Genomic DNA, 144,179 nt, shown 5'->3' on the forward strand with positions numbered 1-144,179 from the left:
TTGTATCTACTCATTCTCTTCTCATTAGCAAAAAAGAATTGCCTCCACATGCTAGGCCTGTTATTATTGAAAAACCCATAATTCCTCAAGCCTAACACCCTGTTGTTTCCAAGTGTATGTGTCATACAATTCTTGCTTTAGCTTTTGGTGACAGCCTAATAGGACCACTGATTTAAGGTCTTCCTTTACTGTATATCTAAAAGTCACTAATCAGGCACTCAAGTTGTTTGTCAGCTTTTGGTTTCAGTGCCGTGACTGCTTTATCTTTACCATAGACATTCCTTCTCTTAACACAGTCATTCTGCATGATGAAAGTCTCATTGCCCTTAGACATTCGTTTAATAGATGTCCAGTCCAGAACCATTGCATGAACTGAATCCTTACTTGAACTCTTTCTCTTTTGCTTTCAGCTTTTATCTCCGGGTGAATGGAGTTGCAATGGACACTAGAATGGGACCTACTGTAAATATGGCAATATTTTAGTTCCCTGGATATAAGACTATTTTATTCTACTCACATAGTACCTGATTCATATAAAAGATGTATCGACAACTGTATTGGTGCTACCTCATGCTTCATTAAGCCGTCTTCAACAGTTCATCAACAACTTTGCTTGCTTCCACCTAACATATTTTCCAGTTTCACAATCAATCTGTCTACCATCAATCAATCGTTTCTTGATGTTAGTTTATATATCTAACTTCCTAGGACTTACATCCCCCTACTCCTAATTTCACGGAAATTGACTCACACAGGTACTTCCTCTACAATTTTTCCTATGCCCAGCACACTAAAATTTGTCTTCCATTTTCACAGTTCCTGAGACTCTATCCTGTCTGCGGTAATGATGTTGATTTGTATTATGAAACACTTAGAATGAGGGGATTTTCATCAACAGAGGATAGATAGACTTTCAATATTGAGGACAATGCTTTCAACTAACCTACAGGATATAATGGGCTGTTACCCAGTGTGTCCACCAAGTGTGTTATCAGAGTGTTAGCTTATATATAACCTCTAGATAACTAACCGCTGTGAACTGAAGGTCTTAAGTCATGGTGTGTTATTAGCTGACAAGAAAAGCTCTATTTACTTATTTGTCTTATCTACAAATACTGTTTAGAATTGGGACTATATTGTATTGAGCTAAATAATTATGTTATAACATTACTTTTATATTACGTACATTAACTTATTTATGAATATGTGTGGGGGTTTTGGGTTACTGCAGTTCCATAAGTTTTTTAATTCTTGTAACTGAAATACAGTATTTACCTCACAGTTCGATCATTCTATTGTCTTTATTTTTTCCATTTACAGAAAACCTACAGACTGCTGTAAAGGTTTTTACACAAAGTCTTTAAGAAATAAACTTCCAGTTTCACAAAGAGTCCATAACAAGATCTATGAACTGTCAATGAGAAATGAATCTAACCCGCAAAGCTTTGGAAAGGTGGAAAGAAAGCTGGTGTACCCGGAGAAAAGTCTACACAGATGTGGGGGAAACATGCAAACTCCTCATAGACAATGACCTGTCACAGCATTGCTAATCAATGCATCACCATACAATGTCATTCTCACAAATAAATTGCTCTCATATTTTAATAACAAATAAATAAATCAATGTGTATTCATTTTGTGTAGCTTCTTTTATAAAAAAAAAACCACTGTAAATCGATAAAATGTAAGGCTTATACAGGTGAAGAATTTAATTGCCTGATGGCAGTGGGCAGAAAAGATCCCAAGAGGTGCTTCTTAGCATACCATGGAGGAAAAAGTGCTAAAGGTGCTCCATGGGAGTGACTGCTGGGGAGGATGGTGGAGATTTTATGTGATGGAAGCCATTTTTGCCAACATTCCCTTTTCCATAGTAGCTTCCAGTGTTTTCAGGGTTTGCCGGTAACTTTTTTCAGGCATTGTGCATCTTTTGAACTCAAGTTGCCTCCCCACAAAGGCAGCTACTATGGACTAATAGAACATTTCCAGCAGCTTGCTGCATACATCAAAAGACCCAAATCTCCTTAGGAGGTACAGTCTGCTCTGACAACTATGTTGTCAGTCCAGTCCAGCTTGCTGTTAATGTGAACCCCCAGGTACTTGAGGTTCTGCACTTGTTCTACATCCTCCTCCTGAATGGTGAGTGTACTCAGAGGCTTTTTGGCAGGCTGGAAGTCCACCATCAGCTCTTTTGTCTAGCTGATGTTGAGCTGCAGCTGGTTCTCACTGCACCGCAAGATGAAGTCCTCCATAAGCCTTGTATAGTTTGACATGTCTCTATTATTAATGCAGGCTATGATGGAGGAGTCATCTGAGAATTTCCCAGTACAAATCTGAAGGGCAAGCCTGTTGCTTTAAATTTTACTACCCAACCAGGAAAAATGTTGACATCTGCAGTTTGAACACTAACAAAGAAATAACATTTTCTAGGTAATACATTTATATTTTATAGCATTTTTCATTCATAAATCCCACTTTCCAAACCTGAATAGTGTATATCTCACACTTTGTAGGGGTTAATCGTTTAATGCCGGAAAAGAACATTCACTTTGATATTCGCTGTTTTCCTGTAAATTGTATTGTTGATATATCAAATTAAAAATCTAACATTGGCCCGCGATTCATGGAGTTTTAATTTCGTACGCTTGGTATAATAATAAACATGTGGTGCCACCTAGTGTTTACATTTTTCATTGCTAAAAGTTACTTAAATGAAGTGACCGTTTTCTGCTCCAGCAGTTTCTCGTAATGTTGGAATGTTTTGAAACGGTTTAATTGTAAGATCACCAATACCGAGAGAACACGAAGACCCCGGGCAAATGCTAGATAAGACATACACTTACTGTAAGAACCATATGCCATGCAAACATACATAAAAAGTTACCTTTTCTTTTAAAAAGTATTTTTTTGATTAAAAAAAATCATTTGTACAAATTTTACGACAGAAAAAAAAATCTATGGGAACGGAAACATCCATATTAGTACTCTGAACCGTTCCAAGTCGCAACAGTTTATTAGTACGAGCAATAATAACACCAGAGTAAGGCAACACGCAAGGAACTTGAGGATTTACTAACAGAAAAAGATAAAAGTTTTCTCCATTTTGAAAGGGAAATTTTAATATAATATTTTATACATCATTAAAACTACTGTTATTGCTCTTGACGCCATCATAGTCCGCCCCGGCAAAATATGTATTGTGTTGCACAGATTTAGAAACCTAACAGTTTATCTGGGTATTCATCACCTTTAAGCAGTCACTCAGAAAAAACACTGGTCTTACGTCATTTCCAGGGGGAGAAGGATTGTGTTTCCGGGTCACTCTGATGACGTCACGTATTTCCTCTGAATTGAGTTTTGGTCATTGCAATGCGAGGAGAGCGAAGTTGAACTGTGTGGAGTACCTGCAGTGTAGCGTACTCATTAAGTGCGCGATTAAAAAAAGCGAAATAAAAGTGACAATGTGATTATTGTTGGCGTTTTGTATTTAACTTTGCTAGAATGTCTTTTTTCGTGGATTCAGTTATTATGTTCACCTCACAGGTAAACGTGTTTTACATCTTTAAAAGTATTTTTGATGGGAAACTGGTGAAAGAATCGTATAATATTATTATAGTTATTAATTAATCTTCGTTTTGGCCAAGCAAACATCGCTGTGAGGTTTAAAAAAAAGCACGTCGTGTTGCCCCTCAATCTTCTTTAGGGCTTTTGTATTTGAAAGAAGTTGGTATATTTTAGTTTATCATAATGTTAAAAAGGCCAGCGTATTCCATTTCGTACATAGAGCTGTGATTTTAGTATTAAAATATTAGGAGTCATTATTTTATTAGGCTTAGTGAAGAACAGTCGTATCCTCTTTAAAAGTTACATTCCCCTTTTCCAACTGTATTGCATTTGAGGTACAAATATGAGGGAAAAAATATCTCCGTAGAGAAAAAAAAAAGTCATTTGTTTAGAATTATTTGCCATTTGCTAGTGCTAATAATTTGCAAATTTCATTCAGACGGAGTGTTTCGTTGTTCAGTTACTGTGATGTCTTAAACGTGCCGGTACATGGAATGCTCGAATTCAGAACTTAGAACCCCGTCACTGTGGTTTTCCTACAGATATACACCTGTTACTTATGCAGACAAACTAGAAGGCAGAAAGGAAAATAAACTTTTAGGATATTTATAAATAATACTTCTGAAATGCAGAATGCATTACATTTTCTTTTGTTTGCGTTGCAATCGCTTTTACCCAAAGCGACTTACAGAAGATGTCAATGTAATCAAACATCAGTTAAAATTTGACCATCACAAATGAAGAGCTCAGAAGAAAATATAAGCTATAGTTATAATTCCTACGTTACAAAAAACCTAACAACTATCAGACAAAAATTCACCAAACGAGAGCCTTCAAACACTGTTCAACCATGAGGGAGTCAGAATTTCAAATGGATATGGACAGTTTGTGCCAGCAACTAGAAGATATATGTAAAAAGAGCCTGGGCAGAGATTTTACAGAGGGGGCATTAGCACACCTGAGTGATTGAGAAGGAGCATAAGACCTCAGACGTTTCTCCATATTTATGGATGCTGACCCATTGACTACTTTTTTAGTAAAGCATCAAGGACTTGAACTTAATAATTGCAACAGGAAGCCAGTGATCAGTAGAGAGGGAGTGACATGTGCATGCCTTAGTTGGTTGAGCACCAGTTGTGCCGCTGCATTAGTATGTTGTCCATTCTAGTAGTATAAACTGGAGTTCTCAGCTTTGAGCTCTACATTCCTCTATGGGTGCATTTTTTTGCAACACAATTTATCTTAAGAATTATACTGTTCATCATCTTTCTAGTTAAGCAGATTCTATGTATTCAGTCTGCTAACAAAGGTCCAAGTACTGTATTTTTATATTCATAAATGTGTGAATTCTACAAAGGTTTTTAATCTGATTGTTAAAAAATCATTCACTGATATTCAGATTTCATTTTAAAAAAATACTCTGAATGATGAGTACACTTGGCTGCCTTTTGTGTTAGATTCTTATTGTCAATCCACTTGTCTTTAAAGTCTGTTAAGGAGTAATAATGAAACAAATTAATATGAAGAAAAAACTACGTAGTGGATTGTTATTATAACAATAGTATTGGTATGCATCTGTCTACATTTTATTTGTGGAGAAATAAAACATTGTTTTTATTTCCTGGATTGACTGACTTTGGTTGCTTAAACAAGGAAATCAATTAGTAGCAGTATTCAACCCATTTCTTCAAGTATCAGATTTAAATAATGTATTAGTTTTACCAGTTGCATTATATATGTATATATATATATATATATATATATATATATATATATAAAATCACTAAAGTGTTTTCCTATTTTATTAATTTTCATATAGGTGATTGTCAGTTCAGTATTGTTGTTTATTAGTGTTAAATTAGAAAATGTATTTATTTACAATATAGGTATTTTTATTCTTACTTGATACCATTTTATAGTTTATTTAATATTCATGTCCCCCCTTTTGTTGATCATTTGTGTTTGGTAGAATGCCCAGTGGGGGCTGGGCTATCTCGTGACCTCGGAACCCCTGCAGATATTTTTTTTCTCCAGCCCCTGGAGGTTTTTTTTTGTTTTGTTATTTCTGTCCTTCTTACTTTATTCTTTGTTACTTAGTATTGCCTAATCTTATTTTTATGTTTTTCTTTTTTGTTTCTTCATCTTGTAAAGCACTCTGACCTACCTCATTTGTATGAAAACATGCTATATAAATAAATGTTGTTTTTGTTGAGGATGAATTGCTATACTGTATCTGCAATCTATTAAGCACATGTACTGGCCCTCAGAAATACACAAATGTTTTTGTTTTACAGGTGCTGTTCTTTGGGTTTGGATGGCTTTTCTTTATGAGACAATTGTTCAAGGATTATGAGGTAAATGTGTTTAAACTACTACAATGGTCAACATAACTATGTATGCTGATTTTAAAGTTGCAGATTCCTTTGAAAAGTTAAGAGGTCGGAGCATTTGAATGTTAATAAATATTTCGACAATTTCAGTTTGTTTTCTGTTCTGAGCGTAGCACTGAAACCGCATTGGTATGAGTCAGAAAAAGTCTTCAGACTGCTGATTCTTTGGCTTTTACAGAAGCTCATTAAATCAATAAGTACATACATACATAAATATAACAAAAACAAATGTATACAAGAATGACTAAAAAAGAAATCTAAAAAGAAAGAAAACTTCTAACTTGGCTAAAATAAAAAGAGCAGTCGTAGTCACAATGAGGCTCTGACTGATAGACTTTCTGTAATACTTTGAAGTTGTGTTTGTACTTGAACATGAAACCTTTTGGGTTTGTCTAATCAATATGTCATTCTGTCTGCTAATAATTTATGTTAATATCTTATATAGCAAATAACTGAAACCAAGTCATAATTCAGTTGGTAGTTCAGTCATGGAAATTGTATTTATAAAAATGACCGTGTAGTATTTTTACCATACGTATCTGGTAAAAATAAGGATCAATAATCTATATTATTATTTTCTAAAATGTGTAAATAAGTGTGTAAAATACATTTATTGGACTCACAGCCTGTCCAAGTTTTGTTCTTGTTTTTCCACTCGATTCTGTTGAGATTGGCTCAGCATAATGGCTCTAAATCAGATTAAGCAGTCGTGGATATGAGTGGATGGATGGAGGATGCATGTTTTTGAATGGCCAAGTATATTTTTTAAGACAAGTTTCCTAAATCAGCTGTGCTGTCCTAAAATCCTAATAATATAAAACCAACCCATCGCTATTTTTATTAATATATTTAGTCATGTTTTTCTTTTTAATTACAAATAAAATATTTGTTTAAATGGAAAATTTGAAATTGTAATTTGGTTCCTGTTTTCTGACTGGAAAAAAATCTTTTTCACCAAAAACAAAATCATCTGGTTTGCTGCAGTGAATTTGTAAGATATACACAGAAACCCAGAATCCTAAAATTTGTATTCTTCCTTACTATTTAAATAGGATAAAACCTTCTCCATACCCGCTATAAGGCATCCCCCATCTGCCTTAAATTTGCCAAGTTCATGTAACCCCAAGTTGGCTAGGGGGACTACTTACTATGCATTCTGTTTGCTTTCCTGTGTACGCGTACGATAGTTTATTGAATTCTTTTAATGTTTATTTTCAAACAATGTTTTAATGCCCACTTTGAAAGGCAATAAATAAGAGGTGTTTTTCCACAAACATTTAATAAAGCATGTTGAGCTACTTGGTGTTGAAAAAAGATATTTGTCCTTAAAAAAAAATTAGGACATATTCAAAACAAATGATACTCTATCTTGTGGTAAGAGATTGTATAAGAATACTAAGCTAAAAACTGTCTAATATTATTTGTTTCCCTTTTTTAACTTGCACTGTATCTAAGCATCGTATTTAATTTTATTTTCCTTATGACAGGTTCGACAGTATGTAGTACAGGTTGTTTTCTCTGTGACATTTGCCTTCTCCTGTACCATGTTTGAACTCCTAATTTTTGAGATATTGGGAGTATTAAGTAGCACGTAAGTTTTATATTTGATTTTTGTTCATTTGGTTCAGTTCCCTAGTTTTGTTTTTTTGAATTTATTTCAAATTTCTTATTATTTTAAGTTTTATAATATACATAATTAGTTTTTTTGTATATGTATGATTTATATCTTAAATGTCTAGTATAAAGGTAAATTGCTTTAAATCACTGACATCTTAAAATATATGTTTTTCTTATTGTTTTATTTCCAGTATATATATTGATTTTTTTATTATTATATATTAATATATATTATATATATATTATATATTATATATTATATATAGTCAAATCTGTATCTGATTAACAGAATTTAGAAAATATCCCTCACTATCTCTGATTTTCTTCATTCTTACTCAAAATAATGTACTTATACCCAGTATTCAGTATGCAAAATTGTAGACCTGTATGTTCATTAGTTTCTAAGATATGGCGGCTTTTAAAAGGTAATTGGAAAAAAAAGATTACTACTAAAAAAAAATGTCAATGTTCCACCAGTTATAACATTTGAACTGTTAATTCTAGATGCATGACATTTTCAGGGATTATTATTTAGTGTTGAATGTCTTTAATATCTAAAATAGCTGGTCCACAGTTGCATATTTGTCAATTTATGGCTTGCTGAAAATTATATAAAAATGTCTTTCTTGCATTAGAACATCTTTGGCCCTCTATATCTCCAGACTAAACTACATCAGATCCTTCCAATTCTGAGAGATATTACCAATGTTATAGTTCTTCTTTAGCCACTAGGTACCTGTCTGAAAAATAGTTTTTATTAATTTAAAGATTTGCTTTGTTGTATTATTAATTAAATTGATTTGATTTCAGTCATTTATTGAGTAATGAAAGGTGTCAAAATACAGTTGGCACCGTGTGGAGAAAGAACCACAGACAATCACATTTGTGTGAATTCTTCAAACATACCTGTGGAGATTCATTTGGAGAGGAGGGGTCTTCCATTGATTTTTTTCTCCAAGCGTTTTGCATATAAATAAGGGTTTTGCTAGCTGTTTTATAATGCTAATGATTCTTTTTCCTTACATCTCTCAGTTCTAGGTATTTTCACTGGAAGCTAAATCTTTATGTCATTTTGCTGGTGCTTATATTTGTAGTTCCTTTCTACATTGGATACTTTGTGGTCAGCAATATTAGATTGTGTAAGTTGTTTTTCATATCAGTTGTTATCTTAAACTTTCATTTCACAAACACACATACTGTATATCGCAGTTCATCCATTTCTGAAGAAAACAAAGAATCCATAAACAATGACATATTCACCAGTATGGTACATAATTAAAGGTATGAGTTTTTTTTCTGAAAATAGTTTTTTCCAGATGTAAAGGGTATGGTTTGGCCAGAAAATTCCAGTTTTTACTTATCTGACAATAGAGACTGCTTCACAAAGTGTTTAGAATTAACCAGGTGTCTCTGCACAGATCTAAGATGAGCAACAAGGTGGCTCTAAGTGAGCAGTAGTTTTTACTTTGTTACTTTTTTGTTCACATGATACTGAAGTTATGAATGTTAACTTTGTCGAAAGGGAAAGTGCTGTAGATCCCTTGATGATATGAGAATGTTGAGAAAAAACACAATTGTTCAAATTGAACTTCTTTTTGTAAGTACAGTAATCCCTCCTCCATCGCGGGGGTTGTGTTCCAGAGCCATCCGCGAAGTAGAAACCATATGTTTATATGGTTATTTTTATATTGTCATGCTTGGGTCACAGATTTGCTCAGAAACACAGGAGGTTGTAGAGAGACAGGAACGTTATTCAAACACTGCAAACAAACATTTGTCTCTTTTTCAAAAGTTTAAACTGTGCTCCATGACAAGACAGAGATGACAGTTCTGTCTCACAATTAAAAGAATGCAAACATATCTTCCTCTTCAAAGGAGTGCGCGTCAGGAGCAGAGTCTGTTAGAAAGACAGAGGAAAGCAAACAAATCAATAGGGCTGTTTGGCTTTTAAGTATGCGAAGCACCGCCGGTACAAAGCTGTTGAAGGCGGCAGCTCACACCCCCTCCGTCAGGAGCAGGGAGAGAGAGAGAGAGAGAGCCAGAGAAAAACAAACGGTCAAAAATCAATACGTGCCCTTCGAGCTTTTAAGTATGCGAAGCACTGTGCAGCATGTCGTTTCAGGAAGCAGCTACACAGAAGATAGCAACGTGAAGATAATCTTTCAGCATTTTTAGACGAGCGTCCGTATCGTCTAGGTGTGCGAACAGCCCCCCTGCTCACACCCCCTACGTCAGGATCAGAGAAAGTCAGCGCAAGAGAGACAGAGAAAAGTAAGTTGGGTAGCTTCTCAGCCATCTGCCAATAGCGTCCCTTGTATGAAATCAACTGGGCAAACCAACTGAGGAAGCATGTACCAGAAATTAAAAGACCCATTGTCCTCAGAAATCCGCGAACCAGCAAAAAATCCGCGATATATATTTAAATATGCTTACATATAAAATCCGCAATAGAGTGAAGCCGCGAAAGGCGAAGCGCGATATAGCGAGGGATCACTGTATCCCAAATTTGCAGGAAACATTCACATTAGGTCAATATTGATATACTAGTCAGTCTGTATTGTACAGTATACCACACACAGATCTTTTATTTAAGAATTATACTATTCTCTGTACAGTAACAAGTCATAAATGTATTATAACATGTTCAGTTACTCATCTTTTATTTAATAGCAAGCTGAAAAAAAAATTGTACAATATGTGTATACTGCGTTCAGTAGTTAAATGTTAAAATGCTACCAGTTCATCACAAATTTACAAGCGCTAATAATCTTAAGTGTCATTTTTATTTAATAGAACATGTAGAGTCAAACTTGTTTCATTTAGTGATAGTAACATTTGTTCAAACATAATACATTATTTTTTCCCAAAGAATTTACCTGTCATGATTATTCCAGTGTTTGTTAGTGCCAAAGGTTAATATTGTTACTGATATCAGTAATGATTTCAAGATTTTTGTAGTCCAATTAAGCACATTTGCTGCAATAATATTTTATTTTCTCATAAATTGTGTTTGTTTAGCTTTTTACCTGTACATGAATTCCTGAACTCTTAAGTAAAAATATGGCAATTAAAAATAAATTCATGGGTTAGTTTTTAAATATTTTTTCAAGGAAAGGCATTTTTTTCTATACGTAATGTTATAATGATTATTTAGGGTACTGTTCCTTTTTTTCCATTTGTCATTGCTGCATGCACAAGAAACGCCATGATGTGCTGAGAAAAATTTCAGTGGTATTATGCTGAATGTATAGTTCATATTTTTACCTTTGTTTAATCATATATTTTTCTGATTATAGTGCAGCGGCAGAAGCTATTATTTTCCTGTGTTGTTTGGTTTACCTTCATGTACTTTTTTTGGAAACTAGGAGATCCATTTCCTATTTTGAGTCCAAAGCATGGTAAGTTACCTAGAATAATGAAGGTGATGTCATAAAATGTTTAAACTTTAATGAAGCAGTGAAAATCACAAAATGTTCGGTTGTAGTTTAAATTGCAATTATTATCATTTGTATTCTTATTACAGTTCCTCTTGTTTGTTTTGGCATTTTTAATTTTGTTTTTCCTTCTCCTGTTCTCTGTAGGAATTCTTTCAATAGAACAACTAATCAGTCGAGTTGGGGTGATTGGGGTAACCCTAATGGCTTTACTGTCTGGCTTTGGTGCTGTAAATTGTCCATACACATATATGTCGTATTTCCTAAGGTACAAGTAACATTTCTTAATTTTGCCTTAATATAACAAGATTACCGTATCAATTAAGATACATAGTTCTACATCAAACTGCTTGTACTCAAAGTAATCATCCATTTGTTTTTGTGTTTTCCTACCAGTCAGTATTACTTTGTTCTTTTTGATTGTTGTATTTCTTCCACATTGATTATTTAAGCGAAGTAATATTACTTTTTTTTTGGCTATTTTTCTTCACTGGAAATAACAAACCAAATATTTAATGCATTTACATTTACATTTATTTGCTTGACAGGCTTTTATCCAAAGAAACTTGCAAAAGAGGTAAACATAATTGAATAACATTAGGCTAGGGCCTGTTTGTTCAGCAAGTGCAGTAGGGCAGGTAACAAAAGCTGATCTTACAGCAAATTAAGCAACAATATAAACTATCCCAAAGCAAAGTTTTTTCCAATCAGTTATATAAATATTCACAGAACAAATGGGTTTTCAATTGGAATACAATGATGGAGTTAGCAGTATAGATAGAGGTGGTTAGCTTGTTCTACCACCTAAGAGCTACACAGGAGAAGAGTCTGGATTGAGACTTATTACAATGCAGAGGCAGCATCACCAGGCGCTGTTCACTGGCAGACCTAAGTGGGCGAGGAGGAGTATAGGGTTTCACCAGTGTCTCCATATACTTAGCGATTTGACATTAATGCTTGCTGCTACAGGGAGCCAATGCAGTGACCTGAAAACAGGAGTCACATGTGACCGTCTTGGCTTGTTAAATACAGGACGGCCTGCTTCATTCTGGACCATCTGCAGCGGCTTGATGGCATATGTGGGTAATCCTGCCAGAAGGACTAGTTGCAGTAGTCCAGACATGACAAAACCAAAGTCTAGACCAGGAGTTCTGCTCCATACTCTGTCAGATGAGGTATGGTGTTGTACAACATGAACCTGCATGAATGAGAAACAGTAGAAATGTGGCTGCTCATTAATCACCACCCCAGGGTTCCATACTGACTTAGCTGGTGTTAGCGACAGTGAGCCAAGCTGTACAGAAATGGGGAGTTGAGCAGACTGGCTGGTTGGAATCACAAGAAGCTTGTTTTTTTCCCAGGTTGACCTGTAGATGGTGGTCATTCATCCGGCTTAATATCAGTAAGACATGCAGAGACTCCAGCTGATACTGTGTTGTTGTCCGGAGGGAACGAGAGGTACTGCTATGTATCATCCACATAGCACTGATAAGAGAAACCATGGGATTGCATGGTGGGGCCCAGTGAGGTGGTATAAAAGAGAAAAGTAGAGGACCTATCACCGATCTATAGGGTACACCTGTGTATGTCTGGTGCGCCCTTCACAACTCTCCTTGCCAGGGCAGATTGTTGGATCTGCCCAAGATGTAGGACTTAAACCATCTGAGAGCAGTCCTAATGATGCTAAGGTCACACTCAGTTGTAGTGTTCTGTTTAATGAGGAAGAGCAGGACACATTATGTAAATATATAGTGACACTATCTTTAAAGATGCCCTATTAATATTTTTTGCAATTCATTAAAGTTTTGAAAAAAAAAGAGAGGATGACGTGGCACTTAGTTAAACTTAGATGCAGTTGAGGCTGTAGTTATGGTACTGGAAAATGTCAAGAGTTTTTCAAGTAAATGTAAATTCTGCCAAATCAATGGAATTAATTAATTCTGCATTAAGATCAGTTTTCAGTAAATTGCAAATGTCATCAGAGTAGTTTTGATTAAATATAGACTTTTTCTAATATTTACAATATATGCATTGCTACAGTGATCTTGTGCATTTTTTACAGAAATGTAACAGAAAGTGACATACTTGCTTTAGAAAGACGGCTTCTTCAGACAATTGATATGATTATCAGCAAAAAGAAAAGGTGAGATGTCATAATTATAAAATACTATTACAATTTACACTAGTTGTCCATAATTAAAAAAAGGAGTGAGCTAATATACCCATTTTTTTAATTCACTAGTGTGAAACTATAAAGGTTTGGTTGATCCAATACCATTGGCCAAGTCTGAACTTGACTGTGGTACAAATTACTATGAAGGGTAAACAATGCAAAGTTAAGAAATGCAAGCTGAAGAATTATTATGTTTTTTATACTGACATTGCCACAATACTTACCTTCCTAATACTTAACCATTGTACATTTATATAAAATTATTTACTTTGACATGTGTGATTACACTGGTTTCCAAAAATGCTTTTATCTGTATATAATCGACTGTTGCCCATTCCATGGTTAATTTTTGTAATGGAAAAACCATGTGCTGTAATTGAATCCTCAAAGTTTTCAAACCTGCTTAATTCAGTTCAGGGTTGTAGATGCTCAAACTACTCCTTCATAGGACACACATATCCACTCTTACTCTAAACTGGCAACCATTATCGAAAATCTACCAAATACACAAACACCAATATAAAACATATGCTACAGAGTGTCAGTAGAGAAATGTTGAAAGAAAAATAAAACTTTTTGGGCACATATACAGTATCTCACAAAAGTGAATACACCCCTCACATTTTTGTAAATATTATATATTATATTATTATTTCTTTTCATGGGACGACACTGAAGATATGACACTTTTATACAATGTAAAGTAGTCAGTGTACAGCTTGTATGACAGTGTAAATTAGCTGTCCCCTCAAAATAACTCAACACACAGCCATTAATGTCTAAACCGCTGGCAACAAAAGTGAGTACACCTCTAAGTGAAAAATGTCCAAATTGTGCCCAATTAGCCATTTTCCCTCCCCGGTTTAGAGTGGAGGAGAACATTTTGGGGCAACCTTCTAACCTGGGAAAACCCTGAAAGTGGCCGTTAAACTGGTGATGACGACAATGATGATGATGAGCTACACTTCTTTAAACTTGCTTTGGTGTGTCATGTGTTACTGTGTAATTTTTGAAAATCTGAAAATGAAAGTGTTTTCTGATTATTGGAATATCATACACCTGGTGATGTTTCTGCTTAAAAGCTTGTTAAATACAGTAAAGTATTCATAATGTGGGGGTATCCTGAAATTATCAATCAAAGTATTAAATGCACATTATACTGGCAATATTAATTTTAAATTACACCTTACTGTATTCCAATGTGAAATATGATAGCATAATATATCAGAATCACTTTTATTTGGACAGTACTTAATGTACAGGAATTTGAGTTGGTAGATTTGGAGCTGCTTGTAATGGAACATAACATCACATACATATAATATGAATAGCATAAGTTAAAAAGAGACATGTCAAACAAAGTTGCAAAATAGTATGATTATAAAAGAAAATGTGCAAATGATGATGTGCAAGTGCAATTGTGAGTGTATAGTGTGTATGCACGTGTACACACATACATGTACATACACTGTAAACACACACACACCTTCATACAGTTTATGACAGACCACATGAATATACAAAGAAGACAGGCTAAATAACTGGTTTGAGAGGGCTGTGGCTCTGGTAAAGAAACTATTGAGGTGTCTGTTAGTTTTAGTTTTAATTGACCTGAAGTGTTTACCAGAGGGGAGTTTTTGGAGTAAGTGATGATATGGGTGAGATGAGTCTGTGGTGATCCTTTTGACATGGTTAGTGACATGAGATGTATACAGTCTGCCACAGATGGAAGAACACAGCCAATTATTTTCTCAGCAGACTTCACAAGACACTATCGTTTAGATTTGGAATGTGCCATTGCTGAACCAAACCAGACAGCAATGGAAAATGTGATTACCCTTTCAATTATAGCTTTGTAAAATTGAACTAGGATTGACTGGGAAATATTTAATTTCTTTAGTTGGTGTAAGAAGTACAATCCCTGCTGTGCCTTTTTAGTGATGTAGGTGGTGTCAAGTGTTTGTGATAGTTGTGCCCAAAGTTTGTAGTATTCCACTATATTTACTACAGAATCATTAATTTCTGGTGTAAGAGGTTGTAACTGTTGTTTGTGAAAGTTAATGACCATTTCCACTGCCTTGGTGGCATTGAGCGCTAGGGTGTTGGAAGCACATCAAGACGCAAGAAAAAATGCTTCTTTTTTTATGATAAGCTTCATTGCCATTACCAGTAATGATGGTGTCATCAGCAAACTTAATGTATCTTAACTGAAGAATCAGTGGACTTTCAGTCATTGGTGTACAAGGAATAAAGTAGGGGGGAAAGAACACAGCCTTGAGGAGCACCTGAAGTAATATAGAGACAGTCTGAGAGGTGGGAGCCCACACGAATGTATTGTTTCTGGTTTATCAGAAAACTGTAAATCAATGTAAAGATGAAAGGATTCAGATCAGTATGTAGAAGTTTAGTTAACAACAGCTCAGGGGCAATGGTGTTAAAAGCTGAACTAAAGTCAACAAACAGTATTCTAGCATAAGTTCTTTATAGTCCAGATGCTCCAGCACAAAGTGAAGGCCCATTTTAATGGCATCATCCACTGATCCATTTACTCTCTGGGAAGGCTTGAAGCAAACCCAGCTTGCAGTAATTAATTTTAAATATAAAACTTACGAGTACTGCCGCTTTTTTTCTTTCTCCCCTCCCCCGCCTCCCTTCCCGTCCTGTTCATGTTAACACTGAAGAAAATTATTAATGTAGTTTGGGCTGATTATAAAATAAATTTAATCATTATCATCTAAGGCTATGTCCACACTACTACATTTTCATTTAAAACTAAAATAATCTCCATGCACACAATGCCTGTCAAATTAGCCAAAAATAAGTATTGAATATTCAAAATAATAGTCCGTCGCAAAATTCTCAGAGCTCAAGTCTCTTTATCTGGCAGTGAGGTGCGTGGAGTTGTATAGGGTAAATAATATATCATTATTTGGAATACATACATTTCATGTGTGTTCTGTGTACATGTAGGATGGCAGGAAATGCGAGGCAAGAAATTCTGAACACATACCTAAAACAGAAACTTTTTCCATGTTATACTAATAATGACATGAAGTGTATAATGTGTGAAGACTTTAGTCCAAATATCAAATAAACATCTGCACTTTTATTCAAGAATATAACCAAAGGAAAATTAAAACATTTTATTTACATGTTGCTGTCAATGAGTTAAAAACCCAAGCTCAAATGTCATTTGATAGGAAGGTGATATGTATTCTTGAATGGTGCAGAGGTAAGGACTGTTGCCTTATAACCCAAAGGTACCGGGTTCGAGTCTGGGTGCTCTGCGTTTTGAGTAGTGAGCCGCTTATTATTACTATAACCAGCAAGCCCGCGATTCTTTGAAGAATCGCAAATCCAAGAATGGCAATCACTTTCTGTTCCCTCTGATACTTGGAGGGATGAAATATCATGGAGGGTGGGTGCGTCCTGGGAAAGTTCATTTAATTACCTAATCATATTTGTACTAAAGCGGTTTCTTTTTGGTGCTGTGACTCAGTTGTAGGCGCCTTCGTTTATTGTTTTTAGCCATGCAGTCTCGTTTTTGTTTTTCTATGGCCGTGTCGTCAGCGAGAAGTCGTTTGCTGACGGCGGCGGAGTCGAGTGCCGAAGTGGCCATGGTGGCGGATCCGGGCATGGAGGGCTACATTACTAAACGAACGTGGTATATGCGGTGGTGTGGGCGGTCACGTTCGGGCGGCTGCACAACCTGGCGTGCACGCTTTATCTCAGGTTTACTTTACAGGTTGTAGCCATGGTAAAGTTTTCATTTAATTAAATAAACATATTTGTACTAAAGCGGTTTCTTTGTGTGGGCACCTTACGGGCTTGTGTTTGTATGTAGTTGAGCTCTTTCATTGTGGAGCCGTGACGTCTTTGCTTCTGCTGTGTCTGAAGCGTGTCGTAGGAGCCTCCGTGTATTGTGTTTATCTATACGGTGTAGTCTTTGTTGTTCTGTAGCTGTGTCGTTAGGTAGAAGTCGTTTACTGTTAGGAAGCATACTCCAACCTATACACACTGACTGGTGGCACAGTGGATTATTCGTTTTGGATCTGTGCCTCTCTTGCATGTAGTGTTTCAGAAACGTGTTGTAGGCGCCTTTGAGCTCTGTGTTGTTGGAGCCGTGACTCCTTTGCGTCCGCTATTTCAGAGGCTGTTACTAAATTACCGTTATGTGATTCAAATATGCCACACAGACTGCTGGCACATACATACTACTGACTCTGGGAGGCCACTGCGTTTGACTGTGGGTTGTGGTGTTTGGGCGCCACCTACTGACTCTAGGAAGCCGCTGTGTTTGACTCTGGGGTGCCGCAGCGCACTGCACATGTGTATCGGTGCATCCGTGCATAAATTAAAACTGTGGTTTAGTAATATAGATAAAAACATAGATGTTATTTGAGTCTGTAACACCCGCTGTAAATTTGGCTACTTGTTTTTTTATTATTCAGTTTTATTCTGTCAGTGACGTTCACCTGGTACAATGAACTTGCTTCTACCTCTCTGAGTTGATGGCATTTATCTCCATTCTTTTCACAAGAGCAGCGATGACCACAGTTGGTGCTGTGGTTGATGTCTGTTCAGAACTATTTGTTGTACCGGCAATCAAAGATAAGATGTCCTGTGACTGCTATCAGAGTACCAGGTGGAATTTGCGCTTTGACAACAAAGACACCCGTGCAGAACATGTGGAAAAAACAACAGATTTTCTGTGATCTCAGACATCTGGCAATGATTTGTCGAGAACTGTGTTTTGAGTTACAACCCTAGGGCAAAGACATTCCGAGTCTGTGGTCATAAAGCTTATGGAGCCGTTTTTGGACAAAGGCAGAACGGTAACAACAGACAGCTTCTTAATGGTGCTTTTGCTGGCTAATAGACTGCTGCACCGCAACACAACTCTACATTTACATTTACAACATTTAGCAGACTCTACTTGGCACCATAAGTAAAATGGGACTTACACCTGCGGCATAGTCACTTCAGTAACTCAAGCAACTCTCCACGCTAGTGTTTAGATCTGGCAGTGCCATGCTGAGGGTGTATGTGCCCAAAAAGAAGAAGCCTTTGATTTAATTCTGTAACAGTCAGTGTAAAGCTTTGCTACCTGTAAAAGATATTGCTAAAGGGATATAAGCAGACACACAAATGCTGGTGAGTCATATCTTCTTGGTATCTTGTTGTCACTTGAATTTTTTTGTTATTCAGTTTTGTTCTTGAATAATAGCACACTTGTTTCGTTATACCTTTGCGAAAGTGTTTATTTTATATTCAAGTAATCACTTGAATGAGATCGAATCTGTATCTGCCTCTCTCTCTCACGCACGCATGCACGCACATTCATACCTGAAAACATCACTATTTGAAAACGCTATGCCATTTGAACATGAGTTGTCATTTGAACTTTTTTTTTCTATCTTGACTGTACTGTAGGAAGTCTGTGAGTGCTTTAAATGGGACCTATGCAACAGTATTGTTAAAATTACTTCATGTCTTACTGAGGCATTTTACTTAAAAAAAAAAAGAGTAATAATGTAGCAAACCACTGTGCCAGCATGTGTGGCTCATAAGGATTTAAGCTTCTTTTTGTGGCTGCTTTTATGACTCGCTGTCCTGACAAGGATCAAGAGGAATACAGGTTAGTTAGTAAGACCGCGACAATGTAAGAACAGTGAGTAAAGTAAAAGATCATGCAAGAGGCAGGCAGCTCAAAGGCTGACTTATTATTTTGTATATGTCCACTGGGCAGTGGTAGAGTGCCATTTATATCATGCCATTCAGAATAAAAAAACAGTCTGCACTTGTAGGCTCACCTTTAAAAGTGGCTCCTATGTGGCTTACAGGATTGTCACAGTATCAAATCAGGGTCCACACAATTTTCCTGCTTTATTTTTTATTTGGAGATAGAGCAGTGTTTTAATAAATGTGGTCTGAATATTTGTAATTACATTATGCCTAAAACAATGAGCTGTATCAAACCAGCAGTCACATAAGATGGGGATTTATTATGGGACATGATATTTTGGCTGACACTAATGAGGCCCTTTAATAGAGTAGTGGGATAGAACAAAAAAAAAGCACACTGTGAAGAGGATCTGGCTGTAAGTTTTATTAATGAAGATAATAAGCTAACCATTCCAAATTACCAAAAGGCTGATTGTGGAAGTAAAGTGGCAAAAACAGACCAATAAAAAACTGCAGTTTTGCATAGTATGTATGGAGTAACTCAATGCCAAAATGAATGCAGATAAAACAAACAACTGTTCTTTTACAGTAGAATATAAGCCTTTGCCTTTGAGTAAGATTGTTTTTAAGTGAATTGAATTATATTCGAATAGCAATGTTCGATCTGACAGCCTTAATCCACAATAGCATTTTACATTGTTTCTGAAAGTGTCAACGTTCACACTAAAATGACTGCAAATGCATATTAACAAGTTGTCTGCCTACATTGGTCATGCACGCAGCATAGACTTTTTCCCAGAACTGATGATCCATGATGGGATGGGAACACCTTCAGGCCGCGGAATTTATCATAAAACTGCAGTAATCTGTAAATTATTTGCCATTTACATATGTATGAAGCATTCAAACTATATAAAACACAGTTTAGATTTATACAGGTAAGAAACACGGCAATTGCCATGGAATATAGCTATCGTATATCTACTGTGTTGGATTATGCTTCTGTGAAGGTTGACCGAGCAGGGAATCAAACGTAATGTGCAGGGAAGGGTCATGTAATAAGTAAGCATGTACAAGTGAGAGAGCAATTGGAGTCTGCATTTTCAAAAAAATTGATTTTTGCTTGTCTACACCATAGTGCTCAGTCTAAATTTTCAGATGTATACTGCACTGGAGAGTGTTTTCAAGAGTCACCATTTTGGTGGTTGAATATATACCATAGTAGTGTGGGTGAAAAGCATGAATAAAGAGTAATGTCTGTGGTTTTAAATGTAAATGTAGTAGTGTGGACAGGGCCTATGGTAGTAGTCATTAGTTCAACAAAAACATACCTGAACTAGAACACATTGTTTGCTAAATTTATTTGTCCACATCTTTTCTGTTTTCTTTTGTCACCAATATTGTGAAATCTTCATATTATTTTTTTTCATTACTACTATGTATGTACAGTGCATCCGGAAAGTATTCACAGCGCATCACTTTTTCCACATTTTGTTATGTTACAGCCTTATTCCAAAATGGATTAAATTCATTTTTTTCCTCAGAATTCTACACACAACACCCCATAATGACAACGTGAAAAAAGTTTACTTGAGATTTTTGCAAATTTATTAAAAATAAAAAAGAGAAAGCACATGTACATAAGTATTCACAGCCTTTGCCATGAAGATCAAAATTGAGCTCAGGTGCATCCTGTTTCCCCTGATCATCCTTGAGATGTTTCTGCAGCTTAATTGGAGTCCACCTGTGGTAAATTCAGTTGATTGGACGTGATTTGGAAAGGCACCCACCTGTCTATATAAGGTCTCACAGTTGACAGTTCATGTCAGAGCACAAACCAAGCATGAAGTCAAAGGAATTGTCTGTAGACCTCCGAGACAGGATTGTCTCGAGGCACAAATCTGGGGAAGGTTACAGAAAAATTTTTGCTGCTTTGAAGGTCCCAATGAGCACAGTGGCCTCCATCATCCGTAAGTGGAAGAAGTTCGAAACCCCAGGACTCTTCCTAAAGCTGGCCAGCCATCTAAACTGAGCAATCGGGGGAGAAGGGCCTTAGTCAGGGAGGTGACCAAGAACCCGATGGTCACTCTGTCAAAGCTCCAGAGGTCCTCTGTGGAGAGAGGAGAACCTTCCAGAAGGACAACCATCTCTGCAGCAATCCACCAATCAGGCCTGTATGGTAGAGTAGCCAGACGGAAGCCACTCCTTAGTAAAAGACACATGGCAGCCTGCGTGGAGTTTGCCAAAAGGCACCTGAAGGACTCTCAAACCATGAGAAAGAAAATTCTCTGGTCTGATGAGACAAAGATTGAACTCTTTGGTGTGAATGGCAGGCGTCACGTTTGGCGGCAGCATCATGCTGTGGGGATGTTTTTCAGCGGCAGGAACTGGGAGACTAGTCAGGATAAAGGGAAAGATGACTGCAGCAATGTACAGAGACATCCTGGATGAAAATCTGCTCCAGAGCGCTCTTGACCTCAGACTGGGGCGACGGTTCATCTTTCAGCAGGACAACATCCCTAAGCACACAGCCAAGATATCAAAGGAGTGGCTTCAGGACAACTCTGTGAATGTCCTTGAGTGGCCCAGCCAGAGCCCAGACTTGAATCCGATTGAACATCTCTGGACAGATCTTAAAATGGCTGTGCACCGACGCTTCCCATCCAACCTGATGGAGCTTGAGAGGTGCTACAAAGAGGAATGGGCGAAACTGGCCAAGGATAGGTGTGCCAAGCTTGTGGCATCATATTCAAAAAGACTTGAGGCTGTAATTGCTGCCAAAGGTGCATCGGCAAAGTATTGAGCAAAGGCTGTGAATACTTATGTACATGTGATTTCTCAGTTTTTGTATTTTTAATAAATTTGCAAAAACCTCAAGTAAACTTTTTTTATGTTGTCATTATGGGGTGTTGTGTGTAGAATTCTGAGGAAAAAAATGAATTTAATCCATTTTGGAATAAGGCTGTAACATAACAAAATGTGGAAAAAGTGATGCGCTGTGAATACTTTCCGGATGCACTGTATGTGTGTATATATATATATATATATATATATATATATATATATATATGTGTGTGTGTGTGTATTTTTTTTTTTTTTTTTTGCTGTTATTTACCCAATTTGTTGAACTTAAGGATTGGAGCAACACGACGAATGATGTACCTCCGGGGTGAAGATCAGAATAAACAAACAGGTTTCTGGGGTATGATAAAAAGTGTCACATCTTATCCTCCTGGAAGTGAAAGTATCCTTTTTTCAGGCTTTAAAATTAATATTGTCAAAATGAGAATTATGCTGTGCTTCAATGTGTTTAATTGTGTGTCCTAACGATAAGGATACATGACAAGAATATGGTGAAACAGTTGAAAACTAATAAAGGGTAATTTTTGCACAAACATTAGGAAGTTCCCCTTCACACAGGGAACCATGGACACATGGAATGAGTTACCAAGTAGTGTGGTAGACAGTAGGAGTTTAGGGACATAAAAAACGACTTGATGTTATTTTTGAGTAATTAAGTCAATAGGACTGGCAAACTTTATTGGGCTAAATCGCTTGTTCTCATCTAAATGTTTCTAATGTTCATTTACCTATATTGTTTTTGTTATTTAGTGTAATTATAGACAGTTAAACCATGAGCCAAATGTTTCTCCTACTGTTGCGTTTTTGAGAAATTTATGGTCATAGTCATGTTACTTGCAGTTTACAAGATTAATTTTTAAAACCATTATATCAATCAGTATGTCTGAAGAACAGCATAAAAATGATTTCACTGCTCTTTTCTCAAAAACTAAATGTCTTAATTTTGCTTAAAAATTTCTAATGCTTATTTAAATATAATTAATTTATACAGTGCTGTGAAAATGTATTTGCCTTCTTCTGATTTCCTCTATTATAAATTGAACATTTTTAAGTCTTCATCCATAAACTAATAATAAAGGGCAATCAAACAAATAAAATAGTATACAAATAAAATGTGTCATTTTATGTTGTTTACCTAATGTGCAAAGTTATCTAACATTGTCTGTACTTTTGTCAAAAAGTAATTGTTCCCTTACACTTTATGTGGTTGCGCCACCTTTAGTTAGCTTCCATCTGCCATATATTTTTTTTTTTTTAATTGGAGTTGCATATATAATATTTATAAGATGAATTGTTTCAGTTTTGATCATTTGTCGATATGAATAGATTTCAGAATCAGTGAAGCATCTTATGGAAATTTTAAGTAATAAAGCTCAAATACGGCTATCAAATTAATTAACAGCTGTTGCGTTTTTATTTTCTTGCAAAGATACAATTTTTGAGGAGTCAAAATATTGCCTTAACCAAGAAAACAGATCTTTCATTGATTCAACAGGAGGTAGATGCTTTGGAAGAGCTAAGTCGTCAACTTTTCTTGGAAACAGTAGATCTCCATGCAACTAAGGTACTTCGAAAAGCTTTTAACCCATTCTTGTCTTTAGGTTTGGGATGGAATTGTCCATATTTTACTAATGTTACCTGCTCTTTTAAATACTGAATGTAGCCTTGTAAATTACAGGAGACAGAGTTGTAAATCTGATTGTATTGACAGCATCATTTTGAGAGTACAGTTTCTGATGGAGTAAATTTTCATGAATCTAGTCATTCACTTTTTGTAAACATTGTTTTATTACATTACATGTTGCCTTTACAAATACGAGGGGGTACCCAAAACTAACCAGAATCTGTACCTGGTGTGCAATCTAGACATAATTGTGAATTTCACTGCTAGCTGTAGCATACCTCCAGTATTCTGTGGCAGTCTGCCAAGTGGCGCTGCTCTGTTATTGTTCATACCGCATTCCGTGTTGGTTTTTCTTGGTGCTTATTAAACGTGTTCTGCAATTTTTGTGACGAGTGATCATAAAGAACAGCGAGTCTGCGTTAAGTTTTGTTTTCTCTTTGGGAAATCAGCTGCGGAAACTGTAGTGATGCTTTAAACTGCTTTTAAAGAGGAAGTTTTAAGTAAAACACAGGTCATGAGTGGTTTTCATGTTTCAAAAAAGGGGAAGTGTCACTTGATCTTGCTCCGTGTGACTTTTTCTTGTTCCCGCATATGAAAAAAGAACTCAAAGGAAAGTGTTTTTGTACCTTGAAGTAAGTCAAAGAAAAATCGCTGCAGGCATTGGACAATGTTCCTTGTCAGCAATTCAAAAAATCTTTCCACCAGTGGGAAAACCGTTGGGACAAGTGTATTGATTCACATGGAGAGTACTTTGAAGGAGACTAACGTTTCATTAAAAAAAAAAATTATTAAAACAATTTTTCTTTTTTTAAATTCTGGTTATTTTTGGGTACCTTCTCATAAATATTTCTTTCACAGATATTAATTGGTGATAAAACTGTAATGTTTGCTTTTATAATTTTTGTGCATGTATATTTTAATTGGAAATTGTGTTATCTTTTTTCATCATTGTTACAGTAAGCATCATCCCAGAATATGAATTTAAACAATAGCCTTGCAGCTTCTTTGCAGTAGATCTGATAGCTTAATTTAAACAAATTAACATTCTCCTCCCTAACAAACAGATTTGTAAGAATAAATTAAAGAAAAAAATAAGAAAGAATACATATGGGAACAAAAGATATCTAACACAAAATGTATGCATTGATTACACTCCCCAACAATCATCGAGTACATTCTGACCTCATCTATAACTGTCTGGTTTGGTGCTGTTTCTGCTCAAGCTAAGGTCAATCTGCAGTGCATCAGCAGAGCATGTGAAAATGTCATAGTTTGTAACTTACCACCCATTCAGATCCTATATGAGTCCAGGGTAAGGAAGCCTTCTGACTGGACTCTTCTTGGGCACCACCTATTCCAAAGTCTTCCCTCTGGCAAATGCCTTTGTCTAGTGAAAGTTAACACATCAAATAAACAATTTCTTTCCACATGCAGTTATTCTGACTAATCAGGTCTGAGCTTTTTCTCAGTTTTAATGTATAACTAGTCTACATGGACTTTATAGACTAAACCGTCCATGCTGAAGGAAAAAATTAAATTAAACATTGACAGTTTTTATACAAAGGGAAATATTTTGTGCACTGACTAAGAAATAAACTCAAAAGCATTATAATCTATATATATAATTCACTAAGCCGCCAGCGAGTAAGACACCCATGGCGCACGTAGGACGGAGCCACGCCCACCAACTCTAAAACCATTGGATACGACGACAACTCGCAGAGCCACGCCCACCAATTCGGACGCAGCAACTCACAAAACACGGTGTCATTCGCGTTTGTCTCTGCTACAGTCCACAAGCACCTCTGAGCCACGTTGACTTTTCATTATTCTTTTCGGTTACGACGCACGACCGCGTCCACCACCACAAATTGTTTTACACGCCATGGTCTTAGAGTTGGTGGGCGGGTCTCTGTGAGTTGCTCTTGCGAGCGGGTGCATGACCAAGGTGGTGTGTATGCTTCGAGAATGAGGGTGGACACGGCAGGACCATCTAAGAAGAGGCATGTTTATCGCGGATGTGAATCGCTGTATGCAGCGTGTCAAACATGGGATACGCACGATAAATAAACCACTCTTAGCCTGCCAACGCTAAGACAATGGGGTACGCCGACAACTCACAGGGCCATGCCCACCAACTCTTAAGACCATGGGACGAGAATGCCTGCCTGCCTGCCCGCCCGCCTGACTGTTACCAGCGTGTGAAACCATCGCAGCGTTTAACTCACAAACTGCAACAACTCACCAAACAAGGATGCCCTGTCTCTCGAGGCATTCACACTGCCGGAAGACAACCATGGGATACGCAAAAAATAGCCATGTCAGTCAACTCACAAAGCCCAGCCCACCAACTCAAGCACGCGTCTACCCACACTCTCAAGGCATTCACAGTGCCTGCTCATGTGCCCGGACGCAACAACTCGCCAACTCGCTTTCGTCTCTGCTACAGTACACATGTACCACTGAGCCACGTTGACTTTTCATTATTCTTTTCGGTTTCGGCTGCATTTCCATATATAGTCCACCAAGTCGTCCGACCATGGGATACAAACGACAGAGTACCGCCCCAACAACTCGAACCGATAGAGAGACACGCCCACCAACTCTAAGAGCATGGGACGAGAACGCCTGCCCGCCTGACTGTTACCAGCATTCACCGCAATGTACTGGAGTGTAAAACCATCACAACTATCAGACGCTCATTATTCTCCGGCATGCGTCCACCCACGCTCTCAAGGCATTCACAGTGCCTGCTCATGTGCCCGGACGCAACAACTCACCACACACAAATTTTGCTTAATTTGACTCAACACGGGAAACCTCACCCTGCCCGGACACGGAGAGGATTGACAGATTGATAGCTCTTTCTCGATTCTGTGCGTGGTGTTGCATGGCCATACTTAGTTGGTGGAGCGATTAGTCTGGTTAATTCCGAAAACGAATGAGACTCCCTACTGCTAAATAGTTACGTGATTGCCAAGCGGTCGGCAATCTTAGAGGGACAAGTGGCTTTCAGCCATGTGAGATTGAGCATTAACAGGTATGTGATGGCTGTGGATGTCCGGTACTGCACGCGCGCTACACTGAATGGATCAACGTGTGTCTACACAGTGCCGACAGGCCTGGATGAGCCGTTGAGCCCCATTCGTAATGGGGACCTGGGCTTGCAATTTTTCCCCACGAACGAGGAATACCCAGTAAGTGCGAGTCATACGCTCGCTCTGATTACGTCCCTGCCCTGTGTATGCATCCCACACCCCCCCCCCACAAACCCCCCAAAGCTACTACCATGGTCGGGTGACTTGGTGGATTATATATAGAAAAGCAGCCGGAACCTCAAAGAACAATGAAAGGACAACATGGCTCAGAGGTGCACAGACGACAGCGGCTCAGGTGAAGAGTTGGGGGCGGGCACATGAGCAGGCAGTGCGTACTGAACGATGATTGTATGTTGGTTCGTAGTGTGCATTGTTGCAATATTACTTTTCTTGGTGGTTTATTAAATTATGGATTTTGCAAATGTTCAATTTTGTCCCTCTGCTTAAAAAACATTAAAAAAGCGGGGTGATGATGCGGCGTACGCTACGCCGCGGGTTGGTATGCAGCGTGTAAAACAGTTTGTTTGTCGCGGATAATTTGCCTTTTACTTTTACACGAGGACAATTTCCTGTTAGATTGGCCTTTGCGATGACAATTAATAAGGCACAGGGCCAAACTTTCAAAACGATATGCATGTATCTGCCAAAACCAGTTTTCAGTCACGGACAATAATTGTATGTTGCTCTCTCCAGAGTTCCATCTTTTCATTCACTTACAGTCATATCCTCAAACCCACCCCATTTGGACAATTGTGTTGTTCAGGAAGTGTTCACCCATCAATACATAATTATGCGGAGTATGCTACGCCGTGGGTTGGCTAGTATGGTACAATTTTAGTATTCATTCCATAGCTGAAAAACAAATTTATTATATGTAGCACTTCAGAGTAAATATAATTTCCAAGAGTTGTAAAAACTGGAGGTGTTTTTTTTTTCCCCTTACAAATTTCCATAACTTAAGGTTTAAATTCTGACACTTATTTTGATGCTTTGTCATGTAAGTGACAAAAATAAATTAATGATTATCTTTTCCTTACACTTTCAGGAGAGAATAGAATATTCAAAAACCTTTCAAGGAAAATATTTCAACTTCCTTGGCTACTTTTTCTCTATCTATTGTGTGTGGAAGATTTGTATGGTAAGAAGTCTAATGTTAATTTACTTTACAGTTTGATGTTATTATATAAATTGAATTGGTGTAAGTGATGTTACACCAGCCTATTCACAAAAAAATATAACTGTTCATTGGTATTGGAGAAACAGCCCAAGGAATCTGAGCACCTAGTGTCTATTTAATTTTAAACTCTCGTTTAAACGTTGTAGCTAGTCTTACTCATCAATTTCATATATATTTAAATAAGTGATTATCAAAGAATGTGTGTTTTGTTGGATACAGGAAATGAGTTTGCCTGCCTCTATTTTCAGCCTAGATAAAACTACTTGTTTACAATGTGTGCCACAATTACAGTTTTACAAGTTATAGGAGTTAGTTTTCAGTATTGAATTTCTATTTGCAATTTTTTTAAATTAGATTGCATTTTGCTTTTATGTATTTATAACTTTTTATTTTCTTTAGTTGTTTTATTTATTTGTATTGATCATTAAATTATTACATCATTTCAAGACAATAGATTCATGTGCAAGTTCACAATATCATTGAAACTGTGTACTTTGTTTTTTTTAGGCTACAATTAATATAGTTTTTGACAGAGTTGGAAAAACTGACCCTGTAACTAGAGGCATTGAAATTACAGTCAACTACTTGGGCATACAGTTTGATGTAAGTTTTGATTACAGTGTTTTTCTGCTTTTAAGGTATTTTCAAGGTTTAGTTTTTGATTTTATATTTTATTTAGTTTTACATTTTTGCCATTTTCTAGTGTTAGTTCTTAGTGTTTTTTTTTGTATTTTAACTTTTAGTTTTTGTCGCACGAGAAATCCTACACGGACATAGTTTTGCAAGTGTAAAACATTGTTTTCTTTATAGTTTTCAAATTGTACATCATTCATGTTACACCTGTCAACTTAATCCGTATCATTTTACAGAAATCCATTTTCTTCTGACAGTGTTCAAGGCTTCCAGTATAATTAGACAATGTACGAATCAAATATTTGTGCTCTGATATCATTTGTTACTTTAACATGCAACAAATTTAAGCAAATTATTTAATTTCAAACATGCTTTTTTGTAAAGATTCCCTTTATGAGCAGTAAGATCACTGGCCACATATCGTCTTACTTCATATTTATTTTTGATTATCTCCTGATTCTGATTATATGTCATCTACCCAATATGAAACTTTGAAAGAGCATTTGTAAAATACAATTGAAGTATCAATAATAGCAGAAATAGAAATGAAAGTGTTTTATGTTACTGCATTCCTACAAGCATACAATTTACATTAAATACTGAAAAGTCAAGCAAAATGACACCTTTTATTGGCTAACTAAAAAGATTACAATATGCAAGCTTTCGAGGCAACTCAGGCTCCTTCTTCAGGCAAGATGTAAGCATGTATATTGTAATCTTTTTAGTTAGCCAATAAAAGATGTAATTTTGCTTGACTTTTCACTACATTAATGATGGCTAACACGGTAAAATACCCTAGTACTACATTAAATACCGAGTATGTGTTATAGCAACATCTCAGATCATTCAGTTAATGAGTAACATGCAAAACCTGACGAGCTCCTTGTGAGCCTAACTTGGGAAGATGTAATTCATTTTGGCAACTGAGAGTGGTTAATGACACACTTAGAATATTCAGTTCACATGGGGAGATCATGCAGACTTCATACAGGCACTGACCAGGTTTTCAAGCAAACCTGAGCTCATGATGCTGTGTAATATTAATGAAGATAATAATAATAGTCAAATAAATACAATAGACATAAAAGCAAGGATGACATTAATAACATAGGATGCAAACTAATATACTAATATCAAGCATTAATAAATATTTGAAACTCTAACTCCTGAATTAAAATAAGAAAGAAGCTGTAAAAAATGGGAAAGCCATGAACACAACACAATTTTTGTTCAGTTACATGTAGGGATATAATTGTTGATGTTATAATCACCCCCAGTGATGAGGAGCAATTAATAGGATAAGAGCAGATTTTGTTATCAGTGTAACGGCCAAGCACTGGATGGCATTGATAATTCGGTTATTATTATTACAGATACATTACATTACAGACCTAACAAAGCCTGACCTCCATGGCCCTGCAATTTAAATACACTGGATAGATTCATCTCACATAGAGATGCAAACTTCTCAAGGTGTTTATTTACGTGACATATCATGATTGCTGTCTGCAATGAATCAGTTCTAGAACTTTACCGCTAATGAGTTAAGCATGGTATTGTTAGACAAAGAATGTTCTCTGCACATAGATCCAACATCAGAGTTTTTTTTTTCAACAGAATGGATTTGGTACATAACTCTTGTTAAAATAAATTCTGAGTGGGATGGCATTAGTGCTGGGCGGTATACTGGTTCATACCGAAAACCGTTTTTTATTTTTGTTGTGATATGGATTTTTCTTATACCGCAACACCGGTGTAAATTGCCTAAACAATGTTCGGAATGTGGCGCAGCGGGAAACTTTCACAGCTGCACCACTAAACAGGCATGCAACAGAGTACATGCGTTAGTGGAGGTATTGCACGGTGAAAATGGACAGAGAACATTCCGAAACTGAAGCTGTAGTAGACAGTAAAGTTGAACATGATGACACATACGAACTTTTGGCGAAAAAAGGAGTCACGTCTGTTGTCTGGAGATACTTTGGTTTTATAAAAGGTCGGATGTGGACCATTATGTTCAAATGTTTGAATACTGTTTCTATACTACTGGCTAATACTGCAAGCCAAGTTGTAGTTGTTTTATTTTTTTCAATACTGTGTAATGTACCTGGGTACTGTGTAGTTGTGTGATGACATGTTGACTTTATTTTCGACATTTCTACTTTATTCTTGCCATTTGTCGAGATTAAAATCGACATGTTGAATTTATTCTCGTAATTTGTCATTAAAGTAGAACATTGTAAACTAAAATTCATCTTAAAATGAATATTTAATTTACTAGATTTTCTCAAACCCCTTCATAAGTTAGATAGAACATTAAATGCTTTGTGTTAAGTGTTCCCGGAGCCATGTTAAACGCTACGTGCTTTTTAAACTGACTTCCTCTTGCACTAAGAGGAGACGCAGGCAGCACAAAGAATACATTAATTTCATGATATTCCTGCTTCCTGAACATTTAGAATGCTAAGATAAATACTTGATATAATTTTCATGATGAACTGCATTAAAGCAGGTATTAATCATGTGGGGGCACAGTGGCGTGGAGGTTGCACTGCTGGCTCGCAGCAAGGTGGTCCCTGGTGTTCCCTGCTTTGAATTTGCATGTTTTTCTGGTGGGTTTACTCGGCATGCTTCATTTTCCTTTTAAAGTCATGCAGGATGTGGGGTTTTGTTATGCTATATTAACCCTGCTAGTGTATGTATTGCTCGTATTCATCCTGCGATGTGCTGGCGCCCCGTTCAGGATTTGCTCCTGTCTCGCACACAATGCTTGCTGGGATGGGCGCAACCCTGAATGGATAGCATAATTAAACATGTATAACGAAGATTTTTTTTTAAGTTCTGAACACTCCGTGGTCTAAGTTTATAACTAGTTTTAAATTCACAAAGATGTTTATCGTGTGGTGATTGGTTATCTGGAGAAAGAAAAAGGAAGGATAGGAACTGGGAGTTTGATACGTCAGACAGAGACAGCATGCATGCAATAAAGAAAGCCTGCTCAGATGAACAACCATTGAATTCTGTGTTCATGTCTCCGACCACCAGATCATGAACCCAACATTTAAACATATTTAAACACCCAACATAAAGTTCTCTACACTGAATGTACACCTGGGGACCCCTTACTGCGAGGGAGCAGTACTACCGCCACACTACTGTGCATGTTTAATATCTGCTTTAATTCATTTCATCATGAAAATGATACCAAGTATTATCTTAGCATTCTAAATTTTCAGAGAGCAGGAATATCATGAAGTGAATGTATTCTGTGCGCCGATCGCTGCCTGCGCCTCCTCTTAGTGCAAAGGAAGTCAGTTTAAGAACCGCATAGCGATTAACTACTGGGTCGGGGAACACTTAACACAAAGCATTTAATGTGCTAAGTGCTTATGATAGGTTTGAGAAAATCTAGTAAATTAAAAATTGATTTTAGGATGAAGTTTAGTTTATGACATTCTACTTTAATTACAAAATAAACTATGTGAATAAAGTGGAAATGTCGACTTTAATTTCGACATAAGCGTCGAAATTAAAGTGGAAATGTCGGGAATAAAGTCAACATGTCGACTTTATTCTTGACATATAGTTTTTTTTTTCTTCCCTGTGTCCGTATTTTTTTTTCTTCCGTTTCCCTAATACTCTTCCGTAGGGCTATACCACAAATAGCATTATAAATGCAAGTTGCAGTTTTATTATTTATGTATATAGCTTAGCCTGAAGCAAGGTCCATATTAATGCAATTTGCCTTAATGATGGTTCAGTTGGTAAATATGTCATCACCAAGTTGCACTTGTTTTATTTTTAATTGGTGAATACTCTGTAATTCACCTGGGCTTGAAGTCTTGAAGTAAATATTATGCTGTTTAATGATGGTTAAGTTGTTTAAAAAGTCACTTTAACATGTCAGTGGACAGAGATTGTTACCATTAACAGAAAGTATAGTTGGTTTGCAAAAAATATTTACTATTTATTCTTTTTCTAAGACATGTTCAGTGCAATAGAACTTTTGACAAGCACCTCTGGATATTTTACTAAGTCTAAATGCGTCTTTGGATGGTTGAAAATATGTTGTCAAAATTTTAGTTTAAGTTGTTTGCAAAATTTGTTCAATAAAAAGGTTCTATATTTTGACTGCAACTGTCATGCAATGTGATTCCTTCTCTTCATTATTGCCACCCCCTTGAAAACTATCACTTTATGGGGCCATGCAAACCTGTATTAATACTTGTGTGCACATTAAAATGTTTTTTTTTGTACAATGTACAGTGCTTATGACAGTGGAATAGGTTATTTATAGCCAGTCTACTGCAGTAATTGCAGTGGAAAATGTGGTTAACATCCACTTATGCATGGGAAAAAAATACCGTTGAATACCGTGAAACAGGTATAATTTTGAAAAATACTGTGATATAGAATTTTGGTCATACCGCCCAGCACTAGATGGCATACTTCAGAATTAACAGTGCTGATGAGCTGTCAAGAACAGCACAACACACCCCACCCATGCTGAAACAATAATAACCTGATTGAAACTAAACAAATATGTGTAGTATCAGCTTGGTTGATAACACTCACTGCTTGCAACACATCTGCTTAATTTGTCACTGCAAAGGTCAGTCAGTCAGTCAGTCAGGGTGCTGTAATCAAGCAAGTAATATCTGTGCGAACGAAGGTTACATTACTGAAATTTCTACCTTCTTTGCTGTATAAAGATAAAATTTTTCCAGTCTAATTACTGACTGAATTTGAAGTGTGGGGTTAGCTATGCAATCTTGAAAAATACTCCATGGTTCTAATTTTTAAACTTTTTAGCAGTATTTTCCAAGATATATATAACATATTTGAATTTAAGAATCTTAATTGAAGTTTGTCTGCCATTCGCTAACAAAGGGCTATTTGCTATTGGCGGTAAATTCTGGCCAGTGAAATTCACAGAGTAAGTCATCGACAAGTTATGAGGCTTTGGTTCATACTTCTAGAAAAGAAAGCTAACTGAAATGACCAATGAAATGCACAAATTCAGATGTCAGCCCACAAGGGTTACTTGCACATGCACACAAATCGATGCCTGGTTCTAACCAAATTTATTACAGCACGGTTTTAAGTAATTTTTAATAAATATACCAGCAACTGCATCTTCACATGTACATTGTGCACAAAGATTAATGTGGTGAAAATAAAATAAAATTTCAAAAACTATTTCATTTTTGTTTTTATTTTCTCACTTATGTGTGTTTTTGGTTTTGAGATTTTTTTTAAATTTTTGTTTAATTTTAGTTAATGACACAATTATTTTTTTTATTAATGACATATTTCATTTTAGTTTTAGTTAACGGGAATAACACTTTGGTTATGTGACTGACAATCTGTACAGATATTTGTAAAACTGAATAACCAAAATTTCCTTCTTGTTCAAAACTTTTTTTTGTTTTAACAATTAATAACAATAATAATAGTACATTTTCTTTATATAACACCTTTCCCATGCTCAAGGTGCTTCATTTCAAATGACTGACAGTTTCAGAATTAATGAATTCAAAGTTTTACATTTATTTTGAAAATGTATCTATTAGCTTGTGATGCCACAGGACTAATGAATATCTGCATTTTTTTAATTTAGGTCAAATTTTGGTCGCAACATATTTCATTCATTCTTGTAGGAATTATTATTGTAACTTCCATCAGAGGTTTGTTAATTACATTAACTAAGGTAAGTTCTGTTTGTTGTAATTCTTTCTGTATTCTGAAGTTTGTACAATATCATAAAAATTCTGCTTAATGGTGGAAGTTCATTTCTTGCTTGCTAAGTGGTGCCAGATTGCTTCATAATCTCCCAGCCATTGCAGTTCAACAAAAAAAACACCAGATGGCTTATTTTATCTGTGAAATCCCTACAATAACTTAGCTTACTTTCCTATACTCCTACAGTTCTTCTTTTTAAAATGTTGATTTGTTTCTTCTATAGAAAAAAATCTTATTCCTGCCATTCAGTTTTTCAATTACATTTTATTGCAAACACAATTGTAATATTTCAGAATTATACTTCATTGTGCATTGCCTGTATGTGTGCTTTTCACTTACACAAGAATTATTTATTTTAATGAAGACAGGCCATTCATTCCTTATAGTTCTTCGGTCCTTCACCAACTTTTGTGTAGACAAGTAGAAATACATTTAAGGTCAGCTTTTAATTACCAATTCTATATTTTTGTATGAGTTGATTGCTATGAGTAAGTGTATATGTCAGTGATATACTGACGTGCATCTTCCAGTGTTGATCCTCTGCCTTAGGCTTCATGCTGCAAATGAAGGTTTTACATATTCTCTGAAAGATTTTCAAAAAGCATGAATACTACTTGTAGTATCATGCACAGGTGTGTTTCTGTCATGTGAGGGAAGAAAGTGAAATATTTAAGGCATGTGTGTAACTATAATTACCCATTCTATATTTTTGTATGAGTTGATTGCTATGAGTAAGTGTGCATGTCTTTGCCCAGTGATGAACTAAGTAAACTAGGGCCACAGGGAATGCCCTTTAAACAACAAATATATATATACTTTGAACTGAGTCAACTCGCTGCTTTCTTCACAATAACTTTCACTCTCTTCTCTAAATTTGAGACTGAATTCTCACAACCTCTACCCAGCATGCAGATTCTTCTTGAATGCATGCGTCCTCCAGCTTCACTTTCTATTGTAGCACTCTTTTTGTTAAATTTTCTATGACTGTGCCATGGGATTTTTATACTTCTAAAATGATTGTTTCAGAAAAGGGTAGAAAAGCACACAAGGTCTGTCTGGAAGGAGTACACTCTGTTCAGAAGGACTCCTGATCAGTTTGCTTTTCAATAGTATATTGGAAGTATTTAATGTTTTCCATTATGAATTTCCATATAGGAGAGGAAAAGAGAAAAATGGAATTTGGGGAGACATTTTATAAAGAAGAAAATTCTCAATGTATTCATTAAAAACTCAACATAATGCCAATGCATGTACCAATAAATACAACCTGTTTGCCTGTGTAATGTCAGTTAAATACTTCTATAATAACACACATTCATTTGGCACCAATTTGGATTCACCATATAGCCTTAAATGTCGTCGAAGGAAACAGAATAACTGTGAATGTGGCAGAGACAAGGAGAGGGTGCACAAAGGATGCACAAAGACTGTGATGTGTTTGAGATATGAACTTGTACATAATTTGGAATGCAGCTTGTTTCTGATAGAAGAATAAATACCAATAACATTACTTGTTTTAAGTGGGTGTACACTGATATAAAGATGTCTGTAAGTCTAGCTGAGGTAAGCACAGAGTGTTCTCTACTGTAAGAAGGCCTGCTGGACAAAAAGTAATACAAGATATTTTTCAAATTGGGGTGAATTAGCAATGCTTTTGTGTGTTTGTGTCTGCACCATGAAGAACAAAGTTATCACATATTTAAAGTATTGCAGAGGTCGGGAGAGTTAACTTCTCAAGGAAGTAACTCCAAACAAGATTGTCTTTTCAGAGAAATACAAGTTTTTGTTTGATTTGAATGAAGAAAGCATTTCAGTATAAACCTTTTTACAAGGTTGTTCTTGAAATTACATCCCAGGAATGTTTTGTTTTCTTAGTGACATTGCCCATCACAACAAGGCTTGGTGTCCGAGAAGCTAAACTGGGGTCAGTCAGTGAATTAGTCAGTGGTAGGGATTGGGAAATGGGACTGCAAAATGTATTTTTGTTCTATCTACAGTTTGGATCAAATACTAATTGGATTAAACTGTAGATAACCCACTTTTTCCTGCAGCTTGTTTCTCATTTAAAGCCAGTGGTGTATTACGTGACTTCTGATCGGGGAAATGTCAAGCTTAACAGCTGCAGTTGTTAGATCTTATCACCTTGAGATGTCAGATTACAACTCAGTGACAATTTTTCAGCTCCAACTTATCTGGAGCTTGCCAAATTCTGACAGTGCTGCTTGAAAGCATTTGTGTCAGTCTGAAGGTTTTCCAGGTGTTTTATCATGGAATGGTTTTGGGGTGACCTTATCCGAAAACATTACATACTTTTATTCTCACACCCAGATTCATTCTTAGGTAGACCCACACACATGTCCTACACCTCTGCTCATGCATTCTTATTACTGCACTTGCCTAGTCTGTAGGAGACATAGACCACAGCCGCCATTCACTTTGTGCTGGGATTATGTGCATCCAGAACTGACTGCTACTGTGTTACATTTCATCTGTTAGAGGACATCTCCTCTTTATTCGTTTATACCCCAGTGGGCAGGGTAGAACAAATATTAAATGCAAACAAGGGGAGCATGCAATAAACTTTTATTCAGTCATAGTCTTCAGCATTCTCAGATATTCTTAATGTCCCCAAAAAAACAAAAGCGAATAAATGTAAATGCTTGTGACAAATTCATTATATAATCTGGCTATTTGAGGAACTGTCATAGATGATACAGGCAGACACACGTAAATTTGTGTGTAGCATTCAGTTTCTTGAGGTCAAGTTTTTGGGTGACAGTTGTTTCTACTTTTCCTCTTTCCCAGTCCTTCTCTTCAATAATAAATAAAGAGAACCTGTTCTAACTACTGCAGGACTATATGTTTAATACTCTCATCTCAATTGTGTTGCTGGGCACCAGTGAATATTTCTATTTCTTACAGAAAAATATTGTCTTTATAAAAGGTGATCCCAGAAGTGAGCTGAAGACTCTCTCACTCTGTGTATTTCTTAAAATTGTTTTAAAAGTGAGATAAGAGCAGATCCTATTTCACTGCAGTTTATTTTACAGATCTTTGATTAGAATTGCTTAGTTAAGGATTCTTATATACTTAAAAAGTAAATAGGGTTTTTGTATCAAACCCTCCATTATTCCTTCATACTTCAGCAGATTTTCATTTCTTTTTCCAGCAGTTCTTTACAATAGTTAATGCCAGGTAATTTTAGCTTTTAGAAGCCCAAAGTTGGGTTAGCTCTTGCTTATGCTGAAGTAACTTTTGAAAGTTACTTTCTTGTTAATACTTTCTTTGTTTCCCTGTACTGTTTTGGAGCTTTGTTTTAAGGGTAATAATAAAATAATAATAAGTTTTATATATATATATATAGCACCTTTCCCATGCACTACTACAAAAGTTTTTCCTTTGTCTTTACCCATTTCCTTTTTGTCTTTTTCTTTTGTCTCACATTTGCACTTGTGAAAAAATGTAAATGGGTAATATAACGTGTTAGATGCTTTAAAAATTAAAACATAAAACTTTTTTTTTGCTTTATTAATTTAAATTGTTTATCTGTTTGGTTGATTTACAACCCGTAAGTACAAAGTATAGCCATTTACATATTTCTGTGGTATGTGGCGGTTAGGTGACTCATTACTTATAGTGAGTCAGTCGTTAGGATTGGACTGGTAATCTTTTAGGTTATAGTTTAATATTTTGCCAACTTACAATTTGCATGACTGCAGTAATCTTCTTACAGCATTTTCAGTAAATAACTTACAGCTTTCTTCAGAAGTATTTGTGCATCATTTTATGGAATAGGAATTCATTACTTAATAAAGCATGGGCATTTTATTAAAAACTGTCTAAAATGGCTAAAAAGCATTTTATGAATCAACATAAAAATAAAACTAAAAACTAACTAAAAAACATAAACTTCACTGAAATTAAAAACACATACTTAAAAACTAGCTGAAATAAAATTAAAATAGGTAGAAATGAAAATCTGTTGTTCCCCTGCCAAAAATGTAGAAAGGAGTGCAGGCACAATGGCCTTCCTCCCATTAATCAATCACTGAAACGTTGCATGGCAAACCCGTAGGTGAAACATTTAAAAACTGACATTAAAGTGACTCAGCTTGTATTTTACCCACACACCACAAGCTTTGCTGCATAGTTCGGTGGCTTTTCTCTCTTAAAGTAACTGGTGTCTTAAATATGACAAAGCAAAGCTTTTGATTGCTGGTACAGTATTTTATTCTTTATCTCCATCTCTTGTATTAGTTTAACTTTATAGTGTCGATCATAGAAAACATAATTTGTAAAATAATTCCATTATTTTTTTTCCAAGTCCAGAAGGTGACTGTTTTCAGAATCTGATTGAAATACAAATTACAAATTGTAGCAATTTGGAATGATTTCTAATAGTCTGGGCTTATGCAACACAAAGATACAAGGGTAACTTGCCCATGCAATTTTTATTTCCTCATTGAGTGAAAAAGAGAGAAATTGCACTGGTGTAGTTGTTTATTAAATTATTGATGTCTAGAAGGTTGTGTGGATTATATGCCTTTGATAAGTACTGTAAAGTACTTGATCCGATTTTTAAACTGACTAGTCCTGCTAAGGTAAACAGCCTTCAAGTTGAACTGACCGCTAGAGCATGAGTTAGATACATTTTATTTGACTTCTAAAACGTGACTTGCATATAGATCGCTGGATTAAAAAGAGCCTCGCTGGATTAAAAAGAGCCTCGCTGAGTGTTTTATCTTCATGTTTCTAGAATCGTTTTGCTATATAGGCTAAAATAAAAGCTAAGCTTTTAAGTAAAATGTATTTGGGGTAAAAGTATAATTGAAATAGAAAAACTGAAAATGAAATTAGTAAAAATTGTATAGAATTGAAAAAAGTATCTAACCTTTTTTTCTGAAGCATTTATATTCACTCTATGTGGCAACTCATAACATTTTATTTTTGTAAAATTTTCCTCTTGTACCAAGGCTACCAAAATCTTATGTAAACATCAATATATGTATGCCGATACTCATTTTCTGTCCTGTTGAAGCTTTCCTCCGCAAGTGCCATTTTTTATATCTATATTCATCATGCCTAGTAACTGCAGAAATAATCAGAATTCCAATAACTTGTGTATACTGTTAAATTACACTTTGCACAGTATATTTATCACTTTTGGCAGGTGGATAGGAAAATATAATCAGGTCAATTAATTTATTTCATGGATATGTTCCAGATATTCTTTAAAACAAAGATTTGTCTGCCATCACATTTTATTTTATTTGAATATTTACACATTAGTAATCCTATTATTAAAGGTGTAATTAAGCTTTGCAAATATTCAAATTTTTTAAAAAGTTTCAGGTTTGTGATATTACATTAAAATACTATCAAACCTTTATATGTGTAAATGGGTGAGGAAGTTATGTTTTGGAACAGCATGCTGTTTATTCATTATTTTTAATGATATTTATTTTGTGTGTTTTCTCCCTAGTTTTTTTATGCTATTTCAAGTAGCAAATCTTCAAATGTAATTGTGCTGGTTCTCGCACAAATTATGGTAAGTATCCTTTAGATTATTTGCCCTCAAAAATATACAAATGTCTCTCTTAGTAAAAGTAAAAGATTATTGTGCCAGTCAAAGATGATAACTAGAAAGGAGTGACTTTGTTGTATTCTATTGTCAGGTTGTTTATTGAAAAAAAGTAATTGGTGATTTGCTGAGTTCATGTACCATAGGAATTTGAGTTACCACATGTGATATCATACCTTTGCCCATTATTTTATACACAGAATTTCTGGTTGCTGTTTCAGAAGTAAAGCAAGTTTTTAATTTTTTTTATTGTAAATAAAATGCAACTTAAGATTTACAAAAATATACTATATTTTTCTAAAAACAGAAGGGCGCGGGCTGAACAGGCTCTGTCCATTTTAGCTATCCGAGAGACGTTTGGTACCATTTAGAGCTTAAACCAGACAACACTTTAACCCATCACAGGGCAAATGCATACACTTAATTTGGAGGTAGTATTTAAAATTACTGTACATGAGAGAAGAGGGAGTGTTTTTTTTCATTTCAGTATTTTCAAAGATTGGTTGTGGAATAAAAAAAAAAAAACAACACTTATGTACATCGTGTGTGAGATTCAGAATAAGTACTGTTTACTGTAAGCACAACAGACAAAGCACAGTAACCAGTTTATCCTATTGAGCTAAGTCAGAGCTTTGGAAGGCAGTGAGTGGTGGAGGAAGGATTTGTAAATGCAAATTTGTAATACAATAAACATGGTGGAAAAACAAATGCACACAAGTTTTTTTTTTTTTGCCTCAAGGATCCAGCGTCCTGGGTTCAAATCCCATGCCTGTTCATTGTCGTACAGTTTTCCTCCCACATACCCAGAAGAGATGCATGTTACGTTATTTATTCCAAATTAGCCCCATGATAGACAGTTTCCCAATCTAAGTTTGTTTTCTGTTTGCACCTGATGCTGCAAAGATAGGCTGTGAACTTTAGGAATATTTAAGAATGTATGTTATTTATGTACTTGATTCTTGCCTCCTGACATCTGCACTGTGCTATTATGAGTACCATTATGAATAAGGTATGTTTTAAAAATTGTTTCATTGTAAAATTTTAATTAAAAATAGTCCAATTAAAGTTTAATGAAGGTAGTGTACTGTATTTGTACAAAAATATTTGTCATAGAATCAATAAGTAAGCCGCATGTCGTTCATTGGTGCTGGAATGGGGGGGGATACATTTGCTTCAGCATCTCAACCAGACAGGCAGAGTTGCAGAGCAGCCTTGGACCTCAGACCTTGAGCATGTGTGTTCAAACCCTGCTGCTGACACTGTGAGACCTTGAGCAAATCATTTCACCTCTCTGTGTGTTTTGTTGTACAGGGAATGTACTTTGTTTCATCAGTACTGCTGATGAGGATGAGCATGCCTTTGGAGTATCGGACTATTGTTACAGAGGTACTTGGAGAGCTACAATTCAGTTTCTACCACCGCTGGTTTGATGTCATTTTTCTAGTCAGTGCCCTCTCCAGTATTCTGTTTCTGTACTTAGCTCACAAGCAAGCACCAGAGAAAAACATGACAATTTAACTTTTTGTTTCCATTTGGTTGGGATGGACAAGAACTGCTTTCAGCAATCCTAATCTGGAAGTTTTTTATGTGTACATGCAGTTAAGTTGAATCTACTGTCTTTATTTCTGTAATGGCAATTGTGCCATTTAGAAATGTACAAGAAATTCCTGAATCAGGATTTTTTTTCTTACTTTGTGGACTTATTTATTGTCTTGGGTTGTAAAATGTTTAAAGAATCATGAGCTACAAATTTGTTAATAATGTGGCATATTGTGTGTATTTTACAATTATTGTAAAAATATTTTAATTAAAATAGCATGCAAAAATGAAGATATTAGATTGATCAACACACTTTTGAAAAGAACACAAACTATTAAATGTACAAAGACTGTAACAACTTAATTTTGAGATTCCTGCTCCTGTCCACAGTCTTCTAAAGCTTGAAATCATAATATATGGTTAGGCTGAAATTTTGCATTAACACTCAAAACATTTGTCCTTTATTATCCACTGTAAATTGTTTTCCTTTTAATCTCATTTAGGATTTTGAGCCTAATTGAATAATGAACTAATTATCTCCTAGGAATTTTTTTTCTGTGTGTGAGTGTGTATGTGTGTATATTTTTTTTATATTCTCATATATATGTAATGTCAACCTTAATTATAGTCAATCAATAATTAGAGCAAGTTGCTCATAATGCTGCCCTCATAGTTTTTAAGAAAATTGAAGTGTTTGAATAATGAATAAGTGAAAGAGCAGAATTTAATATACAGTTTAACTCTCACCAGTCTACAAATATAAAGCTGATATGCTCAAGGGTATAAATAAAGAAAGCATATAAACAGGAAAGAATAGTGCACATATTCACCATTAAATGTACATGTTTTCAGATTATATGTAAAAATATTGGCTAAATGTGCCCAGATTATTCATGCAGGAATAAGAGAATAAAAAATTGTATGGTCAAGGGTTAGCTCGTTTATTAGTGATATAGAACATACAGAGAAGTCAGAGGCTGAGGCTTTATCCTAGGCATCTATCAGAGTAGCATTTGTGTGAGATTGTAACAAAAGAGCTGCTGTGAAAAACAGACGATGGCTTATGTTACAAATTAGCAACATCATTCAAGACACAAGGTCTCTTCATCAAGGTTAGTTATGAACACCTCAAAGCAGCAAACATTTTAGTGACCAAATGGAAATTATTGAAGTCAAGTCAGCCATGAAGTATGTACATACAGAATACATATCTGTACATATTTGCAGACTTGATGCAGTTAAAGCTTAATTTATAAAAAGAAACTTATAAATATATTAAGATGACCCTTTTCACTTTAATCTGTTTTAATTTGACATTTTATGTTGCAGAAATTCATACAACTTTCCTAGTCACTATAGAGGCAGAATGTTTACCATAAATTTAACATTGATTTTTCTTTTAGTTAGACCGTTTTTTTGCTTTTTTCTTCAGCCCTTTCATCACATACACATAAAACACATTATATGCTTGGACCAGTGGTTAGCAGTGCTGACTCATGGATTCAGTGTGAATCCTGTCATTAATCTTATTGTGTTTTGAGATTCTCCTTATTTCTGTGTGGGTTTTCTCCCATGTTCCATAGGAGGCATATTTTATGTTGATAATTTGAAAATTGGCCCAGTGAGAGGTTAGTGTTGGTATGTGAATGAATAGGCCCCTATGATGGACTGGAACTATTTTTAAGGTTTTATGAGTTAGGGCTCTAGCACTTGAGATCATGATCTGGATTGGATTAAGGGAATGATATGTTTTTAATCACAGAGATGAAAAAGCTATTTTGTCTACTCAGTGTGTGCACTTGTGTGCATGTTCTTAAACAAGTATGTTCTTTTCTTTGACCAGTATTAATCATAGCCAGAGTCTGGGTGCGAAGCAGGCATAGACCCAATATAGGACAGAGTACACACAGTCAGATTGGGTAATTTCAATGCTAATAATAGTTTACTTCAAAGTATGTTTTAGAAACTTTGTTGGCAGTTATTTCTCTGCTCTGTATGATCAAGTGCAAGATTCTCAGAACTTTAATGGTTAGCGATCTGTCCTGTAAATGGATTTTGTTTTCATTAATGTCATTTAATTTCTTAGTGTTTATTGCAGATTATATGCTATATAGTAAAGCAGGATTTTTTTTTATCTTCATAATGATGGCAAACATTCCTGAAATGTTAGATGAACTCGGCATGAATGGTAGGCAATCCGTATGAGGTTATAATTCATGTATTTGGAAATATGACTAAACAGTGGTATAACAGGCATTTTGCCAAGTGCTTTTGCATATAAAGGGAATTTATAGTTGAAAATTAGATTTATGCTATACAAAAAAATAAAATCTGAAGGTCACATCTTTCTTTATGCCTTTTTTGAAATGTCAAGCTTTGCACTTGCTGTGTGTATATGTATATACATATATACATACACACATGTGTATGTATGTGTGTGTATATATATATATATATATATATATATATATATATATATATATATATGTAATCTCACATACATACACACTCACCATATATGTAAAATTTATAAAATGAATTGTCAAATTGGAAAATCTATCAAGTGTCAATTTCAGTGACCCCAAATAGCATTGAAATAAACCTAGAATATATTTTAGAATACTATACAGCATATGTATTTGTGACGGTGAAAAGTTATCATAAAGTCATAAAGAAAATAAGCGTTTTATGAAACAGGTTATAAAAAATGGAAACAATTGATACATCGGGCTGCAAGATTCTGTTATGCCATTTTTTGAAACACTGGGTGTTATATTTTTCTTTCCATATTATTGCATATTTGAAATTAACAATGTGGGCTCAAAACATGAACATACAAAATATAAAACAGTAATACAAATTATAAATGAAATAATACACTTCTCATTATTTGCAACTTAATGTTTGAAAGTATTACATTGAAATTACTCAGTAGAGTATACATTTCCTGTGTGAGGTTTAGAAATTAGCTAAATGTCATAAAATTCAAGGAGTCATAGAAAATGAAAGAGTTTGATAAAATGAACATGGTGAAATTGAAATCTTGCCTTTTAAATTTAAACTTGCTCATGAAATGTCTTAAAATAATTTGTTTAAAGTGTACTGGGGTGCTATGTACTTTAATAAAAACATTTTCTTTGAAAACAACTCATTTTAAAGTTCTTTATTGTCAGGTTTGATGACAGAAAAAATAATAAAAATGACAAATCAATTGTTTATGAAATGTGATTCATCATAGATTTCAACAATTCTTACATGTCTCTCTAAGGAATTTATTACTGAATGACAAAAGTCAAGTACAGTGCTTACAGCTTGCCTTCAGCAAGAAAACAAAAGTATCTGCTCTAAACTGTCAGTACTACATATTTTACTTAAACTGATATGGTTCCTCCAGAAAGTCTTTAATCAGTCTAATTTAAAAATAAATATGAATTCATGTTAAATATTTGGAGGAAATCCTGCTTCCCATCTCCTGAATCTCATGTAATATACTTTCTGACTCTTTATTGTCAACAAGTGATTGTAGATGTATTGTATGAGGGACGTTCAGAAAGTTTCCACACTTTTTTTAACTCTGTTTATTAAGAATTTTCAAAACAAATTACATCACTTTTCTACATAGTCACCTGCATTTGCGATGTAAATTTCCCAGTGTCATACCAACTTTTTAATGCCCAGTTACTACTCCTCCCACCTTCACCATTTCCAACGAAAAAGTGTGGCAACTTTTTGAACCTCTATGATATAAAGATTTTGCTATTCATTACCATAATTTATTCAAGATGTTCAAATGTCATCTGACAAAGGTACTAACATCTGAACTTATAAGATATACACATATTTCACTCTATTTTATTTTAGTGTGGCATTCAAAGAATATAACATGGAGGAATCAGTGTTCCAATATAGCCTTTTTCTGTGTAACAAAGAAATATTTTGTTGCATTCTGTGCACATTCACATTTTGTAATTCAGTAAAATGATACTTGCTAATATCAGATTCTCTTAATATTATGTGAATGTATCCTTTATTCTTATTGTCCTATCAAATATAACCAATTGCTACAAAGGTGAACTTTAACAAAACCAAAATTGCAGAATCTTTATACATTTAATTTCTGGATCCTGTTCTGGTCTCTCTTATTTTTTCCCCCCTGGTTTTAATAATGAGTGTTGTTATTGAAATGATTGTGCACGGCCTATTTAGATATATTTAGGTACACTGGAAGAGATCTACAAAACTGAAAATGTGAAATTTAGAAAATAACATCTTGGTATAGTATTACTTTTTGAAAAGATTAATTTATTTCTTTGCAATCACATTTCATTGGCCTGCATACTAGTTTGACCATCCATTAATCCAGCCCACAGTACAATTCACTGATTAGATTAGGTTACATTGTCAAACTAAATTAAGAATTAATTTTGACCAATATTAAAATAGTTGGAAAAGGGATATTCCTCCATGTTTGTTCTGATGAATCTGAAAAGAATATTCTTTCCCAAGAATGGGACGGAGTGCATAAGTGTTGCATGGTTCCATTTCTCTTCTGGTTTGTTTTACAGACTACTTGGAGCATAAACTTTAAGAGAAAAAAAATTTGCATAACCCTTTACCATGGTGGTATGTAAAATAAGGCACAAAAAATGAAAATTTACAAGAACTTTGTTTAGATCAATGAAAGAAGATCTTTGAAATAATGTAGGTGTGCAAAAAGAAATAGTCTATGGTGAAATTTAGGTTTGCAGTTGCTTGCGGCTGATTTATTTTGACATTATCTCTCATTTTAAGACTTTGTCAAGAAATACATTATCCATAATTAGTTAATTTGCTCACCTAATTCACTTAATAATGAAAAGCTTGGTGATAAAACACAGTGGATCCCACCTGCTTGACTGATTTCTCCACTAATAGCAACCATATCCTGTCATGTTACCGATGATAGTGTGTTTAGATTTGCTAATGAAATCAAGCCCGTATAATCTGCCAAGTGAGTTACTTGAAAATATGCAACTGAAAGTAGTATGCTTTTACTGAAACTTCACAGTTGACATCTTTGGTGATGTAAAGTCATGAATGAAGTTACATTTCTTCATAATCTCTCATCTTCTGCTTCTGATGACGACGATGACGATGATGAACCAGCCTGTAGGGGTAGAGAAAACATCTGTTATAACATTGTAATCGCCTAATGGAAGTTTCTTTAAACATAACTTCCCATTAGGCCTGTTTGATATCTGTAGGAGCTGTTATTAGGAAAAAATGAAACAACAAAGACATAGTGCTTATAGCCACTTGGATGGCGGGAAAAGTGGTAACGATGTGGCAGCTAGTGTATTTAAATGGTTTTATACAAAATGATTTGTAAATTACTTATTTTGCTCAGACTGATAAAATAGCTTGATTTTGCTAATAATAGCAAAAAGATCATTAATATGACTAATTAATCAGATAAACTGAATAAGTTTTCTTCAAGTATATTGTCTTGAATAGAAATGCATTTGTAATATATACTGATTGGAAAAAAAAACAGTTAACACTCATTGAAATTTCATCCTGTCCCTCTGCTCACATCCTCCCACACAATCTGACCCAACAAGCAGGTCAATGCCAGGCCACACACACAACTGCTCCGGTCACAGACCTTTGAGGAATGAACACTGGTGTTTATCCTTGACCTGCCTTTTCTCCTGACATTATCTCTTTAGAGCACCTCTTGGATGCCCTGGATGTAACATCCGGAGACATGTTCCTCTTTGTCTGCCAGTGGCCAGTGACTTTGTCAGGGCCTTCTGCAGGTTCGGCGGCTCTTCAGTCTATGTGCTGGGTTTGTCAAGTAGTGATGACTGCAAGAGAGCATCAGCACAAGAAATTGGAACACTGCAAGACCACTGTTGTTTTCTTGTTTATTGTCGCACTGTTTTGTTTTTCTATTATTTTGATGACCTAGCTGAAATTCTTGGCATTGCCCTGGAGGCCCTGGCAAACTATTTAATTTCAAATGCAACAGGGGCGCGGTAGTGCTCAAACATAAAGAATGCTGGTAGTCACCTCTAGTTCACTCTCTGGTGGTTGTTCTGTGTGTCAACTGGATGATAACATGCATACAAGACCGCAAGATCACCCACCACCCTACCCAGAAGGGGGTGGGTTAGGGTTGATTTCACCCTACAGTAGTTTTAGTCGACCAATGAGAAACGTGTACCAACTTTCATGATAATTGCTCCAGCCGCCTCGTGGGACCCGGAGAACTGTCACTTCCGCCACACCAGGCAAGATGGCGGATGAACCTGCCAGGGATGCCCAGAGTGCTTCTGGTGCAAAGGGCAGCACTTCCGCCACACCAGGAAGTGCTGCTGGAAGGTCATCATCAGCCACCTGGAGCACATCCGGGTGGGAATAAAAGGCGCCGCCTTCCAACCGTCAGGGAGCTTGAGTCGGGAGTGGGAGCAGGACAAAGCTCTCAGGAGAAGACAGGCAGCCAAGGATTGGACTGAGAAAGAGAGTTAGTGTGGTGATTAATTGCTGTGTGCATTGTGTGGTGTTCGGGACTTAAATCCTGTGTTTATTTGGGAGAAATAAATGTGTGTAATTTTATAAAGATGTGGTCTCTGACTGGTGGTATCCGAGTAAGTCTCACAATATATATATATATATATATATATATATATATATATATATATATATATAGATCTGTACAAATTAAAGTTTGGTTTCCAAAATTTACTCTTATGTTCAGATTCTGACTCCACATTGTTCAAAATGTCTAGAAAGGTTGATTTTAGTATTGTGTATATATGTATGTGTGTGTTCAACTGCGCCTGTGGAAAATTTGAAATTGATCTTCATATCCTAATACAATTTTCATTGTAAGATTATGTGTATTTTTGCATTTGGAAGAACACTTGGATGAGAAAAATCCTAGGAAAGATTCAGAAATTTAAAACAAGCAGTTTTTAAGAATCTGCCCTGAACACTGACACATACAGTATGTACAATAACTTAGAAAAATTGTTTTTCAGACAAGGTGTTCTTGTTTGTCTTGTCTCCATATCTTTCAAAAATGTACCTATGTCCAGCGATAACTGCTGTGGATATTGCTTAATATAATCTGGGATTTTGGACGTTTGCTCTGTTTTGTCATGGGGCACTGATTTAAATATACATGTATGCATACATGAAGGCACATGCAAAAGCACATACTAGATGAAGAAGAGAAAATGAAGACACACAAATCCACACCCACCTATCTGTAAAGTTCAACATGGAAGGAGGCGTTAAGCCAGCCCAGGATCAATCTGTCTGTGTATGTATCATGTTTACTTCATTTGTCATATTTAGTTTCAAATTAAATATTAAAGTTCTTCATTTGATTCCATTTCCTGTTCATTCTATTATACATTTACTTGTGTATGTAATAAATATTATGTTCATGAATTATATTATTGCACTGTACAGTCAGTTTTATTGTATTGTAAAATCACCTGTTGAGTAATTTCCAACAGTATACATAGGATTAGGAATGATCCATACAGTAATTCTAACTAGTTTTTATTTTTTTTTGGTTTTTCTTACAAATACTTTCAATCAGTAGTCAGGTTTCACAACAGTTAATGACTGTGGGTGGAAGAGAGGTATCCCTATAGTGAACCTTCATTAACTCAGGAAAAATATGAAATCTGTTCGCTGAATCATGCTAATATCTAAGTGTTGTATTGCCCCCAAGTAACACCCAATATTTCTATTGCATTTTCTAAGATTATGAAAAAAACTGTGATTTTCATTCGAAATTTGAAGCTTCTCCATATGTCACTTCTTAAAAGGTATAATTCTATAGGATTGCAGAAGTTTATAGAAAAACTTTACCCTTTCCCTTGTCTCTGCAGGACTGCTGTTGGTGGGTGCAGGATCAGGGCCTGGTTCAGCTTCCTTTTTTTCTGTTACTGTTGGTACTGATGCTGCTTTTTCAGCTTTTTTCTCTGTAATGATCTCTGTGTGTACCTCTTTCCAAGCAGCAGAACTGGAGCAAGTCTCTGTCTTGGGTAATTCTATTAGAGCTGTGGTGATGGGAATGTTTTTCTCGGTGAAGTAGTTATAGACTGTCTTCTCAGCCACTAGCATTTCGATTTTGCTTCCAGCTGATCGAATCATTTCTACTACCTCTTCGTGGGATTTTTTTTCCACATTCACACCATTAACTTCAACCAAAATGTCATCATCTACCAAACCAGATTGTTCTGCAGGACTGCCCATCACCACCTGTAAGAGTTCATACATTTATTACTTTAGATACAAATCAACAAGTTTAACAATTAAAAGCCAGAGACTGAACTGAAAACACCTGAGATGAAAAGCCCAGCTGACTGATTAGGACCAAACTGGTCTGGAAGAGAATTAGCCTATTTTATATTATAAACTTCTCTGCACTGTAGTTTATTCTATGGAGACTTCTTAGTGTTCTAAGTGACCTTTTGACATCTTCCAAAATAATCAACAAGGCAATGAAAGCATACGGCATGTTCTGTTGATATGATTATTTTGTTACAAAGCATTTATGATCTTGATTAATTAGCTGTCCTCTCCCACTTTGATTATGCAGTCAAAAAGGCTGCACAATGCAAAGTACAATTTTGGAACATTGTTGGATCTCTCCAGGATCTGTCTGTGCAGGCTCATTTGATGACCGCTTTTAAAATCTATCAGTTGCACCACTAAGGGCCTCCCAGTGTGTGGCAGTTGTGTGTTTCTTGCCTTTGCTATGCTTGTTCAGTTTTTGCACAGTATTACAATACTGTAATGCGTCTAGTGATGGTAAATGCAGTTAATGGTGTTATTGATTTGCTTTTTCTCTTTCTGTATAGTTTTATTTCTTCGTTTTACATAGTAACAGTTACCAAATTGCAAAACACAGGGTGCAAATGACAGTTTATGTTGAACAGAAAAAGCTGCTTCAGTGTCGCCAACAATTGTGAGAAGATTATCAAGCAGCAAGCTTTCCGAATAACAAGGATGGTAAGGGAATCTTGTTATCACCATTTATGAAAAAAACACATTAAGTTAATGTAGAAGTTAAATCTTGTAAGGTTCTGAATTGACACTGCACACACATAAAGTGGCATCTTTAAGAAATGTGGATTTTTTTTTTCTTCAAAAATAGGATGACCTGTTTATTTGCACAGTCCCTATTTGGACCATTTTGTGTTTTCTTAGCTTGCGCTGTGCTAATTATTGACACTTTATCTAATTTGTACTTGGTTTTATTTTTTTTTTTTTGTTTAGTGAGAAAACTGACATGCTTGATTTCAAAATCAATGTTGTTACAGCGATATACAAATTTCATAAGGTCTGATCTCAGATATTTCCTTAGGTAGTACTCAAGTAACTCTTGTCACCACTGATCCTTTTGGCAGGATCATGATTTTCAGAAACAAACCGTACGTTGATATTACAGTTCCCTGCAAAAACCCCTGGCTAAATTACATATTTTGTTTGTGAAGTTAAAAAATGGTCAATATAATTTTTACAGTAAACAGACTAGAGCAATGGCATTTTATCCATCAAACCATTCATTTTTCTAACCCGCTTATCCATGAAAATGTTAATGTACAGTTATTACTTAATTAATGAACGGAAAAAAGTGATAAAAAAAAAACAATTCAAGAGCATTTGCAAATGTCTGGACACCATACAAATTTGGTTCTTAGTTGCGCTAATTTTGGCAAAAAAACACAACTTTTAAACTTCTTTAAAGTCTTTTTAAATTATTAGTTTAGAATTTTTTTCAGAGTTTTTCTTTCCAGACCACTGCTAGCTGTTAAAGTATTCTTGAGCTGTCTTACATGCACAGCACGTTTAAGTTCTTCCCAAAAATATTCAGAGATGTTCAAGTCTGGGAACACTGAAGGCCATTCAGAAACATTTGCCTTATGTTTCTTGAGGGTACTTCAAAGTAGATTTTTGAAGCTTGTTTTGGGTTGTTGTTTTGTTGTAGACACCATCCTTTTTTCAGCTCCAGTTTCCTGACTGGCATTCCAGTGGAATCCATTCTTTCCTGTACTCATGCAGTGTCTTCTTTGCCACGAGCTGCTGTACAGCCCAATATGTTGTTTTTTTGTGATGAGATTACATTAAGCTTTTTTTGTAATAGTTCTTCCATGAAGGTCATGTTTGTCTAAGTAACACTACCATAGAGTAGTTCACCACCACTGCTTTTTCTATCTAACCCTGTCTGTAGGTCTCTTGCAGTTTTATTGTGGGTTTTCGTTGCCTTCCTACAGAGTATATGAGCTGTTCTATCAATCAGTTTTCTTGGTCAGTCAGACCTTGTGTTGACCTCAGCAGTCCCCCTTAATTGTCATTTTAAATAACATTGTAAACTATGGAAATTGCTAGCATGGAAGCACTTTGATATTATTTGTTGTATTCTTTCCCTGCTTTATAGGGATTTTCAGATGCTCAGTTTCTTAGAACAGCCCATGGCTGTTGAGTGTTGTACAATATTTGAAGAGTCGGTTTGGAAACTTTATTCTATATTATTTAATGGGTTTACCCTTTTTGACATTTGATTTTCTCTTATTTATTTTCTTGATCATTTATAGTTGGGGGTGGCGCAGTGGGTAGTGCTGCTACCTCGCAGTTGGGAGACCTGGGGACCTGGCATGTTCTCCCCGTGTCTGCGTGGGTTTCCTCCGGGCGCTCCGGTTTCTTCCCACAGTCCAAAGACATGCAGGTTAGGTGGATTGGCGATTCTAAATTGGCCCTAGTGTGTGCTTGGTGTGTGGGTGTGTTTGTGTGTGTCCTGCGGTGGGTTGGCACCCTGCCCAGGATTGGTTCCTGCCTTGTGCCCTGTGTTGGCTGGGATTGGCTCCAGCAGACCCCCATGACCCTGTGTTCGGATTCAGCGGGATGGAAAATGGATGGATGGATGGAAAATGGATGGATGGATGATCAAATGTTCACTCAGTGGTGTAACTCACTCTTATAGAACCTGCTGAATATTTCACAAAGCGTTTAGACTTTTTTTCATTTTATGCTAAGCATTTCAGCCTGCTCTACCAGTTAGTTAGATTTCTAATGTTTTATCTCTAAACATTGCTAGTCTTTCTCCCTTTTATTAACATTACCTTCAGGTCTTTCTAGCAGCATCTTTTAATTTCTTATAATAACTCAGCAAAACAAACCTAATAATAATTTCTTGCATTTATATAGCGCTTTTCTCACTACTCAAAGCGCTCAGCAATTGCAGGTTAAGGGCCTTGCTCAAGGGCCCAACAGAGCAGAGTCCCTTTTGGCATTTTACGGGATTCGAACCGGCAACCTTCTGATTGCCAGTGCAGATCCCTAGCCTCAGAGCCACCACTCCACCTAACTAAATCACTTTCCTGTATTGGATTAAGACAGAATCTTTGGAGCTTAATTCTTCAAACCATCAACAACAGTTTGATCCTAACATCTCCTCAGAGAGCAACCTCACTTTACTTATCAGGAGCATCTAAAAACCAAGCAGCTGTCAAACCTTTTTGTCTCCGCTTTATTGACGGTATACTTGATCCTAAATCTATAAAAATAATACTTACTTGAATTGTCTCCTGGAGTTTTATTCAACAGTCTAATATTAAAACAAATGAATTAGAACAAGCCACACCACATCACTATTTTCAGTTGATCTAAATCTAATTTCTAAAATTCTTCCTTTTCATGCTGTCATTTTCACAACTGAGTTGCCAAGAGTAGTTGCTTCCTGCATGATTGAAGTGTTGGATAGTCATCATGACAGTCATCAAACCTGTACATTTTACCTTAATCTCCCAATATTTATTTATATTTTTTTATAGTGATGGAGTTGCTTATAGATTTAGCATTTTTGCGTAATATAATCAGTGCCTGCTAAACATTCATCTTCAGCTCTGAAGTTTTCTAGTATCTAATTTAAGGGTTTGTGGGATTTTTTTTCAGCCATTCAACAGCAGGTTTAATTAATATGAGTCCAATAAAAATGTGCTGTTGGGTTCACAAATTCCTGAGTTTGAGAACCACTGATACCAATAATTTACAACATGATGTTTTCATTAAAATACGTAACAAAAACATGCTTAGAAATATGGAATTTATCTTGCCTCTTTTAGGAAGTGGCCAGGTGTTCCTCTTATTGCATTCAAGTGGAAACCAAAGCCACTTGTGGTTTTCTCCAGCTTGCAGAGTTTTGGTTTGTGTTTGACTTTGTCCTCTGGTGCAGTAGTTGGAGTTGTACACAGAGGCTTGTTGTTGGAATGATTCTCTTCTTCCCAGCAGAGCATGGGTGATACTCCTGCCTATAAAACAGACTAGCATTAATGATGCTGCATTTGTGAAATTAACTGGTTTTAAAATTTGAGTGTGATCCCATGAGTAAGGATTGGTGTCATCTATATCTCAACAATATTTCAGAAACATTATTAACAGAGCCTTAGAAATACAAATATTGTTATTTAATCAAACCAAAATATTAACAAGTTAATAATGTCTTGTGAAGAGTCCGATATAGAGAATGACAGAAAAAGAAAAAATAATTTTTAGTTTGTTACCTGAGGTGCTGCCCAAAGCTTTACTAATACTAATTACAGCATTTCATTATTATATCTAATTTAAAATAAGAAAAGAGAGCAGAAGAAGAAAGAAGTGTCATTAGAAAGATTTTAATTCAAGAAACCATTGTAAGGAAATTTGAGAAAAAAAATTGGACACATTAAGTTGAAGTAGCCAAGAAAAGATGGGAATGCATCTTTCTAGAGGTGTGCACTACTTATGCAAGTTAATGGACATTGATAATGATAGGTAATCATTAGTCAGCCCATCCCCTTTTTGAAATGAATGTCTGATTATATTCTGGCACTTGCATATCAGTTGATTTAGTGTAATAAAGTCACAACCTTTATCCCTTTATCTTAAATCAATGGAATTTTATTACTAGATACTAAAAAGGTTCACACCTTTTGTCATAAGAATGTAGACTGAGCATTGCTGTACACGTCAGCTAGTAAACAATAGCCAGTCCTATAATGTAATCATCCAGTTTATTATGAATTAATCTTTTACTTACCTGTCCCTCTCAGATTTGAGACAGTAATACAGTACCCGGAACATTTGACAGAAAAAGCCAGTGAATACAATGTTATACCTTGAATAAAATATAAACATTGTGGTGGGCTGGCGCCCTGCCCAGGGTTTGTTTCCTGCCTTGCGCCCTGTGTTGGCTGGGATTGGCTCCAGCAGACCCCCATGAGCCTGTAGTTAGGATATAGCGGGTTGGATAATGGATGGATGGATAAAATATAAACATGTTTTTTTAGATTGTTTGGCCGTTGAGTAACTTCAAGTGTAAAAGCTGTGGAGTGTACTGGTGTGAATAAATGTCTTATTTTTTTCTTTTCTTCAAAATCATGTCAATTGATTTTGAAAGAAAGTAAATTTGAAACTGCAGTAGAAGAGAGTTTTGTAGTTGCTCCATGAAAATCTTTTGACAGTCTATTTAGACTTTAGTTGTTTTTCAGGTTTACATGTTTTTTTTTTTTCTTTGGGTTAATTGACAACTCCAAATTGCCCAGGCCGGAGTGAGTATGGTTATGTGTGAGTGACTATATCTAGTTATAGACATGTTTAGGGCCAGTTCTTTATTTTGGGAGATAATCACTCCTCAAAGGAAAAAGTAAAATCTCCAACAAGTGCAACAGGTTTTACAACCCAAATCCGCATCTAGTATCATAGCTTTGCAGGATGGTTGAATATTCATAAACTTTCTGGGACATTTTGAGAAGTTCTGATAAGCAGTAACAATTCGTTTGCCTTGGTAACTGCTTAGCCAGCCGTTTCTGATCTCACTAGTTAGGTCTATTGGTGTCAGTTACTTTTCTAGTGTAGAAAAAGTGTCAGGCTGAGATTTTGGGACATCTTAGCAGATAGCTAACTAAAAAATGTTTACCTCTTGATAGTCAAACCAGCTTTTGTTATCTTATAAACATTTAGGCGGCTTTTGAAGATTATGTGCTATGGGGGGTCACTAAATTATTGCAATAAAAAAAAAACTAATTATATTTTTGGTATTTGAAAAGTGACTCCATTCATTATTAATGATTTGTGATTTAGTAATTAACTGATTAATTAAGATAATTAAATAATAGTACTAGGGTGTTGTACCGTGTTAGCCATTACACCTTGCCTGAAGAAGGGGCCTGAGTTGCCTCGAAAGCTTGCATATTGTAATCTTTTTTTAGTTAGCCAGTAAAAGGTGTCATTTTACTTGACTTCTTGCGATAATTAAAGAAAAAGCAAAAAAAAATTGAGTGTTGGCAGTGTTTCCCTTTCACCAAAACTATATTTGATATTCTAAGAAATTAGGATAATGTCAATAATGCTGGATTTTAAAAAAAGAAGTGAAAGGTGAATAATACTGAAGGATGTTAGTTTGGCAGACTGTCGAGTCATTGGAACCTGTAAGGTGTTTTTTTTAAATATGTTACCTACCCGAGTAGTTTGCAGTGATGTGTGAGAAAAATTTGTAAGGTCATGCTTTCCTGCAGTATGAAAGAAAATACTTTATGACATGATAGAACCCAAAAGTGACCAGCACTGTACAACGGAAAAGTGTGAAAAACATCCATGGAAGAAAGAAAAAAAAATTTTCGTGCTACTTGTGTCACACAGTCTACATTTCCGTTATCCAGTCATATGCGCAAAATGTGCAGATTGCATACAGTTTGTGCTAAAATATTAACAGTCACTTCTGGGAAAATCTGCATGCATTGTAAACAGGAATGACATTCCCTTAATGTTGTGCTTTTGAATTGAAGAGAAGCTTCTCTCCCCCTCGTTTATTAGTCAAGAATTCTGACTTCTGAGAAGTTTTTCTTTTTCTATGAACATTTTGTCATATTGTTTGTTGATGTATAGTATTGGTCACTATTGGATTCTGTTATAAACAATTTTCTCTTCGTTATGCAAAAAAATATGCGTTTAAAACTTTTTCTCAGCCACCACTACAAAGTACATGGTAACATATAAAAAAAATTATTTTTGGGTGAAGTATTCCTTTAAAGGACAAGACAGATATTATTAGGGTGGACCGAGAAGGAAGTAGAGAGGAAAAAAATTAGCTAAATATGACCAAAGATAAAAAATAATGTTAAGCAGGAGATGGATTATGATTTCACCTGACAAAAGAAATGGTGCAGATTCATAAGGGAACTGAAAGGCCAAGAGTGCAGCCAAAATCAAGAATGTTAAAAAAGAAAGCAAAACTAAGGGCAGATAAAGGGAAAATGACTTTCCCTTTATCACCAGCCGAAATGGGCAAACTTATTTTGGATTTGGAGATAATTTGTAGATGCTCTGATGTTTTTGCAGATTCTATGATCTTTACCATTCTTGTGCAGTTAATGGAACTGCTCTTTACAGATTTTACTATGTAACATAAAAACTTTAATTGTATCACCTAAAACCTAGCAACTCATTCTGTTTCTATACACTCTGAAGGTATAGCAAACTTCTTTTAACTGTTCACATTATTTAAGTAGCCATGCTTTCATTTCTGTAATTGTTGTTGGGATTACTGCATCCCCTGAAAGAGATGCCAAGTATGTCAGTCATCACTGCTGCTTAGTCATCCATCCTGCCTTACTTTCCATTGTAAGTGTGAAACAAGATTATGGGGCATTCTGCCTGGGAGAAAGGGGGGGGGGGGGGGGGGGGGACCCTTGCCAAGAAGGGAAGCCAGAATGGAAGGACAGTGATGGACTGGCATCCCATCTATGATGGGTATGGGACCCTTATCCAGATGGGAGGACAAAACAAAAGGAGCAGTGGGGAAAGGCTGTTATTTCAGAATATGTTTATCCTCCATCAACTAGACTGGACCTTGGTAACCATGTGTAAACCTGCAGTAAAAGGTGGGGATTGTAGTGCCGTGAGTCAGCCCTGATAGTCCCCTGGGTGGCACCAGGGGCTGCTGCAGGGATTCATGATCCCTGTTTTTGTGGGCCTCTACTTGACCCAGAAGTGCTTCCATGAGGCTGTGCCCTGGCACCGGAAGTACTCCAGGGTACTTGACATTTTCCATTCTACACAGGGTAGTATATTAAACCCCCTTGTGTACACATTGTTCACCATGGACACAGATCCAGTTCTATCATTGAATCTGTTGATGACACCACCACTATAGGCCTAATCACCAACAATAATGAGGTAGCTTGTAGAGTGCAGATCTAAGCACACAACACTCCTTATCTACATTGGAGGGGATGCTGCGGAGAGGGTTAGCAGCTTTAAATTTCTTTGAGTGACTGTCTGTGGTAAATTGAAGTGGACACCACACATTTCAGCTATTGTTAAAGCTTCCTAGTGCCTTTACTTTCTCTGATGTCTGAGAAAAAAAATTAGATTTTTTCATTTGATCTCATGAACTTCTACAGGTGTATTATGGAGTCAGTCTTCATGTGTTCTATCACATCCTAGTATGGCACGACGTAAAGTCCTGTAAAGGGTGGTGATGGCGGCACAGAACATGACCAGCTCCCACCTGCTGTCAGTTCAGGACATATACACTTGCTACCTTAGAAAGACAAGCAGTATTATTAAAGTCCTGAGCTATCCTGAACTTTTCTCGCTTCTTAATTCTGGAAAAAAAACATAGGGCCATTGGCACTCAAATTAGTCTTCTATTTAGAGACATTTTTGATCAACCTATCATAGGTTTAAAAAAACAACCAGTATGATAACGAATACTTCATGTGTTCATCTATATAAAATGTGTGTTGTACAAATTATTCTAAATATGCTTTGGTTTTATATATGTACTAGTCATTTAGCCCGTTAAAATAATGGGCGCTAGAACAGTAGTGCATAAAGATTAGTAGGAACAGTCTATATTAAATGGCAAGGGACCTTGACCTCATTCTTTTTGTTGGTCGTATTTTTCTTTGTCTTTCAGCCTTTCTTTTGTTGATGTTTACTTGCTGAGCTGACCGTTCTTTGTGGGCTGCCGCCGTGTATTGTATGTCTTTAATTTTCTATGACAGTAATACTGTCTTGTACGTCTGCTGGCTTGTACATCCATAATATACATTTAATTTTCTCTGGCGGTAATACAGGCGTGTGCATCGGTAATATGCCTTTAATTTCCTCTGACAGTAATACTGGCTTGTATGTGGCTGTAATATGAGTTACTGTATTGTGTACCTTTAATTTCCTCTCGCAGTAATACTGGTTTGTATTTCCGTAAAACGCCTGTACTTTCTCTGACAGTAATATCGCACTGCGCCCCGCGCATGCGCACTTCACCAGAAGACACACATGCACGGATACCTGGACGCACACAGGGATTTTATTAAAGAGGATGTGTGTGCATTATGTTTTTGTTGATGTTGTACCATTGACTGTATTCCGAGGAGAAATACAAATAAAACTTTCATTATAATGCGTTCATATTACCATTTCTTGGCTTCTAAAGTAGCTGGAGCCTACCATATCAGCATTGGCAGATAAGAATGAAGCTTGGTCAGGTGTTTAATCCCCACCAACCCTTTAAACATATAAAACGGCCTTAATTGTTGTTGGCATGGACTTAACTAGATGCTGGAAATGTTACTTATGGATTTTTGGTCAACATCAACTCAAATATTATGCCATTCATTGAGATTTTTATGTTGTACACCTCCATTTCCACATCATCTCTGTGTGATTGAGATTTGCAAACTGTACAGATTACTGCAGTAAACTAATCTCCCTGTTATGTTTGTTTTATCCACTCTGCAAAAATGTGTGCTTTCTGACAAGAAACATTATTTGACTGGCAATATTTATTTAAAAAAAAAAAAAAAAGGGCAAACTCTTGCCCTAAAGGAATGCAATTAATAACCAATGAAACCTTAGTAAGGTGTGGCATTCAAGTAACACTTGGGTACTTAGAAACCTAATGTGGGCCAAGAAAACATTTCCCACACCAGTAGAATACTACGACCAGTCAGACACAAGGCTTTATGGCTCCATGGATTCACTTTATGCCAAATTTTCACCATCTGCCTGTCACAGCTAAAGTTGAGAATTTGCAGAGTAGGCAGCATTTTCTTGAAATTTAGTCATCCAGTTTTGGTGATCATATGTCCTGTGGTCATCTAATACTTGAAGATGAAAAGTGTAGTATATTGAGTGATCTTTCTGCATGTCAACCTCTGTCAAGTCCGCTAATTTTAGTATTTATGGCCTTTCTGTAAGCTTAAATACAAGTTTCATCATTCTTCTCTGACTGCTTTCATTAACAGGGTGTCTCTGTAAACTCTAGAGGCAGTAGTGCAGGAGCACACCTGTTTGATGTTCAGTCAAATAACAACTAATAATCTTGACCAGGGGCCTCAAGTATAAACGGTGCATACGCCCGTTTCCACACTCACTTTGAGATATATAAAAACTAGGCGTAAAGACACGCACAGTCTCATGCCAGCCTTAACCTGTGTGAACGCAAGTTTCCACTCGGTTTTGCAAACTGGCAGCACCCAGCGTCAAAGCAGTGTCACTGTTCCAGTGTGGTTTCCCATTCTTTTTTTTTTAGATTCACATCCCTGATGCGGCTTATCAAATACGCTGAAATTAACCACATATTGTTTATAAATTTAAGGCATCTGATTGTAATCAACCTGTAACAATATAATGGTCCACGGAATGGCCAAGATATTCCAAATACCACAGCTGCTTTAGCGTTGTTACTCTTGGTGCACCACTCAGAGAATTTTAACCACTGTATCTGAGCGTGGAATCACAGCTGTACAGCTTCTGATGGGAATAGCTCTACGGCATAAATGTGTCGAAAGGGCAGAGGATTACAGGGATACAGCATTTACTAGAGTTTCTCAGATCCCATCATAATTAAAGTAGCCTGTTAAATGCTTCATATTCTGTGTGTTCTTCTGTGTGCTCTATGTGTGTGCATTACCATGTGCTGCTTAAATGGGTTTTCTAATACGCCGACTGAACACAGCATACATTACATTCCTGTAATGTAATATTACATGTATGACATGATAAGTAGTATCTGATTTTACAGCTATCTGAACAATTTAAATACTAAAATGTATACTTGATATCATTTTCATGATGAAATGAATTAAAGCATGTATTAAACATGGGGGCACGGTGGTAGCAACGAGCTGGCACTCTGTCCAGAGATTGTTCCTGCGTCCCACAAGATGCTTACTGGGACATGCACAACCCTCGATGAAGTAATTTAATGCAGCAGTACTGTCCCTTTCAAACGTACTAACCCTAAATTCCAGTCCTTCCTTTTCTTTCTCCACGTAACCAATCACCACACAGTGAGTATTGTAATAAATATAAAGCCAGCTCAAAGTTAGAATGCCAGTTCTTCAAAACTTTTAAGGAACTTTGAAATATCTTAGTAGTACATGTTTAATTATTCCATCCATCTATCCATCCAGTCCCAGCAAGCATACAGCGTGAGGCAGAACCAATACCGGGACAGGGCACCAGTTCATCACTACCGCTGAACCACCGTGCCCACACATTTAATTATTAACAATATACATTATTTAAATGAAGTTAAAAATGTATTTGTATAATGTATTGTACATACTTTAATGCATTTCATCATAAAAATTACATCAAGAGCTCCAAGAAGATAGCTCTTGGAAACCTGATTCAACTTAGAAGCCAGTAGTCATCATCTGTAAATATGCGCTCTCTTCTATTGAATTGAATCAAATTCCGTTATTGTTATTGCATGGTATAATGAGATTCAATGTGCAAATCCTCCATAAAGTTATTTCCTATAAAATTATATAATAATAATACGTAAAAAACAATGAAAAATATGCAATATGAAAGCATAAGCACAATATACATGTACATATAGTGCAGACAGTGCAAATGGTTCATCAAGTGGCTCAGGTTGTGCAATGTTACAACTGTTGTGCAAGTTTACAGTGAGGTAAATGAAATTCTAAGTTCAAACAGTTCTACCAGGAACACTTGATAGACTGATTGAGTTCATTTATAGCTCTTTGGATGAAACTGTTTCTGAACCGCGAGGTTCCTGCAGGAAAGGCTCTGAAGCATTTGCCGAATGGGAGAAGTTCATATAGTCTGTGTGCATGGCTGAGGCAGCATTGATTTTAAGATTAAATTTACAATGTTATACTTTAATGACAAAATAAAGTACAAGATTAAAGTGGACATTTCACTGTGTCCCTATTTTTTTTCCTTTTCTCTGTACCCTAATATGCTTCCGTATGATACTCAGACGGTGGGCTATGACTCGCCTTTGCTCATTGACTTTGATATCTGACCATTTCTTTTTAATTAGGTCACTGTGTGACTTTCTGAACTTGAACTTCTGGATTTCTTCGCCATTCTGTATCACTCGATCAACTTCCTTTTGTTGTTCATACCACTGCTTAAGCCAACAAATACTTCATTTTTCCTTGCCTCCACTTTGCATTCGCTGAAATTCTTTTTTCACATGCTTTTGCCATTGTCTTTTAACCAAACACTGAATGGGGAAGGTGATATTTATATTTATTTGCATATTAAAATATGCAAAATTCTTTGAGGAGTTGGGGTGGGATGGCAGGCATGTGTACGTGTGTTACTTTTCACCCTGACCGGAATTTATGGAGCTGAAGTGTGTGGAAGTTGGGTTTTGTGCATCTGAATTTTTTTGTGCATATGCACATATCCACTTTTGTCTGTACACCATGTTTTAGTGTGAGCGCTATGCATGGCGTTATGCATGAGGCCCCTGGTCTGCTTCATATATTTACTGAGTTGCACCCTAATGATTGGCTGTTAGAGGAGCAGGTGTACCTAATAAAGCGGCCACAGACTGTACCACCCCCAGTTAGTACAACTTGACTGTACTGAGATGTGGGCGAAAAGCAAGTACCCCTAGAATAAACCCAAGCAAACATGCACAGAAGATGAAAATTCCATATAAGCAGTATCAACAACATTTGAATCCATTACAGTAGACCCACAAGCAAGCAGTGCTACCCATTTGTCAAAATCAATGAAATTTGCAAAGTAAAATTAACAATAGCTTCAGTTATTATTACTGAGAACGTATGTTGTACCATCTTATAAATTTTGTCTGTGATTTCATCGATAACCATCAGAAAAGTCTTGTTGCCACACTCTCTGATTCTTTCCACCACCTGCTCATGGCTCATAGAATCTACTGGATCACCATTAACACACACAATCCGATCCATATTTTCCAGTCCGGCTCTGTCTGCTGGACCTCCTTTATCGATTTCATTAATGAAGTGACCTGTGAAAATAAAGAATATCATTCATTTCTCAGTATCCAGCGTTTAAATCTTGTGGTTATAGAACCTTTACCTACACTTGTAAATTAAACAACACGTCCAAAATACCACTTCCACCTCACCTCACAGTTTCTCTCAAAAAATGTTCAGGCTTCACAATCCTTTTGCCATTTGAGTTCTTTTTCTATGTGTCATACTGCCTGTCAACTCAGTGGTACTTGAGAAATCAACAGCTTTTAAATCTATGCCAATGAGTCTTCTGAACTACTTTTAGAAAGATCTGAAAAAATCTAAAGGGAACACCCTCTTATGGCGACCACCATCTCATAGCATGACTTCCTGTTCTCAGTCACCACTGACTGAGGTAACTCAAATGGCCTTCCATTTACTTATGTAAGTGAGCCCTTCCTGCTTTTTGTGATCTGGAGGAATTTATATAGCCTAGTGGTAGTCTGCTATTGGCATGATAAAATGTTCAAAAAGTATGCCTCGGCTCATCCTTGTCTGCCTCTAGTCCAGTTTTCTCTCCTTTGTATTTTTTAGGTAGGTTCTTATATAATGTGAAAAGCACCTACTGTGGAAGCCATGCCTGTCTGCTGGTCTGTGCGTATCAGCATTAAACGGCTTGACTACCAATGGGATAGTTTTGTTGCACACGTATTTCTGCAAGAAAATTTGTCTAGAGGGTTCCATTTTTTGAGATATCTCGAAAACAGCAAATTGTCCAATTTTTAGAATTTTAAAACCTCCCTTCGAGAAGCTTTGGTGAAGTGAAAAATACAGAAACAAAATTGGTTTAGGTTTCAATTTTATTTTGAGAGCAGTTACTTCAAAATATGTTTTTAATATTTTTTCCTTTTATGTTTTCAACAGTCACACCTGACGCCTGAACACTAAAGCACCTGCAGTCATGCAAGCTAAAGAAAGTGCACCTCCCAGGGTGGGGTTAGGTAGCTGAGTGTTACCATGTAACGAAGGTGTGACATTATATGCGTATATAATTAGTCAATTCACTAATAATGATTTTCTTTATTTAATAGGGAAGTAATGGTATTAGTTGTTTATTCATCACAGTACAACATGCAAGTTGCGTCCCTCACTGCACTAGAATGAAGCATTCGGTCTTGTTGTATGCCAACAGTCTGACCTCTGCCTACTATCCCTTCTGCTCTTGTGTCTGCAACTTCATGATGTCTTGCATGAACCTCAGTTATAGCAGCACATTTCTGCTGCTCCTTGAAATCAAAGCAGGTAAGTGATGTGTTGTTCATGTTCAAAAACAGAAAAACAGCAAGCAGCTTAACTTATGTAGAAATGCATGAAAGAGCAGGTTCAGTGACGCTGTATGACACGGGTGGGCAAAGTCAGTCCTGGAGGGCTGCAGTGTAATACAAGTGTAAATGGAAACAAGCTAAATGGAGAAATACTGGTTTCTTTTGTCATTTGCATCTTATTGCTAATAAGAAGCAATTAAAAACCAAGACTACAGCTATTTAAGACTAAGCAATAAGAGTTCAAAATCTTAATGAGCGAGACAACTAAAGTGAAGCAGATTAAGCAATTGGGTTGGAACAAAAACCTGCAGCCACTGCGGCCCTCCAGGACTGAATCTGCCCAGTGCCCACCCCTGCTCTATAATATAGATATGAATGTGTACTCGGCATCACCTTTAAATTTATATTCTGTTCATGAAATAACTGTGTTTACAGTTTAAGGAGAATTAAAAATACCATTTAACACAAAACAATGTGGAGCTATAGATAACACTCAAAGGTGCTACCAACTTTTTGTCAACACTTGCAAACATACATAAGCACTCTATGTGTGTGTAAGTACAGTGGAACTTCGGTTCACGACCATAATTCGTTCCAAAACTCTGGTCGTACTCCAATTTGGTCGTAAACCGAAGTAATTCCCCCCATAGGATTGTATGTAAATACAATTAATCTGTTCCAGACCATACAAACTGTATGTAAATATTTTTTTTTTAAGTTTTTAAGCACAAATGTAGTTAATTAATCCATAGAATGCACAGTGTAATAGTAAACTAAATGTAAAACATTGAATAACACTGAAAACCTTGAACAACAGAGAAAATTAACACTGCAATAGTTTGCACTATAGCGCTACCAACCGCTGGCTAAAAACACTTTTTTTTAATGAGTTTTAAGCACAGGGAAAAAAATGAACATTTGAAAAAATCCATAATTTAATAAACCAACAAGAATAGTATCATTTCAACAATGCACGCTATGAACCGGTCGCTGTAAACAGAAGTGAAAGCAAAATCAAGCCCAGTGCATTCTTTAACTGCCTTCCTACCTTAAGCGTCCAGCCCTCTCTCTCGCGCTGCCTGTGTGTGTGTGTCTCTCTCACGCTGCCTGTGTGTGTGTGTGTGTCTCTCTCGCGCTGCCTGTGTGTGTGTGTGTCTCTCTCGCGCTGCCTGTGTGTGTGTGTGTCTCTCTCTCACGCTGCCTGTGTGTGTGTGTGTTTCTTTCGCGCGCCTCTGTGTGTCTCTCTCTCGCGCTGCCTGTGTGTGAGTGTGTCTCTCTCGCGCTGCCTGTGTGTGTGTGTCTCTCTCACGCTGCCTGTGTGTGTGTGTGTCTCTCTCACGCTGCCTGTGTGTGTGTGTGTCTCTCACGCTGCCTGTGTGTGTGTGTTTCTTTCGCGTGCCTCTGTGTGTGTCTCTCTCGCGCTGCCTGTGTGTGTGTGTCTCTCTCTCTCTCTCGCGCTGCCTGTATGTGTCTCTCTCTCACGTGCGCCTGTGTGTGTGTGTCTCTCTCGTGTGTATGTCGCGCTCTCTCGCTCTCTCTCTTGCTCACTGCACAGGAAATGCACAGGGAGAGACTGAACACGTACAAACCGAAAGGGAAACTGGCTTATTCGTATACCGAGTGTGTGGTCGTGAACCGAGGCAAAAGTTTGGCGAACTTTTTGGTCGTAAACCGATTTGTACGTGTTTCGAGACATTCGTGAACCGAGGTTCCACTGTATGTGGGAGCAATATTTGTCAGCTAACAAAAAGGCACAGATGTATATTTTATGGACAGAAAATAGATAGAAGGCAGGGAACAAACAGGTAGCACATCCTTTGTGGTCTATACTACATTAAGAGGACTCAAATGATTACGTGAATCAACTGTCACTAAAAGGCCCTCTAAAAATTTTGTGGGTTCCGTTGACTTTCCACTATGTGGGTAGAAAAGCCTTTAAGCAGGATGTGGTTTGAGCAAAGGTTGAATCAGGCTGGGAGAAAGTGCTAGTTTGTGAATGGGAAGGCCACAAGGGAGCTTAGTTAGCACACGTGTGCTTTTTTGGGTGAAGTACCATGCATCTTCTTTCTACAGGGTTTATTTCTGTGGTTGAGTACTTCCTTAGTGCCTGTTTTCAAATGTTTGTGGCCTCTTACCTGTAATCCTCAGGTGTGCTTATTTTTTGATATGTAAATCAATTATTTCTGGTAAAGAATAGCAGCATACAGTGGTGATCAAAATTTATGTTTGCATTTTTAAATGAAAACATAGTAGTGTGGATGTAGACAGAAATATAGTGGCTTTGTCAATTCTTATTCAGCCATTGCTTTGATAATGATGTTGTGTGAGGATTGAGGTTCTCCAGGATACTACTTTCAGCTACATCACTAGCTAACTGCTTCATCTATCAAGAATGTTCTATGTAAAGAAATGCATTCAGACATTTGTGTAAAATGTAACAGTTTTTAATTGGGTATTATGCATTTCTTTGTCTTTAAAATTGATGAATGGTTAAAAACAATTGTTCATTTTTTTACACGCTGTGAAGAACCAGCCTGGATCACAGACAGACACAGGACACCCAAGTCCAACAATACAAATGTTTAATTTTTGCTCCTGCATACAGCACCAAACATTGCAGAAATCGCCAATAAAGCTCACAGTCTTTCTCTTTCTTTCCTTTCTCCTTCTGCCACCTCCAATCCTCTCCCACAAGCTCCGTCTTCTGCATCCCGACTCTGGCTCCTCGAATGGAGTGAGGCAGCCCCTTTTATAATGCACTCGGATGTGCTCCAGGTGCTCCGTGATGACCTTCCTGCAGCACTTCCTAGTGTGGCGGAAGTGCTGTAGTCCATGGCTCTGTAACCATCTGGGCACCCTCTGGTGGTGGCCACGGGCCACAACAGGGTTGAGCTTCTAAGCTCTGATCCTGTGGCCCCAATGCAAACCAAGGTGGCTGCCCTTTCGTGTCCCGGGGGAAGTATTGTCCCTCTCCCGGTCCTTCCATCCTCTAGGCGTCTGCCACAACGCACACATTTATTTAAAGTAACAGCTTCTTGAATAAAACTGCAAAACATTTTGTTGTTTATTATGTGCCATTAACAGCTTCTTTTTTGTTTCTATAGGTGAAAATTGTGACACCCTGCAACTTGTCATTTACAGTTTTTTCTCAAGTTGTGACTCAAGAGCTGAAACGCACAGTCATCTTTTTTTGTAGTAGGCACTTATTAGAATATTGTTTAATGATGTATAATAAAAATGAGGATATATGGATGTCACCTTTAAAATAATTTGCTTCCATGTAGACAACATTTTATGTAATAATGCAAAACATCGTAAACAACTGAACGCAGCCATACCTGGCCGGGCCTTTTCCTCTTTCAGATAGTAGCCATAGCCATCTTCTCCTTTAGCCAACTCTACAGTGCGGGGTTTATGTGGGAGCAGCTTCAGGTTTGCCATCTCACTAGTTATCTTCATGCCAGCATTCTTGTAATATTTATCAGTGTCCTCATCCACAAGTAAAAAGACAACACTGTTTCCAGCCTGTTTAATCTGAGAGAGAAATATACAGCCTATTTGAGAAATCTAAATATACTTTTGTCATGGCTTTGCAAAACTTGAGAGAAGCAACTGTCATCTGGCAAACTAATATGTAGGTAAAATCTGAGGCTATGATTATACTACAGCAGTGGAACTGGAAAATTCTAGAAGTGAATTAATGATTTACATTCAAGTTAATGTATCACACAAAAAGTTAAAGTCTTCAGATTACTCTCATGACTCCCATTTCTCCTGTGCAGTTATACTTTGGCATGTTGCGATACATCAAGAAGCACATAATTTTGAGTCCAACTGCCTTTCTGAAGTGAACAAAAGTAGCAAGAGAGGGAGAAGAAATCAAATTTCCAAAAGATGCTCTCAAATGGAATCATATGCCCCAACTGTCTCAAGGTCTGTGGTTGCAGGTCTAGAATTTTCAGCCATCTACAGTCAGATCACATGTAGAAGCTCATCATGCACATTACTGCTCCCTTTTTTATTCCATACAATCAAGTCTAACTTACACAACAAAGAAGATAGCATTACATATAATCAAGTTAAACTTAACAAAACAGAAGGGGGAATGTCCTTTTCCTCGATACAATCAATTTGTCCTTCTCCACTTTAAGACCATGTGGCAGTACACTAAACATGGCTGCTAAAGGATTAGGAGTGATAGTGACAGCTACAGTGTCTGATAGGCATTCAAAGATTTTTTTATCCAAAATGATGCTAATTTTGTGCACTTCCAAAACATGTGGCCCAGTGAGGTTGGAGCTAGATCGTACCATTCATAGGTTGCAGTAGATACATTTTAGACAATTTTAAACAAGGTAAATGTGATCGATAAAAGATTTTAAGTTGAGTGATTGAATGCTTTGCACATGTGAAGCTAGAGTGTATTTTATGCATGACTGCCTTTCACTCCTTTTCTGAGATATTAAGTGAAAGATTCTTTCCCCACCAAATCCTGGGATATTTGAAAGGAAGAGACTTTAATGTTTTTATGTATTATTGAGATGCTGTCTGAGTCTTCCAAGACTGTTCAGTATTTCTTCTAGAATAGAAATGGGAAGGGGATGTGAAAAATTGGGCAGGTTCTTTTTAGCAAAGCTTCTGATTTGAAAATAGTGGAAAAATTGTATTGATGGGAAGTTAAATTTAGAGCGTAATTGTTCATAGAATGCAAAGACATTATCTAGTGTATATACAATTATCAGAGTGTTTTAATCCCTGGTATTTTCCAAACATTAATTACTGTGTAGGTTTGAGAGTGTAGAAAAAAGGTGATTATAATGTAGAGGTGCAACAAATAAAAACTGCTCTGTATTGAAGTGCTTCCTACACTGGTTCCATATTCTGAGTGATTGATGGACATTTGGATTATTGGTATATTGACGATAATTTGTATTTACTGGGGCAGAAAGCAGGGCGTGTCCTGCGGTGGGTTGGCACCCTGCCCGGGATTGGTTCCCTGCCTTGTGCCCTGTGTTGGCTGGGATTGGCTCCTGCAGACCCCCGTGACCCTGTGTTCGGATTCAGCGGGTTGGAAAATGGATGGATGGAAAGCAGGGCATATAAAGAAGTACGGCAAGATTGCATTTCTATTGCACCAGGCTTGTGTATATTTATCAATTTGTGTCAATATCCAGGTCCTTATAGCTGGTGTGTTTTCCACCCAGTAATAAAAATGAAAATTAGGTAGTGCCATGCCACCTTCTGCTTTAGGTCTTTGTAGAGTCACCCTTTATATGCAAGGACACCTCAGATTTCAAATAAATGAGATTATACTTGAGTCTAACATCTTAAAGACCAATTTGTCAATGTATGTGGGGATGCTCTAAAATAGAAAAAGAAGCTTGGGAAGGATGTTCGTATTGACAGCATTGATTCTTCCTGCTAATCTGAGATGGATGGTACACCGTCTGCTCACATCTTAATTTTTCCCATGCTGATAGCAAAATTTTGTTGAAAAGGATCATTATATTTATACCCTTAAGTATTTAAACTGATCTGATAAAATGAATGGGTAGATGTCCAGTCCAGTATTGTGTGCTAGAGAGTTCAATAGAAAAATTACACTTTTATTCAAATAAATTTTAATTCTAAATATCTTTTTAAATTCTGCTAGTGCATTAAGGACTACTGGTGGAGAAGTTTGTGGGTCTGATATATACAGTGCCATATCATCTGCATATAGTGATATTTTCTGTTTAAGGCCTTCTCTGATAATCCTGTTGATCTCTGATGCGTTTCTAAAGTGATTGGCCAATGGCTCAGTGGCAACTGAAAAAAACAACGGTGATAAGAGGGCATCTTTGTCTAGTACCACATTCTAGTCTGAAGTTGTTTGAGATAATGTTGTTAATACAGAGGCTTCTGGACTGGTACAAAATAATTTATCCATGCAAATATATTTGGGTCAAACCCAAATGTGGTGAAAAGGTAGTCCCATTCAGCTATGTCAAATAATTTTTCTGTGTCCTATCAGATTTTATGGGTGAGTATATTACATTAAACAAACACCAAACATTAGAAGCTAAATGTCTGCCTTTAACAAACCCAGTTTAGTCTTGTGATGTTACAGAAGGAAGCACTTTCTCTGTCCTTCTAGTGAGAACTTTGGAGAGTATCTTAACATCATTATTCAGAAGTGTGCATTCTCTCTTTTCTTAACTGAGGATACACGGACTTTCCATTGCTTTTTACTCCCCCACTAGAAATCTTTATTTAAATGCTGTCACACACGTGCGAGTAGGGGGATGTTGTGTGGACCAAGTTAAGGTAATTCCACGCCAGGCCAGGGGGCTGCGGGGTGCACTAAACCTTCTCCTGTTGTCTCTACAGACCAGCCGCGGGAAAACCTATTTGAATCAAGGACGTCACTTCCTGTTCCGGCGCCTAGAAGGATGTCACTTCCTGTTCTGGCGCCTAGAAGGACGTCACTTCCTGTTCCCTACATCACTTCTGGTTACCCTACATCACTTCCTGTCTGACCACTTAAAACTGCCATCTTTTCCAACCTTGATCAGTTCTGTCTTGGACTCAATGCAATCAACAACTGTGTTGCATAAAAAAGAAAAAACCTTTGCAGCTAGGAACATTATACGGGTGGCTGCCCCAAACCTTCCTTTACGTGTGTCGAGTCTGTTCTTTTACAATGCTTACTGAGAGGCAGGTGCAGGAGAAATGACACCGTCAAGCCAAACAGTGAGTTTCACTGTGAATTTAAGTTCGCATCAGTGGATTCACTCATTTTTCTCTCTCTCTCTCTGTGTATGTATGTGTATATACCTCACTGGTGGCGCAGTGGTAGTGCTGCTGCTTTGCAGTAAGGAGACTGTGGAAGATTGTGGGTTCGCTTCCTGGTTCCTCCCTGTGTGGATAGCGCTTTGAGTACTGAGAAAAGCGCTATATAAATGTAATGAATTATTATTATTATTATTATATACATTCATACATAATATAATGTGTGTGTGTGTGTATATATTTATATATATATATGTAATGTGTGTGTGTGTGTGTGTTTATATATAGTGCATCCGGAAAGTATTCACAGCGCATCACTTTTTCCACATTTTGTTATGTTACAGCCTTATTCCAAAATGGATTAAATTCATTTTTTTCCTCAGAATTCTACACACAACACCCCATCTTTCAGCAGGACAACGACCCTACGCACACAGCCAAGATATCAAAGGAGTGGCTTCAGGACAACTCTGTGAATGTCCTTGAGTGGCCCAGCCAGAGCCCAGACTTGAATCTGATTGAACATCTCTGGAGAGATCTTAAAATAGCTGTGCACCGACGCTTCCCATCCAACCTGATGGAGCTTGACAGGTGCTGCAAAGAGGAATGGGCGAAACTGGCCAAGGATAGGTGTGCCAAGCTTGTGGCATCATATTCAAAAAGACTTGAGGCTGTAATTGCTGCCAAAGGTGCATCGACAAAGTATTGAGCAAAGGCTGTGAATACTTATGTACATGTGATTTCTCAGTTTTTTTATTTTTAATAAATTTGCAAAAACCTCAAGTAAACTTTTTTCACGTTGTCATTATGGGGTGTTGTGTGTAGAATTCTGAGGAAAAAAATGAATTTAATCCATTTTGGAATAAGGCTGTAACATAACAAAATGTGGAAAAAGTGATGCGCTGTGAATACTTTCCGGATGCACTGTATATATACTGTATATATATATATATATATATGTGTGTGTGTGTACACACACACACACACTAGGGGGCTTTGCCCCCTGCTCGCTTCGCTCGCCCACCCCCCAGGTTGCACTACGTGCCAGCCACTTCATTGAAGAGAGGGCCTGAACGCATGCTAAGGAGAAGTGGTCGCTCCTCCGAAACCCCCTCTTAAACAGTGATACAATGGGGAAAAAAATACATTTTTGCCGTGCTGCATGATCTGCATGTCGCGCAGCGCTTCAAACATTTAAAAGCCTGTATAGAAGCTGTCCTTTTGGCTCACTGCCTTGTCTCATGGGACATTAAAGTGTCTCAGAGAAAATCACGTCTCATCTCCTTCCAAGCCTTCTGGAAGATGACTGACATGACATAATAGATATATACACCAAAAAATGTGTGAGCATCTACTGGCTGTAACACACTTAACTATTAACTTGAGATACATAATTCACCTTGAATTAAATCTAAATATTGGCTCCAGTAGACCCCCATGACCCTGTAGTTAGGATATAGCGGATTGGATAATGGATGGATGAAATCTAAATAAATAAATGTTAAAACAATAGCCATCCCTGCTAAAAAACAACCCCATACTTACTTTTGCAACGGCTTGTTCGTGGGTACACTTTTCCACGTTTTCACTGTTGATTTCAATTAATCTATCGTTGTTTTTGACTCCTGCCTTATCTGCCACTCCAGATGCTTTAACATCAGTCATGAAGATTCCACTAACATCTGTAGAAACATTGACAAGTAAAAGGAAAAAAAATAACAAGTCACCATTAACACAGAGACAGAAATGTGGGATAAAAGTCAAGCACATGTCAGTTCTAATTTTCAGGCTAATATAAAAATGTTACAGGAATGTATACTGCTGTCTGGTTGTCAAGGTGTGCAAAGTAAGGCTTACTTTTTATTGTTTTGAGGGAGAATCCGTATCCACTTTTGTCTTTCACCATATAACACAGCTTTGGTTTTGGAGTCGTTCCTGCCATCCCATTCATGATTTGTGCTGGTTTTGGCTGTGGCATCTGTGATTCATTGTCTTGATCTTTAATCTTTAGATAGGCTATCTCATCCAAGACTTGCAGTGTGACAGATGTTCCACTTTCTTGAATGAGCTCCACCACCTGTGAAAGATTGGAAGAATAATTATATAACACATTTGTAATTTTTCAATGTGCAAAATGAAATGAAACATATAATAATTATCCTTCATTTCAGTATTTCAGCTGTAACATTTGTAATACCTGAGGGACCCATTTGGAGCTCTTCCTAATGTGCATATTATAACTGTTTATGCATAATGGACACAAATACATGTACATTCTGAAACCCATTTAATCCATCTCAGGGTGCAGTGGGAAAATTGTGTTGCATTTACTGTAACTGGAAACTATTCTCTATGAATTTCAGATGAGTAGTGCAGAGTGTAAAAATAATAATATAAGTTACCATCATACTATAGTTCATCATGCCCTCCAAACACAAACATTTCAAGTGCATAACATTGTGGTTACTGCTGACTGGGCTCAAGGGTTTTCATCCATTAGATTCTCACCAAAGTGAAATTTCATCTTATGCTGATTTTGATGGGTTATAAATGAAAGTTTTTGTTGTTGTTTTTGTACTAATTTTATTAACTCTTACCATATGCAAAACATAAAATTCTTATAAAGGTACTAATTTTATTAATTTCTACCACAAATATAACATCAAGTTCTCATTATGGTAAAAGCTGTGGGACCTCAGCAGTATTGATTAAAGAAAATGGTGGTCTCAAATCCTGCCTCTTTTACTTCCATTGCTCGCCATTTTTCTCTCCTAGAGGTGGCATCGTGCCTGAAGTGGATGTACACCCTGTGGTTAAGACTGCATTGAGCAGCAGTGTTGAGCAGTGAGAGTGAGCTGAGTCCCTGTTGGAGTTTCAAGCATTGCTGATTAAAGGACGGGTGGAGTTGGTGGGAGTTTTGAGCAGCTCAGTACTCTTTCAGTCAATTGAAGAGCGAGTGTGATATGACACAACTACACCAAAGTTGAAAATGCTTAGAGAAACTTCATGATATGGCATCCACCATATCAGAAATGTTCACAAAGCTGATGGGTTACTTGCTGTGCTTTACCTGAGTTTTCTGGTAAACCAACAGGTTCATAAAGAGCAGAACACAACCAAGAATCGTGTCACGGGTGGATTTTGTGTGGAGCTTACATGTTCCCCCTGTGCTCATGTAGATCTCCCCTCCCTGTCCAAAGACATGCAGGTTAGATGAATTGGTTTGGTTAAATTGGCTATAATGTCTGTGTGTGTAGACACTTTAATGGACTGTTCAAGGATTGTTCCTGTCTTGTAGCCAATGCTTGCTGGGATAGACACCTACAACACTTCTCTGGATTAATAAGTTTAAAAAAGAGGATGGATACTCTAGTGGATATTAGAAAGTCTAATAATAGGGATTGCTTTGAATTACCAATAAACTAATAGAGAAGTGGAAAACATTTCACATTTTAAATGCAAAATTGAAAAAATCCTTATTGTGTCTTTTAAAATGCTTTATCTTGGTTGTCAGTGCTACAGTGATTTAATTTCCTTAAGAGTGCTGATGGTGACTATCTCTTCCATCCTAATTTTCCTAATCAGTTATGGAATTACCTGCTGGCACACTTATTTTCAATTTGACATCCACAGGTAGAACTCACATTCAGTACTTTAATTCGGCATCAGCAATATGATTTTCACAAAGTGGCAATGAACTAATACATAACATATTCTGTACATATATAATATAATCAGCCTTAAGTACAGTATACATTATATAAATAATATACAGTATATTGCATCAATGGCAGAAGTTTAGAAGATCGGGATACAATATATAAATGTATGTGTGTGTGTGTGTGTATATAATGTTATGCATATATATATATATATATATATATATATATATATATATATAAATTTATACAGTCTGTTCACCTTGTGATGGACTGTTACCCCATCCAGGGTATTGTTCCTGCCTTGTGCCCTATGCTTGCTGGGATACGCTCCACCACAACTCTGGTCAGGATTAAGTAGGCTTAGTAAATGCTTTGGTCTAGTATGGTGTACTGTCAAAATGTATTCTGCATCATTGGAACATAAGTAGAGCAGGATAAGCAACTTAATCAGGATCATACAGTAAATTAGAAATGGCCTTATGGATAAGACCCTAGTGTGCAAACATTTCATGAGCTGTGGTTTGATTACCAGATGATGTACCTTCTTTGTGGAGCACATGTTCTCATATTGCTATCCAGCACAGAGTTTATTCCTCCTGCCGTTCAAAGACAGAATTTTAAGTTATATTGTCCTAAGAAAAGTGTCAATTTGTCTGCTTCATTGCACTGTGATCTTCTCTGACAATGAACAGAAGAAAGTATGCATAGAAGATTCAATAGATGGGTGAGTATATACAGTACAATACTCATTTGAAGGTGATCTTCATCTGAAACCACTTCACACAACATTAAAACAAATTTTTTTTTTCTGAATTCAGGGTGCAAAGTGTGTCACGTACTAGAGTTGAGGCTGCAACCTTGCAGTTTCCAGACCAATTCTTTAATTGCTTTTCTTACTTTCAATCACCATGCACTTTGATGACTGTTTTAGTTTCTATAAACTCTTATCTTATCTTGGGGCATGGATGGCCTTGAAATTTGATTCCAGGTATATTATCTTGCTGGCATAAGTTGATATTGTTTATGGTCTGCAATGAAGAAGCAACCTAATTCTTAAAATCGTTCAAAGGCAGACTAAATCAACAATAGCATGCTTAAGTTATGAATGGTCAGTTGGGGAGCACAGGCTGTTCACCCCAGGCCACATCCTAATAGGGAACACACAAATGTGACAAAGAAGTCAATTTAACAACATTCTGGTACATCCCAATTTAAAGCCTCATAGAAATATACATGTTGGATATGTTCCCTATACAATCCTACACCCTTTGACCGAGCTGAACCGAATTGTTCATAGCTGTTTTCCAGGACCATATGGACAAGACGGACTACTTTGGAATCCAACATTTGGAGCCTTTGGGTCCCCGTCATTTTTCTTTTCCCACCCTGGGGTACAGTTTACACATGTGTCACTTGCTGTCTCAGGGCAAGTATTACAAACCTACACTCTATGACTGATCTGGACCAAATCTGGCATAATTGTTCTCTAGGACTATATAGACAATGTAGTGACTTTGGATCCAAAAATTTACAGCAGTGTTTTTGTTTTTTTTTCCTTGTTTGCTGCAATTTGCACACCAGTGCCACCTGTTGGATTGGAACAAGTGAAACACCTGAACAGAAAGAAGCTAAACTAGCAGATAAAATAACCAGAGCTGCTTCTATCTACTGGAATATAAAATGCAATGTCATGTGCTTTTTGCAAGGGAGCCTTGGGTGAGGCTTCATTGAGAGTGAAAGTGCAGCACCACACAAAGGAGAATCAAAGGGCTGTCATTTAACTCCTGCTTTGTCAGCATTTCTTCATACTTTTACCAGTACAGACTTTCTACCATGAACTAAGAGGAAGAGTCAAACATTACAGTATTCATGGTTACAGCCCAGCAAGGATCTACTGTAATTCTGGAACCCAATGACAGGAAAAAAGAAATTCTTAAAAAGCAATATGTGCTGTTTCTTCCTATTGTATTATAAACAGGACTACTTTGGCTAGTGTATACTGTATATTCACCACAACATTAAGACCACTGACAAATAAAGTGAATAACTTTAATTATCTCATTACAGTATCACCTGTCAAGGGGTGTGATATATTAGGCAGCATCTGAACAGTCGTTTCTTGAATGGGATGTGTTGGAAGCAGAAAAATGGGCAAGTGTAAGGATCTGAATGACTCTGACTAGGGCCAAATTGTGCCAGCTAGACGACTGGGTCAGAGCATCTCCACAATGCCAGGTCTTATGCGGTTTTCCCAGCATGCAGTGGTTAGTACCTACCAAAAGTGTCCAAGAAAGGACAACTGGTGAACCAGTGACAGGGTACTTGTCTCCCAAGGCTCATTAATGCACATGGAGAGTGATGGCTAGCCCATCTGCTCCGATCCTGTAGAAGAGGCACCGTAGCTCAAATTGCTGAAAAATGTAATGTTGGCCATGAGAGAAAGGTTTCAGAACACACAGTGCATTGAACCTTGATTCATGGCTGCAGACCACTCTGAGTGCCCATGCTGACTCCTATCCTCCTCTGAAAGAACCTACAATGAGCACATGAGTGTTAGAATAGGACTGTGGGTCAATGGAAGAATGTGGTCTGGTCTGATGAATCATGTTTTCTTTTAGATCATTTGGTTGGCCAGGTACATGTGTGCCATTTTCCTGGGGAAGAGATGGCATCAAATGCACTATGGGAAGAAGGTAAGCTGAAGGAGGCAGTGTTGTGCTCTAGGCAATACTGTGCTGGGAAACCTTGAGTCCTGGAATTCATGTGGATGTTACTTTGACACATACCACCTTCCTAAAGATTGCTGCAGACCAAGTAAACCCCTTCATCGCAATGGTATTTGCTGAAGGAGATGGCTTTGTTCAGCAGGATTATGCACACTGCCACACTTAAAAAAAATTGTTCAGGAATGGATTAAGGAACATGACAAAAAGTTCAAGGTGTTGATTTGGCCTTCAAATTCCATAGATCTTAATGTGATCAAACATCTGTGGGATGTGCTAGAAAAACACGTTTGATGCATAGAAGGCTCACTGCACAACTTACAGGGCTTGAAGGATCTGCTGCTACGTGCGTGGTGCCAGATACCGTAAAACACCTTCAGAGGTCATGTGGAGTCCAGGACTCAGTGGTCAGAAATGTTTTGGTGGCACGAAAGGACCTACACTATATTGAGCTGGTGGTTTTAATGTAATGGCTGATCAGTATTTATAATATATACAAGGGTCATTCAAAAAGTTTCCGCACTTTTATATTTTCATTGGAAATGGTGAAGGCGGGAGGAGTAGTAATTGGTCGTGTCTGAAAATGTCATGTAACTGGTTCTGTCTGGCAAGGCGGCTGCCCTTGCAGTTTAGTATAAGAGTTGTCACCCTGTGGTTTAGATGGCAGCAAAACTTATAAATTGCACCAAAGAGGAACACCGTCCTGACATATGCTTTTTGTGGGCAGAAAGTGTGCCAAGAGCATAAATTCGTCCCCGCATGTGTGCTCAATATGGGGATAAAGTTCTCTATTGTACAGTTGTCTATGAGTGGATTGAAATGTTTGAAAATGGCTGTACTAGTGTGACAGATGCAGGGCGCTCCAGATGTCCAGTTACAGCCACGGCCATGAGGAATGAAGAAAGAACCTTTATGTGAAAGCAGTGATGCATCAGTGACTACGTGCTCAACCAAATTATTTTTTTGTTAATGTCATTAGAAAGTTGGTACGACAAGTGATGTAATAATAATAATAATAATAATTCATTACATTTATAATATGTTTTTAAAATTTTTAATAGAGTTCAAAAAAGTGTGGAAACTTTTTGAACGTCCCTCATGTTATATATATATATATAAAATTCTTTTCGCGATTGAAACGGAAATTACGTATGACCACGTGATATGGAAATTACGTATGAAACGGAAATTACGTATGACCACAGAACATATAATACAGGAACTAGCCAGGCGCGTTCTGACAGAGAAGTTTTATTTATTCGTCCACGTGACTGTTGCTGAAACTGCCACATTGTAACTTTTTTTTAGTTGGCAGTACTTGATAGTAGAAAAGATGAGGAAAACAGCTTTGCATCTTTCTACTTTTTAACTGCGCCGAGCTGTAAACAATGTGAAGACGAGACCGCCTTCAGCTGCGAGGGGTCGTGAGAACAAAGTGGACGCTGGGAGGTGCGGAATGTTGGGCTGCTCCGCCGAGTCGAGAGCTTCACAGTTTCGGGCAGTGTCCTCTCTTCTTGCACTGTTTGTGACACTTCATGTCCCCCGTCAGCTCCTCGGAGAGTGAAAATCTTTGAGAATGAGTGTAATCAGTGCCATCGAAGCAGGACTCTGTTTGTAAATTGCCCTGCACAACTACTTACTGTTCCTTAAGGTAAGTTTGGGTCACTAAAACCCCACAATATTCAATTAATTATTTTAACAAGTAAATCACAGGCATGTAGTGCAAGGTTGTCAGGCAAAAATTTGGACGATCACATAGAAAATGTAATTTCTATACCACAGCGGTCGTGTAGCGCCTTTCACAAGGGATCTACTACTTACCTGTTGTGTTATAGTGCCTTTAAAATGTAGTTTACCCAAAACCACTTCAGTATTGCTCAATGCATCTTCTTAAATGTTAATGTTTTACTGTTTAATAACTTATAGACTACATTTTATTTTTTTCCCTTGCACTCAGTGAGCGAAGCTACTGGGTAATCAACTAGTATATATTGTGGGATATGGCCGGCCATTCATCCCGGCCAATACCCCCAGGCCGCCAGATGGAGCCCTCCCTCCATAACATGGAGGTGCCCCGAATTCCAGCAGGGCCTCATGGACAGTGGAGTTTTAATGCACAGCCCTGCTGGATACCATGGTGGCCGCCAGGAGTCGCTGCAGGGAGGCCCAGGGATTTATATTTTCCGTATAGCCCCGAAGTATTTCCAAGTCACAGGAACAGAAGAAATTATATACTTCCGGGCTGAAGAAAAAAAGAGAAGTTTTTACCTGACCCGGAAGTGCTGGATAACCACATGGACTGTGGGCTCAGAAGCACTTCAGGGTCGAGGAGTATAAAGGACTGTGGGAAATCCCAGACGGATGAGCTGAGTTGGGAGGCAGGGTGGCTAAGCGTCTGGGAGTGGAGGATTGTTTATTATTGTAGTGATTATTGTTTATTGGAGTAGTGTGGAGCAGTGGTGCTTTGTGTACTTATTTATAATAATAAATATTATTATTGAACTTTTATCTGGTGTCTGGTCTGAAGGTTCAAGGGGTCGACAGTGCCTCTATTGTCACAATATATATATATATATGGAAGATTAAAAAAGGCACATGTTGGATTGTCTAAACACACCAAATCACTATTCCACCACTTGCTGTTCTGCTAGAAAACAAGTAAGCACACATCAGGCACATTGGAGCACACAAAATGGTGAGAAAGAGTTGTCTTTACTTCATTTCTGATTCCACTCACACAGTTATTTGCTTCAAGCCAAATGACAACTAAACTTGGTCAAAGCTGCCATGACAAAGCGTACAAAGAAGAGCAAAGTGACAAGGCAGAGAAAGAGATCATCTGGTGAAGAAAGCAACCATGTGCATAACAGAGAACAGTGAGGTGGATGCAGATAAAAAATATAACAACAAGAGAGTGATGAAGAAAACAATAGTGTCACTGGTCCATCACAATTAACCTATGTAAATAATACTGACTTAGTCCCCGCGATCCGCATCGGTTCAAAAAATCAGACTCGTCCTAATAGCTCTTATTGATCAAATGCTAAATCCTTGGAATTTGTGTCTGTTGTGTGCACTAAGATGTCAGGGGTGGTGTGTTGCTGGATGCTGCTTGAAGGGGAACCACAAATAAGCTTACCCCCCTCCATAGTTCAAAAGCCTTGCTCCAGCACTAGTTATAAAATATGTATGTAATGGAGTATTGTATGTTAGTTTCTGTCAGATCTGTATTTGATGATCATACAGAATACATTCAAATGAAGAACAATTGGGCTCAACTGTTGGAACAGAAATAAAATGTAAAATCCATATTACTAAACGAGAATGGTAAACCGGATATGGACGCAGGGACCTGCCCGTGGACGCAAAAGACATAGTGTGCAAGTGCCACACAAAGCCCCCCCCACCCCCCCCAGAGTGAAACGGGAGAGAACACGCGCGTGCGCAGGCGCCACACAAAGCCCCCCCGCAACCCCCCCGTGGCGCACCAGAGCAAAACGACTACGAACCGTCAGAGTAGGAAACAAAGTAAAACGTCATAAAGAGGTTAAAGAACAGGGACAAACACATGGAGAGCAGGTTACAGAACAAAGCCCCCCTCCCCAGAGTAAAACGAGAGAGACTACGAACCGTCTGACATGCCACAAGCACGATAAAGCGAGGTCAGAAATAAAACACAGAGTAGGAAACAAAGTAAAACTTTATAAAGTGATTAAAGAATGGGGACGAACACATGGAGAGCGGGTTACAGATGATGAAAACTGGAATGCAAAAGCTTCAAAAAAACCTAGGCACGAAATACATGCACACCAAGATACAGAATATAAAGGCAGAAACAACGACAGTTAAACGTCCACACCACACATCCTACAACGCGCGTCTCAAACTGCGGAGGCAAAGCAGGCACGGATTCAACACGACACAGCTCGAGTGACCGGGATACAAACACGCGCCTGCCTGGATATAATTAATGAACGCAGGCGCCTACAATGTGCGTCTGAAATGCCGCAGACCAGGCAGGCACTGCTCCAAAAAGAAAGAGCTCTACTAAATGAAATACGAAGTGAAACGGGAAACACTACAGAGTCCACAGTGCTCCACAATGCACCGCATAATAGTTCGGAAAGAGCTTCATAGTAACAGTGGGGAGACCCAGAGTGACACGGGCGAACGCTCCGTATTAAACATACGTCATCCTCACACGTCCAAACTATACAGCATAGGTGAATCACATTACAGTGATGCATTATTAACAGTACGATAAACATCACAGTATCGCAAACAAATGAAAATTATTACTCGAAAAAGGGAAAATATATTCACCACAGACCAGGTGTCATTGAAACAAAAGCAGAATAAAGCGAGATCAGAAATGAAAGACAGAGTAGAAAGCAAAGTAAAACGTCATAAACAGGTTAAACGAGGGGGCCAAACACATGGACAGCAGGTTACAGATAATAAAGACCGGAATTCAAAAGCTTCAAAAACAAAAACTCGACTGACCGGGATACAAACTGAAACGGGAAACACTACGGGGTCCGCAGTAGTCCACAATGCACCGCATAATAGTACGGACGGAGCTCCGTATTAACAGTGGGGGGCCCCAGAGTGACACGGGCGAACGCTCCGTATTAAACGTGCGTCATCCTCACACGTGGCTGCCCAGCAGGCACGGGTTCAAAACGCCGGGGGTAGGCGAGCGAAGCGAGCAGGGGGCGGAGCCCCCTTGTATAAAGACTATTAGGTAACCTCCTACTTCAGCTGCTGTAGTTATTTCACATCCAGCTTGAATTTCACAATGCATATCAGCCTGTCTCATAGATGCAGACATCTTGTTTCATTTGCCAGCTGGGTCAATGTCTGGGAAGACTTGGCATGATTCCTTCTGTACCCATTGTCATTTTCTCCCAAATAATTAATTACACTTCATCTTACATGAGAGTCAAGTCCACTCATTTAGAGCCGTAGCTTTGCAAATAATGCAAAATTCCTCGTCAAAAAATGGTATCAGCCAATATGTGAAAAACGAAGTGTATTTGTATAAATGAAATGCAGATAGATATTGAAATATACATCATATAAATCTCTTCGCCTCAACTACAATTTTATTTTGTTAAAAGATTTGTATTCCATTTTATTTGATGATAATGTAGTTTGGTATAAATTGCTTTTATTTCCCATCTTCCTTTTGTGGGTTAAATAAGAGAGAAAGTGAAAGTTGTGAAATTAATTTACATATAAAAGCAAAACGTGCATCGGGATGTTTGATGAATTGGGTACTTTGGTCTGCAAATTCGAAGATATTTTTTGAATAGTTTCCTTAGTTTATAAAATGCACATTCATCATATCTGGAGTTACATACATTAAATATTTTGCTTTTTGCTGTTGTCCATCCATCCATCCATTATCCAACCCGCTATATCCTAACACAGGGTCACAGGGGTCTGCTAGAGCCAATCCCAGCCAACACAGGGCACAAGGCAGGAAACAAACCCCGGGTAGGGCGCCAGCCCACCGCAGGACACACACACACACACACCAAGCACACACTAGGGACAATTTAGGATGGCCAATAAACCTAACCCTGCATGTCTTTGGAATGTGGGAGTGCAATTTATATTATATTGGATATGACATTTTGAATATTTTTGCATTACCTTTTTTAACATATTGCCACTTGCCTTTTTATTTATTATTTTTGTAAAACTAAGCCAAGCATGAACAAGAATTGCGTTGTTCCCATGACATAAACAAACAACCAACCAAATCCAAACTTACCAAACATAACCAGAATCATTTAACTTAATTCATTTTTTCCAAAGGAGTTCATATTTACCTTTGAGTGATCTTTGCTGTCCACACAAGTTCCATTAACCTTCACAACACGATCCCCATCCTTCAGGCCAGCTTTATCCGCAATAGTTCCTGGCTCCACATTACGGATCAGGTGTCCTTGAACTCCTTCTTCAATCCTCAGGAAGAAGCCATAGCTCTGACCATCACCTTTGTTCAAATTGATGGTACGAGGCTTACAGGAAGAATCCATCTGTTTGAAAGAACAACAAATAAATTAACAAGTGGGAGCTCTACAGGCAAAGTGCCATCCTTCTCTGTTCAGAAAGATGGTGCCGTGCCATACTGAGACTTTTAATAAAAGGAGTTCTGGTGTTAAAACTGCATCTATAAATTCATTAACATGGTAACCCATAATAGTCTCCACCTCACGTGAATAGTATTGCAATACATAAATGAACATATTATTGTAAGTCCAAAAAAGGTTCACCGAAGTTTAATGTCCTCATCTCAAACTCGCGTTTCTTGCAGCACTTCCACTTTACCTGCTTCTAAAAAGTGAGCTTTTTTTGCCAGTTACGAAACTGATGCTGTGTTCAACGTAGCAGGTAACTCAGATCAAATATTTCATGTCAGAGACAACGCTGCATGGTGCCTACTCTGAAGCATCATGGGGCACAAGAATCAAGATGTCAGTATACTGCACATCACCTTTGCCCACACCCACAATGTAATTCTGGAGGAGGCCTGATTACCATTTAACCTAACTTGACTGAAATAGTTTGAAAACAGTTACACATTGATGAGAAAAAACAACATTCCCATTTACTAGTTTAACTATAAAGGAATGTTATCTCTAAAACATATGGTGCATCACAAATATGACTTTTCTTTCCTTGCTTTCATTTTAATGGTCATGTCTCAAAAGTTGCATTTGGCAATGTTTGAAATTGCTTTCTTCAGTCAGTTAATAACGTCAATCCATACTTAAATGCATTTAATTCGTCTCAGTTTCCTTCTTAGACATGTATATATGCTTTGGAGTAATGTCCCTTGCTGACAACACTTAAAAACATTTAAGTGTATTTCATAGATCATTTTTACATTCATGAATCTATTATGGAATCCACTAAATTCACTTTATAGAATAGGGTTCCCCAAGGCTGAGGCTACCAAAACTAACCTGGAAAACGAAAAAATAGACAAACAAAAAAAAAATCAGCATAAAAGCCCAAATATGCAACTGAAATAAACCTAAATGACTGGAGAAGCTTTGCCAGTAACTGTGCTTAAAGAAACCGCAAAAAATACTTCACTGCCCCTCTGACAGCAGCAGATCAGTTACTCAGCCTTAAAAGCATCCACACATACTCTCCACACACTAGAAAACACACATTTCCTTTGTCAAAAGGCAGATGTTTTTATATTTAAGGCAGCAAATGGGAGAGGGTACCCAAAAACATATATGTGTTGTTTCCTCAAATCAGCAGACAGTTGTGTACATATGTACAGGGGTAAACGGAGCAATATATTTAAAAACCAAATCAGCTTGCTACTTCTGCAATTACCGCACAAATTACTGGAATTCAAACAGTACCCACAATGCCCTCAAATTATATGCAAATTAGACCAGAATGTCCAGCACATGTCAGCTTCCTGTCTTTGTAAATATATTGTGTCCTCAGACCTTGGTTTTGGTTTTGTCCTTTCAAATTCTTAATTTTACTTAGGATGAAAGTGAGCTAGATCCTTGGTTAACCATTAAGTAATCAAGAATTAGTAATTACTTCAGAAAAAAAAAAACATGAATAAATGCATGGATATTTGTTTTTAACAGATTCTGTTAGAATCTGATTTTTCTAATTTGAAGGAAAACAAGACAAAGTTTTCCCACAGTGTCATATTGGCTGGGTTAGGATTAGGAAGTCAAGCAAGATGAAGCCACATGCTATCACTGTAGTGTAAGCACTAGGAGCAGATTACAGGAATTCATTAGGCAGGGAGATCCCATTGGGCATCACTCCAAACAATGCTGTTTGGGGGCTCAGGATTATCATACATCCAAATCTATCCAAAAGATTAGTGAAAATTATATTTCAGTATAGCCTTAGCAAAAGACAGTCCCAGAACCTGTAACGGAAGAGTAATGGAGTAAATGACCTGGGTTCATTTTGGATAATTTGCATTGAGACACAATATACTGTATTATTCTGAGCTTATTGTGATTTTCTGATCTTTGAGATGAGTAGCAGGTATGAAAACAGAGCAAGTGCTGTGCAGGCTGAACTTTTTACAGATGCTCTGTGTTCTGTGTGTGTTTTTTCTTTGTAGTTACTAGTTTTTAGTAAATGTTTTATTTGAGCAATTTATTAATGTTAAGATTAGATATGATCTGGCATTTGTAAATTTATAAATCATTTTAGATTGATTATATACTGCTGTCATCAAAACAACAGAGTGATGGTTCCTCTAAACTGACTTTCACACAAACTACAAACCTGGGAGAAGTCACAGAAAGAGCAAAGAGGACATGAAGGAGATACCTTATGTCTGCAGCACCTGAAAATGTAAGAGACTCCATGGAAATGAAAGTGTGGTATATGAAATGTTGCAGCCTTCCAATGACAGAAAGGGACAAAAGTCAAAGCATGGATAAAAGTAGGGAGGAATGGATTCAGAATTGGCATGCCTCCATATCAAGAGGAATGTGCAACCACTCTTGAATAAGATGGATAAACCATCAACTCTCGTTGTGAATCACAGCAGAAGGAACTTGTCCATATTACCTGTTACATCATCCTTATTAATATTCATGAGCCTAGCTCAGCAAATAGGGACTATGCAAAAGAAAGTATTCACTCTGCTGCCAACACGCTACAGTAATGAGGATTCATTCTGATCCTGCATATGTGACTTTGGATAGAACAATGACAAGCTGCCATCAGTATGTGACATGTTCCATTTGCGAGACACAACAAATTGAACCTGCTTGATTCGATGTTAAAAATGCCTTTTAAGTGTAAATCTGTAGCACAACTGGGCAGATCTGACCATATTCAGATCCATCATACTCCCATGTACAAGCCTGTTATGAGACGGCAACAGCTCTCTTATCATTAATGAAGCCAGATGTTCTTGTGTGGTTGAAGTTGTTGAAAGTTACAATTTTGTTTTTTCTCAGCTTCTATCTATCTATCTATCTATCTATCTATCTATCTATCTATCTATCTATCTATCTATCTATCTATCTATCTATCTATCTATCTATCTATCTATCTATCTATCTATCTATCTATCTATCTATCTATCTGTGTCTGTCTGGCTGTCTGTCTGTGTCAAGGAAATCATCAGAAGCCAAAGTCAAAAAATGGGGATAAACAAACTTCAACATGGGTTAAAACACACTGAAAGACATAAACAACTTTTTTTTATCTTTCATAGTGGTTGGTTTAAAGCAATGTATTTCCTTTGTTTTTAATAAAATTTGTATGTAACTCACAACTCATTTCTCTAACAATGCGAAGAAGAACTCCAGCAACAAAATGGTGGTGAGCATGAAAAAATGGAAGTAATTTAAAACAACTTCAAAAAATGTAAAGTCTAATAGTTTTAAATCATCCTTTCTTAATGGAGTAGTGGTAAGACTACAGTATATAATGTAAAGTGGCTAAAGTGTATTCTTTATCTTTTCTACTTCAATGTAAAGCGTCTACAGATGACATCGTTTATACCATATAAATACAGTTTAGTGTCATTTTAAAGTGACGTTCAAGCTCTATCTGCATACTCACTGGGTTTTTAGTGTGTTCATATATACTTGTCATTATAGTTCAGTTGTAGCAACTTCTAAGCAGAACATTAGTGAAGATCTCAGGGTACTGAAAAATAGTCACCTCAGCATCTGTTTTAAACACCGAGTTAAGAAGGTGAAGGATCTGAACATTCACCATGCAGATGTGGTGCTGTTGTATGTATTCCAGTTACAGATGAATGGCATACTACAACAAGCCACACCATAGATTCCAACATGTCACTATGCAGAAATTCAGGCATATACACAGCACGCCTTAAAACACAGAAGGTAGTACCTGGGAGAGGACACACACTAACGGAGATACAGTATTAAAAGCTTAATCTGAAAAAATAGAAGATGCACAGAATTTATAGTGATTACAAACAGGTAGTAATAAATCAATCAACTACAATGTATTGAACACCCACACAGGTTCAATTCACAGCACAGTGTTAGATAATGCATTGCAATAAGTGCTTTAGTCAAACAAGGACATCAATTGAAGCGAACGGTACTGAATTAAGTATTGCGATTCTGATGTTGTTTTGAAAATAATTGAAACTTGCATAAAAAATATTTAATGAGAAAAATACTATATAGAATACATGCTTTTGAAAGAAAGAAAGATCAAATATGACATAAAATGATGTTATTTTACACTACACTTTTCTTGAAGTCAAGAACTTCACTCGCAGAAAATGCCAACTCTAACTTAGCATTTCAAGCTGTTCATCATTAACTTGAGTAATTAACTACAGTGCCTGAAGTAGCTGACCTAAAAAATTGAGAAATGGCAGTAATATATTTTAGTGCTATTTTAGGTATAAATGCATACATAGTATTATGTCTGTGCCCATACAGTGGGTCACCCTTTCCTAGATCTTCACTTAATGATGATTCCTTACGCTAATTAGGTGAAATCATGCGGCCATTGAGAAGTTATAGGCCTGGTATGTGGCAGGCACATTCACCAGAATCCAGTGAGGTTTTTAAGTGAGGGATATCCTAATAGAGTTATTCGGTAAACTAGCTAGGATAGTGCTGAAGTGAGGTCTCCAGCCTGGACTTGAGCCGTCTTGGTTTCAAGGACATCCCTTCAGCTCTGAAGTCTCATTCTACTTGAGTGAGCACCAGCTTGAGATCATGGGTTGGAGTCCATCAAATCAGTGGACTGTGGCGTGTATGGTGAAGAACTGTTATGATATAAAGTATGTCTATCCATTACTAACCCTGGTTATTCCAACTGAGAGTCATGAGTGACTTATGTTTTGTCATGCAAAGGCCTTTGTTGGGAAGTGCAGTGGTAGCGTTGCTGCCTTGCATTAATGAGACCAGGGTTCACATCCCAGGTTCTCCCTGCATGGACTTTGCATGTTCTCCCTGTGTCTGTATGGGTTTCCTCTGGGTGCGTGATTTTCCTCCAACTGTCCAGAGACATGCAAGTTATGTAATTTGGCAATGCTAAGTTGGTCCTGGTGTGTGTATGTGTTCCTGCCTTTTGCCATATGATAGCTTGGATAGGCTTCAGGTTATCATGTGATCTGGATTAAGTGGGTTAGAATGGCCTTTGTTGATTGGAGGAGAGGTGTACCTCTACTATAATTATGTCTTTCTGGATTTTTCACCATTTTTATTATCAATGATGAGTGATAATTCCTATGCCTGTTTTTTCAGCATAATATTATTATTTCTTTAATACATGACTGAAGGTCTGCCCAAATTTAGGGGACATTGGGGTGAATAAGCTCTCTCAAGAATCCAATGGCACAAATGGAGTAGGTCATTATAAAAGTACTAGACAGAATTGGAAAGCATGAAATATGTGAGGTAATTCTCAGTTAATCTAATGAACATCGAGCAAACAAACTGCTTGGTGTAGAATACAGTGTGAGAGTCGTCTGAAGTTTCCAAAAATAAGTATTGCGGTGCCTCTGGGTCCAGACCTGAGAGGGACAAGCTCCTCAGGTGGCAGCAGACTGTCTGAGAGAGTGGGAAAACCTGGTGAAGTCGGCCATAAAGAGGACCCGCAAGTAGGAGAGGAGGGAGTTCACAGATACGGCACTTAGAGATTACTTTACATGCATCTCCCTGCTGCTAAAGGCCATTAGGCCAACATTCGAAGCTGGTGGACCTTGGAGCTCATTGAGCCGGAGAATACCTCTGACCCCAAGTGAGGCCTCAAATGTCATTAAAAACTTCTTTTTTAACACTGGCTAAGAGAGAAACCACATACAATATTGGAAAATGTGTCACAAAGTCACTTGAGCAAAAATCATCAAAACTGAATGTGTTTTTCACAGAAATATAATTGTGTTTTAAAGAATCTGGTCCATATTTTAAATCAGGTAAATTGTATATATTTCTGTTAAAATATTGCCATAAAATGGATTTGGATGATGCTGTACTTCATTCAACTTTCCCGTGTATTTGTTGTTTTATGAAATATTTAAACATATAGCAGTATCTCTCTGAGAGATAAAACATTACATACTGAAAATATGCTAAAAACATAAAGTAGAATCACAGTGTACTTAAACAGACGAAAATTCAGTATGTGAATACTGTCATCAAAGCAGAACTGAATTCTGCATCCTGAAGCCCCACGCGCTTAATTTACAGAAAATATAATATAAGTGGAGGAAAGCACCACACGATTGGAGAGTTCATCCATCCATCCATCCATTTTCCAACCCGCTGAATCCGAACACAGGGTCACGGGGTCTGCTGGAGCCAATCCCAGCCAACACAGGGCACAAGGCAGGAACCAATCCTGGGCAGGGTGCCAACCCACCGCAGGACCTCTTTTAATATACTTTGGACAAATAAGCGTGAGGGTTTTTCACACAAGATTGCTTTTTGGAAATCTTGCCACAAGAATGAATTGGACCTTCGGATATACAGTATTAGCTACATATAAACACTCAACACAATAATTTTTTTTAGCATTTTACAAGGAATCAACCTTTTAAAAAGTTACCTCTTCACATTCACAGTTCTGAACGTATGTTTAAAAACAAATCAGGTGACCAATGAGTTAATTCGCTGATATTCAGTTTGCTTTCATTATTTTCTGGGCCAGTTAGATAGACAAATGCCCTGTTCATGGTTGATTCCAGACTTGTGTCAAGTGCTGATGGGATAGGCCCTGGTCCCCACCATCCTAAACTGTTTTAAAGTGGTTCAGTAAGCAATGAATGGATGAAATATAGCAAACTGAATAAGGACTGAAAGCAGAAATAAACTAATATCAAATGAATTAACACATAAATATGACCTTAAACAATTAACAGACAGAATGACATGTTATGCCAGAGTCTTGTATCTGTCAAGCTATCTAGTTTTTCAAACACAATGTCAGAGCAGGTAACAAACCCTGAGAGAAGTGGCATTTCTTTGTGGCACCCGCATATACACAACCACCTTCACTCTTACCAAGACGTTTTATAATGAGCAACCGGCAACATGCAGATCCCTAGAGGGAGTGAAATCTGGAACACCTGGAGGAAACCCAAGTGGTCAACAGCAAATAATACATATTGCACATTGAAAGTGATCTGGCTGGCAGCGGAACCCTTATCTTTGGTTATGTGATGAGGCAGCAGTCATGTAAATACCATAGTGCATTCCCATGCTAAATAGGCATCTATATTCTACACAGCAGCCATATTCATGTACATATTGATAATGTTTAATGGTCCACCCACATCATATCTTATTATCTACTATTTAAGAACAAGAGAAACATCTGCACAGCCACCTACCTAAACAAATAAAATAACACCATTAACCAATTTTGTTTCACTTATAAACTGATGTACAGTCCTGTGTGACTTAAGGGAACAACTTATCGTAGGACCTTTCTAACTGTGTTTCCTTTTATGTAGAAAAATTGATTGGCCCATTTTAGTTAACAGTACAGTAGACTGATCAAAACATCTATAATGATTTTGTTTTTTATTTTGTTTTAAATAATCAAATTTACTTTAGCACAAAGTAAATCCTGTACTTGCCTTTCCGTGGTGAGCTCAGTCCAAAACTGTTTTCTAAGTTTTCTTAGCTTCCTTCAGATGTTATGAGTCTGCAAGTGGACTTTGACAGACCAAAGGTTGGTTTAAAGTTGCAGCTCTTTAAAAGAATCTTAGGTCATAAATCCACTCTCACTCTGTCATGGTCATTTTTTTTTTATTTTTGGGAAATGTTAATGAGTTAATCTGTCCACTAACAAGCACGGAAAATGCAGAACACGAGGTGACAGAGTCTGCTGATGTTAATCTTAAATTACTTGAAATAAATACAGAGCAACGTTTATGTAAACAAGCCATTTTGGACTAGTGATCTTTAACATTCCTCAAGATCCGAGCCTGTTTCATTAGAAAGTTTGTCATTGATATCCAGTGTTATTCTTTTTTACCTTACGCAAATAAAACATAAAAACAGAAAATCTAAAGAGAATGTGGCATGTGAAGCAAAAGCATAAACCACTGTATCACCATGCTAGTATAGGCAGAAATATCATTATAATTATAACACATATACACAATATGAACAGGGGACATTTCTGAACTGTCTCCAAACCACAAAAACACCACAAAAACAACACAAAAAGAGGGCTAAAATAAAATAATACCCACAAAGAAGGGATAAAGAACCTACTGCCCATCTGGGCCTACTTAAACAGGATTTACAATGCCAATGACGGGACACCTCAAGCACTTTTCCACTCCTTTTCCAACGTCTATGTCAAAACCATTGGCTTCTCCTCCTCCTCCTCCTGCTGCTGCTGCTCCTCCCTTCAGTAGTTTTGCCATCATCAATCCTCATCACATGAAGCATCCTGTCTTGTAACTGGAAAGGGTTTTCAAATTATTGCCAATAATATATTCCAGGGAAGGCCTAAACCTAACTTCAGCATTCAGGGATGGCTACTGGACTTGCTGTGAGCGTCCTTCTAGAATTCCCTATGCTGTACCCCCTTAACTTTGCAATCCTCACCTCCCAGCACACAATTACAGGCAAAAACAACTCCAAGGTAGCTGGGAATATCATAATGCATAGTTAGTGGCAGCATATATTGTTATTGTCCCACTTCATGTCAACTGCCAGTCTGGTGTTCATCCTGTAACAAAAATGAAATTCCCACTGGAGAAACTAGATTCCTGGCAGGGCTAAATATTTCATCTGATTCACCTTTTCTTATTTTTGTTAGTGCCACTTAGGTCCCAATGAAACTCCTCCACTGTATACAACAGTGTAAAGGAGAAGACAATCAAGCATAAAGAATTGGGACATCAGGTCTTGTTCCAGGCATTGGTTGTAAGGTCAAGAGAGAGGAAGGTGTAAGAGATAGCACCAACCTCTATGCCAGGGTGGAAATACAGTGATTGAAGAAGCCCAGAACATGCCCCTTACTCACGTGTGCTTGACAACAGTATACAGCATATTAGAACTTCATATTAGTCTTCCAAAATGGCATTAAGTCTACTTTTGAAAGTCCCTAAAGTCCTACTGTCTACTACTCTACTTGGTGACTTATTCCGTGTATCAATGGTTCTCTGTGTAAAGAAAATCTTCCTAATGTTTATGTAAAATTTTCCCTTAATAATTTTTAAATGCGACAATCATGTCTCCTCTTAATCTCATTTTGCTTAAACTGAAAAGTCTCATCTCATTTAATCTTTCCTCATAATTCATTCCCTGTAGCCCTGGAATCAGCCTATTCTCTCTTCTCTGGACTTTTTCTAGTGCTGCCATGTCCTTTTTGTAGCCTGGAGACCAAAACTGTACACAGTACTCCAGACAAGGCCTCATCAGTGCATTATAAAGGTTGAGCAGAACCTCCTTGGACTTGTACTCTGCATATTGTGCTATATAACCCAACATTCTCTTACCCTTCTTAATGGCTTCTGAACACTGTCTGGAAGTTGATAGTGTCAAGCTCATATATACAGTATATATGTAAACGTTGTGAGAAAGGATCAAAAGAAAGAGACCACAGTTTTGGAAAAATGGCTTCATCCTTCATCAGGACAACACATCAGCCCGCTCAGCAATCTTGGTAAACCAGTTTTTGGCCAAGAAATGAATTGTACTGGTTGAGGGCAGCTGTAGGAGCCCCAAGTGTTTTTACCCACTCTTTGATCTGACAGGCATTTTTGACTCATGTGAAATCCTAATGGGCCCCTGAACAACCTCTTCTAAAAAAAAGAGGGGACTAACGTCCTCATATCTGCAAATCCTAATGACGCTCTACCTTGAACTCTCTTCCTAGTCACCAGACCTAGCTCCGTGTATTTTTTTTTCTTTTCTCTAAAATCAAGTCTGCACTTAAGGGAACTTATTTTAAGTCACTTAGGTGAAGAAGAAAATGATTAAGCTTCAGTGACTACTGACCAGAATGCAGTGGTGCATAGATGCAGGAGGGGAATATATTGAAGGGGAAAGGAGCTGAAATGTATATAGTATTTATTTAAATTAAGTTACATCATCAGTTTTGTTATTTAATACCCACACCTTGTAAGGTCTATTAAAATTATAATGAAGGTATGCCTGATTGATAATGGAGGTGAGAAAATCAAAATCTCCTATCAAGGGCATTTCTGGAGAAATAAACAGGGGGCTTATTCACAGATAAAGTCACAGTTTGAAGGACTAGCAGGAACTGACAGAAAGAGAAGATTAATTTAATGTGGTTAAATTTGAATAATTAGATATAACTTTATCTAACAAACTACAATTATTTAAAAACCCCATAAAATAATACTTTTGTTCAACAGTAGCTTCAAATTTTTGAACACTGGCTTCTTATTGTATTCAGGAACAAAACAATTACAAAAACTTTAAAACATCAAAACCAAGATGATGACCTATACCATCTTGATGCTCTACCTCACCTGGACCTTTCACGCAAGTATGCGCTATGAAGCAAATTAAGTCCTTTAATCATTATATTCTAAGGCTTCAGATACTGCTTATGTCACTTCTATGAGCAGAAACCATAGAAGCGATCTGATTGCCACAGAAGAATACCAAGAGGAGAATCATAAAAGATTTGAAACACAAAACATTTGACAAACAAAATGAGACCACTCAGGCAGTGAAGCTTGTTTGTTTAGCTCATAGCTAAGCTGTCCCAATATCTCACCCAGATTCTTCTTAAATGTTTTCAAGGTTTCTGCATCAACTACATGTCTCAGTAGTTTGTTCCAGAGTCCCACAATTCTTTGCATAAAGAAGTGCTTCTCTGCTTCAGTTTCAAATGCACTCCCCCTTAATTTCCACTGATGTCCTCAAGTATGTGATTCACCCTTAAGGTGAAAGAATAATTCTAGATCTACTTTGTCAATGCTTTTGATGATTTTAAATACATGGATTAGGTCCCCACACAGTCTCATATGCTGGAGAATTCTTCTCCTTCTTTTGGCTGCTCCAATTACGGGTTGCCACAGCGGATCATCTTCTTCCATATCTTCCTGTCCTCTACATCTTGTTCTGTTACACCCATCACCTGCATGTCCTCTCTCACCACATCCATAAACTTCCTCGTAGGCCTTCCTCTTTTCCTCTTACCTGGCAGCTCTATCCTTAACATCCTATTCCCAATATACTCAGTATCTCTCCTCTGCACCTGTCCTAACCAACGCAATCTCGCCTCTCTGAATTTGTATCCCAACCGTCCAACCTGAGTCGACCCTGTAATGTACTCTTTTCTAATCCTGTCCATCCTCGTCACACCCAATGCAAATCTTAGCATCTTTAGCTCTGCCACCTCCAGCTCTGTCTTCTGCTTTCTGGTCAGTGCCACCGTCTCCAACCCATTTAACAAAGCTGGTCTCACTACCGTCCTGTAGACCTTCCCTTTCACTCTTGCTGATAACCATCTGTCACAAATTACTCCTGACACTCTTCTCCACCCATTCCACCCTGCCTGCACTTTCTTTTTCACCTCTCTTCCACAATCCCCATTACTCTGTACTATTGATCCCAACTATTTAAACTCATCCACCTTCGCCAACTTTACTCCCTGCATCCTCACCATTCCACTGACCTCCGTCTCCTTTACACACATGTATTCTGTCTTGTTCCTACTGACCTTCATTCCTCTCCTCTCTAGAGCATATCTCCACCTCTCCAGGGTCTCCTCAACCTGCTCCCTACTATCGCTACAAATCACAATGTCATCAGCAAAAATCATAGTCCACGGGGACTCCTGTCTAATCTCATCTGTCAACCTGTCCATCACCGTTGCAAATAAGAAAGGGCTCAGAGCTGATCCCTGATGTAATCCCACCTCTAACTTGAATGCATCCGTCACTCCTACCACAGACCTCACCACTGTCACACTTCCCTCGTACATTTCCTGTACAACTCTTACGTACTTCTCTACCACTCCTGACTTCCTCATACAATACCACAACTCCTCTCGAGGCACCCTGCCATATGCTTTCTCCAGGTACACAAAGACACAATGCAACTCCTGGCCTTCTCTATACTTCTCCATTAATACCCTGAGAGCAAACATCACATCTGTGGTGCTCTTTCCTGCCATGAAACCATACTGCTGCTCACCTCCCTTCTTAACCTAGTTTCCACTACTGTCTCCCATAACTTCATGCAGTGGCTCATCATTTTTATCCCCCTATAGTTACTACAGCTCTGCACATTCCACTTATTATTAAATATCGGCACCATTACACTTCTTCTCAACTCCTCAGGCATCTCTCTCACTTTCCAAAATTCCATTAAACTATCTGGTTAAAAACTCCACTGCCATCTCCCCTAAATACCTCTATGCTTCCATCTGGACCAACGGCCTTTCCTTTCTTCATCCTCTTTATAGCTGTCCTGGAGGCTGGAGACTAAACAGGTTTAATTGTTTTAGTCTGTTACAGTAGGACATGTCCATAAATCCAGGGATGCACTTTGTTATTCTCCTCTGCACATTGTCAAATGTTCTTATGTCTTTCCTGTACTGTGGTGACTAGAACTGCACACAATACACCAGATGTGGTCTTACTAATACATCATATAGTTTGAGCATAATGTCTATTGACTTATATTCAACAGTTTTTATGATTTAACCTAACATTTTATTTGCCTTTTCAATTGCTTCTGTGCATTCCTCAGTCGATGTGGTGTCAACATAAGTCCCTACATTCTTTTCTGAGGTTGACTCCTGTAGGACAGTGTCTCTCATCTTGAACTTATAATTGTGTTCCTTTTGCTCACGTGTAGCACTTTTCACTGTTCAACATTAAACTGCATTTTTCAGGTTTTGAAGCTTGTTCAGGTCTTTTTGAATTCTTTTTTTGCTGCCTCCTCAGTGTCTGCCATCCCTCCAATTTTAGTGTCCTCTGCATATTGAATGCAAATTTAATGCAAATTTATGTCAGTTACAGTAAATAATTTTTACTAATTTTTACGTACAAACAAATAACCAACAGACCGAGTTACAATATGAACAGTTTATTAGCAGCTCTAGTCAGGGTATACCACACTAGAGTAGTGAGTATTCAGCCTGGATTTAAAAGGTGAGATTTATGAGACATCTCTGACACAAGCAGGCAGATCACTCCACAGCTCTGGGATCTTGAAGTTGAAGGCTGCTATTATAGTTCTGCTTATCCTTGAAACCTTTAGAAAAGCATCATCATGTTCCATGTTGCACGCACCGAGAAGTTCCGTTAAATTTGAACATGGATGATATATTAGATGAAGTATTCTGGAGTCAGCCTTAAGCTTACAGTACCTAGAAGAACGTGTAAAGACTTAACAAAATGAGTTATACTTCATATATAAGGAGATTTATTGAAATTGTCTGAAGTAACAATTAGAAAAGTAGTAGTGCAGCTTTTAGCTAACACATTGCATTAGACAATTCTAGAAAAAATAAATGCATGCATTAACTTCTCTGTGGCTTGCTTACTAAAAGCAATTCTTAATTTTCCTTATTTTTATCTGAAATGGCTGGAATTTAGATATTGTAGCAAGGAGTAGGTCAAAGATAAATCTGTGTCAAAGATAACTGCTAAGCTGTATGCTGATTCAGTTAAATTAATGTTTAGTCTTTCTGTGTTAAAAAGTGACAGGTCATTGTTACTGTCTGTTTCGTCTTCACTGATGAATGATTTTTATGTTCAGATTCAAATACATATTATTTTTGCTTATTTAATCTGTTAAATTGTTTACAAAATGACTGAAGGACTCAATAACATAAATGCCATTTGGTCTGAAGGACTGATATAGGTGAGTATTATCTACATACAAGTAAATGTTGTGTTTTCTAATAACATCTCTTAGCCACAGAATGTGAAGTGAAAACAGTTACAGCCCCTGTATGGAGCCCTGATGGTCACTGGATCTAGCTTCAGAAGTTAACGGTGGATATTAGCATCAGATTTCACTACGTATTGAATTATTTGGTAAGTAGAACCTAAACCATACAAAAAAATTTTAAAAATCATATGCAGTATGTGGAATGTACCCTTCACATAGACTCATAGGGATCACAGGATTAAGACAAATGGAAACAGTTTTTGTGCTTCTTGTCAATAGATATGGCAGCACAACTGAACAGAGCGGCCTACTGCTTATTAGGACAGGCTCCGAGGGGAGTTCCTAGGTGTCTAGGCAAATAATGAGGAGCGGAGTGCCGAGGAGGAAGCCCCATTCTGCACCTTAAGGGACTGTAAGGTTTGAAAAGAGGTACAGCAAATGGCTTTGTAATTCATAAGTAGACTTCATAAGAAGGAATGAAAACTGGGCAGGCAACATAAGGGCAAGAGTGAAGAACTGGAGGAAGGAACCGGTGACCCCAGTGGAAAGGAAATGGGATGTGGGAAGTCAGGGGGTATATTACTTTTTGCTGGTAACTTTATTCAAACTAGCTTACAAATTAAATAGAAAGAGAAAAAAGTGCTTCATTATTTCTAAACTTGGGACACAAGCAAATGCTCAGTCACACAGATGATGAGATGAGGTATCTTGTGGTGTAGGGTTCAAAATTTAGAAATGAGGCGACACTAGGTTATATTAGGAGGGGAGCCAATGACAGATAGACTCCCATGTCTATGCTGATAGCCCTAGAGTTATCTTTAAGATTTATTTGTATCCTTTTGATTGACCTTCTATATTTAGTCCCTCAGATCATCCCAATTGTTAGTAATCTTTAAATATTTGAACTTAAACCCAAATTCTAGGTGATATCTGGATTTTCCTTTTTAAGAAGTACAGTGGTTGATATAGAAGGCATTGTAGCATTTTGGCTAAGGCATTAAACTCCAAAGTTTCTGTACTAAATAATATTCCTCAAGCTCCAAATATAATAATTAAAAATCTTTGAACAGTTGTAATTTATCCAGACCTTGTTAGTTACCCTGGATAAAGGTGTTAACCAAATATAAAATAAAAATAATATTTCAATCTGTAAACTTATACTATAGATATAAATACTGTTCCTTATTGCTTTCATAATTTCCATTCTGGTATCCTTAAAAAGTAAAGAATGGTGGAGTCTACATTTTTCAGAAAAAAAATATATGCATTAGGTTGTCAGTTGCATTATTGATTTTCATACATCTAAAACCAGTATGAATTTCTTCTGTATGTGCATGTAATATTTAATTATTAATTTGAAAGTCTGCAATTGTACTGTTTATCTCTGTTTCTATTTATTTATGTAAGTACCACACTCCTCCATTATCAGACTGTCTTAGTTACTAAAGAACATTTAGTGCAAATGTTCCATGGAGACCACAGAAGGTCTGCTTTCAAGTGAATCAAAGCTTTTGAATTTAACACAGGGCTCTTGACCAATGAGTAAGCAGTGGAATTTGCTCGTTTTCGCCTGCTTTTTTTCATACACTACTCTGATTTTGAATGTGAGCATACGATTGCATAACTGACATATGGATTATGCAACATGACGGATTTGAATTTTTTTCATGGATTTTTAATATTGTTTGCTGTTCTTCAGCTTCAGTCCCCCTATGACCACTTTAGAAGCTCATCGTATGAAAAACTGTGTTATCTCCATTTCCCTTGAAAGCAAACTTTTTCTCGGCCAGCACTACAAACAACACAGGCTAAGTAACATGTGGAAAAGTCATCCCTTTTTAATGGATTGTTCCATTAATTTGGTGTCTTTATGCCTCTTGTGGACATCAGGAGTCCCACATTGCACATTGTGAAATTGTTGAAGATTGATAAATTTGGGGTTTCCAGACATCAGTGACAATGTCTTTCTATATCAGATAAGGTTCATTAAGGGAACTCATTTGTTGCCAGTGCTTATTATACTGTGTCAATTCACCTTGACATGCTTCAGCAGTGGCAACTGATGTCCGACTCAGCCTGCCTCCATGGCTCCATGGCCTGCAAGCTTTAATGACCTTGTTACTTTGTAAAGATTCTCCTAGATTTATATGAATAATGAGATAGTCTTTACATGAAGATGACTGTTTATAGAGAGCCTAATAAATGAGGTTCAGGAGTCAATTTAGCACATGTCAGTCAGAGCTGACATCAAATCCAGTACTAAAGAACTCTTGAGTAATATATTTACTATTGATTTACATACTTTGTCATTCATAATTTTGTTTTTGATGTGAAATGTATGTATTACAGTGTGGAGCAGACGAGAGCACTTACAGCTATGATGGGGACAGCCATCTGCAGCATTCACTGTAATGTACCTGAGAACTCCCAGACACAACAGAGCCATTTTCTTCAGTGACTATGTACCTTTGTGTAGACACCCAGACTCTTCTACAGATTTCTAGAAAGCACTGAGCACCCACAGTGCGAGTGGTTCAAAAAAGAGTTTCATGAGGAGGTCCAATATTTGAGGCAGTTTTTTTATGTTTATTTGTGTTTGTTCTACCTAGTAAAGTTTTGAACTATGGGGAATCATTATTCAACATCATATTTTATGTTCAAGATGTATTTAATATTGTTAACCCCTTGAACTCAGCAGGTCTGTTTTTGGGCCAAACACATAGTGGTATATACCAGACAGGCCGGTATATATCTACTGTCATAACCCTATTGGGTTAAATAATGGCCAATGCGTATCTGTTATGATACACTGCTGTTACGCTACTCTTCTCTCTCAGTCTGCTGCTGTAGAGGCATATTCTCGAAAGGCCAGAAAACAAGCCATCGTTGTATTAGTCTACCCACATGATATACCACTGTCTAGTTACACTGTTAACACTTCTTACACAAGTTACTCTGCTGCTTTCTTTCCCTGAAAATCAGTTTTCTTTTTTCTTGTGGGTTTTAGGAATAAAACTAAAAGGATTTCAGTTGTATTTGAGCATGGGATCAACTCAAAACAACAGAGAAGTACAATAAAGCAAAGAAAGACTTTGCCCTTCTGTTCCACGGGTGGTTTCTTTCCTCCTAGAAATCACCTTAGGATATCCGTGTTACAATGTGACAGGTGTACCACCCCTGTCAAACTCTTCACCTGTCACTGTCCCTGGAGCGGGTCGTGTCACATCCTAGGGAGCTCAGGCACTTGACACTAGAGGCAAGAGCCTTGTGGGGAAGTGGAGATGTTGGGTGATTGATTGGAAGTGCTCTTGTGCATTGTTTCTGGCATTAAAAACTGTTCTGAAGCATACTGTATCACCCAAAGGTGCAGTTTTGGTGTTAGGTCCTTATAATAGACAGTAGAAAATCATGAAAACTACGAGACTGAAAGTGGTACGGCTTGTTCTATAGTATCAATCTGTTGTTTTAACATTGTGGCTTATCATCATATAATAATTTTTTACTTTTATAAATCAACATTTTTGTTTTTCAAAATTGTTGAAAATTGCTAGGGTTATAAAGCTGAGGATGACTGGGTTCAAAGGTTTCAAATTATTTTGTACCATTTTGGATGCCATTTTGGTTTTGTATGGACGCCTCCATTTTGTGAGTTTTTGTTGTTTTGTTATCTTGGAAACAGCATGTGATGCTACTTTAAAGAAAAGATTTAAGGTCACCACTTTCATCCAGATTGTGGACATACTACCAAAAACCTTAGCAGTTTAAAACGGTTACCTATTCTCTCTGGTTAGAAATTTAATAGGCAAGTTTCTTTGACTTCAATCTCTGTTTAGCATTTTGGACTTTGGCATCTTCTCCTTTGAATGTCCAGTCTCAGTTTTTTGCTTACCTATTTTGACTATGTCTCTTCTCTTGATCCCTTTCTCTTTTAGCTGCTATTTCAACCTCTGAGTAGTACAGCAGTAGGATATGATCATGTGAATGGAAGAAGGCTAGAAGCTGAAGTACTGGATGTCAGATGGAGAAGAAGCACAGTGATAAATGAACTCTTATAGTGTTAAAGTGATCCTTAAAAGTGTATACATGGAAAGAGTGTGGAGGAGTAAGGAGCCATGAGAATTCACATGTTGGAGAGGGGATTGTAAACTGTTGACCACAGCTCTGAAGATATGTGATGGAGTTCAACCTGCAATTATTACAACAAGTGTGGTATAATTCACAATTTGTCCTGCTGTCTAGGTGTGTACCTGTTGTTTTGGAGGCATTTTTTAGACCCCTAAGAGTAGGGAAGTTTGCTTATGTGTGCTGAGGTAGAAATTTAACATCTTTTTAAAGAAAAAAACTTCCTCAAACTGAACAAATCAGTAATCAGGCAGGAGAAAAACAGCTCATTGTATCTCTGAATTACTCCTCAGCAAAATGCCTTAGAGGGAGCATTCTTCAAAAGCACTCTATTATAGCATGGCAAGAAAGATCAGAGAAACAACGAATAGAGGTTCATTATTATAAACTATTGAATTTACATACAATGTCAATCAATGCATACACTTACTCTGGTTGGTTTGTTGGTTTCCCCCCAAATGACTTATATACTGTAAAATAAGTCTGTTATATTATATTCTGGTTCTTCTTATACTTTTGAGTTGAGCCACCACCCCTGAAATTTCTGTACATATAACAACTGCCCATTCTGGTTGTTTTACAGGACTTTTGTTGATTTCTTAGTCATCTTTCAGTACATTTTGTTGTTCACTTGACCATTATTTGGCCTCTTGACATACCTGCAAAGGTTTATTAACCCTTTTTTTAAGATGAAAGCTATGCTACCCTAAAATTATTCTTCCACATTGCTGAGTTTAAGCCATTAGCCAGTTCTGAGTTAAATGATAAATAAATCCTTTACTTTAAGCCCCTAAACCACTCGTCTTCTTTCAGGCTCAGTTCTTGTTACTGTATGTTATGGAAGCGATTATGCATATTATATGTTGACTTACTTCACTGAGGGCCAGTGAGGAAAAACAATCTGTTGTCTATTATATGAAAAAATACTATAACTAAGTTATTATAACTTAAATTAAAGCTCCTCCAGCTTTGGCATGTGACCTTACATCCTGTTTGAAACATAAATCTAATGCATTGCATCGTTATGTGCATTTACCATTTAAGATAATGTGCAGACACACATGTGTTGAAGCTCTGACCATACATAAGCAGAACTTCTTTGATCGTGCATGTTTTAATGTCTAAACAAAGACACTAATTCTTAGAGATAAACTTACAGATCAAGGGTCCCATATGTAGGTCAGTCAAAACCTACAAGGTTCAGACCACAAGGACCACCTACATTACCTTTTCATATTTCTACATTATTATTAGGTTTTCCTGTCAAGTAAGTCTCTCCATTCTATAACAGGTCAACACTGAAATGAAACAGAAACCATGCAGACAATTCCACCTAAGAGAACCCAACCCACGTAAAGTGAGAGCTACCTGACCAGTTTATATATTTGTGTTACAAGTCTGAATAAAAAACATGAAATAGCTTCCTGTTAGCTGAATGTGCTCACTGAGAGGGGGCTCAGTGTCTGAACAAGCAGAAAATGCCAACTTGTATAAGCACGACCCACATCTACATATACTTTATATTTCATGTCATACCAATTTATTATTTCAAAAGTTCTGTTTGTGTGATAATATAGCTTTAGGTTACTCCATGCATGAACTGATCCTGAGCTAGAAGGAGAATAAAATGAGCACATAAATCTGAAGACAGGTTTATCAGATGCCTTTAAATTTAACCTTAGCTTCAATCACATTTCTTTTATTTTTGTAAGACAGCCTCACAGTCATCCGGTGTCTTGATTACCTAATGGCCTCAACCATTGTTCTCACGTGTTACAGAGTTATTTTCATTTTCCATGCTGTCACTGCATCCTCTGTGATCAAAACCAAATTACACAAAATCGGCTCTGCATGAGCACAGGTTTGCCATATTTTGGTGATCGGCCACCAACAACTGGACTTTTGCATTACTTCTTCTACAGAGAAACCATCCTTTGTGCTCTTCATTTTAAGCATTACACACAGCATGAACTCAATCGCCACCATGCTGTTTATTCTGCATGCAGCTGGACTGAAAGGTGGGTAAGAATGTTAGGTTTATTAATGACTTCTAAATAGTATAAAATGTTTAAAGTGTCATTTTGCCTTTATGATTCATTTAAGAATCATGCACGAACATCCTGGAACTTGAATGCTTAGGTAGCTTGGTGATATCCAAAGACCCCGAAATAAACTGTTCTTATAAGTTTAGTAAGTGTTATATGCACATATACTGAAACAGCAAGGGGGCACAGGGGTCAGTCTCACAGTTCCAGGCCAGGTACGGTCCATTTGTACTTTACATGTTGTGTGTGTTTTCGGGTGCGATTTCTTTATCAATTCTAGCTTCCTCTAACATGTCATTAAGATGTTTGATTAATTAACAAGTTGCAATGGCCTGATATTTGTGTATGACTGCGATGCTCAGCTTGATTTTAATACATTCTACCATACTGCTGGGATAGGCTTGGGCTTCCTAAGACCGAAACCAAAAAAAAGAAAATTCATAAAATGAATGGATAAGTGGATGGAGATACAATTATACCAATAAACCTCACCAGAAATGTGTGAATAATGAATATTTAATTTCAAAATCAACATTTAGATTTAACATATGTCTTTCACATTTGCTGTTTGTCATTTACCATTTTGGACTGACTTTTAACATCTAGAGATGTAGGTATTAAATGTAAAATTTACTCGAGATCAGGATCATTTTTAATGTGAACAATCATCGTTGATGTCAAAGCAGCTAATTACTTCTTTCCAAAATGATCTTTAGCTCGGTGCAGTTAACAAGCTAGTCGTGTGAGTTTTTGCCTTTTAGTTAAAAGCTTGCCTGCTACTATCACGAATACTTTGAACCCTGTGCATTTTAAATGTACTTAATGGATGGATTGGATTGTGTAATTTTCAGTTTTTATTAATGGTTAAGGATAAGTGAGATATTTAGCATTCTGTTGAAAAAACACTGCAAATGTGAAATGATTATAAAAAATTTAATTTTTAGGAGTTGGTCCATCCTCAGCTCTTTTAACTTCTTGACTGACCTCATTTTTTCAGCTAGGCTGAGAAGAAGTTTGGATCCAAGTATGTTTATTTTCTTCCAGCATCTTTAATTAAAACTCTTGTACTGTCAATAAGGTGCACAAGCACCTACAGTATCTTAGATCAGGGGCCTTTCTTAGTTTTCATTGTATCAGGGTCTTTAGCCCCCTTTATGGATGCCTAGATATAAATGAAGAGTGGCAGGGGGAGTTTCAAGCATGTTGATTAATGCATATAACTTTGACAAACAGGGAAGGGGTGCCCTTGGGGTTTTCAGCATGTTAAAACATCGAAGAGCGCAGCGGGGGCTTTTGGAGGGAAATACAAATAATAAAAGGACAAAAAGAAATAAGAGCAGAGGTAAATTGTCACTACTTCTAATCAGTTATGTACTATTTGTTGTGATTTTTACTTTCATTTAACAGTATTTTATTATACTGGTTTTCAATAAATTAAGGTTTTCTTTTAATAAGAAAAGCGGTTACTGTTTTTTTAGTATTAGTTGTTATAATTTATTTATTTATTATTACCTATTTCATTGTATTACTATTTATTTATCTGTTTATAGTATAGTATCATTCTGTGCTTGTCTCGCACTTGTCCTGTATCCATCCATCCATTTTCCAACCCGCTGAATCCGAACACAGGGTCACGGGGGTCTGCTGGAGCCAATCCCAGCCAACACAGGGCACAAGGCAGAAACCAATCCTGGGCAGGGTGCCAACCCACCGCAGACTTGTCCTGTATTTGTGTATATATTGCATTGCGGTCATGTAGAATGTTATTTCATGACACTGTAAGCAGCTATACTGCGTATGGATGGTATGACAATAAAGCCACTTGACTTGACATGATTTAAGTTACAAATTTGAGATCCTCAGAAGCCAGAACTTAAGGTCAGTTAGAATATAAAAGTTATTTTGAACTTTAGCATTAAGACCAAGGTGTCGAGCTTATTTTATTAGAGCTGCACATTACAGCTCTGTATAGAGAGAGCTATCAGCTCCTAATCCTGAAACTCTCAGATAATGTATTTGATGTAATGAGCCAAAGATTGTTTTGAAAAGAGCTTACTAGTCACATCTCTCAACATGAAAGCCGTTGCTGATGTTAAAACTGATCATTATTTAGTGTCAGCATTCAGGAAATGCTCTTTCCTCTGCTACATCTAAGTAAGCTCATTCTCCCTGAAGATAAGAAAGCTGTGTGCTGCACTCTGGTCATGAAATGGCATCTTTGAACAGAATGCAGATGCTCAGTATAGAGCGGGGGTTCTCAGTTTTAGTCATGCAGGTTCTTGCTTTAATCAATTTCTTAATTAGAATTTGTTTGTTTATGAATAAAGCAATTTATTTTGGGGGTTAGTTTTAGTTAACTTTTTTGTTACGATTCAGAACCATTAATTACCTATTCTAGTTTCAAACTACTGCATTTAGGTTTTATTTGCTGCCCGTTTTCTTAACCAGTCATCAGTTTAAAATGAGGTGTAGATGACAAAGTAACCACCAGCGTTCCAGCTAACACCCTTCCATTTAAACCTGTGTCCACGAGTATCTAAAATAAACGTGAGAGAAGTGAAGGACCAAAACATATGGATAAGGCTCTCAGAAAACAAAAATATACAATTTTTGTCTTAGAGAAATATGAGCACTAACAAGCCATATAATTGAATATCCAGTTTCATTATCTGTTAGGCCTAAATATGAAAATGGTTGGAGTGAAAACCCAAGTTATTGTGTACCTCCTGGATTATAACCGAGTACCCCTGGTACAGTCATGTAATTTTCAAATCAGCATTCAGATTTATTATGCTATTTGCTTTTGAACTTTGCAATTTTCATCATTCATTTGCCATTTTGGATGCTTATTTAATAATCAGGCTTGTCTTTTAAAATCTAGAAATTACATTTAGCTTATAGTTACCACCAATGATGTCCACTTATGTACGGGATACCATATTCAATTTATATTTGGTTACTTTGCACATTTGTTGTTTACATAGGATGAATCTGATATTAGCAAAACTTTTGCTGTTCACACTTGACAAATAAGATTTAAATGTTACATTTAACATTTGATTCAATTCAATTCCAGACAGTCGTTAATACCTTACAGTACAATCAATGCTTTAACTGTTGATCTCCTAGAAAAAGGGCAAGAAAATACAGAACATGGTAAAATATCAGAGCAGCCATAAAGTACTAAGCATCTCACATTTGTTTTTTAGTGCGACATTTGGAATTTAGATTAGATAATTAACACTTGGGTGGCGCAGTGGCAGCCCTGCTGCCTTGCAGTTAGGAGACCGGGGTTCACTTCCCTGTGTGGAGTTTGCATGTTCTCCCCATGTCTATGTGGGTTTCCTTCGGGTGCTCCAGTTTCCTCCCACAGTCCAAAGACATGCAGGTTAGGTGCATTGGCGATCCTAAATTGTGCTTGGAGTGTGTGTGTGCCCTGTGGTGAGCTGGCACCCTGCCCAGGATTGTTCCTGCCTTGCACCCTGTACTGGCAGGGATTGGCTCCAGCAGACTTCCGTGACCCTCTGTTAGGATATAGCGTGTTGGATAATGACTGACTGACTGACAAATTAACACTTAAAGTCAACATTTGCCATTTAACTTTGAAATTTCCTGTTTACACTCAATATTTTCCATTTTATGCTACAAAAAACAACACAGATGAAAAATAGTTGTTTTACATTCAACATCGTTTAAATGTGTAAGAAAAGAGGGCATTTTTTCAGACATTCCTATAAGCTACAGAATATTCAGTAAGAGACTCCATTTTTAATGTTTAGTTCGCTCTCACATGAATGCATTGTGGAAAGCTGTGATGATTTGAATTTAAAAATGTCTTGTACTGCATTGTGTCAAATGGTACATAAAAACAAATGTGTGTCAGTATTGTCTTTTCTACCTTTGTTTTATTCCCTGTAGGTGAATTTGAAATTCTAAGCCGATCACTTAGTATCACAAGAAATACTGGAGAGTCGCTGCTGTTGAATTGCACTGTAAAATACAAGCCATACAATAACACTAACATCCCATTCATGAAATGGTGCAAGCTTGGCCTTTTGCAGGACTGCTTGGAACTTAGTCTTCCACCACACCTCATCAGTATGTCGGAATCTAAAGAGGAGAGACCAAATTCAGATATTAACCTGAGGAAATTAACAGCTTATTTTGAAGTATTGAACATATCCCACAGTGGAAAATACCAGTGCAGAGCCAACAATACTAAAGGAGCAAGTGCCATGGGCCATATAGTGACTTTAAACGTCACTGGTAAGTCTCTTTTGCTTGATCTTGTAATATTACTGCATATAGAGATTACTCTAAGGAGAAGAAAAAATGTTTTGAGAAGAGCAAACTGTACAGTCAGTCTCCTGAACATCCATTCCCCTTGTCTCATTTAAAACAATGTCAGCTTAAAGTTTTAAAGACTCCAGATTGCTGTTTTTCTAACATACTAGATCATCAGCCCCATATATCAACAATTGTCAGCATAAATATTTCTTCTAAAGCGTTTTTTGTGTCTTTTCCGAAAAGGTGAAATAAATTTCCAAGTCACACTTGGCGAATTTTTGGTCATCTTTGAGACTGTTCTTCTTGGATTATGTTTATACAGTTTAATACTGACTCAAAAGACCTTAAGTCTCTGTATAATTTCTTTAATTTATAAAAATATTTCTTTAATTTGTAAGAGTTTTTTGACATTTTCTCCATTCAAAATTTAACTTACTGATCTATCTAAAATCTAAATTTTTGATGTTCATTTTGATGGTAACAGATAGCATCTATATTGTTTACTCTCATCACTTACCAATATTTCTAACAGACTGGAAGAATTAACTGGCTTGGACTGGCAAGCTTTGTTGAGCTGAATGGCTTGTTCTTGTCTAGACTGCACTAATGTTCCAACAACCAATAAAGGTTGAGATCTGGTACTGAATGAGTAACCATTGTCACAAAAAACAGTTTGGAAAAATGAAACACGTCTTTACAGATGAGAGTCCACAACTGAACTGACTAGCAATGGAAAAGGCTGTTCTATATGTGGCAGACAGGAAAAAGTGCGAATTCAGCAACCAGAACCAGAAGTGAGATCATCAGGAGTTGGGTTCTAGGAGGTGGAAGTGATGTTATCTTGAGGTGGGACTTATAACCGGGAAGTGACCTTACTGGGAGGGTTCTTCAGCTGGTCTGTTGGGGTAGAAAGCAAGAGAGGATTTGACTGAGAAACAACATTTGAGCCTGTAAACTGTCTTCATCCTGCGTGTGTGTGACACCATATGGACATTGCAGTTTGTGGTCATTTCCAAAAGCATTTCCCATAAGATGCAGACTTTTTTTTTGTAACTGTAAGGTCCATTTGCTATTTATTTAAGTTATATTAAATATAAATTGGTGCCTAATCTATGGGAGGTTCTTATCTAAATCTTTTAAAACAAACATTTGGACTGAGAGATTTCTTTCAGTATGCATTTGACCCATGCTTGATCCTGCCTTACTCACTAGCAACTACAGTAATAAAATCTGGAGCATTTGAAGTTTATTCTCTGCTGTATTATTACCCTCAGTACGTATTGAATTTAAAGCCTTTAGTTTTTTTATCAAAAGTTACATTTTAAATGCTGCATATCTGTTTATTTTAAGACTGATTGATCTTGTGATGGTCATGGTGAATGTTTTCACTGGTATTGCATTGCGAACGTCTTGTTTGTGAATTTATTGAGGTAAAAGCTTATTAGCTTTTTCTCCGTGTTCATAGTAATGCTGTCTTGACTTATAAATAAGTTGTTCAGTTTCTTTAGTTGTTATGATGTTGAGTTCTGTATGCAGGGCCTGCCTTTTCCTGTGAAGAGCTTCACTTGGACGCCTGGCTTGTTCTTCATCTATTCTAGTAATTTCGCTTCTTAGCTCTGACACTTTCTTGGTTTCTAATTTATTTCTGTGGGAAAGATATGAGATAATGTGACTCTTAAGAAGGCCTTTAGAGTTTCCCAGAGTGTTCCTGCAGAAACCTCTGTGGGCGTGTTTGTCTCTAGGAAGAAACTGATTTGTTTGGATATAAATTCTGTGCAGTTCTTATCTGCCAATAGAAGAGGGTTAAGACACCATCTGCGAGGTGAGTGTGAGGGGCTTAATGATTTTAGCTCCAAGACTAGAGGGGCATGGTCGGAGATTACAATTGTGTCGTATTTGTACCATTTAATCGTAGGCAGGAAATTATTATCTATAAAAAAATAATCAATTCTTGAGTAGCTATAATGCACTCGTGAGTAGAACGAATATGTTCTTGAGTTTGGGTTAAGAAACCTCCAGGGGTCTGATAAGTTGTGGTCAATTAAAAACTGTGTAATTGTCTTTGCAGTGTTAGATGTCATCCCCCCTGTCACAGGAGTCCTATCTAAGAGTGGATTTAAAACACAATTAAAGTCCTCAGCCATTATAATTTTATGAGTGTTCACATTGGGAATCGATACAAACAGATTTTGCATGAATTCCTTATCATCGACATTGGGTGCATAAACATTTATCAAAATCATTTTACTGTTATACAAGTTGCCCATGACCATCACATATCTCCCTTCAGGGTTCGATACTACATCTGATGCTACAAATGGAACTGTTCTGTGTATGAGAATTCCCACCCCTCTAGTTTTCTTTATAAAGCTAGAATGGAACATTTGGCCAGTCCAGTCTTTTTGTAGTATGAACTGATCCTTGGTTAGTAAGTGGGTCTCCTGTAAAAATACTATTTTAGTGTTTAAGCCTGTTAGGTGAGAGCATACTTTCTTTCTCTTTAATTCGTGATTCAGGCCTTTAACATTCCAGCTCAGTTAACTGTCCCATGAATGAATGTTTTCAATGTTTAGAAATGAGAAGCTTAAGTGAATTTCTCAGTGATAACCTCATACCTTGAAGGCCAAATTCTTAGGTACTATATATATATATATATTGTGGCACACGGCTGGGGGTGGTACCCAGCCGGGATGCCCAAGAGGACCAGAGAAGGGTTCACGCCTCCTCCAAACCACGAGGGGGCGACCGCCCTGGTTGCTTTGGGGGCCACGGGTGCAGAGCTTTGAAGCTCAACCCTGTAGGGGATGCCTTGGCAGCCCTGGACCTCAGTACTTCCGCCACACCAGGAAGTGCTGGGGGGAAGAGGAGCAGGGACACCCGGAGTGCTTCCTAAGAGTTGGGAGGAGGAAGACAAAGCTTACTGCAAGGAGTGGAGGAAACTGAGAGAGAAGAAGACAGAGAGTGCATGCTGAATTGTACTTGTTGGTGTGCTGTGGGAAACTCTTCTCCAAGAGAGTTTCACACAAATAAAAACCCTATTGTTTATTGGCAACTTGTGTCTTTATGTCGGGTGTATGGGGAGTTGCAGCGCCTCCATGGATATATATATATATATATATACAGTATATATACACAACTAAGAAATATAAAATCTCAGTATCAGAGCACAATACAGTCCTTTATCTCTCAAAGGGTCAAATCAGAGCAGACTAGCATCAGAGTTATTGTTATGATCAGCAGTCTTTGTTAGTTTTTTATAGCTTTTCCATGGTGGATTTTCAAAAACTATTAGAACTGTCAGAACGTACTTCATTATTTGAATATAATTCAAATTTGTATGAAGAAATTTGTATTTGAAGGAAAATGCTGACATTTGATTGTGAAAGAACAGTCCTTTATTTTAGCTCACACTAATTTCGAGAAGTATCCAACTGCAATCAGGACAGTTTTAGGTCTTTGACAGATCCAAGCCCTTCAGACAGTTAGAGGCCCAGAACCTCTTTGTATTCGTGTGAAAAACACAATGTTTATTTTTACCTCTTGTGTAACTGTGCAATTAAATAATTTACTACATAATTAAATCATTTTGTAACTGGATACAGTAAAGGTTTGGGGCAGCCACCCATATAGTTTCCCTGGCTGCTAAAGGCTTAAGTTTGCATAAAATGAGTACAGGTTAGAGTCCAAAACAGAACTGATCACCTATGGAGGATGAGGGATTTTTATAGGCGGTTCAAAAGAAGTGACATACTTGGGGCGTAATCAGATACAGGCAGGATTTCTTGTATTTAGTCTGCGGAGAGAAAAGAGAGAGGTTCAGTGCAACCCGCCACCCCCTGGCCTGGCATGGAATTGACATTTGCTGGTCCCTTTGGTTGACTCCCAAGTGCACATGTGCAACAATATATATATATATATATATATATATATATATATATATATATATATATATATATATATATATATATATATATGGAAGAGAAGGTCTGTGATACGGTTTGCATATTTGCAGTTGGAGATCCATGAAGGGAGAAAAAACGAATCACGTATCATAAAATAGTTTTATTCCTGAGCTTTCAACCCCTATCAGGGGTCTTCATCAGAGGATAATGCTTAGACTTACAAGAATCAAAGGCAATATATAGCAACACATTCAGTATGGGGGGGGAATGGGGGGGGGTGGGTGGCGGTGACTGAGTCAGTATGATCAAGGGGGGGGGGGTTGTATAGTTTAATCATTGTTTATATGTACTTCTTAAGTTGGCGTATGCTGGGTTTATGTCCAAGTGTCTGTTGATGGCGTTTTCATCTGATAGCCACCCCCCCCATTCCCCCCACCCCCCACATACTGAATGTGTTGCTATATATTGCCTTTGATTCTTGTAAGTCTAAGCATTATCCTCTGATGAAGACCCCTGACAGGGGTTGAAAGCTCAGGAATAAAACTATTTTATGATACGTGATTCGTTTTTTCTCCCTTCGTGGATCTCCAACTGCATATATATATATATATATATATATATATATATATATATATATATATATATATATATATATATATATATAAATTCTGTGGTTTTTCGACAGTTTAGAAATGTAATAAATGCTGAATACACAGGCCTCCAAACTACCAATTCCACAGGTTTGAGAGCAGGAACTAAAAGGAATTGAAATTGATATGGCAGGCATGCAATATAGGTGAAACATGGGGAGTGGCTCCTGGAAAGTGGGCGGAGTCAAGAGATGTCACTGACAGGGGCATCATCTTATGGGCCTCGGCATGTCTCAGGTCGCTGAATTGGTCTGAGGCTTCAGACTGTCTCGCCTGTAGCTGGACTCTCTTGCTACTTTCAGCCAGTTTCCCAACTTTTAAAAGTGATGTTCCTTTTGTTCACATGTAACACTTTGAATTTTTCTGTATTAAACTTTATCTTTGGAACGTAGGAGAAAAACACATAGATGCAAGCAGAAAATAGAAATGCCACACATACAGTAGTTAGGCTAGGATTCAAACTCAAAACAGAGATGTGTGAAGAGGAAGATGCAATATGCCAGACCCAACAATTCAGAAGAGCTGAAGGCCACTATCAGAGCAACATGGGCTCTCATAACACCTGAGCAGTGCCACAGACTGATCGACTCCATGCCACGCCGCATTGCTGCAGTAATCCTGGCCAAAGGAGCCCCAACTAAATATTGAGTGCTGTACATGCTCATACTTTTCATGTTCATACCTTTCAGTTGGCCAACATTTCTAAAAATCCTTTTTTTGCATTGGTCTTAATTGATATTCTAATTTTCCGAGATACTGAATGTGGGACTTTCATTAGTTGTCAGTTATAATCATTAACATTAAAAGAAATAAACATTTGAAATACATCAGTCTGTGTGTAATGAATGAATCTAATATACAAGTTTCACTTTTTGAATGGAATCTATAATAATAAAAGGCAAAGCCCTCACTGACTGACTGACTGACTCACTGACTGACTGACTCACTCATCACTAATTCTCCAACTTCCCGTGTAGGTGGAAGGCTGAAATTTGGCAGGGTCATTCCTTACAGCTTACTTACAAAAGTTAGGCAGGTTTCATTTCGAAATTCAAAGCGTAATGGTCATAACTGGAACATATTTTTTGTCCATACACTGTAATGGAGGAGGCGGAGTCACGTATCGCGTCATCACGCCTCCTACGTAATCACGTGAACTAAAAACAAGGAAGAGATTTACAGCACGAGTCACACGCGGGAACGAAGGTAAATGACGTTAATTTTTGACTGTCTTTTAATACTGTGTAAGCATACATATTAACACATGTGCAATTAAACGTGTGCATTTACGGGGTGATTTCTCAGGCTTAAAAGCTCACCTTTTATCAAACGCAGGAACAAAGGTAACTGATGTTGTTCACTGTCTTTTAATACTGTGTAACCATACATATTAACACATGTGCAATTAAACGTGTGCATTTACGGGGTGATTTCTCAGGCTTAAAAGCTCGCCTTTTACTAAAAAGGTAAATGCAAAACTATTTTCAATCAGTTTATTGAAACGCTCCCGTTAAGGATTGCAATAACATATTCGCGAGATAAAAGAACGAAGTAGGGGGAAATGGAGGAAGAGCCGCGAACAGCTAAGAGCAAAAAATTAATTAAACAATTGAGAACGGAGCGAGTTAAGCATACAAGCATGTTCATAAGGGAAAGAAAGCACGGTGTAAAACGTAAGTTTAAATTAAGTTTATAGAAACGCTCCCGCTGCGGATTGCAATAACATATTCGCGAGATAAAAGTTTAATGAGAACACACGAGGTATAAACGAACCACACGCCGTGGCGCAACGTTAGGGGCAACAGTTTCAACCATTCTATGATCTGCTTCTCGCAACTGAAAGACGGCACATGGCGGATGTTAGCCGACTTGCTGACCGCAACGTTAGGGGCTTCAACTACGGCGCTGACGCCACATCTCAGTGCCAACACTTGGCAGACTGTACTTAAAAGACACGCCCTCCTCACTGGACAGTTAAAAACACCAATCAAACTAACGATGACATCAAGTATTACCCAATCAAAAGTAGGAAAGGAGGCATCTTCATAAAATGCGTGTGGGATGATTTGCATGAGACGCTGCTTTAAAAAAAAAATGATAAAAAAAATACGGGATAAATCCCGTCCAGTATTGATTCAAAACGGGACGCCCAATTTCATTCTCAAACGCGGCACGATTCCGTATTTTAAAGGACGGGTGGCAACCCTACAGTGCCAGGTAACCACCCATACAATCAGATTGTGATTCAGACTAGGAATGCAATGAATGTAATTACCCCGATCTACATACAAGGCGAAAGTCTTGCAACATTCAAAGATGATGGTTTGGGATAATTAGTACTTATTAAGTACACCATGGAACATAAAAGAGCTTATGAAGCCTTGAACCGAAAAAAGCAAGATCTCAGAGATCGTAAAAAAAAAAAAAGGAGGTAATGTCGTTTTACTCGCTGTACATTTTAGTCAAACATTACCAGTTATTCCACGAGGGAGACCAGCAGATGAACTCAACGCGTGTTTAAAATCCATGCTTCTCCCACGCTCGGTTATATGTCGCGTGTTCTCGGGTAGGTACACCAAAAAATTTATATATTTAAGCATGTAATGGGCAAACAAAAAATGAGGTATACCCGAAGGCACTGCAGTAGTACTCAATGTAACTTTACTTCTTAAATGTTAATGTTTTACTGTTTAATAATTTATACGCTTCTTATATATTGTTCAAATTCTTTTATCAAAATACCAGTGACAGCGCAATGCATGATAACATGGAGTGAATACACCATACGCATCTGCCCACGGCCGCCCTGGTGTGCGCAGATAGGAGTTGATTCTAAAATAAAATAAACATAAAAAGAGTAATACATTCATCACCCATAAAGCGGATAGCAGACGTGACGTATTATATGTGTACCAGATTTCAAGTCAATAGGTGAAACGGTTTGCAAGCTACATGTGATTTAAAATCATGGACAGACCAACGAAAAGCCACGGTAGCAAATTATAGAAGAAGATTTTACTGTTTAATAATTTATATTTATATGAAATGTGGTTCTTATATATTACTTCATATTCTCATATGATAATGATGTTAATGTTGTTTATATTGATTTCTATGTTATTGTAAGTGCATCTACAGTATGTGTGTATATGTATGTATCTATGTATGTATGTGTATATATATATATATATATATATATATATATATATATATAAAAATATATATATAAAAAATATATGTGTATATGTATATATAATATATCTGTATATGTGTGTATATGTGTGTGTATATGTGTATATGTGTATATGTATATATATATATGACAGCAACACTCATAACAATGACAACACAATTACATTGACAATCATGTTACGTTATTTTTAAAATGTTTCCTTTACTTTTTCATAACCTCTTTAACACACTACTTCTCCGCTGCGAAGCGCGGGTATTTTGCTAGTTACTGAAATAAATGAACTTTGTCATGATATTCTAATTTTATGACCAGCACCTGTATAACAAGATTACAGGCAAATATTTTGCACTGCCATAAAAGTACATTGATTCTAACTTGTCCTTGGTTTCTCTTGTAGGGTCCTATGGTCGATCCTATTTTCCACTTTATATTGTTTATTGTGTAGGCTTAACCAAGATGCTCTAATCTCATACACTTACCATACACTACTTCGTTTCAGCACTTCCTCAGTGTCCCCATCCCGTCCTTCTTTATCTATAACCTCGGGCAATTAGACAGAATGAAAACCTGGCAGGAGAAGGAGCTACACTATTAACTATGTATTATACTGTACATAATGCATTTTATTATAACTAGTGCCTTTTAAGCAAACAGAATGTGTCTTTGTAAACCAAGACCATACAACCTGAAAATGCTAGATGTGAAATTTAAGGTGGCACAATAATTTAGAGTTGCATTTGATTCTTCCTGGTCAGCTCATCATCTGCACAGGCCCAGGCAGCCTACTTTATTCAGATCATCATCTGGTCTGCTTTTGTCAGAATGCCACTTGGCAGAGAGAGCATACCTTTGCCAGCCATACTCTATTTATTGTCCCTGTGTAGCTCCTAACAAACACACCTTCCTGGGACATTCACCAGTGGAATTCAAGTAATTTTCTTTCATGTCAGCATCATTCAAACAAACAACCAAGAAAGAAAATGCAAGTCATTAAGCAATAAAACTAACCCTCTCTGATGCAGACGGCAAGCAATTCACTCATAATAACCAGCATTCCTAAAATTTTGGGGGGTAGAGAAAAAACAGTTTTGTCCATTTTTCTAGCTCTTTAAACATTATAACAAGTAAAATGGCAATTCTACAAATAAAGACATACAAAATACTTATCAGCTTACAGTATATGCAACCTATCACTTCACCACAGCCCTGTACACAACCACTTGCTGATTGTGGCGTCAGTATTGTCATGCTCTGGGAAGTTTCCTTCTCACCACTTTCCCTTAGGGGTTGTGCCGGCAACAATCCTACACTGTCTAAAGGGTTTTTTCACAATTTTAATAGTGCCATATAAGGATCCTCGTTATTTGCTTTGGCTTTTTTCAATAACAACTTTAATAACAATTTCATTGTTTAGATAGATAGATAGATAGATAGATAGATAGATAGATAGATAGATAGATAGATAGATAGATAGATAGATAGATAGATAGATAGATAGATAGATAGATAGATAGATACTTTATTAATCCCAATGGGAAATTCACAGCTGTACTTACCAAAAATCCATTGGAGTGGGATACTGTGGATTTACTGTGGAATTTCTTGAACTCCGTACTTTAGAGATGCGGACCAATATCTGTAATAACTCTCTGGAATATCATTCCAAGTAACGTTTGGGTCCAGGGATTTTTACAACAGTGATACTTTTTGAGTCATAGCGTAACAGAGCAGAGTCACAGTACTATGGGAAGGAATCTACCATTACCAGGAAGTCACTCTTAGTAAAAATTGTACAAATTCACTCCTGTCTTTTACAAAGGTCTCTCTGGGGCACCGTGAAGCTAGAGAAGCTCTGTTTGCTGTGCTTTACTGTATTTTTCACAGACCACACATGTACTCGTCACTTTCACTCTGCCCATCTGCATTGCCAGTACATGATATGACGGCCTGTTCTTTTTGCATGTCTCTCTTATGAAGTGACAACATTTTAACTTTGTCTCCGTTCTAGAAAATTCAATCACTTATATGGATCCCTTATTGGAAGCTCCAATTCACTTGTGTTTCTACTGGAACTGCATTTCTTTTGTTGCTTATTCTTTCTGTACAATTTGTTATAGTTCTCTCCACAACATTTGTTTTTGTTTTTTCTTTACTCTCATCAGGTTTATTACTGGTAAGTTGTCAGCATATGTGCATGTGCCTCCATTTTTTCATCAAGTTCACTGGCTTGTCTTGTTCACTAAATGTCAAGAATGCTAGTGACAGGTTTGCCACACGTGTATTTCTTTTTCCAAGGCCATACTTAACTTTATTCTATATTTCTGAAAACAGATAAGCAAGTGTTGGACTCAATGCAGTGTATTACAAAGAAGCTTTTTAAATTGTTGTTTCCAATGGTTTGTGATCACTTTAATCCACACCATCTTTCCCATATGCCTGTTGATGGAAGGGTGGTGGCCCACAAACAACTAATAACTTTTATTTATAAATTTTGGCATAATCTCAAGTTTGTTGTGTTTAAGTCGCAACATTCAAACTGTCTGGCAGATCATTTTGCAAAAGCACAACTCCCAGCCCACTCTTTGAAGCATCCATACAAATTATGATGTGCTGGTGAACATCACAGTACTTCAGCTGTGGGGCCTCAGTTAGCAATGTCTTCCAGGCTGTCACTGCTGTGTGGTTTCTTTGTTCTAAGTGTCATGCCACCTCATCTTGTGTGTGTTATGATCAAAATGTCTTCAAAGGAGCCAAAAAGAAAAAAACAACTCAACATCAGACTCTTTATTTTTAAAAACTTTATTAATAAATAAAATGATTTAACTAGTCTCAGGGCGAGCAATTACAAATGATCAAAATCCAATTAAAATGTAACTCCATAAACTGATCCAAGGACAATTTCAAAAAATGAAAACTGAAATATTATATTAACAATATCTATAGATTATGAACTAAATTTGGAATATTGTTTCAAAATCAACTCTATTTCAGAAACCCCAAAAGATCAAATGAATTTATCCAAATATAATATTTACACCAAATTCAAATTAGGGAACACAAAACAAAATGGTAATATCCTAAACAATAATCTAAAGTTAAGTTTTGCCAATACAAATCCTAGCCGAGCAAGAGCCAAAAGAAAAAGAGAGCCAGGACCAAAGTCAAGCAGAATTATAATGCCAACAAAAATGGATTCCCCACTTGGGTGTTCTCACATTTCATTATTGTACAACATTGAATCACAGAGGATTTAATTTGGCTTTTCTGACATGAATCTGCGGAAAAAGACTGTAGGTGGGACAAGAGTAGGAAATGTCACCACATTCATTAATCCACACAGACACTTTGAATTCAGTAAACTTATAAATTAACTACAGCCAGGCCTTATAATAACTTTAGAACTAGCTGAGACATTATCCCTTTAACTGACTGAACAACCAGAATTCTGACTAAAACATTTTACAGCCGGCCCAGAATGAATTAAGTTTCATGGATAATTCTTTAGATACGCATTAAGAAAATAGAATTCAAAAGTTATGTTCCTTCTTCCTATAGGAGAGAAAAAATGTCAAATTAAGCTAGGTCAGGGGTAGGCAATGTCGGTCCTGGTGAGCCGTAGTGGCTACAGGTTTTCATTCCAAACCAATTGCTTAATTAGAAACCAATCATTGCCAATCTCAGACCTTATTTAATTTTATGGCTTGTTAGTCTGTGCAATGTAAGGCTTTTATATCGTAGATTTTTTTCCTTTCCAAGGATATCATCCAAATGATTTGAAGCCTAAAACAGATCATTTTCAGTCTGTCACATTTTTCTATTAAGTGTTTTATTAAATCAAACCGTGCATGATGAACACACACAGATGTAATTGGAAAAAAGCTAGCTGGAGAACTGCTGGCTGCTTTGTCTTTTACATCTTATTGCTAATAAGGAGCAATTAAAACACTGAATGCAGCAGTTTAAGATTGAAATAAGCAATTAAGGTTGGAGAACCTTAACAAGCGAGACCACTAAAATGAAGCATTAAAATGTCACTTAAGCAATATGTGCTTCATCAGCAATAATTGAGTTCTCATTAAGGAACTGGGTTGGAACAAAAACCTGCACATACTGCGGCTCTTCAGGACCGACATTGCCCACCCCTGAGCTAGGTAGATGCTTTTATGTCATTTTAACTGTGGGGAGAATTTAGATGGTTTAATATACACATATTGATTACTTTAGAGTATAGAAAACCTATGGCAGGATTTCCTATCCATCCATTCATTATCCAACCCGCTATATCCTAACTACAGGGTCACGGGGGTCTGCTGGAGCCGATCCCAGCCAACACAGGGCACAAGGCAGGAAACAAACCCCGGGCAGGGCGCCAGCCCACCGCAGATGGCAGGATTTAATGCATACAATTTTAACATAAGCATTTATATCGCCTGAGGTGGGGTATTTTCCCTTTTCTTTTTTCTAGCCATTTGTGCCCATGCTGTTGGCTCTACTTTGTTCTTTTTTTCTGTTTTGGCTATGAAGTCATTTGTAGTGTATGTTTGACCTGATTGTGTGCAATGTTGATTTCTTCAAATAAAATAAATAAAAATTAAAAAGAGAAGGTTAATGGAAAATCTTGATTAGGTCTACTCTTGGTCTTCTCGGTAGTGAAGAGGTTCAGATTCCTTAACTATTCATTGGAGGACGTGCCTCATAGTCCACGGACGCGCTTGGCTGCTCTTATCTGCCCATCTCTGAGTTTGACCATTTTTTATTTATTATGCAGTCTGTAAATGGGATGTCCTTTCTTATTTATTTTATCTACCTTAAAATTTAGAGAAATATTTTTTTTGTAACGCATACAGCATAGTGCAGATTAGTATAGAAGGCATTTGGTGAAACACAATGTTAAGTGAGATTGCACACAGAACTTAATTTTTCTGCACAGCATCAATAATTCACAGTTTTCCCAGTGCTCAAACAAAATGAATGTCTAAACCATATTTGTAGTTGTTTTTATGCCGTATCAATTGACCAGTCAATCCTGATTTATACTGTAGATTGGCATACTGGTGCAGGGATTAGCACTGTTGCTTCATAGCTCCAATGTTATAAATTCCTGTCACATCCCAGTCACCATCTCTTTAAGAGTTTTGCAGGTTCCTCATATGTCCATGTGGATTGTCACACAACTCATCGATTTTCCCAAAGGTATGCTGATTGGGCCAGTTAGTGAGTCTTAAAGGGCTTGATGAGTGTGCCCTCTTTTGATTCCATTGCTAACAAGACCCTCATAACTGTAAAACTGGGTTAAATACAGTAGATTCAATAAATCAGACTACCCTGCGGAGGACTTGCTCCTAGTCCTTGGTTGACACCGGTGTTTCACTTGGTAATTCTGGGGTAGGCTCTGGCTTGTCTGAATAGTAGTAAGAGTAGGATTTTGTTATTGTTCCTGAAAAGACTGTTAGTGATACATTTTTATCTTATTTTTACAGAATCCGCTCCTGTTTCAGATATTGTGAGCCATGGACAGAAGGAGACAGAGCCGTTTAACTTCCTGATGACTTGTGCTTTCTTAATCATTTTAAAAATTTCTCTCTAAAGGACAAAGGTAAGCACAGAAAATATTAAGCTCCAAAGCAGCATAGCCCTACACACTCCTTTATAATGTAATATGTTATTAATCACCCAGAACATGATTTGAGAATCAGCATGAATAAAATGAACACTCTTTTCACACTTATTGGCCAAGCCTTCAATAAATAAAGCCTTCTTATCCTGTTACACATGTCCGTGTACAGCTTGTACATTCACCCTGCGTTTACATGGGCTTTTCTTTCACTTTCTTTGCATGTGGGTGAGTTTGAGATTGACCAGTGCCCTTTGCTTCCTTTCTTCTAAATGATGCTGCTGCATGGCTTCCAGTCCACTCTCGTCTTATGACTGAATTAAGTGGTATCTGAAATAAACAGATGGATGAACATTCAAAAGGGAAAACCAGGCTTAATGAATTACTGGTTGAGATTATACACATTTGTTGAAATGTTAGGTCTGTAAATATAACAAACAATATCTAGATCCTAAAAATGAAATTATAAATCACATCATATACAGTATACTGAATGGAAACTTCACTTCTTGTGATGTTGCTTATATTATTCAATAGCTGTGGCCACACATATCAAACATGATATTTATTAAAATGCTATACATAACTTAGTGCTGAACTTTATCAAAAGTTAATTAAAAAATAATATTCTTGAACATGTTTAATTATTTCAGCACTTTTGGGGGGAAGAGCCTTTCCTAGTAGCACTCTGTTCAAAGCAGGATCCAGCTCTGGAGAATGTACCAGACCATCATAGGACACACTCATCCATACAGTTACAGGAAAATCTGACTTAGAGCTGGCAGTTAACACAATCTGCATTTTTTTGTTACTATGGGAGAAAACTGAATTACTTGAACAAAACTCCACTTAGAGAACGACCAGACATGTCCATCAGACACAGGATGCATCACCTTTCTCATAAGTCATACTTATCACTAAGTCTAATATCTGTACGTCTATATATATATATACAGTCATATGAAAAAGTTTGTGAACCCCTCTCAGCCTGCATAATAATTTACTTTCAACAAAAAAGATAACAGTGGTATGTCTTTCATTTCCTAGGAACATCTGAGTACTGGGGTGTTTTCTGAACAAAGATTTTTAGTGAAGCAGTATTTAGTTGTATGAAATTAAATCAAATGTGAAAACCTGGCTGTGCAAAAATTTGGGTCCCCTTGTAATTTTGCTGATTTAAATGCCTGTCACTGCTCAATACTGAATACTGATTACAACACCAAATTGGTTGGATTAGCTCATTAAGCCTTGAACTTCATAGGCAGGTGTGTCCAATCATGAGAAAAGGTATTTAAGGTGGTCAATTGCAAGTTGTGCTTCCCTTTGACTCTCCTCTGAAGAGTGACAGCATGGGATCATCAAAGCAGCTCTCAAAAGATCTAAAAACAAAGATTGTTCAGTATCATGGTTTAGGTGAAGGCTACAAAAAGCTATCTCAGAGGTTTAAACTGTCAGTTTCAACTGTAAGGAATGTAATCAGGAAATGGAAGGCCACAGGCACAGTTGCTGTTAAACCCAGCAGGTCTGGCAGGCCAAGAAAAATACAGGAGCGGCATATGCACAGGATTGTGAGAATGGTTACAGACAACTCACAGATCACCTCCAAAGACCTGCAAGAACAACTTGCTGCAGATGGTGTATCTGTACATCGTTCTACAATTCAGCACAATTTGCACAAAGAACATCTGTGTGGCAGGGTGATGAGAAAGAAGCCCTTTCTGCACTCACTCATTCAGACAAGCCAGATTCATTTTGGAACAAAGTGCTGTTGACTGATGAGACAAAAATTGAGTTATTTGGTCATAACTAAAAGCGCTTTGCATGGTGGAAGAAGAACGCCACATTCCAAGAAAAACACCTGCTACCTACTGTCAAATTTGGTGGAGGTTCCATCATGCTTTGGGGCTGTGTGGCTAGTTCAGGGACTGGGGCCCTTGTTAAAGTTGAGGGTTGAATGAATTCAACCCAATATCAACAAATTCGTCAGGATAATGTTCAAGCATCAGTCACAAAATTGAAGTTAAGCAGGGGTTGGATATTCCAATAAGACAATGACCCAAAACACAGTTCAAAATCTACAAAGGCATTCATGCAGAGGGAGAAATACAATGTTCTGGAATGGCCGTCACAGTCCCCTGACTTGAATATCATCGAAAATCTATGGGATGATTTGAAGCAGGCTGTTCATCAAATTTAACTGAACTGGAGACATTTTATATGGAAGAATGGTCAAAAATACCTTCATCCAGAATCCAGACACTCATCAAAGGCTATAGGAGGCGTCTAGAGGCTGTTATATTTGCAAAAGGAGGCTCATCTAAGTATTGATGTAATATCTCTGTTGGGGTGCCCAAATTTATGCACCTGTCTAATTTTGTTATGATGCATATTGCATATTTTCTGTTAATCCAATAAACTTAATGTCACTGCTGAAATACTACTGTTTCCATAAGGCATGTCATATATTAAAAGGAAGTTGCTACTTTGAAAACTCAGCCAATGATAAACAAAAATCCAAAGAATTAAGAAGGGATCCCAAACTTTTTCATATGACTGTATATATATGTAGAGGTAACCGCTGAGCCCCACTGTTTGACACAATTGGAGCAAACACAGTTCCCAGCTCATCACTATATACCAAAAAGTTTTTGTTTTTTTTTATATTTTACACAGATTAGCTCATGTTTGTTGAATAAATAACAAGTCAAATTGTTTATATGTTTTTTATGACCCAAGTGTGCATTCGTCTAACTTTAGGACTTTGTGAAAACTTGATGATTGCTTGTTATGTAAAACCTCAAAGTTGATATACTGTATGTGATGTGCCTGTGGACTAACAGGAGTGTTGCTGATTCCCATACTACCATTAAGAGAGGTGGTATTAAACTAATAGCTTGAACATGAAGTGTATTAATTAAAATAACAAGTAAATAGTGTGATATTAAACCTAATGATGATAATATGTTCACTATAAAATAAAATGGGTATTCAATTTTACCAAAACTGATATATTTATACTTTTATGATTGTTTTGTTTGTTGCTTTTCAGTGCCTTAAAGTTAACCCACTAATGATTTGGTGGCTGGAAAACTAGAATTCTGCTCAGTGACCCTGGAATATTGTGAAAAAAGTGGACCATGCAGTATAACTACATAACTGAAATCTTCCAGAAAATGAGAACATTGACAATGAAAAAATGATCTGTAATCATACAAGAGCAATAAAATAGTAGAAAAATGAATTATATAATTGTTTATAATAGTACAACTTTCTTTTGGTGTTTACTTTGTATAATTATACCATACAAAAAACTATATTAGTACTTGCAATGGCACAATAAACTGGTTACTTTGAAGTCACAGCCCCCCAGTTGGACATATTAGAATAAATGGGACTTGGGGCAATCACATGACTAGCAAATACAGTACATCTACAATAATTGCCTGACTAAAAATAAATTCCCCAAAACATTCCAATATCAGAAGAAGAAAACTGCCATCATCAACAACCTAGAAAGCCCTTTAGCACAGGGTTGCGCACTAAACTTCTGTCTCAGAAGCATGCAGTGTCCTCATGAATTTGGAGTGACTACTCTCTATTAACCTAACCTGTGTGTAACGTGAATTTGTGAAGAAAAGTAGAATACGTGAAGTGAATAGACCCGGACATGGGGAACCATGCAAACTTGATGCAGGAAGTGACCAGTTCAGGATGTGAGCCCAGTTTCCTGTAGCTATAAGCCAGTAACACTATCCACTGTGCCACAGTACTACCTCTGGCCATTCATCTCACAACTATCTTGAGATTTACGTAAATGTGCCTTATAGAGCAAGGACTGATTACTTGACAGAGAAATCTGGCCTAGTGACTCTTTGACGCAACAGCCAATTATTCTGCATGTCATGACTTATCAGACAGTGATCGGAAAATGAAAGGTGTAATATAAATAAATCCTAAGTGATGCATTGTAGTCAGAGGTGTGTGAGCTTCTCATATTTTGCACCAGTTAGACAGACCTTAGACCACCAACATCCCCCACAAGTCTCATGCAACACTTTGAAAATGGCAACAACTTTGTTCTTTGACAGGAAACAGGCTGCAAAACCTGTAACGTGGCGGACATTCTTTCTTCAAGTGAACTTTTAATGTGGGCAATGTTGCAATGAGCAACACTACAAAATTAAAAGTCTAAAAAACACTAATAATTTGAAAGGGTTCAGAATTAAAGTAACACTGTCAAACATTTTGTAGACCCTGGTTCAAGAAAAGAAGTTAAATTGATTGGAGACATTACAGAATTGCTGGGCTGATTGAACAGGAGTGAGTACAATAAAGTCACTGACTGGCTTCCCATCCACTTATCCACATATGATGTGCTCCAACAAAATGGAAGAATGTATTAGTCCATAACATCAGTATTTGTCACATCATTATAACAACATCCATGAATACTGGAAAAAATAGCACAAACTACCAAAACATTTTAAGGAGGAATTTAAAGGTTAGTTATAAAAAAAGAAAGGAGGTCCAAAATAAGTGGTCTGAGAGAAGAGTATCACAGTGGCATACACATTACGTTGATTTGCCTGTGACCAGAGAAGAGAGATTCTCAGTTTCTGACTTTCTGTGGAATGACATGGGGGTATACTAGTTCCATTTATGCTCTAGTACTTAAAATTCCCAGTAAGGGCATGATAGTGTCACCTAGAGATCAACCATGTTTTCCAAACTGATAATTGCCACTGATCATTACTGCTTGGGCTCTACTACTTTATATGTTGCCTTATCTGGCACTTGAAAGAAAATCTGGGCTCAGACGTGCAGAACTGTTATCATCCACTATAGGGGTGATGTGTATCTTCTATGACAATTTCTTAATTATTGTTTTAATGATGTAAAAAAAACAGACTTAATCGAATATTTAACTCAATTTACAAAAAAAACAATCAAAAACACACGTGAAAAGTACATCCATTAACTTTGTCATGTAACCTAGTCTCATGGGGACAGACATGATTCTCAAACTAGAATGCAAATTTGGGGACAACCCATTAAAAGGTTTTTAGTGAATAGCAGTGAAATCCTGAGCTGCAAAAGGTTTATACGCTGTCACACACGTGCAATTGGGAGGCAGCTAAAGGGCCTGAATAATAGTAGTACTACACCAGACCAGGGGGTGGCGAGCTACACTGACTTCTGCAGAAAATCCACGGGAAATTCCGTTAGGTTCCGGCACCAATGATGACGTCACTTCCGGTACCCGACGCCACTGATGACATCAGTTCAGGTCCTAAAGATGTCATTTGGTGGTAATGATGGCTGAAAAAAATAAGTAATTAATGCTGAATATTGTCAAAGTATGTGAAAAACGTCCATGGAAAAAATAAAGAAACTTCTCATGTAACTCAAGAGTCACATAAGCCACAGATTAAGTATCCATTTAAATATTCAAAACATTCAAAATATGTGCATTGTTTCTAAAATATTATTAACATTTACTTCCTGAAATGGCCACATTGAATGTAAACACAGAAAATGTCTTTCCCACAATACTGTGCGTTTTGACAATACAAATATGGTTCTGCAATATTGTTCAACCTCTGAGCAGGTATTTTACACGCTTTAGTGACTGTTGGATGACCTTAGTCATTAGGAAAAGCTCTGTGCATAATAAAATAATGAGTATCAACTTTTCTGTATTATCTACAGTATGTAACTGGGAAATGAGTCCCAGCAACACAAAGTTAAGAACCCGACAGGCCCCAGGTTGTCACACAAATATATTTACTCTCTGTGAATATCACATATAAAAACAGAACCACCAAGGTCATCCATCCATTTTCAGACTCGCTCATCCTGACTAGGGTCATGGAGAAGCCGGGGCCGATCCCAGTAAGAATCAGGTGTAACGTAGGAACAATCCTTGGACAGGACACCAGTCCATCTCAGGGTGATCACACAGACACACTCACAAACAAGCACACACTAGATCCAAATTATGTTTTAGATATGATTCTACTAATGTGCACCTCTAGGCGTCATTAGTTTGTGTATAAGGATTTCTGGAAGCTTAAACAGGACAACTGATCAAATGTAGCTTAATTGCTGCATTTTTAATACATTTACACAAGGATGTATTTTTTCCTTGTGCTCTGTCTCTTTAAATTGAAAGGACTATGTAGAAGCACTTTATTAGATGTGTAAAGCTGAGGCATTAATTGTTAATTGCTGGCATGCGGTTGTTAACATGCAATCAGCTGAGCAAACTGAGAATAAACAGGATGCCATAACATGACTAGTTAAACTTGGTACTGATCTGGTTCCGCAGCTCAGTGAGACAGCATTTAGGCCTGAGGACCATCATCTCTTAGTATCGTGCTACGTGGTCTGATCTTGATCCGCTGCTAGTATTATACTATCTCACTTACACTGCAACTAACTCGATCTGTTGAAGCCAGTTGATCTCATGTGGCTGCAGATTTTTGTTCCAACCAACTCCCTTTTTAATCAGACTCCCCAGTTAATTAACCAGGCTGTTATTTCACAGTTTCTAAGTTTTGGGATCAATGTAGAAATTACAAAACTAACATTGGTAAATTGATATTAGAATATACCCACACATGCTCAGTGGGAATCATTTTTTATTTTTTAAAAACTTGTTTTTCAAAATCTTCATCATCATCATGATTTTTACTCTACTTTTTATTCTGCTTTTCTAGGGTAGTTCTGGTTATTTAATTCATTGACTAATGAGCACATTGGTCAGTCTAACAGTGACGCAGTTTCAGCCTTTCATTTTCAGTGTCATTTGCTAGGCTGTCTGCTCTGTCCATTGTTGCCTTTATTAGGGTACAAATATGGGAGCACACAACTTAGAAAAAGACTAAATGAATAGGGTAACAACAATAGAGAGTTAAGCACTTAGAGGTATAGCAAACATACATCCATCCATCCATCCATTTTCCAACCCGCTGAATCCGAACACAGGGTCACGGGGGTCTGCTGGAGCCAATCCCAGCCAACACAGGGCACAAGGCAGGGAACCAATCCTGGGCAGGGTGCCAACCCACCGCAGGACACACACACACAAACACACCCACACACCAAGCACACACTAAGGCCAATTTAGAATCACCGATCCACCTAACCAGCATGTCTTTGGACTGTGGGAGGAAACCGGAGCGCCCGGAGGAAACCCACGCAGACACGGGGAGAACATGCAAACTCCACGCAGGGAGGACCCGGGAAGCGAACCCGGGTCCCCAGGTCTCCCAACTGCGAGGCAGCAGCGCTACCCACTGCGCCACCGTGCCGCCAGCAAACATACACATATTTCTAAATACTTAATAAATGTAAAAATCAAACTAAGGTGTTTTTCTGATTACAGGAGATGAGAAGAGATAAAAAGAGATGAGATGAATCAGCATTAGCCTTAAGTCAGGAATAAAACGTGAATGGGGTGCTAGTCTAATCACAGTCCAAAATCACACACATTCACTCATATGGGGCCTTTTTAGAGTCATCAGTTTAACCTGAAATCTTTGAGGAAGGAAAGCTGGAAAACTCAGGGGAAAAAAAACACATTTAGACACAAAAAGAACATGCAGACATTACACAAATAGTGACAAAGACTTCCACACAGAGTGAGCAACAAACCACACAGGCCTATTTAACAGCAGTGTGTCAGTTCGAAAAAAATGTTAAAGGTTATTCTCACAGTGCAAATAATAGAGGTTAGATATGCAATGTCTCAAAGGGTGAAGATGCAGCGTTTCAGCAACCCCACAGCATTTCTTATTTCTTCAGTGTGCAGTGACCAGTACTTATGTTTTACCTTTTGGAGATGAAAGCTGATGTATCTCTTCACAAACTTCATCAGTATGTCACTTATTCACAGCCAGAGGTAGGCCATGCAGTACGTCAAAATCAAACTAAAACATCAATTCTTCAATAGCTAAACAATCATTAATAATTCAAAAAGAAACCTACTCGAGAAGCACTTTTGTTTCTCTCAATGTGAGAAATATCCCTTGTGGTTTTAGTAAAGGGGCAGAATCACTTACTAGACATGTGTGTTTTCCACTTATACCAGAAGCCACCTAGAAGAAGAAGTCTTTTTTTTATTATTGTTACGAGCAGGGTGTCTAAAGGATGTGCTACTTGTACATTGAATGCAACAGATAACTTTCCACAAATGTACCCAAATGGCAGAAACAAATAAAGCTCGTGTGCTACATTTTTTATGCCTCTTATAATCATGTTTCAAGTTTTATTTTTTACCACTGTTTTACATTACACTACAAGACACAACTTCTTCTGTCACCTTCTTCGATATTCATGTTATGCCTCAGTTTGTTTTGGATGTAAGTTTACAAGTCAAGCTTAAATCTGTAAAAAGTAATTACAGTAAATTTATGTTTCGCAAATGTGACACTATTTCATAAAAAACTTTTACACAAAGAAAAGTAAACAACTAAAGTAACTGTTAAAAAAAGAATGAAAAGGGTCAGGTTAAGGCATGACATCTGCCCTTAAATCAGTCATTGACCAAGCTACCATTGCATTGTTGAGGCATTCCCAAGTTTTATGATTGGTTCCAAAAATATTCTGAAAAACCAATGCTATTCAGTCCCATGTCCACTATTTAAATCTGTGACAAGCTAATCATTATAAATAAGAAACAATTAAATGTTTAAATACAAATGTTTGACTGCCAAACATAATCTGACACTCAAACCCTAAAAGCCCACCTGTTCTAACAATACTGTATGAATCATATTTACAACATCACTGAACACTAACTACTTTGTGCTATACTCTGTGCTTTCCAGTGGTGTGTGCTGTACCCTCCAGTACTGTACCCTGTACCCATTCTCATAAGTATCTTATGAGCACAAATGCAAGTAGTGTGAACTATTTATTTTCCCTTTAGTAAGTATATGGTGTATGCTATATTAGCTTGTAACCTAAAAATCATTAAGAACTGGTGGCATTGTTTCATGAAAATTCTAGGAAGACCTGGGAAAGAGATGCTACAAAGCTGTGGGAAGAGGTGGAGCAATCCTGAGAAGCTGGAAAAGTGGAAAATGGGAACAGCGACAGGGGCATTGAAGTGCATCTGAAGAAAGAGACAACCTCCAACCTCCATGCATGAGGGACATGAGGGAGAACCACTGTGTTTCACAATGTATTAGGCTATCAGCATCAGCAATGACAAAATGCCAGCTGAATAATGACGTAAGAAATCAAACAAAATGAAGATCTAGCAACATATTATTGTTATGATATTCACCACAAAGAAGCACACAAATGAATGTTGGCCTCCAAAGACCAAACAATAATGGCCAGGCTAATCCTGATTCTGGTCCTGGCCCAGGAACAGGCTCACCCTAGGCAGCCTAAGCCCAAACTCATCAGGCAGGATTGGGCCTTAGCAGGCCCAAAATGAAGCACAGGCTTCTAAAGTTTGAAAATACTTCAAAATAATATTAAGACAGGCAGGAGGAACACCATCACACTTTCAGCTCACAGAGCAGTCGAAAGAAGAAGAAGATAATAAAATAATTTAATTTAAAGAAAAACAAGGCCAAGCAGGAAAAAAGGAGAAAATAGGTTTTGCCTATACGAGGAAAACCTAAAGGCAAATAAAACAAAGAACACAAATCCAATAACAATACCTTCAATGATAGAGGGAAGTAAAATCCAGGAAATACGCAGAGAACAGCAAAAACTGCAAAACAGCAATAACAATCACAATACTGAAGCTTTAGCACAAAGTGATGTTCTCCTTATTTACAGCTGGAGCTACCGCTTCCTTGGTCTCCACTTTTAGGAAGCAGGGCTGATAATAGAGAATGGTAAAATAATCAATAAGTACAATATTAATTAAAACATAGTATACTCAACGTTAAAAACCAAATGAAAATTTGAAAATGTTACATTTTTAATGGGCAGTGTGCTAAAGTGTATACAGTCATGTGAAAAAGTAAATACACTTTTTCAACAAATTTGAACAGGCAAACCCAAAGGTTTACCGATAAGGTGATATACTTGAATAAAAACATAAGGACAATTTGTCTTTTCAATCCTTTATTCAACAAAAATATCAATAGATGTCTACTGGGGAAAAAGCATGTCCACGTTTGGCATCAGAAAGTGGCTTTGCCACATTTAAATAGACAGAACTTTATTTGTTAGCAGGGATGACTCCTTGTCGGTGTTTTGCAAAACTCCCCACCAGTTTCTGACATCGACTCTGTGAAATTTTTGACTACTACTTCATATAAAATTTCTTCAGAAGCAAAATGTTTGTTGAGTTTTCTTGCATGTACTGCTCATTTTAAATCCCCCCACTGCATTTCAATGGGATGCAAATCAGAGCTTGGACTAAGTCAGTCCAAAACCCTCCATTTCTTCTTTTTGATCCATTCCTTGCTGGATTTGCTAATGTGTCTTGGAACGTTATCATATTAAAAGGTCTATTTTCTAGTTTAACTTCAGGTTTCAGACAGATGGCCTCACATACTCCTTAAGCACACTTTGATACAATTCAGAATTCCTACTTGAAACAATGACTACAAGCTGTACAGGCTTCCACTACCTTACTTCACAGTTGTTATGAAGTTCTTTTCCTGAAATGCTTTCTTTGGTTTGTGCTAAATATATCTACTGTTGCTGTGTCCTAACAAATCTATCTTTGATTTATGGCACATTTTTCCAGAAGCCCTGGTCTTTGCCTAGATGTTAAATGGCAAACTGTAGTTTTGCTGTAATGTTATTGTTGGATAGCAAAGACTGCTTTCTAGCACATCTCACAAGGAGATCAAATTTGTGCAGTCTCTTTCCAATTCTAGATACATGCTCTTTGACCCCAGCTTTTACAAGAGTTATCTGTGGATCCTACAATGAAAGTTTGGGGTCCTTAGAGACTTCTTTTAGTACCAAATAGTCAGCTCTTGGGTTGGCCAGTTCTGAACTAATTTGCAGTCATTTGAAATGTGTGCCACTTGTAGATGATTTTTCTTACAGTGGAATAATTGATTTAAAATAATTTAAGATCTTTTTAAATCTTTTGTCAGACACATAGGCATCCATAACCTTCTTTTTGAGGGCCTTAGAGATCTCTTTTGATCTTGGCATGATGATCCCACACATGTCAATAGCAAAAAGAGCACCAGATGGTGGCACAGTGGTAGCGCTGCTGCCTTGCAGGTAGGAGACCTGGGTTCGCTTCCCGGGTCCTCCATGTGTGGAGTTTGCATGTTCTCCCCGTGTCTATGTGGGTTTCCTCCGAGTACTCCGGGTTCCTCCCACAGTCCAAAGACATGCAGGTTAGGTGCACTGGTGATCCTAAATTGTGCTTGGTGTGTGTGTGCCCTATGGTGGGCTGGGACTAGTTCCTGCCCCGTGTTGGCTGGGATTGGCTCCAGCAGACCCCCATGACCCTGTGTTAGGATATAGTGGGTTGGATACTGACTGACATCAGACCTTAAATAAGACAGCTAGGTCTGCCTGCATCCTCCCTAAACATTGGCACCTAATCTGGAACGCTGGAATTTTATGGATTTGAAGTGGTGATAAATAAATAATGGGGGGCTTCTTACTTTTTTCCATGTGGCAATTCTGCATATTATTTACAATTTACATTATGAGAACAGACCATGTCAATTTTAAATGTCATTTATTTAAGTACGTCACCTTTATCTGAATGAACTAATTGCACGAAGATCCAATGTTTACCTGTTTAAATATGTTGAAAAAGTCAACAATTTACATGGTGAACTTACTGTACTTTTTCACATAACTTTAAGTAATCAATGTGATTCATTATAAAAATGTAGACTACTTCAAAAATAGCACAATATGCAAGTTCACACACCCTTCAAACCTGATTAAAAAAAAACATCAGTCAATTGGTTGCTTTAAAGGGCTGTACACTTCAACTCCCAAGGCATAACTGAAAAAATTCAAGCTGCAAATATGCACTCATGAGCAAAAGTAAGCATAGAACAATGTACTGTAGTGTCCAAAGGCCTGTCCCAGCAACCGAGAGACGGACTAGTAGTGCCAGACACAAACCTTTCACCTACTACAAGAAGAAATATATTTTCTAGGTAAAAAATTGAGCATATCATGGATAACAGAAGTTGGCTTTGTTTTAAACACTTTTAAGGCAAGTTTACTTCTTATTCAAATTTTGCACAACAGTGCCATCCTTTGCATGACAGGACAGTGCCCCACATGCCCTTAATTCAGAGGTACAACACCAGTTTAAGCATTATATTTGTAATCTATGCCATACACCACATCTTCTTCTTAAGTGACTGAAAATTAATTTGCCCAACCATTAATTTATTAAAACAATTGTTCTACTATACTACATCAATCAGTTGACTCAGTGGCTTACTTACAGTGCATCCGGAAAGTATTCACAGCGCATCACTTTTTCCACATTTTATGTTACAGCCTTATTTCAAAATGGATTAAATTCATTTTTTTCCTCAGAATTCTACACACAACACCCCATAATGACAACATAAAAAAAGGTTACTTGAGATTTTTGCAAATTTATTACAAATAAAAAAATTGAGAAAGCACCTGTACATAAGTATTCACAGCCTTTGCCATGAAGCTCAAAATTGAGCTCAGGTGCATCCTGTTTCTCCTGATCATCCTTGAGATGTTTCTGCAGCTTAATTGGAGTCCACCTGTAGTAAATTCAGATGATTGGACATGATTTGGAAAGGCACACACCTGTCTATAGAAGGTCCCACAGTTGACAGTTCATGTCAGAGCACAAACCAAGTATGAAGTCAAAGGAATTGTCTGTAGACCTCCGAGACAGGATTGTCTCGAGGCACAAATCTGGGGAAGGTTACAGAAAAATTTCTGCTGCTTTGAAGGTCCCAATGAGCACAGTGGCCTCCATCATCCGTAAGTGGAAGAAGTTTGAAACCATCAGGACTGTTCCTAGAGCTGGCTGGCCATCTAAACTGAGCGATCAGGGGAGAAGGGCCTTAGTCAGGGAGGTGACCAAGAACCCGATTGTCACTCTGTCAGAGCTCCAGAGGTCCTCTGTGGAGAGAGGAGAACCTTCTGGAAGGACAACCATCTCTGCAGCAATCCACCAATCAGGCCTGTATGGTAGAGTGGCCAGAATGAAGCCACTCCTTAGTAAAAGGCACATGGCAGCCCGCCTGGAGTTTGCCAAAAGGCACCTGAAGGACTCTCAGACCATGAGAAAGAAAATTCTCTGGTCTGATGAGACAAAGATTGAACTCTTTGGTGTGAATGCCAGGCGTCACGTTTGGAGGAAACCAGGCACCGCTCATCACCAGGCCAATACCATCCCTACAGTGAAGCATGGTGGTGGCAGCATCATGCTGTGGGGATGTTTTCCAGCGGCAGAGACTGGGAGACTAGTCAGGATAAAGGGAAAGATGACTGCAGCAATGTACAGAGACATCCTGGATGAAAACCTGCTCCAGAGCGCTCTTGACCTCAGACTGGGGCGACATTTCATTTTTCAGCAGGTCAACGACCCTAAGCACACAGCCAAGATATCAAAGGAGTGGCTTCAGGACAACTCTGTGAATGTCCTTGAGTGGCCCAGCCAGAGCCCACACTGGAATCCGATTGAACATCTCTGGAGAGATCTTAAAATGGCTGTGCACCGACGCTTCCCATCCAACCTGATGGAGCTTGAGAGGTGCTGCAAAGAGGAATGGGCGAAACTGGCCAAGGATAGGTGTGCCAAGCTTGTGGCATCATATTCAAAAAGACTTGAGGCTGTAATTGCTGCCAAAGGTGCATCGACAAAGTATTGAGCAAAGGCTGTGAATACTTGTGTTCATGTGATTTCTCAGTTTTTTATTTTAATAAATTTGCAAAAACCTCAAGTAAACTTTTTTCACATTGTCATTATGGGATGTTGTGTGTAGAATTCTGAGGAAAAAAATGAATTTAATCCATTTTGGAATAAGGCTGTAACCTAACAAAATGTGGAAAAAGTGATGCGCTGTGAATACTTTCCGGATGCACTGTATGCTGTATGAGCAGCCAACCAATAGGAGGAATCACAGCACAACTTCTCTGCATATAAGTGGTCCATTTCCAATCTCTTTGACTTGCACCACAACTGCTGTACTATGGAAGGCAACAACTTAAACACTCTTCTTAGACTCTGTTTAATCATAATTTATGGTGTTGGCTTTCCTGATCTCTCCAGTACTGAAGAATATTGAAAACTGAAGTTAAGATATACTTCTGAGTTAAAGGATAGCACTTTTCCCTGAAGATTTGAACAAACATGACCCTGTCACTGTCTAAACACCTAAATATAACATAAATTATTCATAAACTAGCATATTGCTGTTAGTTCTTGCTAATCACAAAGCTCATGCCATGCTGGGGAATACAAAGACAGCAAGCTGAAGTAACTACAGTAAGTACTTCCTGCTCAGACACTTTCCTTTAACATGTAGAGTGAACATTAGAAACATTGAGACATGGTGTATGAATGACATTAATAGGACTTTAGGGTCTTTCAAAACTCAACTTGATATTTTTTAGAGGAATTAAGTGGATAGGACTGGTGAGCTTTGTTGGGCTGAATGGCCTTTTCTCGTCTAGATTTTTCTAATGTTCTAAAGAAGTGCCTCTGGGGGTCTTTTCTGCCCGCTGCCAGAAGGCAATTCAGTGCCTCCTCCTGACAATCTTTAAGTTCATTTTGAAATATCTGTATAATATACATTTATTTATTGATTGATTGAATAATTGAATAGCTGTATTATCTGTCCTATGATTCTGTATCTGTGTTTTTAATGTTTGCACTGCTGTATGCATCTGAATTTCTCCCTGGGATTAGTAAAGTGTATCTAATCTAACCTAATCTACTGAGAAACAAACAAACTAGAATTCTGAAACATGGCTCCAGTGAGAAGAGACAACAAAGTACCTTGTTATTTTTAAAATCTGAACAAAGGTCCTTACAGTTCATATGTTGTACCCAGAGGATTTAGTGGCTGCATTTGCTGTAGCCAAAGCCCACAAACTACAATATTGAAAGTTACAGTAATACCTTTGTGAGCATTTTTAAAATAAATTTATATTATGTTCACTGTAAATATGTAAGTGAAACTTGTATTTTTTTTCATTACCATGTACACCTTACATTTATTGCATTTATTTATACTTTTTCAGTATTTAGAGTTCAAAATTTACTTTATTCTATTATTAGTTTTCATATTTCCCATACATATATAGCAATGGGTAGAAAATGTGTGTTTATCTGTTTATGTTTTTCACAAAAAAAAGTGAAAGTAAAATAAAGGAACACTTGCTGTTGATCTTCTAAATTTAGACTTTGCACCAAAATGAAGGTAATAAATGTTACCATGTTGACACTTGGGGGAGAGTGAGTTGGAGGGCCCCCAGAGTCCCCAGAATCACCTCCGACAGGCAGGCAGTGACCAGGACAGAAACTGAATCCAGCAACTCTGGATCTGTCAGGCAGCAGTGTTGAATAATGTGCAGTCTCCTTGGATATACTGTATATTACTTTATGTTTGAAATTTTTATTTAATAAGAGTTCCTGAAATGTTATACTTTTAAAATAGAAATGTAAAAATGCATACATGTTAGAATGATTAAAAAAAGAAATTATGATATGTTATATAAAGGAAAACATGTGAAATAAGAATTCTGAGTGGGCAGTTTAATAATAATAATAACCCTTGAAAATGTGGGTTTATGCTGCATTATGGACCTGACGAAAGCGCTTCCTGAGCACAACGTGGATGTGGTTAATTTGAGTGTTGTACTCAAGAGAAAAGATTGGTCATCACTCTCATACATTTCACAGCATTTGTAGCCTAATCGGAAGATTTAACTTAAATATAATTCAGAATTTCATAAGTATGTCCAATAAAAGCCATGGAATATTTGCATTACTGTTACTACTTTTGCTTGGCCTCCAAGGTAAGCTTATAATTTGTCAAGGTATAAAAACATTAAGAGATGGTCATTATTTTGTTAATTCCTAAAAATTATCATTCTGTCTGGTGAGAAACTTTAAAGTATTTTGTTGTTTTTTATTTAACTGAATTTACTAAATAAATGGTAGTATGCCTTCAGAGTGATGTATAGCTTTAAATATGAAAACGAAAGGGCAATTTGCATTTGACTATGGACAGGTATATTTTAAATTTCAATAATAAAATACATATTTCAGTGGTTACTTTCCAAAATGTGTGTTCACTCTAAGTTTAACCATTTAGATATTTAGAAATTTATGAAACGTTTAATATAAAATTAGACAGGTTGCACTGTGTGGTTGTAGTTACAACTCCAGGAGAATGGATTTCAATTCTAACATTGTCACTTCATGGACGGAGCGTACTGTCCTTGGGTCTTTGTAAGTTTTACTTCAGTTTTCCTATAAAATTCAAACTTTGAGCTTGTTAGATCAGCTGGGGATTTTGAACTGGTGTACATGTGTACTTGTGTCCCCTCTGGATCAGCTCCGGCCCTGCTTCTTATCACACTGGACTCAGCTAAGCAGCTCTAGGAAATGTGCAGATGGATGCATCAAATAAAGTCCAATAGCCCTGTGCTGGAACCAAATAAATACACGGTGAAAAATAAGGATTTTTTTTTTTTACATTGAAATATTATTTAACACCCTTTTTATTAACAGTTCTTCTAACAATATTTGGATAACAATTTAAGCAAATTGCTCACTATATCAAATAAATACAAAAAAAATTAAAAATATTTTGTAATTAACTAGTTTGATATTAAAATTGTGTTTTTGTTCCTCTTACCTGGAACATTAACATTTTACTTATCTTACTTAAGGAATGGTGCTTAATGGAGGCTTAATAAGAAGAAAAACAACCCAAAACTAAAAACTGGGAGGAAGATCTGTGAAAGTGAGGAAAACCAAAGAAAGTGAACGTATTATTTTAGTTAGTATCAACAATAAATCATGCCAACTCGCTTAAAGTGTGCGGTCTCATGTCATGTCATGCCACCTAACAGTACCTACAGTCTAGTAACTCTTCCATGGGGATCCTGGGATTTTTACTTCATGCATGTTTGGCTTGCATGTGTTTAAGTGAACAGTCAACACTAAGGAAAATAATTTTCAAGCTATACTGCTGCAGGAAACTAACAGTTCAGGATTCACAGCAATACATTCATCCATTATTATATAATTATTAGGATTGTGTATATAATCCTATTGAAACATATAATTAATAAACAGAAGCAGGAAATATTAAAGAGTAGATCATGGAACATATGGAACGTGTGGAAAATTTTCAGATGTGCTATAATATTGGAAAATAGTTTTTGATTTCCAAAAAAGTTCCCAGCAAAAGGTGGTGGATTTATATTCATTGATAACACCCCAACCCTGACCTGGATTAAATGAGATTGCACATGCTGATCATTTATCTATGAATACCCTAATACTTGGATTATAAAGCCTTCTGACCTAACAGAAATGCTATTTATACTTTATATTATGGTCACGTAATCACTTTTATAGAATACTCTGAAATACATAATGGAGATTGTACGTCATTTTCACTAAGAGCATCAAAAGCTTTGTTGTTTATGGACAAGTAATATGTGGTATTTGTTAAAAAAATATAAAGTAAAAGTGTTTTGAAATAATAAAGTACATTTTATAAAACAAAACAAATTTTAATCCTACTAACACATCCACTAGATTCATGGACAATTTTAATCTTCAGGTCATAAGGCTACTCAGCAGCCACTTGTACTGGCAAATGCATAATTATATTTTAATTGTATTACAAGAAGCTGTTTTTAACATATGATTTTTTTTGTGCTGCTGTCAAGTAAGAATTTCAATATACTGTACAATGTACACATGGCAATAAATCTAAACTGTGAACATTTTTGAAATCATGGAAATCTGCAGAATTTCACACAAGCATTTACTTTCAGATGTTAACTCTAACAAATCATTTAAAACAATAATTGAACAAATGGTAGAAAAAAAATAGAAAAATGGTTCTTTTAAAAATGTTTTCAAAGGAAAAAACAGTTTACATATATACTAGATTGTTTATCAAAATTGTTGAGATATGATGGTAAGTGACTGGCCTTTATGGAAATAAAGTTCTTTTTTTTTTAACTCTTAACCATTTATCATTACATTTTGCATTTTATTTCCTCATAGTCTGATTAAAAATAACCTTTGCACAGAGACTCAAGTTTCTTTTATTTTTTTATTATTTCTTTTCATGTTCAGGAGAAGAATCACCCTGCATGTTGTCTATTCGAGTGCCCCGTAACACCTCATGGAGATTCACCACATTATCTGGCAGAATAAACTGTTCAGTAAACTTCTGTGAGCAGCCCAGCGTGAGATGGTGTAAAGTGGCTCAAGATAACATCTGCAATGAAATAAATGAAACAGACTCTCTTAAAACAGAGTGGAGACTGTTAACTGGCACATCAGGGATCTTTTTTCTTACTTTTTTAAATGGTACAGAAAATGACACTGGGACTTACCGCTGCAAAGCAACTGCAAATAATTCAGTACAAAGTGTTATCAGCCATTCAATTGCTGTTAGTGTCACTGGTGAGCATCTTTGATTTCTAATTAAATTTATCATATTCATTTTGACATTTGGTAGTCTGGTTAAGTCAGCTAGGCTCAGTGGTGTCAATGACTAACAGCACATGGACACCATTTTCATTCCTGCTCAGTTAGCTGCCATGTATGTTCTTCGCAGGTTTAAGTGATGTTTTCCTTGGCTTCAGTATTCCTGGCGCAATTCAAAGATACTGTATAATTTCAGGTAGACTGATAACTCTAAATTGGCTTTGTTCTTTGTTTTTTCTTTCTTTCTTTTTTGAGGTTTTGATGGATCTTTTCTCTGTGATGAAAACAAAGTGTTCAGAAATAGAAAGGACAATATGTTTATGACAAAGAAAAAAAAAGGTTTACAGAATTAATTTTTTTCCATTTTCAATCTTACAGTTACCATATATTTATCAATAATTATTATAGAATAAATTTTAAAGATAAAGTATTTTAATACGTGAATCAGAATTTTAGTGCAGTTTTTCAATTTTCTTGAATTTGTACACAGTTTTATGACAGTGCTCTGTTTAAATGACATAACTGAATGATTAGTTGATAATAAAAGACATAATAAAAACAGGTAAAATGAAGACACACAACTGTAAAGGCCAAATGGGACTTCTTCCAAAGATAAATATAAATATACTAATATTATTAAATATTTTTATATTTATAAATATAAAAAAATTACAATAAACGTGATGCTCATTTTGGCTACTGAGATATCCTACTTGAACAATTTGATTATTTAATTGATATAGTATTAAGAATTTATCAAAATATCAACACTAATATGCTATATACTGTAAAATAAATTTCAGTATAATAATTAAACATCTTATTTCTAGCATCAAGAACCAATGAAAATGTATAACCCCAAACTTGTTCATTCATCCTAAGAATTATATAAAAAAGGAGTCTTAATTCTAATTAATGTGTGTGTTTTGCTGTGTGTACACATTTTTCTCTTGCTGATATTTAGTTTTATTTTTTTATTTTCCAGATATTACTTGTGTGCCTGTTTTCCACATGCCAAATACCACCATGCAGAACGCTCTGCTCTCCAGACCGTTATCAATTACATGCCTCTTAACCGCCTGTAAAAAATCCAAAGTCACATGGTGTAAAAGACACGGGGACAACTACTGCATTGAATTAAATGACTTACGGTCACACTCATCAGAAATGGTCACACTTAATAGCAGTTTAGAAGTCTCATTTCTTCATTTTCTGAAAGCGGAATTAAATGACAGTGGCCACTATCACTGCAAAGCTGCAATAGGAGATACAGAGATTATCAGCCCCCCTATTTTTGTGAAGTTCTCAGGTAAGTTTTGACAGGTTACTTACTGTATTTTGTGTTAAATTGCATCATATTTTGTATTTGCATTCATTATATCTTTTTTAGATATATTTTTATGTTACATATTGTATCTACTTTAGTAAAGTGATCTCAGCTTGAAAAATGGAAACTGAATGCATCTAGTTTCAGAATTGGTTATAAAATTCCCAAATAAATGAACTTCCTCCCAACACCGGATTGTAACCAGATTTTCTAATATATTTTTAAATATCTTAAGTTACCTTTCATCCATTTTTCTATTCCCAGTTCAAGATCATAGGGTGAGAGTATAAGAAAAAAAAAAAAGTACTTGAAAGTGCGTACGTGTTTAACTATCCATCCATTATCCAAACAAACCCCGGGCAGGGAGGTAGCCCACCGCAGATGTTTAACTAGAACTTCTGATATATGTACCAGATCATTCAAATTTTTAAATTTAGATTTTATTCTCTAATAACAGTTTACATTTAAGAAGTCTTATTTCTTTTAACTAAGTATCTCCCACAACTCTTAATATGATTAACTATTTTGAGGTTTTACATAATACTTAATACAGTGCTGGGTTCCAAGGCTATATTATTTATCAGTATGTTGACCAGTATGTCTGAAATGCATTGTAGTCATTATTTGTCCATTAACCTAACTCATTAAAGGAAGCTTTCTGTTTGATTTCTGCAGTCTGCCGTGCTGCATTTATAAGATCACATGGGACTCCACAAGTTGGTGTAAATAAAGAGCGTCCATGATGCAGTTCATATATAACAATGCTTGAAGACTCTTGTATTTTCCACAACAGGACGAGGCAGCCTGCACTGGTGTGTCTATTCACATTCATGAACATACCAAAACTAACTTCATACATGGCCAGTTTAGAGTTGCCAGTTAACTCAACATGCACATTTTTATGATATGGAAAGAAAATTGTAATATCAAAAGACAGTGACCACACCAAGTGAAGTTATCAAGCAGGAGTGCTAACCACTCGCACTTGAGGTCTCAGCTTCACTAAGGAACTAGGAAAAGGAGACATACTTTAGGGCTGCAATAACTTCTGTGTGTAAGGGTATATGTTACCCACGTGTTTGAATGAGATTCCTTTAGTCTTTCAGAATTAACAATACAATCCAAAGACACACTTCCAGGTTGACTGGGGACTCCAAATGGGCACTGCATTCATAGTGATGCCCTTTGATGCCCTTTGTTTCTGCTGGTAAAAGATCCAGTTCACCATGACCACGTACTGGAAGTACCAAGCCTCCAGAAAGATGGAAAATAATTCTACAATGCAACGTATTAAGATCTTACTTTTTGGTACTTTATAAAAGATACAGTATATAAAAAAAATAAAAAATAAAAAAATAAAAATCAGACTGATATGTGAGCCCCAGAGATGGAGCATTTGGCTGCCGCTCAAGAGGGGGCTGAGGGTTTCTTTTGCTGAGCATCCAGGGAGCAGGAGCAACCAATAATACTTCCAGAGGACTTCTCTGCAAGATCAGGGAATGGCAGAGAGAGTTGTCTTTGGAGGCACTGTCGCTCCTGGCCCTCTCCATCCTTTAATCTCCATCTGTCTTTTCATTTTCTCTTCTCTGTTCTTTCCTGTCTCTCTCTCCACCATGCAGGCTCCTTATATTGTTTTGATTGGGTGCAGATGTGACCCTTGTGAATTCAGCACCTGACTGATCCGTTTGCTTTTGCATGTGATTGCGTGATCGGCCAAGCTACAGTAATCTACCCTAGAGTGGCATCATCTTACGCACACCTGCGCCCTTTCCAAACCTCTCCATTCTTGAGGACAATTATTTAAAACTTGCACAACGTCATGGACCACTTATAATATGTGTGTTTAAAATTCTGCTCCTGGATCAGTTGATGGTCCTGTCCACAGTACAAGTCCTCATTTGGATTGGTTCATTAGGAATGTCCTCTTCATCAATGAGGAAACGTCAGAAACTGTGTAAGAAGAGAAAACTTGTGATGTGGGGGGGAGTGAATGGAGCTGTACTGTGTGAGTGCATGGGTTTGTAATGAAAAGAGATTTTAAAGAAAGCTGAAAGGGAAACAGAAGAGCAAAAGGTAAAGAAATGTTGACTAAACTCCCCCAAATTATATATGTATAATTAGTATAATTGACAAAAATACACTGACAACATTTATTTTAAAAGATAAACTTTAATGTAAATGCTATTTATTTGTGCATATCTACACTATTCAATAATTTCCTGATGTCTCATTTTACAGATTTAGATTCCACATCAGCTATCTGGCTCACTGTAGCACGCATTGCATTGATACTACTTTTGCCAGTATGCTTCATTGCTGTTCTAAAGATCTGGAAAACAAAATGTAAGTTTTTGTTTTTTTTTAAATGTAATCTGTACATTTAAATTTCCCCTTGGTAACAATATGCATTATTTTTTTATCTAAAAATTTCACATTTTAAACAAAAATTTTATTAATTGCAAAGTGGGAGTAATAGCACTACCATCTGCTAATGACAGATAACTGATTTCGTAGACAGCATTTTTGCACGTTTGCTTTTTTTAATTAAAAATGATAAACTGCTGATAAATGAGCCATTTATAGTAATTAATGTTTTAGTCTACTTCAAAAGAAATCCCTACCAGTGTACAGTTTAGCTTCTTCAGAAAGAAAAAATCTTTCATGGACCATTAGTACCACACAATCCTTAACGTGACTTTATTAAAGCATGTTTCCTTCTTTATCTCTAAATAATACAAATAATCAATGAAAATGCAGGTCATGTTATGATTATGGTATATTATTTAATTATTTTTGAAATGTGTTTTATTCTGCAGTTGTTAACATTTTTCACAAGAACTCGTAAGTGTGTATATATGATAAAGGAATAGTGAGGAACCTCATTTTATTTTTTTTATTTGGGGCTCCATGATAATTTTTAAAATGTTGACATTGTTAATGTTATTATTTTTGCATTTATGTGGTGCTGTTTACTTGTACACAACTTGTTTGATCATGCCGGTGATGCAACAGCTATTGCATATATGTTTGGTGCTCTTAGATCTCAGATAAACAAAACTCTTCTGATTAACTTTTCAATTTTGCTCTTATGTAACAGGTTTTTTTACATTATGCATCGGTTTTTTTGTTAAACTATTCTTTCTTAGTCTTCTTCAAAGATCTTAAAGTACTGAGCTGATACTAATTATTTTAGCTGATCTTTTCCCTGTTTTCATGATCATGCTCTGTTCTGCTTTCCATTTTTTCTAATACATTTTTTATTAAAAAAGATGAACATTTGCTTATGTATAGAAAAGCATGATTTGAGCAGAAGAAACTGCAATGCTCAGCCCCCCTCCCAAACCCACTGAGTGCTGCAAGACTGCCAAGTAGTTCACACTATAAAAAGACATCTCCATTTCTGGTATGAGGCACTGCTGAAGGCCGGTTCTTAAATATTTGTTTTAGAAGAACCATTGATTGATTTCCAACGCTTCAGGGATAAAGAATTAGCCCGTCTCTAGCAGTTGTAAAAAGATTTTCTGCTGGAGAGAGGCGAGAGACAGTAAAGAAAGGAGCAATAACAGATAATGAGGTGAAAAAGAATAGTCAATTCCAAAATTGAAGAAAAAGAAGTGGACACATGAAGCCTGTACATGAGACAGAAGTCCAATTTTAGAACATGTAGAGTAACTATCTACAGGTGTTAG

At 37.1% G+C, this 144,179-nt stretch overlaps 2 protein-coding genes across 2 annotated transcripts; one reads left to right on the top strand and one right to left on the bottom strand.

Annotated features, from left to right (window-relative positions):
• Nucleotides 1-3,319: 3,319 nt before the first annotated feature.
• si:ch73-390b10.2 (Golgi pH regulator) lies at nt 3,320-41,594 on the top strand. Its single transcript, XM_028800794.2, has 14 exons — nt 3,320-3,540; nt 5,856-5,915; nt 7,439-7,542; nt 8,601-8,707; nt 10,865-10,966; nt 11,150-11,270; nt 13,065-13,145; nt 21,995-22,104; nt 23,198-23,286; nt 27,490-27,582; nt 28,129-28,224; nt 33,875-33,964; nt 39,479-39,544; nt 40,889-41,594. Exons 1-14 carry the CDS (start codon nt 3,499-3,501, stop codon nt 41,093-41,095), a joined length of 1,368 nt encoding a protein of 455 aa, XP_028656627.1. The 5' UTR covers nt 3,320-3,498; the 3' UTR covers nt 41,096-41,594.
• A 3,805-nt stretch (nt 41,595-45,399) lies between these two features.
• On the bottom strand, nt 45,400-82,898 carry pdzk1 (PDZ domain containing 1). The gene is made up of 8 exons (XM_028801199.2): nt 82,689-82,898; nt 72,324-72,543; nt 72,012-72,148; nt 67,034-67,229; nt 62,227-62,423; nt 53,233-53,427; nt 48,983-49,375; nt 45,400-46,262 (listed from the first exon to the last, which is right to left on the bottom strand). Exons 1-8 carry the CDS (start codon nt 82,896-82,898, stop codon nt 46,209-46,211), a joined length of 1,602 nt encoding a protein of 533 aa, XP_028657032.1. The 3' UTR covers nt 45,400-46,208.
• Between the last annotated feature and the right edge of the window lie 61,281 nt (nt 82,899-144,179).

Source organism: Erpetoichthys calabaricus, chromosome 4, assembly GCF_900747795.2.
Source record: "Erpetoichthys calabaricus chromosome 4, fErpCal1.3, whole genome shotgun sequence".
NCBI lineage: Eukaryota > Metazoa > Chordata > Cladistia > Polypteriformes > Polypteridae > Erpetoichthys > Erpetoichthys calabaricus.

Coding starts and splice junctions, on each gene's coding strand:
- si:ch73-390b10.2 (XM_028800794.2), top strand. CDS start 3,499: ATGTCTTTTTTCGTGGATTCAGTTATTATGTTCACCTCACAG. Junction 11,271..13,064: donor TATATGTCGTATTTCCTAAG/GTACAAGTAACA, acceptor CATTTTTTACAG/AAATGTAACAGAAAGTGACA. Junction 27,583..28,128: donor GTGTGTGGAAGATTTGTATG/GTAAGAAGTCTA, acceptor TGTTTTTTTTAG/GCTACAATTAATATAGTTTT.
- pdzk1 (XM_028801199.2), bottom strand. CDS start 82,898: ATGGATTCTTCCTGTAAGCCTCGTACCATCAATTTGAACAAAGGTGAT. Junction 72,149..72,323: donor CTCCCTCAAAACAATAAAAA/GTAAGCCTTACT, acceptor ATGTTTCTACAG/ATGTTAGTGGAATCTTCATG. Junction 46,263..48,982: donor CTGCAGAGACAAGGGAAAGG/GTAAAGTTTTTC, acceptor CTACCCCTACAG/GCTGGTTCATCATCGTCATC.